Below are 144,179 nucleotides of genomic sequence, written 5' to 3'. Positions count from 1 at the left end.
GTAGAAATGAAAGCAGGTTAAGTCGCAAACTGAAGTTTTTACATTTCTGTAGAACATTTCCTGTCAAGTTTTATGATTCAATGAGAAAACACACATTTGACCCCTTTTATTATAGCATCAATAATGCACTGAAGTAGACAATGTGTAATGTATGTGGTTTTATAATCATCGACCAAATTTTCAGTCCACCGTTCAAGTTTCCTCTCAGTGTGTATCACAAAATGCAGTAACATTAACAGCCCAGTTATCTGCAAGTCCTAAAAGCACGTATACTAGTAAGTACAAGGGTAGGTAAATGCAGGTATACCTGCAAACGCTGCAAAATTCAACTCTTCTAAACTCACTAGCTTTAGATACTCATCAGACTAGAATGAGTCACTAAAAGACAAAATGTCTGAGGAAATGATTTACCGGATCATTAATACATGTATGCCATGGCCATGTTTAAGAACCAGTGTAAAAATTACCCTTTCAGATAGCATGTGGTTGCATGTGCATGACATCAAAAACCACACTCACTGTAAGCTATGTCTTTTAAAGTAGCTTTGTCCTCTATTCTAAACAGGTGTAGTCATACAAAACGATTCGCCATGAATCCATGAAAGTGACTCAAGTCAATGGCATGGAACTATCATGGGCTTATGACTCCCAGTATGTATATAGTATGGTGTTTAAAAGTGTAACATAAGCCGTCTAGCATGCATGTATTATATGTTACACCACACTTGGTTGATTTTGTGTTTATCATTTGCACACTTAGGTTCACAGGCGTCTTTTTTCTAGCCTGAATTCAACTTTTAAGGAAAAATGTGCATCTAGATATGTAAAGCAGGTGCACAGAAAATAATCAACATCTTTAAATTTATCTACATCCTAGTTCATGTAAATAAAAAGGTTCAATGATATATATAATAACAATTATAAACTATCAACAGGATTCAGATTTGTTGGCTGCACAAGTTAATTCTAAAACTGATAAAATGTTTGGAATAATTGCACATGCAGTCACATAAATGGATGCACTGCTCCACAAGTCTGTATTCCCATATTCTTAGCTCAATTACAGACAAATGCGTGTACAAGATAAAATCCACAAGCATATACAAGTAGGAACAATTGTAAGACCTATTTGTGTTCTTATTCTGTAGAAATTCATTTTTCATTCATTCTTCACCGGCCCGGATAGCACAGTTGGTAGAGCGCCCGCTTCGGGACCGGTTGATCCAGGATCAATCCTTGATCGAGTCACACCTAAGACTTTAAAAGAGGAAGTTGTAACTTCCTCGCTTGGCGTTCAGCATGAAGGGGATAGTGCAACGACTGGTTGACCCGTATCAGTATAATGGCTCGGGCGGGGCGGCTTACTTGCCTTCGGTAAGTCGTCTCATTGAAGCAGCACTAAATAAAAGAGCGGTGGAAAGCCATCCTGCAACAAGAGGCACATTACACGTGCATGCACCCTAATGATTCCTTTGTCGTCATATGACTGAAAAATTGTTGAGTACGACGTTAAACCCCAAGCACTCACTCACTCACTCATTCATTCTTCACTATTATTCACTGTGTGCCCTGTCTCTAGTACCAGCAGAATTTAAAAATCAGCTCTCATGACCTTATCGGTGTATTGTGAAGCGTATATCATTGCCAAATGATTTTCTATTTGATCAATATTATAGGTATATCAGAACAGAACTTTATAAATGTTTTAGCTGTCTCATCATTACAAATGGCGTTACGGCTAGTCCACAGAGACCCTAGCCTTTCTAAGTCTGGCAGAGGTCCCTAAATCTATCTTACAATGGCAGTGAAACAGGGTAAAAACACACCCTGCCATTGATTTAAACAAAAATTATTTGGCTGTATATTAACTGCTTGTAAATGAACACGTAGTACTGCAGGGTTAACACTTTTGCAAATCGCTTTAAAGGGATATTTCAACTTTCACAAATAGCTATAAAGGTAATTTCAACTTTCACACACAAGTAATAAGTATAGTGCCATATGTATGTACAGTGCTACATTCACTCAAAATAATAACGCACGATACATTTATCACACATATTATAAACCAAAAACTTGAAATATTGAACACATTACCAAGCCACTAATTTTCAAGCTGGTGCGGGGCACAGTGAGTGAGTGAGCTTTATACTGTACCAATGAGTGAGTTAGTGAGTGATAGAGTGAGTGAGTGCTTGGGGTTTAACAATGATCCTGGTTGTGTGTGAGTGAGTGTGTGCTTGGGGTTTAACATTGTACTTAAAAATTTTTCAGTCATATGACAACGAAGGAATCCTTAGGGTGTATGTAATGTGCCTCCTTGTCACAGGACAGATTTCCACTGCTGTTTTACCTAGTGCTGCCTCACTGAGATGACTCACCGAAGGCAAGTAAGCTGCCCCGCCAGAGCCATTATGCTGATACGGGTCAACCAGTCGTTTCACTATCCCCTTCATGCTGAACACCAAGCGAGGAAGTTACAACCTTTTCTTTTAAAGCCTTAGGTGTGACTCAACCCAAAACTGATCCTGAATCTACCGCTCCCGAAGCCTGCAGAACTCATGCACTACTCAAGGCAAAGTAAGTGGAACATGGTATTGTTCCACTACAGCGTGAGCGATGATGATAACATGAAGAGCTAGGATTAGAGTCGAAACTTGACACTCGGCTGTGATCTTTTATACGAGGATAGGCAAAGATCACAGCCGAGGAGTCTTCCAGGTTAAAATATTGGTATTTAAGAACAGCCTAGCGTGTAGAAACTCCAAAAATCCGTGCAAAAATGAACCAATACATGCATTTACAAGGCAAAACTCTGATAAATTATATTCACCATTCAAGACATTCTCTGTTCCTCCGCTAATTTTTTGCACATTCTGTAGCCTTTACGACCAGTAAATTCAATATTATTCACAGTGGTGACTTACGCTCACATGTCATGTTGACATCATGATCTAATAAATCGGCTCATTGCTGCCTGCACATTCGTGGTTGACCTTTTACGTCACTATGTTTTGATCAGCTGGCTGTCAGTTTTGATAGAGAGAAAGCCATGTTACTATGGAGGCACGAATTTGCAATTGACTGAAGGCTATGGAGTAGAATCACAGATCCCAGAGTTTGTGAGAACTGTCAAAAAGTTTGCAGTAAAAAAAAAAAAAGGGGGGGGGGGGTGGTATGTTCGGCATGCATTCCATTCTAAATCTCACAGAAAGGTCAACCGTTGCTGCTCATGCAGGCCTCACTGACACAGATTTTAAAAACAATGCAGCCCCCGGTAGCCTGCTAAATATGAGCCTATTTAAGATTTAAGACATACAGGAGAATGGTGATGGAAAGGCAAGCAGCGACTGTGGCAAAATGTGCGTAAATATTTCAGCTTTCAGAATTGCCGTACTTTATGTGTATTCAGGACGAATCTATCGCGCATACATCAGAATTCAATGAGGAGGTAGCTCTTTGTAATCATTATAGCGGAATCGAGTTCACATAGCTCTCGGGTTAGGATGGTCAGCAAGAAGTCACTGGCAGATACTTAACATAAAGAGCCAAATCACTTGTTTACAAATCGTTTAACAGGTTTGAATATCAAACTGTGACATTAATTATCATGACCTATATGACTGAAGCTGAGTCTGCAACATCGTATGTTTTGCTCTAGTCTAAGTTAAGAAAACTATACCTCTTTGGCAATCTGGTTCAAGGCTTGATCTTCTGCCGTGTGCGTCCTCGCCGTCTGCCGGCGACGTCCCGCACGCTCTGTAGCACTACTCATTTTCACAGTTTAATGATTCCTGTGTCAATAAAACAAAGACGTAGATTCTAGACGATCTATTGTTGTTGTTGTAAATTACAGCAGTGCACAAAAAGTCAGCTAGTCAGGCGAAAGAACTGAAAGGCGGGCACTCCTCTAAAAATGTCCCCCGTCAAGTCCTGTCGAAAAATTTCTGTTCCTACAGTCCGAGAAACCCAACGGGAAAAAGAATCGTCGGTTATCCATCGTCATTACGAAAGAAAACTGTCCGCACACAGCTTGTCATATCGACCGGCAGTTGTTTTGTCTTTCATTTTTGCAGTTTCGGTCACACTTCCTCAAAATATATTTCGCCACCATGTTGAATACCCGGATGTAGAGCACACGACCTTTGCCCTTTCGTCAGGTTATGTTCAAAAATGAAACTTAAATATTATCAGGAAGACATCAACATTCATGAAACAGTTGTCGCGTGTATCTATACCACAGTGCAATAATCCAGCAAACACGTACCACAGTGAAATCATATAGATAGTTAAGTCTGGCATAACGAAATTAAAGTTTTATGTGCTGGAAGCATTAAATTTTACATCAAACCTTATTTTCTTCAAACATTCTTTTACGCGCTGTATAATTACATGGTCTATAATTTCATGGAAATGTTCACATCAGCTAATGCCCTGCTATATGAACAATAGCACACAAGGGTAATTAGTGGGTGGACAATCTTGTGAATAACGTTGTACATAGGATTTACCGCAAAAGATTTACATGTAACATTTCGCCCACTTAACTTTCGTACAGTATCCAGTAGGATTTATAATTCTGAAGAAGGTTGTGAAGATGTAGGTGTGGGTTTGAAATCATCCGAATTCTTAAACTTTGTAAGGCGGTAGTAAATATCACTTGAATTTCATACATATATTGCCGAATGTGGGAAGTAACGTCAATTAAAATGTCAGGTTTACGTTCATGCAAATAAAAAAATGAACAGTTGCGAGTATTTCTTGTTTCTGAACCATGCAGTCAATTAACTGAAATATCCTTCTGAGGTTTTGATTGAATCAAACTGCATGCAGACTATTTGTTCTGCACACACGTGTTTGATTGCTTTCGTGTCGCAGAAAGGTGTAGCATTTCGGGAAAAACTGTCTGTTATATAAACTCCTCACAGTGCTTGTTCTGCCATGAAGATGGAGGTGCGCATGTGTGGAAACGTGTCAAGCACGCGCAGTGACGTGCAAATTGTCAAAATGGATACGTGAAAGTGACATCGAGTGAAACTTGAGTGATTTCTGGCATGTTGATGCGTTTTCTGACTGTATGGCCGCTCTAAGTATCTAACTGAAAATGTTTAAAAATTTACGAAAGAAGATAGAGCAAGGGGTCGCTCAGTCCCCGCTGCGAGGTGCCATTAAAACGACTGTAAGTCCATGTTTTGGGTTAATTCCGTGTTGTTGTTGTTGTATTTGACCGGTGTTAGCAAGGTGTGACAGATGTCTTGGTTGATTTTGTTTTGTCATTAACTTCATCGGTCCTTGTGAATTGTTCCGTTAGGAGCAGGCATAAATTAAGGAAGTATATCCACTGTTGCCATCGATCAGGGCTGCAGAATACGAAAGGTGTGCACTTCGCTACTTGCACTTCCGGATACATTGAGGTTTATTTTGCTGCCTATTGTTTATCTTTGAACGCCGGTTTAGATGTTTTTTGACAAAAGCAATTTGACTTTATTTCCTCTTCCACATGGTCAAACAGCAACATAAACTTTACCTCATAGTTATTTTTCAGGAAAACAGTCAGATTGCAAAAAGCTCTATGCCTCCAGTCCCTTATTTTTTTGTCTGACTTGAGTGGGCATGCTGTCAGAGCACTGAGCTTCACTATATCTGATGGTTCACTGAACAGTGATGGTTCAGATTAGCCACTGATCAATCAGTATTCAGTCTGCATCATTATAAGTGATTAATATTGCTCCAGTTTTCATGCATTCTACAAGCGATGGACTCAGTGGCCATGTGCTTAGCATGTTAACGCAGCACTCTAGGCCTTGAAGATCTCACCAATGCAATCACTGTGTGTTCAAGTCTAGCTCATGCTGGCTTCTTCTCTTTTTGTACATAGGATGGTCTGCCAGGCCCAGGCACTTGTGGATGATCATGGGTTTACCCCAGGCTCTGCCCGTTTTCCTCCCCCCATCTTGTTAGCCACTGTCGTAAGACTGAAAAAGTGATATACTCTCGAGCACTCCAATGAAATAAATAAATAAATGCAAATTGTAGAAAGAATATCTTTAGGCATTGTATTCGTTGTAAATCACTGCATCTCATTTTGCTGGAATAAAATGATTTGACATGATGCTGCAGAGGCATTCTCAAAATGAGAACAGCATCCATCAGACTTCAGTGCTGGAGTTACCTTCCAGTTGAGCCATAAGAAAGACAGAGAGGCTGTTCTAAGCAGCTTCATAGAAATGCCTTATAGTCGTAAAAAAATTCCCGTCATGAATTGTCATAAAAAAAGTCATGAATTTTGGAAATTTTAAAGGAAGTTCTGAAAAGTCATGGAATTTTGTTTCTGAATGTCAGCATATATAATTTTGTGTTCTATTCTACTTGTAAAGGAATCCCATTATCAAGAAGGTTCATAAGTGCTCATTATATGTACAATCTGTGAGTCAATAAGGCAGCTGAAATGTAGTTTAGTTAAATAAATAGTTTAGTTTTTTGTTTTATTTTACTGAAATAATATGTTATGCTTTTTCAGTCTGATGATAAAGCAGAAGGTGATGACATGCCCAAAAACCCAGCGGATGGGTCTGAGTCAGATCAGCAACCTGATGGAACGACTTCTCTCATTGGACACGGTAGTCCAGCTGAGGTGGAGCCATCCAGTCAGACTGCTGTTGACAGCTCACCACATGGTCCTCAAGTTGGGCAGTTGGTGGACATTCCATTGTTTGTAAGTAATATTAAAGGCATCAAGAGTAATGTGGTATTTAAACATATTTACATTTTAGTAGATTTGTCATACTTATCCAGGTTGACATTTTTAACAGCCATTGGAGAAGGTGGTGTAATGCAAGTAACCAAGTCCTAGTAATATATAACCTGGACAAATAAGTTTTACAACTTTTGGTGTTTTCAGAAATGTGTGGTAGCTATTATGTGTCACAGTGAAATTTTGATACCACACACATCAATATGCTTTTTCAGCGAGTTGAAAGCTGCATATACCTCAAGAGATTTGAAGTTTTGGGTTGCCTTTTTCACAGTGCACTAGAACAATATTTATAATTTAACATGGGAGTGGTATAATAGCTCACTGACTTAATTGTGTTCAGTCCCACTGCAAGTAAATTCTCATGCTCACATGATACATTGTAGACAGTAAGCAGCCGATAGGTCTCAGAGGAACATACGTGTAGTCTTGCCTTCTTTGAAGACTACTTTCTTCCATCAATGTGGCATGCTTATCTATATTTTACACATAGAAAATTTTGTCAATGACGTTCCACAGGTCAGTGGTTTAGCATATTGTAGCCTGTAATACTAGAAGTTCTACAGTATAGCAAATTATGCAGTATGAAACAAGACTCTAAGGTGTAAATAACATCGTGGATCTTTTATATAGATAATAAATCATGGATCTTTTGTATAGATAATAAATCTGAATAATACCTGGCAAAGATTTTCAACACATTCAATCAGTTAAGTGTAACTTTGGATAGAATTTGAAAACATGTCTCATGAAATTTAGAAAACTAAAATGTATAAGGGCATATATGAACTTCAAGGAAATAAGCAAATTACCAGTTCAGATCATATAACCTTCTTCTGGGCCAAAACATGCGTGTTATCAAATCTCTTGAGGAATTATGGTAATTTAATGGAGGACATTCACAATTTTCAGAACCATCCCCTGGAAGACCCCATGTCTCCCTCCAATGGAACCCCACAGCGTACACACTCTCGACAGTCATCCATCAGCTCTGTCACCAGCGAAAGTCCGTTCTTCCCGCCTTTAAACCTTTCCCATCATTCTTATGACTTGCCGTCAGAAGCGGAGAGTGAAATGGAGGAGTCGATTTCCAACCTGGATGGCTACACAAAAGAGGACCTGTACAATGTAATCAAGAGACTGGAAAGGCGCTCCATCAAATATAAGGGACGTTTTAAAGATGTAGGTTATAAAAAGGGTGCTGTTTGTGATTGTGAATAACATTCAGTTGTGACAGTGTAAGAATATACAGCATGTCATGATCTTTCAGAGTTTTTGACTGAGAACAAATGAAGAATCAAAAGTTTTCAGGTTTGCATGCATAAGAGAAGGTAAATCTTTAGAAGACCCAGATACCAGCTTTTGATAGGACTGAATGGTATAATTGATGAATGTTTTAATACTGAAAACTATTAAATACACCATTTAATACTCCATTTAATTGGAACTTTTCAACACATCTTCCAAGATTATTATCACCACAGTATAGCCTAAGTGGCATTAAGGCATGATCATTCATTCATTCTGAGATTATTGGCTTTAAAATATGTCAAATTTAAAAATGTAGTTGTCACAATTGTAGGTTTATATGGATATTGTCTTTATTTACCCAGGTTGTTGCAGCCTATAAGGAGCTAAAGCAAGACAAGGAGAAAATAAAGGTTTGTCTGATGTTTGTACATGCAGTTCATTATATATAGAATGTATTGCCCTTGCTTCTTAACACAGAAGACCATAACAAAAATTGGAAGATAAAGGAACCATTCTTTAAAGTTTAAAGATGTTAGGGAACGTGGTCATAAATGTGCCAAAGGCCTGTGGTTTACAAGCATTCCAGTTTTCATGACCCATAGAACTTAGCGCCATTGTTTAAGTAAAAATTTCTTAATGTGTGACGTTAAACAATCAGTAAATTCTGCTTCAGAATACATTAACCCAGTCTCAGGATAAAGCCTTTCGTCGCATCTCTGAACTGAAGGAGCAGGCTAACCTTGACAAATTGGCCAAGAGAGATCTGGAGGACAACTATAGGCTGATGTTAGAGGAGAAGGATGAGCTTGTCAGGGTCTTACAGACACAGGTAGTTATAAATAATCACCAGGAAAGTCTGGTACAAAGCGATTGTCTCCGTGGCTCAGTCGGTTAGTGCGCTAGCGCAGCATAATGATCCAGGAGTCTCTCACCAATGCGGTCGCTGTGAGTTCAAGTCCAACTCATGCTGGCTCCCTCTCCGGCCGTACGTGGGAAGGTCTGACAGCAACCTGCGGGTGGTCGTGGGTTTCCCCCGGGCTGTGCCCAGTTCCCACCCACCATTATGCTGGCCGCCGTGGTATAAGTGAAATATTCTTGAGTACGCCGTAAAACACCAATCAAATAAATAAATAAATACAAAGCGATCGTAGGCTAAGGTGATTGCTGCTAACTGCTGACACATGTTATAAACATCGCTTTGTGCTGGAGACCCCTGCCTGTTAAAGTGTATTTGTCGTTTGTTTTGTTTGTGGTATGAATAGAAATTGGGGCATTGAACAGGCCAGGCGAAGCCATGCAGTGTCACCATGCCTACACTGTATATACATGTATACAATGTCTAGGGCTAACAGCCAGCCGACATCAAATCTTGTGCTGCAGTGTAAGTGAACAGAGATCTCGACCAACATAAATTTACAAGCCATGGAAGACATGTCATTCAGCATACAATTAAATTAGTTTGAGCCAAAACTCTTACAACCATTTAATAAGGCAGTTTGGCAATGACAGCTCAGAACATTCCTATCCAGTCATTCAGGGAAAAGTTGGTTGGATGGCTTTTTCAGTCTTGTTGTAATATTACACCACATGGAAATTTCAAGAAGCTAACGCACGAAATCATCTCACTCTTTTTGGAATACTAAAACTGATCTCTGAATGTAGTGAAATATCGATGAATGAATGCTTTGTTTGCTTGAACTAAGAAAATCTCAGTGAAAAACAAAATGGTGCAGACTGATCAGTTTAAAACGCTTGGGTTTGTCACCATAGCGCTCACTGTTCACTGGGCTCCGGGTGTATCCGGACTATTCGACACGCTCCAAGCAAAATCACCTTTTTGACATGTACCCTGTATCTTTACAAGGCGATATATATATATATATATATTTGGTGAGCCATCACTAAAAAAAATCCAAAAATGAAATATAAATAAAACTGAAAATCCACCTATTTATTTTCTCAGATCTTGAGGTATTTATGAATTAACTGCTTTTTCAAGGCTTTCCGATGATACAAATATATGTCTTCAGCAGAAAAATTCCGTGTCAGTCCATATTTTCAACTGATCAGATCATTTTTAAGTTTTGCTCTTTTTTTGTACTATCCAGTAACATTTAAAAATGTTTTGTTTTGCCCGTTAAACAACAGTTAAAATGATATGCCCTAATAAGGGTATGTTTCTTTTGTTTTCAGGTCAGACTGTTAAAAGAGGGAAAAGAGATTCCAGATGAGATTTCCACTAAGGGTAACCATGGTGATGGGGACTCTGGGGGTGGTGATGGGTCCCTGGCTGCCCTAACAGATAAGGTAGGATGCAGTTACCCTGAAGTTATGGCCCATTGGCCAAGATTGTCGTAACACCATCTGGATGTTGTCTATGGGAAGATAACTCAGTGGTATAGGCAACTTTGTCATAAGGCATCACAGAGTATTGTTTCCACTTACATTATAGCAAATTTGGGGGCCACCGTGACCAAGGTGGTTAGAGCGCCAGGTCCAGTTCAAGTCTAGTTCATGCTGGCTTCCTCTCAGGACTTACGTGGGAAGGTCTGCCATCAACCCATTGTCATATGTTATGTTCAGGCTCTGCCTGGTTTCCTCTGTGAAAAATAAATAAAATGATAGCAAATTTGCCCTAAAATGAAAAATTACTGTTCCATTCATTTCTGTAGTGTTAGCATAAATACTGAATCTCTAAAATCATTGTTTACCAGCTACTTATAAATCATAAAATTAATGTTGACCCCCATTGTGCTTCAGGTGAAACGACAAGAGGCTCTTCTGAACCGCTGTAAAGAGTCTATCAAAAGCCACAAAGAGAAAATAGCCCAGCTCTCTTCAGAGAAAGCCTTGCTACAGAAACAATTAGAGGAGAAAGGTGTAGAGAAAGTCCAGGTAAGCTATTCCAGTCATGTTGGTGGCAGTAAGTGATAGGCAGTGCTCACTTGCATGAAGTCTTATATTATGCTTGCTACAGATGTCTTGTCATTCAACAATGTGACATACAAGGGTGTCACATGTGTGAAATATCTCCACATATTTGCCAAAGGTTGGTGGATTAGTCCAGGCTCCATTATTTCCTCCTCCTACAAAGATGGCAGGTTATTAAGTCCCAAGTAAATTTAATTTAAACCCTTCCCTCATCATAATGGGTAAATCTGCAGTAGGATATTATAAGTTGTGACATTGTGTTGTGTGGGTATTTCGTCATTGATTAATATTTTCATGACCCTGAAGGGACGTGTAAATATTGATCTTTGAGAGGAAATATCAGTCTATATACCCACGCAACGTGCTGGTATAACCAACTGATCACAGTGAAGTGTATATCAGACAATTTTTCTTAAAGTAATAACATCAGTTCAGCCAACGGTTGCTGTGTTTTCATGGACGCTTTGACTGACATCACAGCACACACAATGAGATGAAGAGCATGAAAATACTTGCCTTAGGTGAACTGCTAATTAGTCATTTTCAATTCAGTTTACATGGTGTCGTACATTGTTACAAGGGTGTTGTACATTTTGAGTCGTACATTGTTGACCTGTGCTGCTATCTGCCAGCATGTGCATCCCTGACTCCGTAGATATGTAGGCGAGCGTTGCCTTCAGCTGGCACGCTCTTCATTACTCCGTAGGTGTGCAGAAAAAATATCCTCGCCTGTTTGACGCAAACGGTACCTTATGTAAGGTGGATTTACCAATCACAGGCCTAGAATTTTTTCTGAATTGTGGTTTATGTAGGTTATGTAAGTACATATACAATGACTTGGTGAACACTTTTGCGACCATGTTACATTGACAAAAGATTGTTCATTGTAGTGAAGTGGGTAAAAATGAGGGAAGTGTGTATGTGTAAACAGTGTGTTGTGAAATGTTATCCACACATATGATTGATCTGGTGTCCATTTAGGATGGCGCTCCATCATCACCCAGCCTTGACGAGGATAATGCTAAGCTGAGGCGGCAGATAAAACAAGCGAGGGCTGTGATTGAGGACTTGGAGGCAGACAAACAGCTGGCAGTGGCAGAGGCAAAACAGCAGATGCACGAGGCAATTGAGGCAAAGGACCAGGAGGTGATCAGTTTGCGAAGTAACCTACAGAGTGTGACAGAGGAGAAGCAACAGCTGGAGGAGAAAGTGGAGAAGCTGGAGAAGTCAGGTCAGAGTTTGGACCCTGTTCTGGGTGGGTGGGCATGGGGGATGGGGGGTGGTGGGATTACAAGGATCCACGTATAATGTATGCCAAGAAGCATTAGTATGTAGTGTACATATGAACAGAGTTTGGTATACATTCATTTGACAGTGAGAAGCTCTTGAGCATGGCGTTTAAATAAATAAATGAATTCAGATGTCACTCCTGTAATGACATTTCAGTGTGATACATTTATAGCTTGTATCAAAAAGTCTTGATCAAGGATTAACTTGCAGCTTGAAGATCTGCAGATTGACCCATTTTAACCCCTTTATTCTGGAGCATTCATTTCTGCCAAGGTATCTCACTGTCTCAACTAATTAATCAATGAAACCACGGTGACCAGCCTTCTACCTTTCCATAACTGGTTCAGTGGTCTAATGGTTAGAATGTCTGCCTCGAAGTCAGGAGATCTGGGATCAAACCTGGGTCGGATTGTACCATTGACTTCAAAAATGGTACTCGCTGCTGCCTCGCTTGGTGCTCAGCACGGAGAGATTAGAGCAAGGAAACCAGATTGGTTGGCCCGGTGTCAGTATACTCTGACTGGGTGGGATGTTATGTCTGATGTCTCTCTGCATGATACTGCATTCACGGCAGCACTTTAGCAGCATGGGCTCGTCTTGCCACAAGAAGACATAGTATATAATGACTCATCATCGTCATATTACTGAAAAGTTGTTTTTGTATGATGTAAAATCCCAAGCAAGCATACACACATACATACTTGTTCACCTGTTGTTTAGGATGGACTGTTGGGAAATATGACTTATTAATACAAATATAAGACAAGATCAAGGCAGTTGTGATCTCACATTTTCAAACATATTAACACTTTGTTTCAGAAGTTCCACAATGATGTGTACATACATCTATGTATTGTAGAATGCTGTTACATACATTCTACGAATCACAATGTCTTGAGCGGTCGCTGTGAGTTGAAGTCCAGCTCATGCTGGCTTCCTCTCCGGCGGTACGTGGGAAAGTCTGCAACCTGCGGATGGCCATGGCTGTGCCCAGTTTCCTCCCACCATTATGCTGGCCGTCGTTGTATAAGTGAAATAATATTGAGTACGGCGAAAAACACCAATCAAATAAATAAATAAAAAAACAATATCTTGGGACTTCACCATAAATATGAGACTAATTTTTTCTCACCAGGTCAGGAGCATTTACAAAAGTCCAGAGACATCATTAAGAGTCTGAAAGACGAAAAAGCACAGGTGGTCACAGAAATGGAAGCGAAACTGAAAGTGGCAGAGGAAAGGCTCGAGCAAGAGAAGGAGAGCCTTGTTCAGGAGTTGGCCAGGGGCAAAACAGCAGCTGTTACACTGTTACAGGTACAAACTCCAAACAGGGCCAGTCATTTCCTTTCATTTAGATAGTATCCATTGCCTGGCGTTACTGAAACAATTCTTATTGTTTGCCATTGATATTGGCACTCTTGCACACTGTATGCTGTTTCAGGATGAATAAAATGCATTTATGTTTAGGTGTTGAAGTTTGGCTAAAGTGAAAAAACCCCCCTGTGCTTTGATTTCCTATGGAATGTGCTTGATTTCCTATGGAATGTACTTGACTACCTATGGAATGTACTTGATTTCATATGGAATGTACTTGATTTCCTGTGGAATGCACTTGACTACCTATGGAATGTACTTGACTACCTATGGAATGTACTTGATTTCCTATGGAATGTACTTGATTTCCTATGGAATGTACTTGACTACCTATGGAATGTACTTGATTTCCTATGGAATGTACTTGATTTCCTGTGGAATGTACTTGATTTCCTGCGGAATGTGCTTGATTTCCTATGGAATGTGCTTGATTTCCTGTGGAATGTACTTGACTACCTATGGAATGTACTTGACTACCTATGGAATGTACTTGATTTCCTATGGAATGTACTTGATTTCCTGTGGAATGTACTTGATTTCCTGTGGAATGTGCTTGATTTCCTATGGAATGTACTTGATTTCCTATGGAATGTACTTGACTACCTATGGAATGTACTTGATTTCCTATGGAATGTACTTGACTACCTATGGAATGTACTTGATTTCCTATGGAATGTACTTGACTACCTATGGAATGTACTTGATTTCCTATGGAATGTACTTGATTTCCTATGGAATGTACTTGACTACCTATGGAATGTACTTGATTTCCTATGGAATGTGCTTGATTTCCTATGGAATGTACTTGATTTCCTGCGGAATGTACTTGATTTCCTGTGGAATGTACTTGATTTCCTATGGAATGTACTTGATTTCCTATGGAATGTGCTTGATTTCCTATGGAATGTGCTTGATTTCCTATGGAATGTACTTGATTTCCTGCGGAATGTACTTGATTTCCTGTGGAATGTACTTGATTTCCTATGGAATGTACTTGACTACCTATGGAATGTACTTGACTACCTATGGAATGTACTTGATTTCCTATGGAATGTACTTGACTACCTATGGAATGTACTTGATTTCCTGTGGAATGTACTTGATTTCCTATGGAATGTACTTGACTACCTATGGAATGTACTTGATTTCCTGTGGAATGTACTTGATTTCCTATGGAATGTACTTGATTTCCTATGGAATGTACTTGACTACCTATGGAATGTACTTGACTACCTACTTGACTACCTATGGAATGTACTTGACTACCTATGGGATGTACTTGATTTCCTATGGAATGTGCTTGATTTCCTATGGAATGTACTTGACTACCTATGGAATGTACTTGATTTCATATGGAATGTACTTGATTTCCTATGGAATGTACTGGATAACCTATGGAATGTACTTGACTACCTATGGAATGTACTTGACTACCTATGGAATGTACTTGATTTCCTATGGAATGTACTTGATTTCCTGTGGAATGTACTTGACTACCTATGGAATGTACTTGATTTCCTATGGAATGTACTTGATTTCCTATGGAATGTACTTGATTTCCTGTGGAATGTACTTGATAACCAATGGAATGTACTTGACTACCTATGGAATGTACTTGATTTCCTGTGGAATGTGCTTGATTTCCTATACCCATAAACAGGTCCTCACTGGCTCAGATGGTAAAAGCAGTGCCTCAGTGTGACTATCAGACCCTTGGGAATGGTTTTGAATACTCAAATCTAGCTCTCACTGTTTTGACTGAGTCAGAAGGATCGTGAGGTACCTGCTGAAAGTCAGCTGTTTACTTCTCACAGTCTGGTTTCTTCCTGCCATAAAGCTGCCTGCCATCATGTGTGAAACATTCTTGAGCACAGCATTAACTACAAATCAGTCAAATCAATCAATCCATGGCAATAACCAATGGTTTCTAAGGGAAATGTATGTTTGAGTACAAAGTACAACACAAATCAAATTATAAATATATCTAAAATTGAACCTTGCAATGTTGTTTACAGCAGGAAAGTGAGAAGCGTCTGCAGGAAGTGACATCACTGAAAGAGGCCGCTGTACAGGAGCAACAGAACCACTGGCAGGAGAAGCTAAAACAGCTGGAGAGTGATCACCAGGAGAGGATAACTCTTCTGGAGACGCAATATCAGGAGAAGATAACTCAGTTAGAGGCAAAGCATCAGGAGAAGATAGTTCAGTTAGAGGAACAACATCAGGAGAGCCTGGCCATGAAGGTCAGTTAATATTATTTTTGTGTCAGTTTTCCCCAGAGGAGTGTGGAGAGGTGTGGGGGGTGTAAAAATGAAGTAAGCATTAGTGGAAAGACTATGATTGAAAACTGTATGCGAATACTGTAAATGCCTTTTTATTCGCGTGGTACTAACAATCGCGGATTTCGCAGCAATTGCATTTCCACGAAAATAAGTGCCATTGAATATAAAACCCATGTAAGTAATTTATTAATGTAGCATGTGTTACAGTTATAAATTCGTTAACAAGCACTACAGTTCTAATACTTTTTCAAACACGTTAATTAGAAATACCTAATTAGAATGTATTCCGGCTTTCACAAATCGAGCTTAATTGATTGTCAGTTGATCTTGCTTTCTTTTAAGAAGACTTAGCTATGTCTATGTATTGCCACATTGCGACCTTGTTGTTGATTTATTGCGGTTAGACACATACAAAGCGATAATTTGTACTGGGCATGTGTACGGGATACGATATACATCCGATGAGAGAGGCTGTTTTTTGATCAACTGTACTTACCTTCCACTCAGATCACCTATCCGACGTGCGCGATACATCACTCGGGGGTTTCCACTCTTCAAACTTCCTTTTCGTAATGATGATTTCTGAGAAATTTACTCAAATCGGTCACAGTTCACTCAAAGTTTCACTCACACTGCTGATGCATGAGAATTAAACAGTGGGATTTATTTATATCACATTTAATCCTTCGTCGTCCCCCAGAGTGAGTGACACGAATATTTGCTCACTCAGCAGGTAAGGGTTTCGTTTTATAAAGATTAACAGTCTTCAAAAGATTAAAAGCTTAGGAGGATCAACTTCCTTTGTCTGATCAAGCTACTGTATTGTATAGAATTTTTGTCACATCTTACAGGTACAAACAAGTTTAAATGATAACATTGTTACTTGAATGCTTGAGTTGTTTTATTACTTGACGTGTCCGTATTTTTGTTTATCAGTTGTCCACAATTCTGCTAAGATCCACGAAAGTTGTTTCCCGTGAATATGTCTTCTAACCAAATCAGCGAAAGTTCATACCCGCGAGTAAAAAAGGCATTTACAGTATATTGTTACTTTTTCCGATCATAAGATAGAAAGTTAATGTCAGATTTATGCACATTGCCTGAGCACAATGCAGAGAAATTTTATTCAGGACTGAAAGTAAAGGTGGAGATAGGGCTGTGTGACATCGCCAGAGACATCCATTATCAATATGGTCCATAAAGCCTACTATACACCCAAAACATTTGACGGCACTTACTGAAAAACACCCCCCCCCCTCCCCCCACCCCCCAAAAATGAACGAAAGTATTTTAAGTGGTGTTTCTACTGTTACCTTCTTCATTTTGCAGTTTCTTTCCCTTTAATTATCAGCCTTGCCTGCTAGAGACCTGAAACAGTTCACATGAAAAACTTCAAAATGACACGAATGATTTTCTATCTAAATGCTCCACCTATAGTCAGAAGGATTGATTTTTTGTGTGCCAGGAACTCATGGGGAGTACTGACATGTATGATGTCTTTGACATGGTGTTTTAGTGAGACAGTAATAGAAATATGACTTATTAACACAGAAAAGCTCAAAGGAGCTGTTCTGAGTATAGTACAATCAGCTTCACTGAAGTTAAATTCGAAAGTTACAAAAGAAGTTACAAAGCTGGAGGAAAAAAAATGTATTTTTAGATTTAAAACTGTGCCATTCTTGAGGGAAAAACTGTACTACATGTATGACCACACGAATAAAAGTATTTGTATTAAAAGCAGAATGAACCTTTCTTCAGTGTCAGACAAGGGTATGAATTAAAGTGAACCTGAAAAATCATCTAATATAGTGTTGGCTGGTAAAACCTGAAATAAAATTGGTGTCATCAAACTGCAAAGAGATATCAGGTACATTTCTCTAATGAGTGTTTCTATCTTTTCAATAAGCACCAGAAATGCTTCACTGTGCTATCAGTAAACATCCTGCAATGTGCATTTTTCCAGGACAAGGAGCGAGAACATGCCCTTGAGGTGAAGGAAGGAGAAATTCAGAAGCGCTTAGAGGAGAAGGAGAATGATATGTTATTGGCGGTGGAGGAGCGTGACCTTCAGAAAATGGCAGCCCTGTCACAGCAGGACTCCGCTAAGGATGAACTTCTGCAAAAGATTGACTCTCTTAACACTGTGAGTCCTTGAATGGAGACTTTGTGGAATTCCTCACTATCACTATTAATAATAATAAGATAGTATGTATGATTTAAAGGTGGAGAAAACATAAAAATTACATAAAATTCAGATAAAAGCGTGCAAAAAGTTGTCTTCAATATTTTTTCCAATTTTTCCTTAAGGAGAAATATATACTTGAAAATAATTTTTATATGGTGGGTATTTGGGACCACCGTTTGGTATTTGTAGTGTTTGTTTAATAATGTCATAAATGAGCATGTAACACAGGTTTAATAAATATTTTTGCGCTAGAATTTGTTCTTTTCAGCTAACAAATGTATTAACTCAAAATTTGGATCATATTTATATTTTTAATATGTTCATAAATATTATCATAATTTAGGTTAAATGCATATGTTTCGATATAAACAACAAATTTACATTCAAATAAATTTATTAGACAAGCATCATATCCTTATTTAGAACATTATTATGCAACAATGATAATTACTAAAAGTTGGTCCTAAATATCCCCCAAACAAAAATATTTTCAAATGCCCTTTTCTCTTGAAAGAAAAAATATTAAAGATCATTTTTACAAATAACTTTTGATGCTCTTTCATCTGATTTTGGCATCACTTTTATGTTTTCTTCTCTTTTAATGCAGTTACTCATAGCCTGTAATCTGTAAGACAGTGGGTAGAAATCCAGGGCTCAATCCCAAGCTTGGTCATACTCATGACCTGTAATGTGTTAGACAGTGGGTAGAAATCCAGGACAGTCCGAAGCTGGGTCATATCCATGGCCATTAATCTGTTAGACAGTGGGTAGAAATCCAGGGCTCAGGTTTAAAGTGGTCAGACACATTCAGGTCTAAAGTGGTCATACACATTCAGGTCTAAAGTGGTCAGACACATTCAGGTCTAAAGTGGTCAGCCACATTCAGGTCTAAAGTGGTCATACACATTCAGGTCTAAAGTGGTCATACACATTCAGGTCTAAAGTGGTCAGCCACACAGGTCTAAAGTAGTCATACACATACAGGTCTAAAGTGGTCATACACATTCAGGTCTAAAGTGGTCATACACATTCAGTTCTAAAGTGGTCAGTCACACACAGGCCTAAAGTGGTCAGACACATTCAAGGCTAAAATGTAATAATTTATGAGGCAAGAAAACCTTCAGAAACAAGAAAGCAAGAAAGATTTAAACTTGCCATAATAATTTTTTGAATTCTACATTTTGTAGCACCAATGAAATCATCGTTATCCAATCTCTTCTTCCATGTATCGCAGTGTACAGGATAAAATTTTATTTTAAATTGATACCTTGTATACCTGTCATGATTCCATTATGCCTACACATAATACCTGTACCTTGTATTTGTAGACGAAACTTGAGCTGGAAAACATGCTGGTAAAACTGAGAGAAGATCATGAGGCTGAGGTGACTGCCTGGGCTGCAGAGAAGGAGGCTCATGCAGCAGAAATCAACAAGATGATCTTGGAATTCCAGAAAGCTACAGAGAATTTGAAAAGCGAATTCGAAACCAGGCTGGAAAAACAGGCACTTTCACTGAATGAAGTTCATGCACAGGAAATAGAAGAACTGAACCACAGGTATCAGCTTAAGCTGGAAGGCTCTAGTACTGAGGTGGAAGAATACTACAAATCCCAGCTTGAAGCTATGAAGACCAACTATGAGCAGCTCATCCATGACAAGGCTATGCAGATTGAAACTGTCAACCAGACCATGAAGGAGCTGCAGGAAACTCTGCAAACATCACAGGCAGAGTTTGAGGAGCAGTTGCAAGAGGCGATCAAATCCAGAGAAACCCTAGTAGAAAAGTATGAATCTGAGCTCCAGGAGCTTAAAAATGACATTCAGTGCCTGAATCAGACAAAGTCTGAATTGGAGAAAACTGTGGAGTCTAAAGACATTGAAATGAATGCTTTGCAGGCCACATTTAAGGGAAACCTGGAGATCACTAACAGTGAGTGGAAGCAAAAGCTGGATGAGTTGGAGTCGGAACATGAAAAGCGCATCAAAGAGATGTCTCAGAGTGACGAGAGTCGAGTGACCGAGGCCGAAAGCAAGGTGACAGAATTACAGCAGCAACTAGAAGAGGTCAGAAAGACACTGCAAGAACTTACGGAGGCCAAACAAACCCTGCAAGATGAGAAGCAGGCGCTACAGGCTGCCATGGATTCGTTAAAGAAGCAGGTCGAGGAAGAGTCCCACAGAACTGCTGATGTGCAAGAAAATTTGGAAAAGAAAACTGAAGAGATCAACTCCTTGCAGAAGATGATGGAAGAAAAGGAAACGGCTCTGAGCCTGATGGATGCCAGATGTCAAGACCTGGAAGTGGAGGTAGCACAGAAATCCAAAGCCTTTGACGACAAAACGGCAGAAATTCAACAGATGCAGGACAAATTTGGTCAGCTGAGAACTGAGGCCAAGTCAAGAATCAAAGACTTGAAAGAGAGGACAGATGACATGGCCAAAGACCTGTCACAAAAGACTGAAGAAGTTCTGTCATTGACAGCAAAACTGGAAGAGGCCAGTGTGGGTAAAAGTGGTGAAATCTCCGAGCTACAGGTAAAACTGCATGAAAGTGAAGAGGCACAGAAGGCCCTGGAGGAAAGCTTTAAAGAGAAGTTTGATGAAAAGCAGAAACAGTACAAGGAACACTTGCGCAAAATGAAGGAAGCCTTTCAAGCAAAGCTGAACGAGAAGGAGAAGTCGTTCCAAGAGAAGCTGGAAGAGCTAACCCGTGATCGTGACCTGAGCGTAGAAGGGGTGACTGCTAACCTGGAGTCACTGCAACAACAACAACTGGATGAAATCTCTGCCTCCCACAAACGACAGCTTGAAGAAACTGTGTCTGATTGGGAGAACAGATTAGTCGAGGTGAAAGAAGCCTCAGAATCAGAAATAGCAGCCTTAAAGCAGGATTATGACCAGAATTTGACGAAGTTGCAGGCAGCTTACGAAAAGCAGTTGGCTGAGGTGACTGAAGCACACCAGAGTGCTGTTGAAAAGCTTCAATCCGATCTCGATAGTGTTAATGAAAAGTTAAAGGAGGCTGAAGCAGCTATTGAAATGGTCAATGCCCAAAAGGTGCAGGAACTTTCATCTGTAACTGAAGAGTTGAAAGCTCTTCAAACGAGTTGTAAAGAAAAAGAATCACTTCTGTCTGAACATCAAACCATGGAACAACAGATTCAAGAATTGAAGCACAACATTGAATCTGTGACAGAAAAACACACTCTAGAGATCCAAGAGAAGGATCTTGCCTTGCAATCAGCCGAGGAAAAAATCAGACATTTAGAATCAACCAGTGCTTCTTTGGAAAAAACGATTCAAACAGTCAGTGATTCTTCAAAAGAACAAGAAGATCAGATAAAGTGTATGGAGGAAAATCATCAAACTGTGATAAACACACTGGAGGCCTCGCTGCAAGATAAATGTGTTCTACTTGAGGAACTGCAGCAAAAATTGCAACATGCTGAGCACACATGTGCAGAAAAAGACACAGTTGTTATAAAACTGACTGAAGAGCTTAGTGGTGTAAAAACTCAGCTGGAGACTTTGGAAAGAGATTTATCCAAGAAAGAACATGTGATTGCGGACATGCAGGAAAGTGCTGAGGCGGCGTCAGCAGAGAACCAGAGATTGCGAGAGCATCATGAAGAATCCCTACAACGAATGGAAACAGAAATGGGGACAAGGGTGAAGGAGCAGCAGAGCGAAATGGAAGAGAGGCTGCGACAGGCAATGGCAGAAGAGGAGAGGTTAAAAGGTGAGTTAGAGGTTCAGATAAACACGTTAAAGACGCATCATGAACAGCAGATGCAGGATCGCGATGGGGAGTTGGCACGTCTGCAGGACCATGTCAACATTCTTGAAAAATCTCAGGAGAAAATTAAAACTCTGATGGCAGAATCAAGGGATGCTTTTGAATCACAAGCCAGGGAGAATGCCCAAAACCTGCAGAATGTGCATGAAACCAAAGATGCTGAAGTTCAGAAGCTTCAGATGGATTTAGAATCAAGAGAAAACTTGATAAAGGACATACAGGACGAAAATGAACAGCTGAAGTTGAAAATTGTGGAAGAAAGTCAGAAAGCACAAGAGGAACTGGATGAAAGGAACAGCCAGCTTAGTGCTTTAGAACAGGAATTAGATACACAAAAGTTAAAGTACGAGGAGGAGCTGAAAAACATGGAAGCAGCACACGTGGCAGGTGTGGATTCGATCAAAGAGGAGTACAATGCACGAATTTCTCATCTTACTGCCAACGACCTTGAACTTCAGGAACAGTTACGACATCTCCGTGAGAAGTTGAACGAAGCAGAGGAAAGGCTTCATGAGTGCATTCAGACCTATGATGGTCAGATAAATGAGTACAAGTCAAAGCTGGATAGACAAGAACAGAGTTTTGATGAAGAGAGGACAATGTTAAAACAACAATTGAGTGATATGGATGCCCAGGCAAAGCTGAATTCGGAAGGATTGCAGACGGCCTTGCAGGAGAAAGTGCGAGAAACAGAACAGCAAATTCTTGAGAACAAGCAGGAGCATTGCAAACAGTTAGAGGACCTAGAAAAACAGTCCGATGCAAACCTCCAGGAACTGAAACAAAAATATAATGCTAAACTGAAGGAGATTAAGGGTAAACTGATGGGCAGGATTAATGAGTTAGAGAACATGAAGGCAAATGAACTTTTGGTGAGCAGCAATAAAATTCAAGACCTTGAACAACAGTTAAATAAAGAGAAACTTGAAAAGGAAGCCATGTCTGGCGAACTTTCACAATCCAAGACTAAACTTCTGCAACTGCAAGAAATGGGTCACACATCTGAAACGCAAATTTTGGAGGTGACAACTGCCTTACAGGACCGTGAAGCAGAACTGGCTAAGCTTAAGAAAGTCGCTAGTGATCGCGAGAATTTAGTGTCTGATTTAATAAAATCCCAAGAAACTGCAGAGCAAAAGGCTAAGGAGGTGGAAAATATGATTGCTGCTAAGAATGAGGAAATAGCTACTGTGCATTCAGAGTTACAAGAGAAAAACAGAACTGTGGAAGAATTGGAATCCAAATTACAGCATATTTCTGAGGATATTTCACTGCGTTTAGAGAAATCTGAAAAACGGCATTCTGAGAAAATGCAGGAGCAGTTGAAATCCTATGCAGAATCTGTGGATATTGCTCAAAACAGAACCAAAGAACTGGAAAATGAACTGAATAATGTGCGCGCCCAGCATGTGGAGAACCAGTCAAAAGTTAATGAATTAGAGGATCTTGTTCGTCAGTGGAAAGATCGGTCAGAAAGTGCTCAAGCTTCATTGGACAGCAGCAATGTTAAGGTGGAGGAACTTGAAAAACAAATTGAAGTCACGAAGATGGAATACGAGGAGAAGCTTGGATCATTGCAATCCCAGCATTCTTCAGAACTCAAGGAGCTAATGGATAAGACTGATGCGGATGGAAACACTAAAGTCGCAGAGTATAAGAAGAAGGCGGAGGCATATCTCATTCAGATGCGGAAACAGTTTCAGGATGACAGGGAATCAATGATTTCACAAAACAAGGAGGTTGTGAATGGGCTGCAGGCCAAACTGGACACAGTACAGTCCGAATTAGAAACTGTTAAATCAGAAAAACAGAGGTTGATGGAGGAACATGAAGGCGAACGGGAGAAGTTGGAAATGGCGTTTTCACACCAGCTTAAAGAGAAAGACCAGGTGCTCTCCAAAACTCTCCGACAGTCTGAATCCATTCAGTTGTCAGAAACGAAACTAAAGGATGCTCTCCAGGCCTTAAAGGAGGAAAAAGAGGAGTTAAATGCAAAACTGTCAGAATTGCAACAAGAGAAGACTCAGCAGGGTCGAAATTTAGAACAGAAAGTGAAATCGCTAGAGAAAGAGGTGAGCAAAATCATGAAGCAGTTTGACAAGTACAAAACTGAAAAGGAGTTGCAAATTGCGGAATTGCACCAAACCAATGAGGAAAATTTAAAGAAACTTCATTTGGAGTACGAAGAGGAACGTCAGGAAATGCAGGGATCCCATTCTTCACAGGTCAAACAACTGGTTAAGGAACTGAATGTGAAGCTTGCTGAAAAGGAAAAGGAATTCCAAAACACCTTCAGCGAAGCCGTTGGTAAGAAACTGCTGTTCTGTCAACTGTCCATTCATTCCTCGTCCCCCGTGCTGGTCATCCTTCTGTGTTACTGTTGTTATTGATGTTGCTGCTTTGGCTTTCACTTTCACTTTCCACATTGGTTTCACTCACATCCCTGGTGTCATTTCCAAATCCTTTCTCAGTTTAGAGTTTCTTTTCTATTTTATAACTGACTGAAACTACATGTATTTTTTTAATCAGATCCAGGACAACATTCAGGTTTGTTGGTGAAGACTAATTTTTTTTGTTACATTTTGTTTTGTTCTGCTAATTACATTTTTAGATTTATTAACTGAATCATCTGCCCCGCAATCTTTTCTGTGAGAAAAACCTTTTTTCTTTTTTCCCCTGGGATAATCCTGCTTTTTTGCCCCTTGCATTCTTTTTGTATCACAGATTCTTAACTAAAATATGAATTTATAATAACTGGTGCATGGAACTCATAAATTGTTGTGTAGTGCATGGATATCAAACTGATGAGTGCATGGATATCAAAATGATGAGCGCATGGATATCAAAATGATGAGTGCATGGATATCAAAATGATGAGTGCGATGATATCAAAATGATCATGGATCGGATGTGAAGAGTGAAAATTTTACCATCAAAAATTCTTAGACTGCTTTCAGACTTCTGATCAATTTATACCAGGTACATTGTATGTGTAGTATGCACTAAGGACACATTTTATTTTCAAATGCCTGCAGGTTTTATATAATGACTTACATCTTTTGACTAACTTGATCTTAAGTATTTAGGCAAGTCAAGCCAGGTTAGATTGTACTGTTGGCGCAGCCATTTTGTGATTAATGAATGTATGCAAATTCTTACAATTGAACAACTATTTGTTTGCATAAATTTAATTTTGTGCGCACAGTATCCTCTGACAGTGAGGATAATTGAAATTTACTCCTTGTTCACTGTTGTCTCTCAGTTGTCATATCTTCATGTACAAAGTGTTAAAATGTGTCAACAACTTTCAGAAATGTTGCATGATACATGAATGCAAATACAAGAAGTAAATTTCTCAACTACATGTAGTTCAGCCACAAACATAGGGCACTTTTTCCATATCAGAGGAATTTTATCTGATATTGACGTTATTCATATAATTTCTGTGAAGTTCATATGTGCCATTACCTGAACAAAACATTTAAGTCTGCTAGTTCAGACTCTTGACCCAGTTGACATGTAAGGTCAAGTATGCATGACCTCCATTGCCTTCGAGTAGCCTTTGGCTCTATTTAAATCATAACAGCCTTGTTTTTACAAACAGTTCAGCTATTTATGGATCAAGGCTTTCGGGAATCCCTCACTGACATAGACAGTTATCAAACAGTTATCAATATCATTGGTGTGAGATTATTTCACTTTTTTGTCCCTAAAACAAAAACAGTTCTGTCGTACATTAACAAAGTAGGACTTGTTGAATTTAATTTCCTTCAACCCAGGCTGATTGGCTCACAGTACATGGAAAATTTCTCATTTTCAAAATCATTCCCTATTTGAAGAAGCAGAGTAAATGCTTCTGACAGGATAATTCTGAAGCAATTACACTCTCCCCATCAGTTTATACTTTTGAGCATCATTGCCCTAAGAACATTTCAGCCAATGAAACAGTGGCTAGTTGAGCAGTGGGAGGTAACCAGTTGTTAGAACACAGGAGATAACAAGGTTTCAGATTCTGGACCAATTAGTCTTCAAGATCTGTTTGATTAATTATGTTTTCACATTACATCTCTTGTCATTACTGGTCCACTTTGATAGGTTATGTTTACCTACAGTTTTAAAGATAACTATCTTGGGCTTAAATGTGCCCATGTCTCTTTGTGCTATACAAGGTACGAGTTAAGCTGGGCGTACACAGGAGCTAACGAAAATCCAACCCACTTCAACTCGATTGTTGGGTCAGGTTCTAAATACTCATGTAGGCTAAATAAAGACATGAATCAGCTGGAGTTGTACTCCAGTCGTTATACACATATGCCGGACAATCTTAAAATGATATGCCCTTCAGTGACTTGGACCAACACCTTACAACCAATCATTTGAGTCGTGTGTTATACTGCCATGCCAATCTTAAAAAATTAAGTTCAAAATTAAATCTTAAAATTATCACAATTATCTAGGACATCTTTTTAGTTAAAAATCTTTTCCTGTATCATCTTGTACATTTGGCTATATTAGATCAATATTTGGTGGGTGAATATATTGGTGCCTTGTCCAGGTAACCACATTAGGATTCCCTGCTGGTAAAAGGGGATATTTTTTTAATGAAAGGAAGAAAGAAATGAAAATGAAACCATAATCATCAAATTCACATAGATCTATCTGTAAGTACATTAGTTTGGCTGTCAAGATAGTAGGGGTGTTGTACAGCTTTTTACACCTAGATGTAGCAGCCTATTCTTTGTGTCACTGGAACGCCAAGTGAAGGACACTCCACTTTACATTCCTCGTACTTAATCAAAATATATTAAAACTGAGAGGAGCAGTGCTTGAAAAAACAAAATAATGAAGTCTTAAGCCAAACTGAACTCCTGGTTGAACCAGAGTCTGATTGTATTATTGATCTGTTAATAGTCATCATACTCTGGTTTCACATATAACTGTGTATATATATATATATATATATATATATATATATATATATATATATATATATATATATATACACACACATGTATATATACATGTATAAAGAGTATACCGGTAAAAGGGTACATGGGTTTGAGTTGCCTACACTTTCTTGTACACATATGTATTTTTGAATATATTTATGTTGCCTGATGTTTTAGCTTATTTGTACATTTTAACTTATATATTAGATACATCCTCTGCTTAATAACACTGGTGGTTTTGTACCTTTTCATATGCATGATGATGGTAACATCAAATGACAGTACATTAAATTTCATTAATGAATTGTCACTACTATATTTATAAGTAATCTAGCATTACTGGCCATCTTGTGTATACCCTACCGGTGCTTAATGTTCCTTTATTGCAGACACTATACATTACATGTACATGTTGTAATAAATTGGAAACAACAATTTTGAATGATTGAGGTAAATACTTTCATGTTGAAAGAGTTAGGATATCTTTAGAATATCCTAGAATATCTTTTTTTTTCTCGATGAACCACGGACTTCAAGGAAAGATTTGAAATTTTTTTGACTTGTGACGTATAATGTTAACTTCCCAGAATTTGCATTGTTTTTTGACCTTGTGGTCATTCTTTGTGGTGACTGGATTGAGTTTTACTTCTGGGAGTATGTAAACTTATTAGATGTACATGGACATGTGCACACTTCTTCCAACTTTATTTAGCTAGAAGGAAATTCCCGAATGTATAAGCACTGAAAAATCTGGCCCCCATACATTTGGAAAGGAAATTTGTTCACGTTTATTATATCAATCAATGTTTTCATTAATGGCCCATGTTTCTAAAACCACCTGTAAACAATAACTACATGTTCTTGTAGAATTTGAATCAAATGCCACCTCAAGTGCCCCTCGTAGAAACTTTTCATAATGTCATTTTTACATGCTTTTGTAAAAATCAGCTGCAAATAAATTACAGCAAGTCATCTACAGTATAATTTCATGGATTTTTAACCAACTAATCCTCCAGCTGTACTTAGCCAGAGAAATGTGAAATTACTGATGATTTCCAGAAATCATAATTATAATTGATCATAATTGATCAATCTTCTGGACATACATGTAGTAACGACTCATACAGCACAGCAAGTAGTTGGTGAACAATATGGCAAGTGGCGTTCCTTAAAAGATATTTGTTTGGTCCTACCAAAAAGTTGTCTACAGTCTTTTTCCTTTCCTTTTGGCTACTGATGAAAGATCAAGATTTAGTACAATTCTCAGAATCAGATAAGATGAGCAACTTAGTCATGGATGAAAATCTTAACCCATTTACGGTATTTACTGGCATGGGTTTTTTTCTGCATCAGATGTGATAATTTTGATATGTGTATTAATACAGCGCTATCTTTGTTGCTAACTTTAATATCGGGTACATATACATCTCTCTCTTACATTGCTTGACATTTGTTCATCATAGTCTTCAAATTATGGATGCATCCTGCAATTTTTTGTACTGTTATAGGCTTGGGTGCATTTTTGTCAGAATTTCCAGCTTTCCACCATAATTTCCATAATTCCACCATATTGATGCAGTCCTTTATTTTCCCCACATCACATTTTTGTTTTTACCTTCATGCTCATGGAGAAGCTTTCACTTTCTGTCACCTTTCAATAGTGAAGAGTTACTTGTGGGGCATTTTATTCTATCAACATATTTATCAACATCAACATACTCCGGCAAATACAGAGAGAAGGAGAATTAAAAAGCTGCAGATTTGGATGTGGTATGGAAGGGTTTTGTCACTCGAATAAACTGGAGAGTTTTGGAAGGATACTCTCACATTGAAGAACTGGACAGTTAGACAACTGTTATGGCAGGAGGATATCGCATTGATGAACTCAAGAGTTAACTGTTTTGGAAAGATGAGATCCCATTGGCATGATTGTTAGAACTGGAGGATTAATTAAACAGCTGTTGCGGGAGTATGTTCTCACATTTGTAATCAGGAGGATTAGACAGCTCTTGTGGAAGGAGGCTCTCACACTGATAAACTGGAGAGTGAGGTAGTTCTTTTGTAAGGATGCTCTCACACTGATAAACTGGAGAGTGAGACAGCTCTTGTGGAAGGATGCTCTCACACTGATGAACTGGAGAGTGAGGCAGTTCTTTTGTAAGGATGCTCTCACACTGATAAACTGGAGAGTTAGGCAGTTCTTTTGTAAGGATGCTCTCACACTGATAAACTGGAGAGTTAGGCAGTTCTTTTGTAAGGATGCTCTCACACTGATAAACTGGAGAGTGAGACAGCTCTTGTGGAAGGATGCTCTCACACTGATAAACTGGAGAGTTAGGCAGCTCTTGTGGAAGGAGGCTCTCACACTGATAAACTGGAGAGTTAGGCAGCTCTTGTGGAAGGATGCTCTCACACTGATAAACTGGAGAGTTAGGCAGCTCTTGTGGAAGGATGCTCTCACACTGATAAACAGGATTAGACAGCTGTTAGTGGCAGGATGCTCACACTGATAAACTGGAGACTTAGGCAGCTCTTGTGGAAGGATGCTCTCACACTGATAAACTGGAGAGTTAGGCAGCTCTTGTGGAAGGATGCTCTCACACTGATAAACAGGATTAGACAGCTGTTAGTGGCAGGATGCTCACACTGATAAACTGGAGACTTAGGCAGCTCTTGTGGAAGGATGCTCTCACACTGATAAACAGGATTAGACAGCTGTTAGTGGAAGGATGCCCTCACACTGATAAACTGGAGAGTTAGGCAGCTCTTGTGGAAGGATGCTCTCACACTGATAAACTGGAGAGTTAGGCAGCTCTTGTGGAAGGATGCTCTCACACTGATAAACAGGATTAGACAGCTGTTAGTGGCAGAATGCTCTCACACTGATAAACTGGAGACTTAGGCAGCTCTTGTGGAAGGATGCTCTCACACTGATAAACTGGAGAGTTAGGCAGGTCTTGTGGAAGGATGCTCCCGCACTTATAAACTGGAGACTTAGGCAGCTCTTGTGGAAGGACGCTCTCGCATTGATAAACTGAAGGATTTGACATTTATTGAGGAAAGATGGTTCCACGTTGGTAGACAGGAGGATTCGACAGCTGTTGTGGCAGGACGCTCTCACATTGATAAACTGGAGGGTTTGACCTATATTGAGAAAGGATGGTCTCACAATAGTAAACTGGAGTATGTTCTCACATTGATAAGCTGGAGGATTTGGCAATTGTTTTGGAATGATACTCTCACACCGGCATGATTGGTGGAACTGAAGGATAAGTATTGTGGCAGGATGTTCTCACATTGCTGAACTGAAGGATTAGACCTCTGATGAGGAAGGATGGTCTCACAATGGTAAACTGGAGTATGTTCTCACATTGGAGAAACAGGAGAATTAGCCATGAGTGGTAGACGGATGTTGTCACATTGAGAGACTGAAAGCTTAGAAAACTGTTGCTACTCAAGTCAGGGTGATGGAATGCTACATGTAGAGGCTTGTTACAAGTGTGCTGGGCAACTGAAAATCTCACTTTCTTTGTCATATGGACCACCCCTTTTAAAGTTTCTAATTTTATCACACAGGAGAGGGTATGGGTCAGTCTACCAATGTTACCAGTGTATAATCTCAGAAATCTCAGGTGTTAGTTTATTTAGTGGTTACAGCCGTGAAGCAGCATCTGTGTTTACAAAGCAGACCAATCAGTGAGTGTTCTGTTTGATATGATGTGAACCAGTCGTTTAACTTGGGATAACACAGACATTGATTTTGCTTGATTGAAGTTAAGTATGATCGCACATAAAGGTTTGTGGTACTTTGATAATGTATTACTTTTTTGTAATGTTATAATTTACTAGATTTTTCTCTTCTGTTGTGAAACGTTAATTTGTTACTTATTTTTATAATTTTTGATGCTTAATAGAAGGTTCTATTACTTTTGTAACAGCAATCTTGTAATACATGTATACCCCTTAATTTTTATTGGCCAACCATGTTGATTGATGTACATATATGTAGCCTGACCGTAAAGCAGTTCAACACATGCAGATGAGAAAAAAGCACATGTATTTTAAGTGGTGGCAAAGAGATGGGGGGGGGGGGGGGGGGGTGCGCTGTTTTGATAATTCATCTAAAGTGTGTGGAATTTTGAAATTTTAAGAACCTAAATCAGCTAACAGTTTTGTAGATTTCCAATTTTCCTTCACACATGTGGATGTGAAATGTTTTATCACTTATTTCTACTGTGAATTGCCATATCTTAATGCTTAGAGGAAAAAAAGACAGTTTAGTTGGGTTTTCACAGTGCCTGGTACAGTATCTGTATAATTATTATTAATAATAATTATTATTATTAATAATTATTCATTTTCTCTTTATACATGTATATGTAGATGTGACATGTTGATTTTTCATTGTGATAGATGAATATGTGTATTAAAGTTTAGGGGATAGAGCTTGTACAAATATACTGTCGTCACACAAGACATGAATTTTGGGAGTGTGTGGGAGGTGAAGGGGCGGGGGGGGGGGGGGGGGGGGGGGGGAGCGTGTGCAAAATTACTGTTATGACCATTCAGCACAAACTGTAGCTAAACTACAGTTATAATTTTAATTCATAAATATTCTAATTATCACCTGCCCTTATTAATTTTCTATTTCTGTCAGGTAAGAGCAGTCGAGATGAGGACAGACTGATGTTAGAACACAAGCAGGTCGTGGAGGAACTGTACAATGATCTGCATGAGAAAGATAAGCATATAGAGGAGATGACAGAGAAACACACCGCCCAGCTGGAGGTGAGAATTTAGTCAAAATACTAAACTTCAGAGGAAATACAGTAATTCCCCAGTCAGAAGTGTCTGTTGTGAAATCTTGTTTTAGGAAGAAAGGGAAGGACAGAGCAAAGGAACTTGTCAGTTGCTTTGAAATTTCATCGTATGCATAATATGTGTGTGTGGTATGGTTCCACACAGATAGAAGCATAGATACCTGTATCCCAACCACTGTTGCTTTGCAGTAGAATGTTCTAATAGGGCCACACCCATTTTACCTCCCTTGAGGCCACTCTTCCACTCAGGAGGTGTGTTTATTGGGGAGAGGTGGGACCTCCAAGAAAATTTCTTATACCGAGTTTCCAAGTTAAAGCGACATTGAAGACCTAGCTTTAAGCTTTAAGAGTTTTCTAAATTTGTTCGGCAAGCCGAAGATAAACATTATGTATATTGTAAATATGTTCGGAGGTAATTTAATAATTCAGTTCAAAATATTATAGACAGCTTTGGTGATTCCGTGAAATATATGTAATTTAGTTGAAAAGGAAAGACAGCATAGGCTGAATTTAAGACATTTCTAGGACTCTCAAAGTCTGATATCGTGTATTTTTACATTCTGTTGCCTAGAAAATATTTGTTACTATTATGACATCACCTACTGTAAATACTGCATGCTTTCATAGGCAAAATCCCAATTCTCGTAGTTTCACACCTCAAAAACTAACCTCACGTTATGTCACAGTAACTGTTGTGTAACAAGGGAGGTAATTCAGAACAGGCCTATTGCAATATCTATTTGATTTTATTATTTATTTGATTGGTGTTTTACGCTGTACTCAAGAATATTTCACCTATACGACCGCACTCTTGGGCCGTAAGTGGGAAGGACAGCCAGCAACCTGCGGATGGTTATGGGGGTTTCCCACGAGTTTCCTCCCACAATAATGCTGGGCGCCGTCGTATAAATGAAATATTCTTGAGTACGGCATAAAACACCAGTCAAATAAATAAATAAATATACGATAGCAGCCAGCATTATGGTGGGAGGAAATCGGGCAGAGCCCTGGGGGAACCCACGACCATCCACAGGTTGCTGGGAGCCCGTCCCACATCCGGAATATCTGTTTGAAGCCAGACATGTAGTTAAAATGGTGAAGTGTTCAACAATGTATTAATTTTGGACTTTTGGGTGTAATTAGGTGTTATGCCTATATGTTTTTGTTGGGAATAACATACTCTCTGATGACAGTGTCTATGTGCACAGCACTGGCCAAAAGAAAAAGTTTATAATGATGTATTTGCAGGACTTCATTTATGTCAAACTTCCATAGTCTTTGTAGTTGCAAGTGATACTTGGTCAGTGAGCTTAGTTCAGTTGGCTAAAGGATTACTGTGGGTTAAACACTGCAACCATGATCATGGAGTGATAATCTGCCATAACTTTGTTACATTTAGCATATGCAGTTACTTAGCATATGCAGTCTTCCATGCCAGCCAGTTGGAAGTCATTCTTTATCCCTGTAACTTTCATGCGCTCTACTCAAGGACCATTGAAGTAGCAGCCCAAAAGGTATTGGTATTCAAATCCATTGCCTTTCTTCGTAAATCTTTACAGGAAAAGGAGAAAGAAGGCAAGGAAAGGGTTGCTGCTCTCCAGCAAGAGTTAACTGTTCTTCAAGAGAAGATAACTCTGCTCTCTGACAACCACAAGAGGGAACTGCAGACCTTAGAGCAAAGGCTAGAGGAAGGGTTTAAAAAGCGACTAGCTGAGAAAGAAGTTGCTCATCAAGAGGAAATAGATGCCCTCTCTAAAGAATGGAATACTGAAAGACAGGTTAATATATGGTCACAGTCAGGGGGTTTTGATGTCAGTTTTCTTGTAGAAACTCAGTTTAAACAAAATTTAAAGGTGAACTGCAAAGCTTTTGATTTTTGCAAAACTTGTTATTACCATGCTTCCCTTGTTATTGTATGAGATTGTGGAAAGAAATCACTAAATATTTTTAATATAAATATTTAAAATTACTGGGATCCAATGTAACATTTGTGTGGAAAATATCCATCGCATATTCCATCCTGTGTTTAAAGAGAGGCTGATTTGATGTCACAACATTTAGAATTCGGAGGTGAACAAGCTGTGGCCATTTGAGCAAATTTTAGACTGTTCGTACTTGTGCGAGTCATTTCTGATCAATAATAAGATATAAAATATGGCAAAATTCTAGAAGAATGTAACACAGTCATCACCATTTAGTAATACTTACTTGGATAACATTCATTTTCGGACCAAATGTCTTCTCAGTTCACCTTCAAGAAGTCAATATTTTTTTGTGCCTAGGAGTAAAGAGTTTTTCACCTTATTGTTTTTCACTCTACTAAAACCGAATTACCACTTTATACATTTGCTGCAGAACAAATAAATGGTATCATGATTTTATATTGAGATAGATTTGAGAGAAACGATTCCCTAAGCAGACTGTGGAAAAAATTTCTAAATGCTCCTGAATGCGTGGACTTTGAGAGTGTATAGGATATTTGAGCTCTAACCGTATGGCCTCCATGGTTGAAGTTGTTAGGATACCACAATAACTCAAGAGCCTCTCATCAGTGTGGTAGTCGTGAATTCAAATCCAGCTCATGCTGGTTTCCTATCCGATCAAACTTGAAAATTAAAAAGATCTTGCATCAGTCTGCGGATGGTCGTTGGGTTTCCCCTGGGCAACCCACTTATACCAAGCTTCGTATAAGTGAAATATTCTTGAATATGGTGTACCAGTACAACACCAGTGAAATAAATAAATCACTATGTGTAACAGCATACATCCATAGATGTATGTGACATGTTGGTGGATTTAGTTATCTTGCATCATACAGTATACATATAGGACAAAAGGCAGACAATTTGTAAGCTATAGAAATTACATGAAAACAGCCAGTGTACGTGGAATAGAAACTTCTATTCACAAATTCACTAGGAAGATAGCCAAAGATATGCAGACCCTCTCTGTGTAGCTGTCACTTCTGTTAGATCATTTCACGTTGGTTTTGTTTGGTGATTTTTGGTTTGTCATTGGCTGTTACATATTCCTATTTCACCAAACAATCTCTTTAATATGGCATGAAATTTTTTCAAAAATGTGTATGGGGAGAGTTTTGTTTTTGTTAAGTGTAGGCCTACTGCACAAATGCATGTCTGGCCTGTATGTCTCAGATGATAGGCCAGATCTTGAAGAACGCACTTCAATTATTATTTCATCAGAGCTTATATCTTTTTTTTTTTTTTACAGTGCTGCAATCTGTTGTTCAGTATGTTGTTGTTGTTTATGTTGTTGTTGTAGGCCAAAATTCTCACTTCACAGAATATCTCCACACCTCAGAGACCTCAGGTAGTTTTTGTTTTTCTTAATTCTCATCAATATTAACCTTTATGTTACATGTATGTAAGACATAATCAGCTGTGTTGTCACAAAAAACATTTGTTTGGGATGAATTTTACATGTTGTTGATACACTTATTTGTTGCCATATGTCTGATTTCATCCACATTTGTTTCACTCCATCTGTTTTTGCATGACTATCGGCCATATTCGTTGTCTGTTAATAGAGGTTATGTTGTCACTTTACTGGCTTAAATTCCTACAACAGCTAAATGTACCAATTTAACATGACAGACCCATTTCTGCGTTATACTGTGTACATGTAAGTGGTGAAGAATCGTTCAGGTATTCCTGTATCCAGGTTCAAACCTATATCACCTCACCTCACCTCATATCACCTCCCAAAACTTCATGGATTGGTCCTTAGCCCAAGACCAGGCTTTGCACGAAATTTCATCAATATCATCCAGCTTTTCTCTGTAACATGAGAACTTCGGGTACGGAGATGGGCAGAGTGCAAGCTGTTTCACATGATCTGGGCTGTTACGCGACCCTTTAACAACGCAACCCCAGAACAACACGACCCCTGAACAATGCATTACTGATTGACGCTGTACACCTCGGCATGTGTGGTCACACATGGACATTCTGACCTGACGCGAACAGATGTCATAGCAGTTTGATGCTCACATTTACTCATGTTGTGAACTGTCTACTGCATCTCATTGCACGTGAAACAGCCAGGGTAGACTAGCCAGTTTGGAGCAAGCCAACAGCACTTTCACGTTCAACGTTTGTAAGGCATGGCATGAGAATTGTTTATCTCTCAAGGATTGTTAACGTGTTTCACCATCAAATTGTGCACGCATCTTGGTGATCAGGGACATGAAATTATCATGTGACCTCACAGTAGTGCAGGGGTTTATTTTTGCAAAAGAGTGTGTTGTATGCACCCCTCATGGTTCACCACAATTACAGCGGTCGGATTTATCAGTTAGACCTGGGCATTATGGTAAATTCCCATATTAACTGCCCATTTTCAATACAATTCATTTCTCCAAATGTGAAGTTTTCTTTGTTTTTTTTAGTATATAAGATCCTTGGCAGAGGTTATAAATATTGAAGTACTGGTTTAAACTGATGGTTGCTTTATATTTACAGGAAATGGTAATGCAGAACCAGTTTGCTCTCGAGGCCATTCAGAGTGGCTCGGCCACCGGGGATCTGCTTAGGCAAGAGATCATTAACATGACTGTAAAGATGGAAGAACAAAGGTCAAAACACAAGTAGGTCTTTGAATTCTTTGTAAAAGATAGGCATATGATTTCTGGACTGACTGCGTAGGTTATCATGGCAGCTACTGCTGACCATTGTGCTCAGTCATGTCCGTTTTAAAGTTGCTTCCCGATGGGTCCTGACAGATCATGCTGGGAACACAATGCACCAGTGTGATGCCATCCTGTGTGTAGGATGCCTGTAGCAAGAGAGACATTTTCATACGTGTGATACATTTTTAACTTCAGTATATATTTAAATAGTCATTATAAAACAAATTTGCATGAAGGTGTTAAAACTTAATTTTGGACATACACTTGCCCACATCTAAGCAGTGTTTCCACAGACGTGCTATTGTATTTGTTATAGTCCATACTATTTGCTTCACTCGTGTGCTACAGTGTTTTCACTGCCCATGCGTTGACAGCTGTGTTAACCTGTATGGTTCTACTTCCCCATCAGTCCACAGCTACAAAAAAATTGGATTTTTTTTTTATTTGCACTGCGTTAATGTACGCGCAAGTATAAATCACAAACGCAATTGCATGTCTGACTCAGAGAAAACTCAGCATTAGTGGTGTGGTGCAAAATGACAAAATACTGTAAGTGTTTGTGTTCTGTGATTTATAATACACAGACTGGAACTGGCAGAGCTGCGTAGCCAGATGGAAATGTCACAGAACCGCACCCCTCTGGTGGCGCCACCTGGTCAGAGAAATCTGTATGATGAATTTGAGCCTCGGGCAGCAGAGGAAATCCAGAATCTGGAGTTACACAACCTGGATCTGCAGGTATTAACAGCATACATGTATGTGGTGTGGTGTCATTACTATACCTGCCCTGTCCTGTCATTACTAGAGATATATTGTGTCTGTGTTGTATTTCACCTGAAGTGTGGTATGTGAAAATGCACTTTCACAGCAGATCAAGGACCTTAAACTGATATTTTTGATGCTATTAAACACTTAACTTTTTCTGATAAGAAATGGATCACAGAAAACACTGAAGTGGCCGTACAAGATGAAAGAATCATTCAAAATATGTCACGTAAACAACGGTCGTTACTAATACAGTTATAATGTACAATTGTCACGACAGAACTTGTAAATGCTTTCATTCGGCTCAGAATTAACCCCAGGTGTAAACTCTTGCCTCAGGTGGACTGCCATGTAGTCTTTTTTGACTCAGCAAGGAGGTGCAATTTAGTTCAGTGTATTCTCAAAAACATGTTGCAAGATTCTTTTAATATGATGTTGTTTTTAGGTGCTAAATCATTATGATGTTGAAATCTTGTGAAAATGATGAAAAGATCGATGTTGAAAACAGCTATTAAATAAACCAAGTCTCAACAAAATACAAACCAACTTTCTTAAATCAATACTGCCGCTCTGAATTACCTCCCTTGAGGAGTTTGCTGTAGCTAGGTGTCATTTGGACCTCAGAAAATGGCTATTGTCAAGTTTAGAGGTTAAACTGGCCATGAAACTACAGAAATGTAGTTTAATTTTATTAAATCTAGTTGAAGCTTTAAGACAGAATTAAATTTTGTAAACTTAATTGGAAAAACAAAGATAAATGTTATGTATTTTTTAATCTATCTGGAGGTAATTTTAAAAATCCCGGTCCTAATTAAATACAATAAACAGCTTCTGCAATCTCCATCAAATATAAATATATATATATATATATATATATATATATATATATATATATATATAGATATATTATATCAAATATATTATGTCATAATCTCTGTCATATATTGAGGGCTGTAATTGAGAGCAGTAGAACTCTCAGAATCACATAAATGTGAATATTCTTGAGTACGGTGTAAACCATCAATCAGGTAAATAAATAGACAAATAAATAAATCACTTTAATGTGCAACTTAGTCATGGGTGAAATTTGGGTCGTTTACTATACAGCCCTTGATCTGACTTGTTTGGGTCGCCCATGTTACATACCCCATATCACTAAGGCCTAAGCGGAATTACATAGAAAATAATTGCGTTGATATTAGTTGCCATTTATTAGATGTCACTGTTATAGAATTACTCAAAGTGCTGTGTTGTCATCTCATGAGAAGAAGACCAGTGCTGAGCACATGTGACATCGGAACAATAGAGTAGCCTGTCCTGCTGTGTGATGGAGATTGAGGTACACTCTCAATTGACAGCATCTAAGACTTAAAAAGAGGAAGTTGTAACTTCCTCGCTTGGTGTTCAGCAATAAGGGGATAGTTCAACGGCTGGTTGACCCGTATCAGTATAATGCTTACTTGCCTTTGGTAAGTCGTCTCAGTGAAGCAGCACTAGATAAAAGAGTGGTGGAAATCTGTTCTGCAACAAGGAGGCACGTTACAGGTGCATGCACCCTAAGGATTCCTTTATCGTCATATGACTGAAAAATTGTTAAGTGCGATGTTAACCCCAATCACACACTTACTCACTCACTCACTCAATTGACAGTTGTTCTCTAGCAAAGGGTAATACATCAGTTTGCCCACAAATTAAATATTCACCAATATTCAGCCCAAATGACATGTACTTTGATCTGGAAAGGATCCCAATACATGTTTAATGTTCAGAATACTGAAACTCTATGAGTGATGAAATGCCCATTATTGCTTTCCTCAGGCCCAGGTGTCCCAGCTGACTGAGGAGTTACACAAGATGGAAGAGAGTGAGAGACAGCTCCATGAAAAGGTCAGAGGGCAGTCAAACTTGTCTTACAGCTTACTGGGTACTGTATTTGCCAGAAATGTCTGCCACCCCCAAAAGTAGTGTATGTGAATGTTATAGAATATTGCAGAAAGTTGTAATTTTCCATTATAATACCATCTTACTTTCCAGACAATCTGCAAAACACTTTTGCAACTCTCAGAATCAAGCAGTATGAGTAGTTTAGTCATGGATGAAGTGTTTTGTCAAATATGGTAACCATTTCTCACAAATTTGTCACTGTTCATGAAATACCAGTGAAGCAAAGAGCCCCTGCTGTTTCAGTTGCTCTTATTTTCTTACCTTCCTACTGCACCTTTGCCACAATCCTTTGGACCTTGTCAATTGGCCTTCAACTGTATCTGTTGGCCTTGAACTTTATCAGTTGACCTTGAACTTTGACCCTGATTTTAGCTGGACGTCTTGTGTGATGGCCTTGATTTACTCCACTTATATTGGCTTTGTGGTAAAGTAATCTCTGCTTTAAATGCTCTTAATTTCACTTGCTCTTAATTTCAAATGGTGGTTCAGACATGACGAAGGCTAAGTATGGAATTACTGAAGGCTAAGAGTATGGAATTACTGAACGCTATTCATAAAGAATATGGAATTGCTGAAGGCTATTCATAAAGAGTATGGAATAACTGAACGCTATTCATAAAGAGTATGGAATTACTGAAGGCTATTCATAAAGAGTATGGAATTGCTGAAGGCTATTCATAAAGGGTATGGAATTACTGAACGTTATTCATAAAGAGTATGGAATTGCTGAAGGCTATTCATAAAGAGTATGGAATTACTGAAGGCTATTCATAAAGAGTATGGAATTGCTGAAGACTATTCATAAAGGGTATGGAATTACTGAACGTTATTCATAAAGAGTATGGAATTGCTGAAGGCTATTCATAAAGGGTATGGAATTACTGAAAGCTATTCATAAAGAGTATGGAATTGCTGAAGACTATTCATAAAGAGTATGGAATTACTGAAGGCTATTCATAAAGAGTATGGAATTGCTGAAGACTATTCATAAAGGGTATGGAATTACTGAACGTTATTCATAAAGAGTATGGAATTGCTGAAGGCTATTCATAAAGGGTATGGAATTACTGAACGTTATTCATAAAGAGTATGGAATTGCTGAAGGCTATTCATAAAGAGTATGGAATTACTGAAGGCTATTCATAAAGAGTATGGAATTGCTGAAGGCTATTCATAAAGGGTATGGAATTACTGAACGTTATTCATAAAGAGTATGGAATTGCTGAAGGCTATTCATAAAGGGTATGGAATTACTCAACGTTATTCATAAAGAGTATGGAATTGCTGAAGACTATTCATAAAGGGTATGGAATTACTGAAAGCTAAGAGTATGGAATTACTAGACATATATACCTACATTTATGCGTATATTTCAGATGAATGAATCTGCAGTACACCATTCCTCATCGTTCCACACCCCAGGAGCGTCGTTCCACACCCCTCCATCCAGCCCTCACCCCTTGAGTGTGAACAGCACACCCTCAGGGCCACTTCTCACAGAACCCACAGAGATGGAGGTAAGTCTGCAGGCAAACCCACCCTTTTTATCTTATCTGCAATCTTGAAACATATCATGGCAGTAGGTATACAAACGCAATGCTAAAATACATGTAGCCTGAGTGTAGTGAAGTATGTTTTCCAGAATAGACCCAAATTGTTTCTCAAAAAAAAGAGGTGTCAACCTTGAGGTTCAGATCTAATGAAGTGCAGTTTCGAGCTTCAATCCAAATTGTTCAACATGCATTAGGCAGTAGATACTTTTAGCTATTCTGAGGCAAAGCTGATGTTCCTGACCTGTTAGTTATAAAATGAGTCTGGACATTGTCCGAGCAAATTTAAAAATTGTAATGAGAATATAAGGTAGAAAGTTTGCACATGTTCATGTAATCTGAGTTCATTGTGTTTTATTTCAGTACCTGAGGAATATCTTATTTCAGTACATGATTGGAAAAGAGACAAAGGTAATACATGTACATTTTTTTCTTAAGAAATCCTTCTGAAATGAATTTTCCAACCATAGATATATTTATAACCATATCTGCAATACAGAATTTCAAAAAAAACCCCAAAGAAATACGGAAGTTTTAACATACATGTGGCCCTTTGTCATCCCATGACAAATGCTGTGCAGAAGTTGTATTTTGTGCACCACAGGACATAGTGTAGAAATGTATTACATGGCTTGGCATTCTTGAGTGACCTTCCAATCTTTAATAAGCTGTAATAAGACAAATATTTGTGCTTATTTATTTCTTGAACTTTATGTTTATAGTATCCTCCCACCATAATGGTGGCTGCCGTCGCAAAAATGAAATATTCTAGATAAATAGCATAAAACAAGAAATAAATAAATCTGTCTACACTGCAACCTGAAGTCAGTTTGACATCAAAAGCGATAAGACAAAAGCAGAATGGAATTTTGTAATTTAGGAGTTGCAATTCTGAAGCAAGAAAAGCAGAATGCAAACAATATTACACACACATAGATGTGAAAATCGCAAAGCGTGCCTTTCGTGTTTATATGATTAAAAAAAACTGTTGCGCTTTTTATACGCACAGCAGGAGGAAAATTGTTTAGTGATATCCATTACGTGCATTAGGGTGGCCAAGGGGGTTAACACGTCCGCAATAATCCAGGAGCCTCTCACCCGTGCAGTCCCTGTGAGTTCAAGTCCAGCCAGCAACCTGCGGATGGTCGTGGGTTGCTTCACCCTATCATAATGCTGGCCCCCGTTGTATAAGTGAAATATTCTTGACTACAGCATACGGCATTCTTGAACACCAATCAAATAAATAAATAAATAAATAATGCACATTAGCCATACGGGCCATTGTCCCAAGCCAATGAAATCCTCTCTTTCAAAACAGTCATGTTTCCATAATTTGGAGATCATACACGGCTTCTGTCACCCATAACATGCTGAGGAACATCAATCAGCACTGCCGGGTCAGTGACCAGCATGTTAATAGAGATTGAGGTGGAATAGTACAAAGATTTGACAGTTTACTTGCTGTCTAAAGTCACGTTTTAAAATCTGATCCATATTTTGCTTCTGTAGATGAAAGTAGGATATAAAGTATCATGAACTGATTGCCAGCGTATGTGTGTTGATGTTCACTGAGAACTTACAGGAAAATGAACCTACCCAGGTTCACCTGCTACACCTAATTTATGGTAGTTTGTCTGCTTTTTTCCTCTAAGAATAGTAATAATAATAATATCTTTATTTTCAGAGGGTAACAGACTCAGTCAATATAACAGTAATGATCTTCCCTGAGGCCCTTCATTCACTGACACAACCAAGCGGCAGTCACACGAGTTATTAAAAAAAAAATTACACTAAACATTAAAAAGTTCAAAGTTATATATATATATATATATATATATATATATATATATGTATACATATATATTTATGTATATATATATATATATACATACAGAGATACAAGGCTTTGCTATGCTATGTGTTTGGAACTTTCTGCCACTTTTCGTGCGCATTTTTAAACGTTTTAGCTGAGGAGGCAGATTGCATGTAGGCAGGCCGACTGTTCCACTGAACAGCCGCAGAGTATGACAACCTTTTTTTTTGAGTTGTTCTGTGTGGGGAAAAAAGGAATTTTTACTTGATTGCTTGTACATGATCTTAATTCATGATTCTCTGATTGGGAACAACTTTTTCATATAGTCAGGATAATGGCAATCAAGACATTCTCATGTTTCCTCAAAAGAACCTTCTTTATCAATCAAAGATGTGATATCATTGAACAAGTCATCAGGACAAATTTTCCTTTTCTTATTGAATTAAAAAGTATAAATTGTTTTATTCTTTACCCAGACGCTGGCTAAGGTCATCGCCACAGTGATGAAGTTCACAGATGACCAGACGGCCAAGATTCTCTCATGTCAGGACAGTAAAGCTGGGGTGAGTGGTCAAGCCACAACATAGTATGCACACTCTCTTCATATGCTAAATGACCCAGCAAATATCACCCAAAAATGGCAAGTAAATGTATTATAAATGTTACTTTTGGTGTTGAAACTGACATTTTTCCAGTAGGCTATCATATTATCTTCTAAACACACCACAGGACACCTTTCTAAGATCAATAGAACTGTCTGAAATGGGTAACGTGCAGCTGAGTCAGGGGAGAAATTTTAGGTTATGTACATGTACCATGCTTGAAGAGAGCTATTTAAGTAGACTTGTACATTTGTTCCACCAGAAGCCTCAAACTTAAAATTCACTGATAAATCCATTGTAGATGTATACTTATCTAAATCATGCAGAATTCCATTTCTGGACACCACATACATATTGCTTTCTGTTGACTTATTTCAGATGTAGCTTTGTAGAGGCTACTTTCTAGTCAGAAGGTAATTTTAATGTACTTAGCAACTTTTCTGTTCCCTTGCCCCTACTCTCTTTGTAAGATGAGTGTTAAATATACCCCATTGCCTCAGTGTGGAAAGTTAGCTGTGCGGTGAACGAATGCCAGAGCAGAAGGTCATGATGTATTGTCGCCACAATATGGCTGTAATGTTGCCCAAGAGTCATTAAGCCGTAAATGTGCATTGCTAGGTTCCACAACAGATCAATATTGTATTTTCTCTGAAAGAGTCTTCCTTTATACTTACCTGTATGTTATGTGTTTTCTCGTCGGTATATACTGTGGTTGTGTTTTTCTGTGATTCTGGAGGTGTAAACAGAGCTGAGTAGAGAAGAATTTGCAGCATCATATGACACAGTATGTGTACATATATCACAACATATAACATTTCATGTAACAGTTACATTTACCTTTATTTTTGATGTGACTCTTTTGACACATGGGAAGTAACTCCATCATAACCTGTCAAATAGTAACATTGAACTAATGTCTGATTTTGATTATGTTGTATTTAAGTTACATTCATTTTTTTCACCTTTTCTACCAACTGCATACCTGGTTGTTACAGAGGAGGAGATAGCCAGATACATGTAATACCAGTGGGTTTATTATGCCGGTAGCACTTCATAGTCGTCACACCACACCTGCCACAACAGGGTCATACACATCTTTTGAATTTTTAAATGCTAATTGATTTAAGGCCATTCCAGTTTTTGTCACACATTTCCCTTAGAGTAGTACTGTACAAATTTGTGAGAAAACTCCAAAGGAGTTGTGTGCAAATCTGAGAATAACCCTGGGCCAGACTGTACAAATTTGTGAGAAAAACCCAAAGGAGTTGTGTGCAAATCTGAGAATAACCCTGGGCCGGACTGTACAAATTTGTGAGAAAACCCCAAAGTAGTACTCTACCTATCTCTGAAAACAGCCAATTTCAGGACTGTACAAATTTGTTAGAACACCCAAAAGTAGTACTGTACCTATCTCTGAAAACAGCCAATTGCAGGACTGTACAAATTTGTGAGAACACCCAAAAGTAGTACTGTACCTATCTCTGAAAACAGCCAATTGCAGTACTTGCACAAATCAGTGAGAACACCCAAGGGTGGTAGTGTAGAACCTGCGTGAGCACCCAGGAGTTGTAGTGTACTAGCTTACGAGAACACTCAGTGATTTCCCTGTCCACACGACAGTCAATCCAATCTATAGTACACAGATGTACATCAGAAGCTGTAGTGAATCACACACTTATCCTCCGTATCATTTTGTATCCCTATTCCTTGACATGTTTTTGTAAACAGTTCCCTTCATTTCTTTCCTCATTTCCCATGCTGTGCCAGTTTTTATGTTTTGTTTGGACATGGGACAATTTCTTGAGGTAACAGGTTTTGTTTTTACGGGGTTGTCTTCTTGAACAAATCACTAACACTTTGTGTTACACACTGGTATCTTTTTATCACACCAAGGCATCTTTTTTTTAGACCAGCTGTGGTCTAGCATCACTAATTTTGCAAATTTGCCTGTCCATTGTTAAATTTTAGAGTTTAAAGCAAATACACGTAAATATTAAGTGAGACTCTTTGAGCAACAACTGTTTACATATACAATAGTCGCTCCTCTGTTCACGTTCAAGAGATATCTACAAAGACAGAGACAGAAAAATCTATATTTGTGTATTAAAGTCAGTGTCTCCATGAGAAAACCAAACAGTATTTCTGAATACCTCTAGTTCTCTCCATAAGAAAAAAGGAAAAGGTGTAAATGTTGTGGGTAAAAATGTCTGTGTTTAATAACTTTGAAAATTTATGCTCCTTTCCAGGGCTGGTTAACACTGGAATACACAGGGAACAGATGAATCCCCAAGATGAGATGTGAAGGATGAGACATGACGATATGAAGATGTGAAGGATGAGACATGATGATGTGAAGATGTGAAGATGTGAAGGATGAGACATGATGATGTGAAGATGTGAAGGATGAGACATTATGATGTGAAGAGGTGAAGGATGTGACATGATGATGTGAAGAGATGAAGAATGTGACATGAAGATGTGAAGGATGAGACATTATGATGTGAAGAGGTGAAGGATTTGAAATGAAGATGTGAAGAGATGAAGGATGTGGAATAAAGATGTGAACACAAGAAGGACATGAACCCGCATGTAGAAGGCAATGAAGATGTCCACCATGAAATTACCTTCTGTTGGCAGTTAGAAACAGTGTCAAAGATGAAAATGCAAAGCTTGTAACATGTATGTCAGAAATTAGAAATCAGGCAACTTATAATGAATACTTTATTATCATACCGCATAATATACCAACCATTGATCTTACAACACTGTCTGAAAACCACTGAAGTCCAAGATCTTGTTGGCTGCCACTGACTACCGACTGTTAACTGTTTTCTGAGCAAACTGCAGATTATTGCAGATGTAACCTGACAGCTCACTGTTTTGTCCATTGTGGGCGTGTCCCTGCATATCAGGCTCTTCGGTCGAGGAGGGGTCTTTGTGTTCAGGGTATGTTTGGAATTCGACTTAAATCAGTCAGTAAGTAATGCTCATGTGATGTCAAGCGAAAACCTGTGATGTGTGTGGGAGCAGTGTGTGTGTAGATGCAATTTCCAGATGTTTTGCAATTTGCAACTGCTAATTCTTGTTGCTTGTATAAATACTACGTAAATCTGCAAATTTATTTATTCCAGTATTTGTGCTGTAAAAATTTTAGTGGGACTAGGCAAAGTAGAATAATTGTTACATAGTTAATATTTTACTGCAAAAAGGCAACAAACATGTATTAAAAGAGTGCTGGGCAACATGACTAGACACACACGTAATTTGCATTTAAAAACATGGTGCATTGTATAGTTTTATTTTTACTTTCCATATTTTCCTGACCATTGTATTGAGAGGTGTGTGAAAAGATCACAGCTTTGTCATCCATATCATTTGCTTAACATGCTAAATGCAGAGGATCATCTTGTACATTTTCACCTTAATAAAACACCATAATGAGCAGCAGAACCTTTCTTACATGTAAATATACATGTCTGTACCTGTCTTTTCTACAGAAGTTTTTGTTTTTGTTCTTGTTCACAATTGTTGTCATTTGCACCACAGATAGATACAGGATGGTGACGTTTATAAGAAGGTTTTGTATTGAAAACAGTAAACTGTACAACTGTATGTCAAGGCCTTTTCAGTTACATACACATGTGTAACTACTGTAATTACTAAAGTCACAAACCAGTCATGGAAGTTGATTGTAACTACATTTAGTCGTTTCCATGGTAACAGATACATGTATGCCTTGGATGGTACATGTAGTTACAATCAACTAAGCCTTCTTTTATGATGCATGTAGTTTTGTTGTACACGTCGGTTTTGTTTGAAACAGTGAGTTTAGCATTTTAATGTAAGACTTCATTCATTGAATTTTTTTTTTTTTTTGTTCATAAGCTCGTTTTTGCTTTCTTTTTGCTGTATTGACATGAACATTATAGTTTTTTTTTCTTTTTTGTTTTCTAATATTACATATCAGTTGTGTGCTATACCATTATGTTATTCATGAGTGGCATGAAAGTACGAGAATTTTTTATTATGTACAGTGAAATAGTTTGGCTTGGAAGTTTTGTTTGAAGACAAATTGAGATTTGTACTGTAATTGATTACTGCAGTTTGTGACATTTAGAACTTGGGAGGTCATTGGATGTAACACTTTTTCCTGGATGTCAACTTCTTCAGTTGATTTACTCTGCAGAAGAGTTGAATCTAAACACTTGTTTTGGTGAACGGTTATTTATTTCTTAATGGTCTTCAGACATACAAGGAAATTGAGTTCTCTAAATAAATTCAAGAAGTTATCTATGGAAAGGTGTTTCCTCTCAAATATCTTTGTTTTCACCAATTTTTGTTACACAACACTCATACATCTTGTTATGGTTGAGCAAGCTCGTGAGTGATTTTCTATAGACCAGTGTGATAAAAAAAATTGTTGCCTAACCCCCCCCCCCCCCCCTCACTGAAATGACAATTCATGAAGATAGAAGCTTACATTATAAAAGTGCATGCCACAGCTGATGGTGATACATTGTACAGGTCCATGCAGGGCAGTGCCACTGTAACTGGTTAGTCATAAACTCAACTTTGGTTAAGGAACATTTACCATTTTTGGTGCCAGAGTTGATACATCAGTTTTCATCTCACAGGAGGTAAAGTATTTTATAGAAGTTTTTAGCTCACCTGTAGAGGGTGGCGTATCTTGCATGTATGTCACACCCTGATCATCAGCGTGAGGGAGATGTTCCATCGTTGATTCCTTGTGTGAATGGTTATTACCATAAATTACAAAATCCTTGACTTTGTTGTAATGTATATTAGAATCAATGTTAAAGTAAATGCTAGAGGTGGTATTTCAAGAAGTACTTCATGTATTGACCTGAAGTTTTACGTAAAGCATAGTGACACAAGAGGGATTCATGTGTCTCCTACAAGTGCGTTTTTTTGGTATGTATGCTTGGGGCTTTACGTCATACATGTACCTAACAATTCTTCAGTCATATGACGAGGAGGAGTCACTAAGTGTGTGTGTACATGTACTGTGACTTCTTGTGGTAGTGCGAGTCCAAGTCGTCAAAGTGTTTCCTCTGCTGAAGTATCATGACGAAGACACCCAACCTAGTTACATTGTAGTGACACTGGGCCTACCAGTCCAGTTTCCTTGCTCTAACCTCTCAGTACTCAGCACCTAGCAAGGCAATAAAACGGGCCATTTTTAGTCATTGGTATGACCCGGGTTCAGTGCCAGGTCTCTTGACTTCGAGGCTGATGCTCTAACCCCTCTAACTCTCTTACTCTCTAACTGACACAGCCTGCAAGCTCTTTAGTTTGCTTAGCAACTAAATCTCAGTTATACAGGTGGACTGATTTATCGATTGTCCCAGGTAATTCTCAGGTTTGGATTTGGAGGTAACAAATTCTAGTTCACGCAAGGACATTTCGCTAGGCTCATATTTTATTGGCTTAATGATAAATATTTACAAATCGGTTAGTCTTTTATTCAGTTGTGTATTGCACATTAGCAGATTATGAAACCACATCATTACGCTGTTCATTTTCAGTGATGTTAAGAGTTTGTACAATAATGTGTAATGTTCAACATAGTCACCAATAGCTGTACTTGCCATATTCTTGCGTGCTTGTCAAATATTGGATACACTTGCCATCACACTATACATAGTGTAAATATAGGTGGTAGTTATATTACCGAAAGCTTTATGGGATACGGTACCATTTCCTGTGCAATGGCAACTCGGGTCCAAGCTGGATTGGCCATTCTTCTCTGGCAATGTTTGAGTAATACATTAAAGGTTTCCTTACACCATTGCAAAGACTGGATTGAACAACAGAATATGCTGTTTAGGTGTGAATTACTGAAAAGGTTCTCTTGTTATAACTCTGGTGTTTATTATACAGTGATGTGTCTTAAATTATGTACATCTACCTTATTTTTCATCAAATGTTGAACTGGTAATGGTGCAAACATGCCACGAATTGTACATCATAAAGCAATACAAGCTCTGAATGTAATCATTGCACCTACAGATTATGTTATGCATGTTAAAAGCATAACGTGCACATTTTACATTATATCCAACAGATGTACATGTACAATATATTTTCTTCTGGGAAAAAATGGGATATTCCATTCTATATGAAGTATACACTAATTTCATGAGCAGAGCATGTTATTTTACTCACCAATCACCACAATGTAAATGAAAATAAATCCATGTATAACGATGGATATAAATCCATGTTTTGACAGAACAAGTGTTTGTTGTGATTAAATCGATCCAGTTGATTACTGCGCTTTTTATATATGTTTACGTCCCTATGAGGGTTGGGGGTGTGAAATGAGGGAATGGGTAATCCTTTTTCAGGGCTAACTCAACATCAAAGCCTCGCCTCCATATGTGAGAAACTTCACACTTGACTGGGTCAGAGATGTGCACAGCTGCGACCGCCAGACAATCAAAATACTTATCATAGACGGACCGCTGAATCCTACATATGGACCAATGAAAATTTTATTTTGTCAGAATCGCACCGGAATAAAAACATTTCCTTCTTGTCTAAAATTCTGTTGCTCGCCAGATAAGTAGTTCTGGCTCACAAAAAGAAAAACAAAAGAATCATAATTTGAAAGATACCTATTCGGTCTTTACTTACCCTTTAATAAGAAATGTTGCCTAAACCCCGGCTGGGTACACCTCACCTAGGGAGAACTTTGTAAGAGGGTGACAGCGTGGGAAGGGAGGGGAGGTTTGTCTTTAGTCCATCAATAAAAAGAGGTTAAATGTGGGTATCCTGACCAACCCGCCATAATTGATCTGACAAACTTTTTGGGGGGATTCTAAGAATTTTATTTGCCTTTCCGCACGTTGAACAAAACATAGTCAAACATGAGCACTGTACTGCTCTGACTTACCGAAATTAGGCTGGGTATTATTACGTTTGCTGTTATAAGAAAATCCATTTTCACCCAGTTTATTTGCATGAGAACACACATGCGTCTTCACACTTTACAAACATATAGGCTCTAATGAACAGCATTCACTGTGTGGAAATTTCAGGGAGGAGGTGTCTGTCTATAACTGACTGACTCTATTCAAATTGCAACTTCGCACAGCTCTGGGTATAGCCTGACTTTGAAGTTCCCGTTACAACATTGTCATTTTGAAGATGTGACATCATTGGTGGACAGCTCGGTAGTTTCAGCAAAGTACAAAGATTTCAGCTTTAAATGCAGCTTCCATACAAATTTCGCAAAAATCTCAGTCTGTCTGAGAATGGCATTGAACGCTAAGCTCCCACCTTGGGTTACCTAGCAACTGAAAAGCAAGCACTTTAACCACACGGTCATGACATGTACATACAGGGTGTGTTTGGGGCTCCAAGGCCAAACAGCCACATTTGGACAAAATACTAAACTGATTTTCAAAACTGATTTTTGACAGGAAAAACTGAAAATGTGAATAATCGGACACATAATGTTAACACAAATGTCTGCAAATCTGAATGTCTAGCGACAAAAATCATGCATCAGAATGGAATTTTCATTTTTTCTGACCTGTGTGAAGGTCAAAAACAACTTTGTGAAATTGGAACAAAACTCACATTCTCATGATAACGAGGATTGGCTGGGATATATTTGGCCCCTGTGATGGATGACCACAGTGACCGTGTAGAGCAATACATCAGGTGTTCATAGTACCACTCCACAGCAAGGCAACACTATAAATATGCCTGCAAGGAGACACTGTCTAGATGTGAACATACCGCTGCTGAAGGTGAAAGGTTTTTGGTACCATTGTAAAGATTTTTTACTTTTATGATTAGACATGTTTTAAAGGTGGAGGAACTGGAGTAAACCACTAACCTTTGACCAAGAACTGGCAAACCTTCATACATACATCATATTGGTGGAAGACAAGTGTTCAGTGAACTTTGAGCGAGACTAAACAAGACAGCACCTTTAATCATGTACTGCCTCTTAAGGCCTCAAGAAATGGATTGGAATAAAAGATAAACCTCACCCACAAAACCCCCAAACATGCAAAAAAAGCAAACACACCAAAGACTGTTCCTTATTTTCCACTCTTTTATTCTTCATTCCTTACCTGGCTAAATGCATGTACATGTATGCCTCCTATATCTTCATGCCAACATGGCTCCATGTTCAGAACAAACAAAATATTTTTTAATCAAAAAATTTCTGATCAGATTAGAGCAGACCAGAGACAGTGCTTTCATACAATCCTAATGTATAGGATACATGAAAGGAATGGTTTCTTAATACACAGCTTAGGATATGTCCTGACATACAGAAATAGGATATGCCCTAACATACAGGAATAGGATATGTCCTAACATACAGGAATAGGATATGTCCTACCATACAGAACTAGGATATGTCCCTAACATACAGAACTAGGATATGTCCTAACATACAGGAATAGAATATGTCCTAACATACAGAAATAGGATATGTCCTAACATACAGAAATAGGATATGTCCTAACATACAGGAATAGGATATGTCCTAACATACAGGAATAGGATATGTCCTAACATACAGAAATACAAAAAAAGCCTTGTCAGCCTCCTTCTTGGGACATAAAAATCGTACTTAACAACAGTTTTTCTTTGTGCCCAGCGGTTTGGTTTAGAAACTAAGTAGCCTACAATGGTGACATCAACAGTGACAACTGTCAAAACAACTTTGTGGGACAAAGATATTCAAGTTGGTCACATATTCTCAGTAAAATTCACTGCTATTGCCCGATACACAAACTGGTACTGCCTGATACATATACTGGTACTGCCTGACACACATACTGTTATTGCCTGATACACAAACTGGTACTGCCTGATACACGTTGGTACTGCCTGATACACATATTGGTACTGCCTGATACACATACTTGTACTGCCTGATACACGTTGGTACTGCCTGATACACATATTGGTACTGCCTGATACACATACTGGTACTATCTGATACACATACTTGTACTGCCTGATACACATATTGGTATTGCCTGATACACATACTGGTACTATCTAATACACATACTTGTACTGCCTGATACACACATTGGTACTGCCTGATACATATACTGGTACTGCCTGATACACATACTGGTTCAGCATGATACACATACTGTTATTGCCTGATACACATTGGTACTGCCTGATACACGTTGGTACTGCCTGATACATATACTGGTTCTGCCTGATACACATACTGTTATTGCCTGATACACAAACTGGTACTACCTGATACACATTGGTACTGCCTGATACACATATTGGTACTGCCTGATACACATACTTGTACCGCCTGATACACACATTGGTACTGCCTGATACATATACTGGTACTGCCTGATACACATACTGGTACTGCCTGATGTACAAAGTGCTATTGACTGGTACACATATTCGTCCTGTCTGATACACATACTTGTACTGCCTGATACATATACTGTTACTGCTTGGTACACATATTGGTACTGCCTGATGCACATACTGGTACTGCCTGATACACATACTGTTACTGCCTGATAGACATGTTGGTACTGCCTGATACACATATTGTTACTGCTTGATACACATACTGCTATTGCCTAGTACACATATTGGTCCCGCCTGATACACATTCTGGTACTGCCTGATACACACAGAGGTACTGCCTGATACACATAAACACATTAGCCTAGACTAGGCTCATCAGTCCACAGCATGGACAACCTATGTAAGCCTCCAGTTCACGGGTAAAGTACCGGTACACCAGTTCCTGTAGAACTTCTGCACTGAAACAAAAATTCATGAATTTGAAAGCCGCAACAGAGCAAATGAAATACCTGCAGTATTTAAATAGTCACTCCGGTCAAGTTGAGGTAGAGAGTCGAAGAATCTTAGGGGCTGCTTTAAGGCTTACAATCATATGTGGAATACTAGTGAAGAAGTCAGGGTATCTTCTACATTTATGTGACAATAAAGAAGTTGAGGCATCATTACTATGAAGAACGTTTTCTGGACGTAAATCACGAAGGAATATTTGTGGCCTACTGACCGGACAGGAGGCTAGGAGACCTATTGTACTGAGCGTCTTTCACTCCTTCACTGGCAATGAGGGAATGAGGTTCGAAATCATACTAGCTAAACTGAGTACCATTATTTATATACAAGTTGTTTTCTTTTTTTAATTCATTTGCGTTTTGTTTAACGTCTAACAAATTTTTCACCTACGCAATCGCTGTCAGGTTTATGAGTGTAAGAAACCTGAGTGACTGAGGTAAACCAGGGAACAGAAAATCAGAGTGCCCAAGGTATATCACCGAATGGCAAGTTTTATTATATTTATTTATTTGACTGTGATGGCCACAGAAGCCCCTGGGTCATTGCGCTGTGATGGCGTGCTCACCATTTTGGCCACAGAGGTCGCTGGGTCATTGCGCTGTGCTGGCGCACTCGTCACTTTGGCCATGGAGGCCTCTGGATCATTGCGTGCTCACCACTTTGGCCACAGAAGCCCCTGGGTCATAGCGCTGTGATGGCGTGCTCACCACTTTGGCCACAGAAGCCCCTGGGTTATTGCGCTGTGATGGTGTGCTCACCACTTTGGCCACAGGAACCCCTGGATCATTGCGCTGCACTGGTGTGCTAACCACTTTGGCCACAGAAGCCCCTGGGTCATTGCGCACTCGTCACTTTGGCCACGGAGGCCTCTGGGTCATTGCGCCGTGATGGCGTGCTCACCACTTTGGCCACAGAAGCCCCTGGATCATTGCGCTGTGATGGCGTGCTCACCACTTTGGCCACAGAAACTCCTGGATCCTTGCGCTGCACTGGTGTGCTAACCACTTTGGCCACAGAGGCCGCTGGGTCATTGCGCCGTGCTGGCGTGCTAACCACTTTGGCCACAGAGGCCACTAGGTCATTGCGCCGTGCTGGCGCGCTAACCACTTTGGCCACGGAGGCCTCTGGGTCATTACGCTGCGCTGGCGTGCCAACCACTTTTGCCACGGAGGTCCATGGGTCATTGCGCCATGCTGGCGTGCTAACCACTTTGGCCATGGAGGCCCCTAAGTCATTGCGCCGTGCTGGCATGCTAATCACTTTGGCCGCAACTGCAGGGGTAAGTGACAGTTCTCGAGTATCCTGTAACAACACCATAAACACTGCCCAAACATTGATTGTGGCCTGACATTTTTGAGCTCTTTGCTTCAGACATGTACATATGCTTATGCAGTTCCCATTCCACAATAAATGACCTGAAATTTTGTCCTAACTGAGCTTCACATTTTGCCCTAACTAAGCTGCACATCTTGTCCTAACTGAGCTGCACATTTTGTCCTGACTGCGCTGCACATTTTGTCCTAACTGAGCTGCACATCTTGTCCTAACTGAGCTGCACATTTTGTCCTGACTGCGCTGCACATTTTGTCCTAACTGAGCTGCACATCTTGTCCTAACTGAGCTGCACATTTTGTCCTGACTGCGCTGCACATTTTGTCCTAACTAAGCTGCACATTTTGTCCTGACTGCGCTGCACATTTTGTCCTAACTGAGCTGCACATCTTGTCCTAACTGAGCTGCACATTTTGTCCTGACTGCGCTGCACATTTTGTCCTAACTGAGCTGCACATCTTGTCCTAACTGAGCTGCACATCTTGTCCTAACTGAGCTGCACATCTTGTCCTTACTTAGCTGCACATCTTGTCTTAACTGAGCTGCACATTTTGTCCTAACTGAGCTGCACATTTTGTCCTAACTGAGCTGCACATTTTGTCCTAACTGAGCCACACATTTTGCCAAATGCTGATAGTTTAATTCACCTTAGAAAGGTGTTTTGAAGGTAGGATAATAGCCTACAGGTAAAATGTAAGCTTCATCACCAGGGGTAAAAGTGCGTGCGCGTGTGCGTGTGCGTGTGTGTGTGTCTGTAAAAATGCATGTTTTAGGACAAATTTTCAAATCATTTGCCAACACTGAAATACACTTAACTTGTATTTGACACACTAACCTGACTAGGCTGTAGCCAGTGTACAGGTATATACAGAGCATCTTCACACGTCTGTATGCCAACCCAACATGACTCAAAGGGCCTCACATTCAGGTCAGTACCACCTGTAACAGGAAAAGGAAACAAGTTATTACAGTATTGAAAGAAAAGAAATCACACCCTCTACCAAAGTAAGAGATACCACATGGGAATAGCCTAACCTGACTGGTACCCTTCCCAAATTTGTACACTGGTACCTTGATACTTGTAACATGAGCATTTGAAATAAACACGTACAAAACAGAGTGCTGGTGTGCATCAACTGGCACATACTGGCTCAGAATGCTAAATTTTCATCTCATATCTGAAATTCCTTGTCTCTTCCTGAATTGAGTCTCTAAATGTCCACGAACTTCTAATCAAACATGAAATAGAAATTCCGCAAAATATATATGTAACAAATTACTGCACAGCTCATACATGTGCTCTGCTGTCGTGGAGAAACTGACCAGCCTGTATAGTTTATCTATTTATTTATTTGATTGGTGTTTTACGCCGTACTCAAGAATATTGCACTTATCTGACAGCGGCCGGCATTATGGTGGGAGGAAACCGGGCAGAGCCCGGGGGAAACCCACAACCATCTGCAGGTTGCTGGCAGACCTTCCCACGTACGGCCGGAGCGGAATCCAGCATGACCTGGACTTGAACTCATAGTGAGCGTAGCCTGCATAGTGCTGTAAGGCATGCATCGTTGTGCACTGCCTGTAATAAATACTGACCTGGAAGTGCCGTTCTGCTTCAAACACCAGTCCTATCAGCCATGGATGCAGGATGTGATATTAGAGCCCTGATTACTACCACAGAGGTAATATCTTTGAAAAAGAACAGAAAAGAATAGTTATAAAGAGAAATACAGAAATGAAGAGCTTAACATTTATGCCAATCAAGAGTCTCCAGTCTTCCTTCAAATGGAATGAATGATCATGACATAAGGTCACGTCAGCAATACTTCAGCAAATATTGTAGCCTCTCTCCAAATAGAAGCTTGACTCCAGTCTGATTTGAACAGCAAGCCTCATGTGCTGCCTGAATATTGCTGTTTTTCTTAACAGTTTGTAGACTGACTTAAATGAGAATAGCCAGAGTTAATTCCCTTGTTAAAGAGGCTATGCCAGAAATTTTTTGGCAAAACTCCATACTTGCTACTTGCTAAGTTCAAGTTTTCGTCACATGTCCTCAGTTGAAATATACAAGTCAGGTCCATTTATACTTGTGAAATGAATGACAGGTGTCACTTGACCATAACTAGCCAATCAAAAAGGTGGTTGAACACAAACACATCACACTCACCAGTCACAGGTCTTACCTGTCAGATCATGGTCTTAGTCACATGACATTGTCTGGTTACGTTGCATTGGTTACCTAGGATCCATTCTGTCTCATCTTGTCTCCACCCATGTCACACGGTGTGATGCACAAACATGTAATCACCATGGCAATTCATACAGACAGCACTGTCTTGCCATGGTGACTACACAAATGTATGTACACACCATTGCATTTGGGTCAGGATCTGAGGAGTTGCCTCCCTTCAGATGTCTTATGTTGGTTTACTTTTCTACAAGAACCTTTTCTCTTGTGTTTCTGTGTCTCACAGTCCCAGATGTTGTCTCACAGTCCCAGACCTTGTCTCATCCTCCAGGGGTCAGTTGGTTTCATGTACACGTAAGTTACGTTGAATCCTCGTCACATTTTCTGGTCACATCAAAAGCTTGGTCTGTCGGTCCCACCCATACTTTTTTAAACCATGTGCAACAGTAACAGTGATTTTTTTCTCACCATTTAATATTCCTCAGATTTTAACCAAGTTTTGCTGGGATTAACTTCTCGTGGAAATTCCCTTAGAGTTTATGTCCCCCAGGGAATTTCCTAAGAATACAAGTGCTGAGATAACTCCAGCAATCACAACTCCCCTCTACCCCAACCTCTACCCCCACTTTACCCTGTTTTGCAATTTGATTCTGGCACAGAACTTCTGAGGGCTGCTAGAAGCTAAGCACACTTTGCTCTCATCAAAAATGCATTTCCACAAGTAAAAATAAGCCCGTCTATTTGTTCAAAACTACACACAGATGTCCACTCAATCAGAAGCACATGTTTTGCAGCTCTCCTGTTTTACATCCCCTTGTTCACAAATGTCCACCTGTCAAGCAAAGTATTTCCACCTGTTCATCAGCATTGTGTCCAGTAGTTCAATTCTACATAGATGTACATCCCCCAGTTCTTCAATTACATCCAACTGTTCGCAAAAGCACAATGTACGTCCATTCACCACAGCATTATCATCTCTTAGTAAACATGTCCAAGTGTCCAAATTATTCAGTACAGCAATCTGCGGATGGTCTTTGGTTTTCCCCAGGCTCTGCTCAGTTTCCTCCCACTACAATGCTGGCTGTTGTTGTGTAAGTGAAATATTCTTAAATCAAAAAATAAATCAATCAAATATGCCGTAATGTTCACCAGTTTAACGTTCACTTGTGGATAGGACCCTGTTGTTCAAAACTGTCTTACAGGATACATGAAAAGTAACTGCAAAACAAATATTATGTTTCTATGCCAAATGAAGAAAATTATGCCCCTGAATTTTTGCAAAAAAAAAAAAAAAAATCATTTTGGGGGTACTTTTACACCTGTTAATTACCCCTCTATATTATGCATATTTTTCATCAACAGTCAAATTTTTTTCAGAAATTACATCATTGTTGATCTTGCTCAGAACACAATGTGAACTGGTGAACCGTGTCACTACTGTGTGGGCAATTTTGACATGTGCACAGATACTGCATGGCTTCTTTGGGCCAGTTTAGCGCCCCCTCCGTGCCCCTACACCTGTCCCCCATTCAGTCTGTTCCCCACACCTTTGCCCATGTTTGGCTTGTCCCGTTTGGTCTGTCCCCCTTTTTAAACAGGGATCACCATTGACATCAACCCTGCAAGCTACTTAATCTCGGGACTGAGTACATTGGGGCCTTCAGAAAACTGTACTTTAAAACCTTTTTTACCCCCCAAAGTGAAAGTTGAAAAATTTGTTTGTACTGTTACATGTTATTATTCATGATAATCTGCATATTAAGAAATAAAACCAAAGTTTTTTTTATGTATCCTTTAAGACGTATAAATAGCTGAGTCTAGTGAAGTCTACACTTTTGTATTTGGCTCAGAGTAAGTGTACAACAGTATGTTCCATTATTAACTAAATCTGATGCTGTTCCATTTGGCATTGGTTGCTGGGAATTGTTGAAATTGTAAATATATAATCCGACTTGATACCTGTATCATTTGATATACTTTTGATCAACCCTGGCCATGTGTCCATCTTTTACACAATGTATGATGTATTTCCATTGTTCACAGAGTCTTCATTGATCAGACCAGCATACCTTTTACATATCAAGCATTACAGTTAATGACTGCAAGTCCACCACGTCAGTATTCCTTTGTCACAAAAATGGTTAATGTCCATTACAGGCTCATTACTCACCCCTTTTGTCTCATACTCCTGTCTATGATCTGCATTTTGTGACTGTCAGACTTACACCAATGAGTTCATCAGTCTGTCCAGTAGATCATTTTGAAATGTCAGGTAGTTTATGATTCACCAAAGAGTCATTCTGTGAAAACTTTCAACATTTTGTTGACTATAATAAAGCCTTGCTAGTGTCACAAAATTGAAAATATAATCGGAATTCCACACACAAGACATTATTCCATAGAGTTGTATAATTGTCTTGCACTAAACTGTTCATTTGCACAGGCTATATTCAAACATACTCCTCATGCATCTACATGTATATGGATCAAGATTATTAAGTCTTCATTGCTCCTGTATGGCATAACCTCATGTACCATGACACGAATATTCATGAAACTTTTTTATCAGGAGCAACACCACTTCTTTTAAGGTAACATAAAACTGGAACTGCTATGACAAGAACTGCTATGAAAGATTTCTCATAACAAGTTCAATGCTATCAGATGTCGGTATATCCTTCATGCATAATGACATGAATGATTAGAAAACACCAGCTTTATCATAATCTATAGTGTTTTAAGCACAGATGTGTGCCTAATCGATTCCAACAGATTGAGAGGATTTCTTCCAAGAGTAAAATGTGTAAAGCTGTGCAGTTTTTTTTCTCTCACAAATTTGCTGGTTTATTGATAAAGTTGCAGACAAAAACAAAAATGGTTGCTTATTATAAAGAGATGTCTGATTTCCTATGAAATTACATGACACTGATTTTCTTAGTATTGATCGAAATACAACATATAATACATATGACATGGTGTATTCAAAACTGTCGTTAGATCAAATTTTAACTTGAGCTACATGATAGTACCTTCTCTCTCACATCAGAAAGCACGAAATGCTAAATGCACCAAGCATGAGAAAATATTTACAAAGTGAAAATCTGCATACCACATAACTATGTATTAAAACTACGATATTTTGATTTTCAGCAATAAAATGATGGTTATAAAAAAAGAAGAAAAGAATAGCTTCTTGCGAACAAAAACAACTCATACACAAATATTACATATTTAAACACTTTTGCTTGGAGGGTCAGATTGAGACCTGTTCATTTTCTTCCCATGTGTTCATGTTGAAGTCTCAGTTTCAAAGTTGAGGTGTCTTATGTTTGGTCAAGCCATACAGTAGTTCAAACACATAATAGGTCCGAAACAACTTGGCAAGTCTGCTGGCAGCATCTAAAGTGTCTTGTTACATGTACTGTATTTTGGTCCTCGTTTTGGGGGAAGAGTCAAAAAGCAGAAATAGCTAAAAGCAGTTTTTACAATGCAGATATCAGTAAAGCAAAATAAAATATATATATAAAAAAAAATATTAGTTAGAAAACTTTTTTAAAACACATTACTGATCTGTTTCCATTTGTCAGTCAAAATCACTACAAAATAATATTTTTAAAATGATCATCTTACGTTTTATTACAGCTACGGTTTTTTCCATTATTTCTACCTTTCCTTTAATACATTTAAATAGTCACAGAAATGTTCCCATAAACTGGAAAAAAAAACAGTCCACAACAAAAATCTTCTGCAGATGACACACATCCACAGAAGCATTAGACAAAAAAAAAGATTAAAAGGAAGTAGAGAGACTGTCCTCTGTGTGAAAGTCCAGTAACAAAGGTTCTGCTAACAGTCCACTGAATGTTCATTGTATCTTTGTCGTGGAAGTCTTCTGTTAGCTCAAGTCCCTGGAAACAGTGAAATGTTTGGTAAGAGAAGGCAATCGCAATGAGTGCTGGGTAAATACACTGAGACAACAGCAGAAAGTGTACTGTGCAGAACAGGCATGCCAAAAAGGTAAGCTCAAGAAACGAAAACACTTGAACATTCAGTACACAAGGGCAAATGTTCATAAAATAGTACAACTTGGTCAAATGAAGTGTCAAGTACATGTATTTGAAACTGCGAGTGAAAACTGGCAATGTATGATAAAACAAGGTGATTGAAACCATGGTTAACTAAGCAATGCATTTGCAGCAGTGGCAATGAGTAGAACCGAGTAACCAGTAACCAGGAGCAGGTCCAGACTGTCAAATTGTCACATAATTATCTTCCCTTTTGTCAGCTGCATTAAATGGGATTACATTATTTCCATACAGATCCACATGAAAGTTTTGTACCTAGAGGATCTGACACCATTGTTCATTTCATATGAATGTTATGAAATGAGTTGAGGAAATTATGCATATGTTGTTCGCTAAAGCTTGAAACATATGCAAAATTAATTCAAAGGGTTTCATAACTTTCATGTGAAATAAACACGAGTATTAAATTCTGTTTATCACATAACTGAAAACTGCTAAACGAGGTAAAACCCAACACTTTGTAAGTTCAAGCTCGGACACATTTTATAAATGTTAACAAACGACAGCCTGGCTCAGACGAAGCGCTGCTGGCTACAGTAACATGACTACGCGGTGAACATGTAGTTCCATGACAATACCACCTGCTTTAATAACGTACATGTATGATGTAAACAGCGAACTTGTGAAAAACAGTTTGAAAATAAAAATGATATAAAAACACGAAAATTCAAGTCAAGAAGGCCAAAAATTGTTAACAGACGAGGAAATATGTCGTCTGCACCGAGTGACCGGTGTCATGCCTATCACGAGTGATCACCACGTTGATCAGCCAGGGATGGTTGTATAGTTTCAGTAACCGGAGCATCACTGTGAACAAGGATGCGGAGCTGTCCACCTGATATGTCTCCGGAAAAGTGTGTTTGAACACCATACAATCTGATACGGGCAGCTGGTGATTCTTCCTCACAGATATGTTATTTGCCATGAAGTTGAAGTTGCTGCAATTTGCAGATCTGAACAGTGCGATGTTGTTGCAGCGTGCATTGTTTTGAATGAAAAATCAAAGTTTCCTCCATGTACAAGGCTTGCAGAAACAGTTGAATTGAGAAGCTAAGAAATACTTCTATGCTGAGCAGTGTTTTACAGCATATGGCTGAATTTATTGATAGACTGAATATTCTTGTGGCCGAATATCTGAGTGTGATACATTTGTTGTTGCCGGTATGACCTGGAGCTGCTGTGCAGATAAGTCAACTTGAATGTCAATGACGTCAGTGCTGACTATGAAATACTTTTCTCCCCTTTCTTTATATATATTAGTTTTCTCTGCCTTTCCTCTACCATCAATACTGACAAAACAGTCAAAACACAAAACCGTCGCCATTTCTTCAACACGGTAGTAAAAAAAAAGTTCCATCAATTTCGTTACATATTTACATCACGCGTATTAATATCGTTCCCAACACTTTCAGCCAATGAAATGTACTGCAACTGTTACGTAACTAGTCACATACGAAAAATATGTCATGGTTTTATGTCAATGCAAAACACTTCAGTTATGTGACAAACGAATTTATCTCACCACAAGACAAGCGAGACTCAACCTCACAAAATTAAGCGGTCTGGTCCTGTCTGAGGCTACAACTGCCAATCCCGCATGTGAAGTTCAAAATGCATTAAGATTTTAGGAAGTAATGCCATTTGGCTGTTTTTCCTGTTACCGACACAAAATGAAATTCCAAGCTGGCCAAATCTGAGGAAATCTACAGCTCTGTTTGCGCAAAAACACAACAAAAAGCAAAGGAAATTAGTAGTAACCTAACCTAACATTGACAGTTAGTGCCAACAGCAGTTGATTTTTACGAAAAACTGCTTTCCAAGACAGTCAGTGGTCGGGGAGATGAAGTATACTGTCTTTTATGAACACTTATTTCAAAGATGTACGGTATTTCACCTGAAGCTTGCCTTTCTTAAGTGACACATTTTGCTTGATTTTGATTGATTCATCCACCTCAGACGTCAGAGTTATTTTGTGAAGTTTGATGAATTTCTTATCCGAAAATCTTAAGATTTGGCATCAAAAGTATCATTTTAATGCCTATATGTGGTAAGTTCTCAAAATGTGTTTTTCCAGGGTAAACTTTAGGTGAAATTCAATTCCTAGAGGTTCATGTAACAGAAGAGAGAATGGTGGGATTTTCATCCACACTGCTTTCAAAAATGGTTAATGGTATATAGGAAAGAGGAGTTAGGGAAACTCTTACCAGCACTGCTCAAGTTCGCTGTTTCTTGTTGGGTGTCTGTTCTTCGCGGTGATGTTCATCTCTATGGTTATCATCTCTACGGTGATCTTCCTTCGGTGGGTCCGCCTCCAACACTTTCAGTCGGTTTCCCGCCAGAGTTTGGCCATGGAGAGTAGACATGGCTTTTTCAGCTGCAGACTTATCTGCATATTTTGCGTAGCCGTAATTTCGACCTACAACCAGAAGCAAATATTAATCACAACAAAGTAATTTTGAAATTCTGCACGTTTCATCAGCATCACGTTCTCTAGGAGTGGGAATAATTCATTCATCAAGTGATAATGATGATAACAATATCTGTATTATACTGATCAAAAGTGCTATAAATAATCATATTCATATTCCTGATTGAGAAAAACGCAAAGGTTACGCAAATATCTTAAAAGTCACAACTGGCAATTTTGTGTTAGCACAGACAACACATAATATAACCTGAGATATGATGAAGAGGTGCGGAAACAAACCGAAACAGCCACAGCTATTTTTTTCTGATGTGCTGGGCAACTCCATAGCCTAATTTTAACTCTGGAATTCTTAGGAGGCCATGGGGCTCAAGGATTTATCTGTGGTATTGAAGAGCTCAGGCCCATCACGATAACCCACTGATAAAATGTCCGCTCACACAGCTTTCCAATAAAGACAATTTGATAGCTTTTTTTCTCACCTCTGAGAAGGTAAACCTTGTCCTATTTTTATGCACAAATATGGCAAAAGACCTAACATTTTGCCCCATAAAGTGTATTTTTTAGAACCAATAAATGCCACAAGATATGATGTTTGGTGTTGAAACTCACATTTTGTGTTGTAGATTAGGATATTACCTAACTAACGAATCTCAAAACACCTTTCTAAGAGCAATAGAATCAGGCAAATGTACAACTTCACTCACAACCTAAACATTTTGGTTTTAGACATAGCGTCACAATAGTTTTCTTCTGCGCCGCTGTTCCTTGCCTGCTTTTTACACTCACCTAATAGAAGGTGCTGCTTACACTCACCTGACAGAAGGTGCTTCTTACACTCACCTGACAGAAGGTGCTTCTTACACTCACCTGACAGAAGGTGCTTCTTACACTCACCTGACAGAAGGTGCTTCTTACACTCACCTGACAGAAGGTGCTTCTTACACTCACCTGACAGAAGGAAGACATCAATGAGGTCCCCGAAGCGGCAGAAGGCATCTCTCAGGATCTTCTCGGGGATGGGCAGCGGTTGACAGACCACAAACAGCCTGACCTTACACTCTGTGCCCTCTGACCTCAGAGGCTGGGGAATAGGCAGGACCAAGTTACAGTAACGCACACGCTCAACCCCACAGGCGAGCACCTCCCCGGGGTCAATGCCAGCCCTTTCCAGTAACGAGGCAGCCTACAATTCAGTCCATATTTGGCTAATAAGGACAATTGTTTTTTTTCAATTGAAGTTTTCTCATTGCGTAAATGAAAGTGGAAAACTAATTGTTCAGAGTATTTGTGGACTGTTTGGTTCTATTCATGTTATTCAGACAAAAATGAATCCAAACAAATACTTACATAACGCATTCACTACCCAGCAGAGCCATCAGACTATATGCACATGTATGACAATGTCAACAATGGAACACAAACTGGCAATTTTTGTCAATAATGGTAGAGGACTAATTTAGGTTTGAGCTCATCTAGAGACAGATGACTGCAAAACTTCAGCTCAATACATAATGTACTTAAGTTGTGAAATTGGTAATTTACAATAATTAATATGCACGCAGAGCATCAATGATGGAAAATGTCATATATGTAAATCTTCAGCTCAATATCCCATCCCCAACATTTACTTTACATCCCTCATTTTACATCCCCAACATTTACTTTACATCCCTCATTTTACATCCCCAACATTTACTTTACATCTCCAACATTTACTTTACATCCCCAACATTTACTTTACATCCATTACTTTACATCCTCAACATTTACTTTAAATCCCTTACTTTACATCCCCAACATTTACTTTACATCCCCAACATTTACATTTACTTTACATCCTTAACATTTACTTTACATCCTTAACATTTACTTTACATCCCCAACATTTACTTTAACATCACTTTTCCTGTAATTGAACACTGATGCTAACACTGGCACCGCCTCTGCTCAGGTATGACATGAGCTATGCCTCACCTGGTGCAAGGTTTAGAACTAGTTTGCAGTGGTGTTCAGCAAATGTCTACTTGTGAAAATGTGAACTTTGTGAATATTCTTTAGCTATAATATATGTAATCCAAATCAAAGAAATGCCACAGGGTAAGCTTAGAAATGACATCATGGCCACAAAGGTTAGAACAACACAAGATAAAGATGTTTTGTAATTTGTGTCGAAGAGCTGTCACAGGGCAAGCTTAGAAATGACGTCATGGCCACGAAGGTTAGAACAACAGGACATAAAGATGTTTTGTAATTTGTGTCCAAGAGATGTCACAGGGTAAGCTTAGAAATGACGTCATGGCCACGAAGGTTAGAACAACAGGACATAAAGATGTTTTGTTATTTCTGTTCAAGAGATGTCACAGGGTAAGCTTAGAAATGATGTCATGGCCACAAAGGTTAGAACAACAAGACATAAAGATGTTTTGCAGAAACAGTTGAATTGAGAAGCTCAGAAATACTTCTATGCTGAGCAGTGTTTTACAGCATATGGCTGAATTTATTGATAGACTGAATATTCTTGTGGCCGAATATCTGAGTGTGATACATTTGTTGTTGCCGGTATGACCTGGAGCTGCTGTGCAGATAAGTCAACTTGAATGTCAATGCCGTCAGTGTTGACTATGAAATACTTTTCTCCCCTTTCTTTATATATATTAGTTTTCTCTGCCTTTCCTCTACCATCAATACTGACAAAACAGTCAAAATGCAAAACCGTCGCCATTTCTTCAACACGGTAGTAAAAAATAAGTTTTATCAATTTCGTTACATATTTACATCACGCATATTAATATCGTTCCCACACTTTCAGCCAATGAAATGTACTGCAACTGTTACGTAACTAGTCACACAGACAATATGCGCTTCCTTTTTCACTGCAGTTATCACAGCATATACACAGTGAATGAAGCTTTTATTTCCATTCTAACACATCACCCGTTCACAAATATTTTACCCTAATTTTAAGTTTTTACTACCTTTCCATTTTCAGATACCTTCGATTCACCCCTTTATTTGGATTATACTTCTCATGTGTAGATCGCTCCATGGAAGAGTCTAGTTTAAACAGCCACAATGTCCACACATCGAGAACCAATAAAAACACCGCATTTCACACATGATATGTCCACGCTAATTGTTTGAGACATTCCCTAAAGTAAGTCTTTGTGCAAAGGCTTCAATCAGTGTTAAAATACGGAAATAAAACTAAGAGACTGAAAGACGGCAATCATGCATGAGTGGGATATTTAGCTAACAAGGTGACAAACACTATACACGAAGCTATGACAGTCAGCAGCAATGAATGCACTTCGTAAACTGTCTACATGTAGGGAGGATGTCGGCCTGCAGGCTTTGGTATTTCCGAACACTTACTTGCCCTTCTTTCAGAGGCATTTAGGAATTGGGATGGTATAGATTGACAGAGGCATTACTTATGGATAACAACTCCTGGATTTATTGTGTTGGTGACGTTTTGATGTAGGTTCTTACATCGTTATCAAACCATATGACTTCTTTCATATGGTTTGATAACGATGTAAGAACCTACATCGAAATGTCACCAACACAATAAATCCAGGGGTTGTTATCCATAAGTAATGCCTCTGTCAAACTTACTTGCCCTTGTCACCAGATAATCAAGCGCCCAGCGTGCAATGCAAACATCGGGAAAAGAGGTAGGGTTTTTATGTGGGCGCTGGAAAATTTTATTTGCCACATGAAGTGATAAAGACTGGACAATTTGGACTGGAGATGATCATCAAAATTTCGATGGAAAATTAAAATAAATAAATTAACATGTGTACGTAGAATTGCTGTTGTTTTTCGTTGTTTATACTTCGTAGTTGCTAAGTGTACATAGGTCCGTCAACGAGTGTAATCAGCTCCCAAGTTTAACAAGTTGACCTACAAATATGTTGACCTACATACATGTTGACCTACATACATGTTGACCTACATACATGTTGACCTACATACATGTTGACCTACATACAGATTACACGGCTTCATGCTGATGACGTCATATAGCTTGTTTTCTCAGCCGTGCCATCCTATCATCCCTGCGGTTGGAACAACCCCACTGAACACTATGATGTCACTCTTTGACAACAGTCCTGGGTCGCTTGAAAAAATTCGCTGCATATACAGTCCGATATATGCAGTTGACGTCCCTATTCTCTGTGTAGTACCCATTTGGCAGATGTGTAAAAATTCGTAATTTATGTCTTGGAAATGTCACATGGCAAGCTTAGCTATGACGTCATGGCCACCAAGGTTAGAACAATAGGACATAATGATGCTGTGTATTTGTGCCTTACCCTTTGGAGAGTCCCACCCCCAGCAGACATAGGTGATGTGGACTGTCCCCCCATAGAGCCATACCTAAGGAAAGATCAGAACAGTTCACACATTATTACAATGCAACTACAAGAAACTATACTAATGTTCTAATCCTCCAGATATATTACTAATCCTCCAGATATATTACTAAAATATACAGTTTTCTGATTAACAGCTATTCTGACTTCTGATAATCAATCAGTTCACTAAACTGTCTTTATTTTGTTTATTTCAGTCAAAAAAATAGCTTACATGCACTTTGGCTATGCAGCTGTGTTGTGCTTTCTTTAATCATTCCCACAAATCTTACTGACAGAAAACAAGGGACATAACCCTATACTGAATGCGAAACTGCATTAGTAAAAAACACCATATATCTAAGACAAATTTGCTGTTGTATGATTTTTTACATTTTGCGATCTGCTGCCAAGAAAGGGTTACCTACTCTGACATCAGAGAGTGACCTACCCTGACATCAGAGGGTTACTTACCCTGACATAAGAGGGCTACTTACTCTGACATCAAAGAGTTAACTACCCTGACATCAGAGAGTTACCTATCCTGACATCAGAGGGTTACGTACTCTGATATCCGAGATTAACCTACTCTGACATCACCGGGTTACCTACCCTGACATCACAGGGTTACCTACTCTGACATCTGAGAGTAACCTACTCTGATATCACTGGGTTACCTACCATGACATCACAGGGTTACCTTCCCTGACATCAGAGGGTTACCAACCCTGGCATCAGAGGGCAACCTTCCCTGGCATCAGAGGGCAACCTTCCCTGACATCTGAGAGTTACCTACCCTGACATAAGAGAGTGACCTACCCTGACATGGATGAAGAGGCTAGATCGGGTGGAGGCTGCGAATCTGCGTATCTGACGATCAGACGGCTGCCAATAGGATACTCAAAACCATCCAGTTTATCGTGGGCGTATGCAGCGCACTGTGAGGTCTGGTACCGCGCATAAGCAACACCTGTTTGCTCATTAAGATCGCAGTACTCCAGGCCGGGGATGAGGTTGAACAACCTGCTCAGGTAGCTCTGGGTCATGCCCAGCGGAGCAGTGATGTGTAATCTCTGACAACCGGAGTTAGGATACTGCTGTAGCATCTCTGCTGGGCCCATTCCTCCTGAACAACAACACAGGACAACATGTTTCATTACTTCTCAAATACATTAATCATTGCATTTATTTACATCATTGGTGCCTAACCTCATACTCTAAAATGTTAACGTGGCCATCTGATTTACTGACAGAGGAAACGGGAGTGCCCAGAGCAAAGCACCGGACACAGTACGGGAAGAAAATGTTCCGAAACAAAAAAAAAAAATGTTGATTATTGCATCCTCAAATAATGACGATTACGGTAAATGTCCTAAAGTTTTGTCAATGTCTAAGCTGCACATTTTGTCTGATTTCAAGACTTCTGTTTATCTTCGAAAGGTGTTTTCAGGTTTCTTTGTGAGGTAAGACATGCCACTGGAAAGATCTATTTTCTCCTAAAAATGAGATTTATGGGTGAAACTTTACAGGATTTATCGTATATATACTGTTAGCATAATGAGACCCTCTTACAATGTACAAACCTGAACCTGCAGATAGTCATGATTTTCTTCCAGGCTCTGTCTGGTTTTAATTATTTATTTATTTTTTTGGGTGTTTTACGCCGTACTCAGGAATATTTCACTTATACCACAGCGGCCAGCATTATGGTGGGTAGAAACTAGGCAGCATCTTTGGGAATCCCACGACCATCCGCAGGTTGCTGGCAGATCTTCCTACATAAGACCAGATAGGACTGTCTGGTTTTGTATCTCAATATTGCTGGTCAACATTGTATAAGAGAAATATCCTTGAGTATGGCGCAAAGCACCACTCAAATAAATTTATTTATTTTATTTATCTGATTGGTGTTTTATGCCGTACTCAAGAATATTTCACTTACACGTCAGCAGCCAGCATTATAGTGGGTGAAAACTGGGAAGAGCCTGGGGGAAACCCTCGACCTTTCGCAGCTTGCTGAAAGACCTTCCCACATACGTCCGGAGAGGAAGCCAGCATGAGATGAACTTGAACTCACAGCGAACGCATTGGTGAGAGACTCCTGGGTCATTACGCTGCACTAGCGCGCTAACCAACTAAGACAAGGAGGCCCCCTTAAATACATAGACAAATAATTAAATCTTACCACTCTGCACTGGGGCGGGCATCTGGTGAGCCACCATGGGCATGTGGCCCAAGCCGTACTGTGGCGCGCGTCTATCATCCATCATGGGGTAATCATCATACACTGATGTGTCCGGGAACATCCTCTTAGATGACTGCATGCCTCCAAACCCTGATCGTGAGTCTGATGACGAATTAAACAGTTTATATATCGGTTAGAAAAATAAGAAGACACAATCACTCGAAACTTAAAGAGCTACTCCAGTCTGAAGATAAACCAGGAATCCTAAAAAACAAAATCATTACTAGTTATCATAAAATGTCCTCATTTGACATAATAATATCCCTTATGTGGCAATGAATCAGGCAGGTATGAAGTGAAATAATGCAGTTATGTGTATGCTGGAACAATGTATCTGTAAAAGGATATATTTTCTATCCACCAAAGTTTCCTTGGCATCATTGGGTTGGTGACTGTCACTGACAGCTTGTCAAATCATGCCAATTATATGATCCGGACAAACTTTTCTGAGACAAAAATTATCCTTTTTGAAGAACATAGAAGAACGTAATGGCTTATGCCACCATAAAAGCGAGAACTCTTGAGGATTTTGTGACCATGTAGATTTAAAATAAAAATATTGTTTTGAGGTTGTTACTACAAAATTTAAGCGCTAAATGATGATTACATGGCCCACACCTGTCAATCACTGAACTAATTTAATTCACAAATAGCAAATTCATATAGTAGATTCAGTAACTTATTTTCAAACAGCTGGCAGCTCCCTATATAAAACCGATGCATGTGCCAGCTTTTTACAGTTATATAAGTATTTTATAGTGTACACTGTAGTTTTTCGACAGCAAAGAATACATACATCTTAAATACGACAATATTTAATTTGCATTCAATATGCTGAGCAGACAAGGCTCTGTGCTTCTACTGGGTTATGAAGGTCAACACACGGATTTAATGAGGCAGCAAGATTGATGTGATTTTGTTGGGCTGACCATAACGTTCGCTGAACACAGATGGTTACATGATTAGCATTACCCGGTTTGCTGAACACAGATGGTTACGTGATTAGCATTACCCGGTTTGCTGAACACAGATGGTTACGTGATTAGCATTACCCGGTTTGCTGAACACAGATGGTTACGTGATTAGCATTACCCGGTTTGCTGAACACAGATGGTTACGTGATTAGCATTACCCGGTTTGCTGAACACAGATGATTACGTGATTAGCATTACCCGGTTTGCTGAACACAGATGGTTACGTGATTAGCATTACCCGGTTTGCTGAACACAGATGGTTACGTGATTAGCATTACCCGTTTGCTGAACACAGATGATTACGTGATTAGCATTACCCGGTTTGCTGAACACAGATGGTTACATGATTAACATTACGTGCTCAAAGGATGCTTGGGCTCAAATAGGGACAGATTTCTGTGACGTAATTCTGGGGAGACTACTGTTGGCGAAAAAAATGCATAAAACCAGCCTCATTATCAAATGATTTTAAGTGCCACATTTCTCAGATTAATGAATCTTTTCTCAATATTTCTTACACTCAATTTAACAATATACACAGGGGTAGCTAACTGTGAATAAATAATGAATCTGGACACTAATCCTTTAAAGTCAATCGGGTTTTGAAAATAACAACCCTATGACTACATACAAGAGAGGTATGTAGATAAGATTTTTTTTTTGCCACTCATATACCTTCATTCTTAAATCTTCATGTTTCATTTCATCCACTAAACCGGACTAGATTACAATACCTTGAGCACTCAAGTAACAACAGAGCCCCACCCTGCACTCCTGAATTACCCTATGGTGCAACATAAACAAATCGGAGACTTAACTGCATAAAATTCCCTCCCTTGTCATATCGCTCACCTCTTTCGTGCCTATCATATCTGAAGTCGTAATCATCCCTCTCTTCCCGCTCACGGTCGGATTTACGCGTCTTTGGTTCTGCAAACTTGGGCTTAAATGCTGTGAAAGTTACAAAATACATGTATCACAACATGTCATAAAATTATCCTATACCAGTACATGAATTCCATTCGTGAGAAGGTCTGGCAGCAACCTGCAAATGGTCATGGGTTTCTCCTATCATAATGCGGGCTTCCACTGTATAAGTGAAGTATTCTAGAGTACAGCATAAAACAACACTCAAATAAATAGATAGATAGATATACAGGAATTATCCCTAGTTCTGGGTATCTCAGAAAAAAAAAAAAACATAACAGCCACTGGAAACATGTACACTGGTAGTCAATCTGACAGTCATTATTTTTTTTCTTGATAAAAAAAAATTGTGGACCTTGCCATATCTGACAGTATTATATAAACCTGAGAAATATGGCAATAAAAACTGACCTTTCACAAGACAGCTAAGACTTCGCTCTTATAAAAAAAGAACAACAACAACAATGGGTGTGGGAGAAATTTAAATGAAATATTGCCACATTGTATGGTTATTTTGAAGACAGAGCATTTTTTAAGAATAAGTATTTTTTAATAATAATACCCATTGAACAAAAATGTCTGTTCCTTACAGGGGTCACAGCTTTCTAAAGCCACAGCAGCGTGGTAAGGACGATGGAACTTGACGTAGCCGAATCCTTTGTTCTCACCAGAGCTTCTGTCCCTTACCACCTGGGTATATTCAATGTCGCCATATTGCTGTGGAAAAAATAGCCAAACACATTTACATTAATTTGATTATCTATTTATTTAATTAATTAGGATTTAACTACAGAATAAAAAAATTCAGAATATATCAAAAGTGTCATCAACATATAATATTAAGTACCGCATTTTAACTCAAGTTGAGCATTTTTGAAGGGACAAATTTTGCTTGATTCTTATTGAATCACCTGCCTTACAGGGTATTTTGATAGTTTGAATAAGAAAAACTTAAGTGTTGCCGTTAAAATTATCATTTTAATATCTTCATGTGCTTCTGAAAGTGCATTTTTAAATTCCAACATTTAGGTGAAATACAGCATGCCAATATTTGCAAAATCTTTATACACAAGAAAATAATAACAACTGCTACCCATCATTCTCAGAAAAAATCAAAATATATCCTGCAAAAGCAAAACATAATTACTTTGAACTCTTGTTTCAAGTCGTCCTCTGAAAACTTTTTGGGGCAAACAACAAAGAGCCTGACAAGCTTCTCTTCTTCCCGCGGGTCCCTCACATTCCCATCTTTCCTGTTACTTGCAATAATTACCTGCAGAAAAAAACAGTTATAGTCAAATATGAAGAAGTATGAGGGAGTTGTCCATTTTATCATAATAGCATGAAACTTGGTACACTGCATGATTAAGACCTGATGACCATTTTTCAGATGTAGAGCCATTGCAAAAAATGACCTCTTTCGACAACAGCAGCCATTTTGTTGCTGCCATTATACAAATATGTATTTTCTTCACTTCCTTATGTGGACGAGATTTGGTAACTGTGCACCCATGGTTTGATGGTCCATATTTACTAGGATTCCATTTAGAACAACGCCAACCAAATGTTCTTACATGTAATACTCTGTAATATGCAAATTAAGGCTGCCCTTTTAGAAAAACCAGTTACAATATATTTGTAGAGGTTGTATAATATAGGACTTGAAGTACCAATGTCTGTCTTGATGGCTAAGCTAACAAATGTAGACACCTTGGACACTGTAAAATGCATGCTAATGTCTCTAACCACTGTGTGCACTGAAGAAATCAACCATTAGCATCACAGTAACTGTTGCACAGCAGCAGCTACAACAGAGATACATTGAAAATTCCTAGTTCCCAGCAAATTATGCTATTAAGAATTGATAAGCACCAAGTGTTGCCAATCTCTAGAAGACTAACAATTTACATTAAGCCAAGAAACTCTGGTTTTCCATATCATGTGACAAGGTGTTGGACATCATGACATCCGTGGGTTACAGTGTGCCTGCGTGATTCATTACATCCTTGGGTTACAGTGTGCCCATGTGAATCATTACATCCTTTGGTTACAGTGTGCCCGTGTAAATCATTACATCCTTGGGTTACAGTGTGCCTGCGTGATTCATTACATCCTTGGGTTACAGTGTGCCCATGTGAATCATTACATCCTTTGGTTACAGTGTGCCCGTGTAAATCATTACATCCTTGGGTTACAGTGTGCCTGCGTGATTCATTACATCCTTGGGTTACAGTGTGCCCATGTGAATCATTACATCCTTTGGTTACAGTGTGCCCGTGTAAATCATTACATCCTTGGGTTTCAGTGTGCCTGCGTGATTCATTACATCCTTGGGTTTCAGTGTGCCTGCGTGATTCATTACATCCCTGGGTTACAGTGTGCCTGCCTGATTTATTACATCCTTGGGTTACAGTGTGCCTGCATGATTCATTACATCCCTGGGTTTCAGTGTGCCTGTGTGAATTATTACATCCCTGGGTTTCAGTGTGCCCGTGCAATTCATTACATCCCTGGGTTAGTGTGCCCGCGTGAATCATTACAGCCTTGGGTTACAGTGTGCCTGAGTGCCCGCGTGAATCATTACATCCCTGGGTTTCAGTGTGCCCATGTCAATCATTACAGCCTTGGGTTAAGTGTGCCTGCATGAATCATTACATCCTTGGGTTACAGTGTGCCTGCATGAATCATAACAAGCAAGGAAAAAAAGTTGTTCAGTAAATTTCTGTGGTAGCTTACTATGTTCATAACAGTACCTCTGGATAACAAAGACCACAACCCCAGCTCCACATGTGCCTCCAGGTAATTTCTTTGGATGGGAAAAACCCATGGATCAAAAACCCAAACTGATCAAAGAATAGGAGGAACACAGATGGGAATCGTCTGTCATAAACCTTTACCCTTTTCAAACACAACAAGACATCCATGTATGTCACATGAAGTGTCTTGGTCCATTACAAGGAAATGGAATTGCTGTCTAAGAGGCATTAAGATAGGAAGACGGCTGAATTCAATGGAAAATAGAATGCATATACTTGATGACTTTATCGATGCTATTAATGTCACGTCCATGTAACAGATCAACCCCTTCACACCACAAGATACAGTGTAAAACTGAGAAAGGTGCTACACAGATCACTGATGATCACTTATAGGACAGTGTCTGGGAGAAAGCTTCAGCTGGAATCTAAGCAACCTCCCAGGACTCTGCAGGACCCTTCCTGAAAGTGTTCCATAACGCTCATACCAGACACGTGCATCAATTAACCTCCAGTACTGTTTCACATATAGACAAAGAAAGCATACAAGCTATGATTTAAGCTTCATGGGCCACGAGGGATGGGCGTAGTTCCAGTTTCTATTCTGGAATACTGTATCTAGATAACTTTTCCTGTGCACTGTTAGTGATGACAACAGAGGCGGGAGCTAGTGGTGCTGTTGGTTTAACATGAACGCAAAGTTTGAGGTAACAAAGTTCTACCAATAGATAATCTTGAGTAGTATGACAGCGTACACACCACCGCATCAATAGGTCAAATCATTGGTCTATGTAATGGAAAACATGGGCAACCCTTTCACAAGGGAAAAAAAGAACCTGTTTAAACTAGATACGAAATAAATGGCTTAAAAACCGTAGTTGGTTAGGCAGAGAAAAGTCAACAGTATTTAGGACGAAACCAACGTGCACAAGCAAGAGACTGTATTTTAAGGATCTGATTTCTGATCCAATGAAGATCCATAAAGTCCTGCTGTTCTGTCACCCACCTGGAAGACACATGTGACAATCTTCGTGAATTTTTTTTTCAGTTACATGAATGCATTAAAGAAGCATGCATACCCATCAACACTTTCGTGGCAAATTAAGCCTCAGAAAAGAATTGTACTAAAGGGTCCCTGTAGCAAATATATTAGGAGCCAATGTTCATTTATTTACTTATTTGATTGGTGTTTTATGCCATACTCAAGAATACTTCACTTATACGACAGCGGACAGCATTATGGTGGGAGGAAACCAGGCAGAGCATGAGCTGGACTTAAACTCACAGCGACTGCATTCGTAAGAGGCTCCTGGGTCATTACACTGCGCTAGCACACTAACCAACAGAGGAGACAACGTTAAAGGGCTAACCCAGTGGGCATCGTGTGGAACCATTATTTTAATGAGAAAAGCCTGTAATCACTACACCACAGCCCATTTCTACAGATTATGACAGAAAAACAGTCTCAGCATCTGGAGTCAGTATTTTGTGCACTCAACCACAAGACAAATATCAACTTACTCTTTGCAGCACCCTTATGTTTCTGCTCACAGCAGATGTCATGGCACAGTGTTACTGTGCGCACAGTAAATACCAGTGTATTGAGACCCAACATTGATAAAAACACGGTTGCTAGAATCTGGACTGGGCAGCTCAGTAGCAACGATATTTAAGAAAATGTCTTTTTCGGCAATGGCGGAAATAAAATGACTGAAAGCATACCTGAGATTGCTCTACATCTGAAAGTCTCCAGGAAACATAATTTACACTTCTGCCAAGATCCACGCTTTTATGGAAAAGTGTACAATTTTTGAACACATCACCTGTATTATTATTAGTTTCTAAACCTTTCTTGTACTCATTCAGTAACCAACATAGCAATGTGACTTTCAACATGGCACCGTACTACAATGACACCTTGATCAGTGATAAATTAAATACATATGATATACACAAAAAATCCTCACAAAATCATTAAGAGCAACTGCATTAACAGTTTGTTCTTCTGCTGAAAATGGCAAATAAATTTTTTTCAGTTCACTGATACTTACATCATTATTCAATTCAATTTTTACTCATATTACACCAATGTGCAGCCAAAAATGTTACCCAACTGTGAGCCCCCATACTCTGTTGTACAATCTTTACCACATCTATCAGTCAATTAGAGGAGAATACCTTGACAGGTTTGGGATGGCTGCCTATGGTTCGGCCATTGACTTCCTCCATAGCTAGGGCTGCTTCTGATGCCCTTGAAAACTTCACATAGGTTATACCTAAAAAATCAAATACATATTTCTTTGCTTATATATCTGTTTTAAGTTGTTTATTATGTATTGTATTCATCAGAATACAACCAACAGTCCAGGCCATCTATAATAAAGTTCTTTGTCGGGTTACACCCAACCATATAGGAAAAATAAGGTACATCAGTAGATATTTTCTTTATTTCTGCCATTGAAAAGATATGAATTTTGAGGAAATTAATACTAAAAGAAAAATATTAAACTATCAGCCAGCGGCAAGAAGACTACAACAAATCATGCTAGTGCTTTTTTTTATTTTTTATTTTTATACAAAGGAGAGATCTGCATTGTGATGCTATGGTCAGCTCACTGACAAACGCCCATCTCAATAACTGTCAAAGTTCACAACAAAGGTAAGTCCTGATTATTTGTGGTGTGCAGTTACCAGTAGTAAATCTAGATGGGCACAGTGTGCTATTTTAAAATTCTGGCATTCAGTGTAACACCTAGTCATTCCCTGCCTCTCTACAAACTGGCTAGTATGGAGGAGACCCTTTTCAGATGTTGTCCATGTGACAAAAGCATGTGACACACGCACACTGTCTTAAAGACGTTTAAAAGCCGCTATCACATCAACTCGAGTGGTGTAGCGATACAAGAATCTGGCTACGGGCCCGACACGCTATCTGATGGAAGTTCGAATCCCTAGCATTTCACAAGAAACAAAATAAAACCTTTCAGAAATGTATGACCTGTGAAATATGCAAAGCAGAGATCACATATATGACAGTGACACATGACAAAAACTAGAATAACAAACATCTAAATTTAAGCAGTAAACATGATGTCAGAATGCATGTGGAAATCAACACGTAAATATGACCCTAGTCTTTGAAATCTGCACCATGTTTGTGGGGATGGACTCAGTGTTACTGGTACGATGAATATCAGAATTTAAAAAATAACACGCTGAATTTATCTAGACAGAGTAATGTGTGGTAAGTATACCTTTGCTCTTAGCAAGGCAAACCACAAACTAACATGAGCTGCATTCATGCCAACCACCTCATTACTTAGGATAGTCAAATTATTGCTGGAATGAGCCGTCTGCAAAATAATGCCTAGACCGTCCCTCAGACCGTCATTTTGGCCGACCCCTAAACAAGATAAACAAAATAAAAAGCAAATAACCGAATTACATGTATATTGCAAACAAATAAAATTGGCTGTAACTTCAACATTTCAAAAGGGAATATATATATATATATATGCTGTATATATTTCAATGGCATTGTATTTTCTTGACACTGCCACAACAGAAGCCCCTTCATTGCCAGTCCCAATAAATGACGACCTGCAATTTTTCCGATTGTCCCACCGTTGTTGTTGCAAAATAAATACATGCACACCTTTTTCTTCATTTGTGCGTCGATCTTTCACAATCCAAATGTCTTCCACCTGGCCATATTTGGAAAAACATTCTCGGTACTCATCCTCCTTGATTCCTCTCCCGGCGATCACAAATAACCGACTATTTGGCGGAATATCGTTCGGTGTGTCACGAAGTTGTTCCCTGTACGCCGCCATTGCTATTGTTACGTCAACAACCCTAGGCTCAATGGCCATACCGCTTCCGCCGGGGCGCAGTTACCCGGTTCCCACAAACCACATACATGAGATAAGTGTCACCTACATGTACAAGAGATAAATGCATAATGTTTTTTTTAATATACATTTTGCCGTGTGTGATATATTTTTCCATACAGTTTCACAAAAATGATTGCACAATAAATGATTTATTTACAACTATGGTTGTATGTGTAGGATGAAAATATATTAGCCTACCCAGAGAACGTTTTTACTCCCGCTAGTGAAAAAACAGAAACAATTACATATGTACCTCGGCTCGCTTCACAAACTTCAATTAACGACTATCAATTATTAACAATCAACTAAAGCTTTAAGTAACGTTTCAATTATTTTTAAATTTCACTTGACCTTACAAAAAAAGGTAGTTAAATAGCTAGAATATTTTATCATGCATGCAACTTGTTAAAAGAAATACACTTCATGACTGAGAATAAAATACAACGTATATACAGTACCACGAACTAAAAAACAAGGCCCATTGCATCCGAGTATATGTATTGTTTTCTCAAATCTGTAACAAAGTGTATATTTGGCGCTTTGCAGCGATTTGCTGCACCGTTATCCAGTGTCTGGCAGCACATATGGCAGCAGCCTGACATGATTTGTGAATTAAACAAGTCACTCTCTAGACGTATAAATTAACCTGCTGCTGTTTTTATCCAGTTGTGTGAGGCTGGGTCCTTATATGAGAGGTCAGGCGTGATCGACAATCCTTGATCACGTCCCCTGTCTAGCAATAACAGACTCCATTTTCACTCAGTGCAATCATATATTTTTTACCTCAGTTTTACTAGTACAGATAAGGACATAGAAACGATGTTTATGTTAATTCCAGCCTCTTCATACACCTCCCAGCCTGTTCATTCATCTTCTAGCCTGATCATACACCTCCCAGACTGTTCATTCACCTTCTAGCCTGATCATACACCTCCCAGACTGTTCATTCACCTTCTAGACTGCTCATACACCTAACAGCCTGTTAATACACCTTCCAACCTGTTCATACACCTTCCAGCCTGTTCATAAACCTCCCTGCGTCTGCATGCACCCCAGCGTGTTCATACACCTCCCAGCGTGTTCATACACCTCCCAGCGTGTTCATACACATTCCGGCTTGTTCATACACCTCCCAGCCTGTCCATACACCTTCCAGCCTGTTCATGCACTTTTAATTCCACCCTCAGCACTAAACAGGCTATCATACCAGAGCCAAGACTGTCGTAGTTATTTAAAGGGATTCAGAAAACTAAAAAAGTGAACTTATCACAAGGTACAACGGACACTACATGGACAACTGCAAACTATGTAGAAACTCATTACCGTTATTTATTTATTTATTGTTTGTTTGTTTGTTTAATTACCAGATGTTGTTTTTTAGAAATCTGTCAAAGGGTTAAATCTATGGCAGCGTTGGGATACTATGATGTTCATTATGTATTTATAACTGGTGTTAAAGTACAAATGAACACAACTTTTAATTGATGTTAGCATGGATCTTAATACCCACGAATGAAAGATTAAAACAATCCCCACAAAAGATTCGCCTAATTGGAAAATATAAAAGACACTTAGGGAATGGTGACGCCAAAGTCAGCTTCTACTGGCACAGTTATCCATACAGCCCACTTTAGCATTCAACCATTCAATGTAAACGTATTTTAAATATTCAGAAATGTGAATAAAAATATTCAGATATATAGTTTTCTGCTGTCTGTTTTGGCGCGCTTCCATCAGTTTTTGAGCGGTCTTTTTCTTTTAAGTAGCATGTGTGAAGGATATGTCATTGCAGATCGTTTATCCAAAAGAATAACAAGTACCGGCTTGTTGATATTGTATGTCTCTATTATTCGTATGTTCCAAGAAAACCATTTATATCGTGATCAACCTTCAATCTTTGGTAGAATACGTTTTACCTCATGCTGGCAGGAGTTCTAATTCTTAACAGGCTTCCAAAAATCTGCAATAAAGTTGATAGTCATCCACGGTGATTTAATTGGATGTGGTTATACTAAATTCATGCCGGCTATTTGTTAGTGTCAACCAATGTTTGTATATAAAATGAGCCTCCCAAAGACTTTATACGCAGAACGATTGAAATTTATAATGAAAAATATGGACGACTAGTGAGCATTTATCTCCGGATAAAGTACGTTGTCTATATTGAATCGACAAGCTATTCACGACCCACCTGCCAATATGTCACATATTGCCAGGGGAAGCGCTTGACATATTTGTTGACCAGGTCACAGGGACAAAGGCTGAGCAACGAGACTACTAGAGAAGGGGAGACAACTTGGAAAGCGCTAAACACGGAAGATGCCCAGACAGACCGAGTAAGCCGGATAACTTCGTAAGTAAAGTGTTACAAGTTCCATATTTTATGTTCTTAATCAAGGACAGCGTTACTGTCTGTTATAGGCTTACTTTTCAACGCTGATGGGAAGAAACAAGCTCTTCATTTAATGTGACCGTCTCATGCGTCTCTAACGATAAAGGCTATTGGTATCACCAAGCACGTTGAGGCATTTGTCGTATGAAAGTGGACTGGTCATAGACGCCATTGTTGTACGAATGTACATGATACACCCGTGGCTCAGAAGTGTTGTACTGAGACAAATGTTCTTTTTGAACATACCAAGCATCTCTTTTTAACAGAACAACTTTTACCACTTCGGGATAAAGACAAAGCTCAAGCCGACGAGAAAAATAAATATTAATGTTAAAAAAAAATGTTAGTTTCTCAGCTGGGATTAAATCAGCTAGGTTAAACAAGTTGAAAGGTCTGATAGTATAATTACTTATTGAGTTTAGTGTAATGATTTTTAATTTGGATATGCACCGACAGCCTTGATTTAAAATTTATTCTTATACATTTTACAAAAAGCACCAAAGATTATTTTTGTGACGATTAATTGTTATATGCAGCTGTTTGTATCACGAATGAAGTTAACAGCGAGGGCTTAACCATAACCATTTCACTCCCTAGGCAAAAAATGTCTTTTAGATTACTGTTTATATCACAAGTGTGTGAAAAAAAGAAGAATAGCACAAGTTGCGCGACTCCTTTTAGGAGGCATGCAACGTTCAATCCTCGCCCTGGGCATAGAACTTTTAAACATATTCGCTTTCCTTGTTCGTGGGGCCATGTTGATAATATGCGGCTGATGGCCAGCTTTGAGCTGTTTGTACAGTTTTACGATAGTTAACTCACATTCAGATTTTTATTGTACCAAAACGCCATCAGAGCTGAGTTCAGAACGTTAATAATAATAATATAGGCACAAGGAAACAACAGAAATACAAGAGAGTTCATCTAGATGTATGTATGTCATTTCCGTAAAATTAGAACTAGATATCCTGTTATATAAGTTATATTTGTTCTTATATAAATGGTGTAATTGTAGTGAGTAGATGTTTATACTCTCACAATATACATCACTAGTCGAATATTGCGTGCAAGCTTGTGGCCGCGTGACGCGAGGAGTTCATCAGTAATTCGCCATTGGTCCAATGCATGGCTCACCCCGGACATTCCGGTTTCTTCCACTCATAAAAATGACCAGACTGATGTTAGTGAAAAGTTCCCAGTATGGCGTTAAGCCAACGAAATAAATAACTGCAGTGCAGAATCTCGGCAGCACACAGATTTTCCCATAATTTCTTATTCTCTGTAATACTTTGTTTGTAGGCAAAGCGCAGACGGAGGTTCTATCATTGTAAAGAGTACCATATAACATCGACGGTCAAGATGGCGAGCTTTAAAGAACAATTGCTCAAGCAAAAACTCAAACCTAGCCCAGAGCCTATGAAGGATTTCTCGAGCCCTAAAATGGCGGGGTTCATAAAACAAGCAGATATAGATGAATATCAGGGCAAGGTTTTAGATGTGAACACAGAGAAGTGGCTCGATCTACTTAAGGATGTGACTTTTACAACTTGCTACAGTTCAATCTCCATTGAGCAAGCTAGACTTTTTGTCAATGTTTATGAACGAATCTATAAAAATCTTGACCACAGAAGCATCTGTCGTCTTTCATGGGAGGACAAATTGTTACCGGAAGAGAACGTCATTTTGGAAGGTATGCGCACAGAGTTAGCCATAGCAATGAATGAGTACGTCAAAGAAGGTTATGTTTTTGTCAAAACCTCCAGTCGAAGTCCAAAAGATGGTCCGTTGGCTCAGGAACGTTTGGAACATTTGTATCGCCAAAGATTGTCGAGTTTTCCAGAAGAAGACCGTTCAAAAGAAAACACAAAACTCACCACTCTTTTGCAAGTTTGCTTTGACGCCATGATGGTCAAAAGTGCCGAAGAAGTGATGGACTTGTTCATGAGAAGTGAACGGATTTATCAAGATATGCTTCTGGCCTTAGCGGTTCCTGATAGATTCCACGAGAATTTCGTGATCCGACAGTTTGTTCCCATCGACGTTGACATGGAATTTCGGGGTTTTGTGTACAATCATGATCTAGTGGCTCTCTCACAGTACAACTACTTGATCTTCTCTCAACGGCTACTTGAGCAGCAGGGTGGCATTGAGCAAAAACTTATTAAGTTCTTTGAAACCGAAGTCAGAACACGTCTAATGTCTGAGGCATTCTCAAGCAACTTCATCATTGACTTCGCCATTTCCCAGAATGGTAGGTCTTAAAAAGTAAATAAACGCACAAGTAAAATCTTTGGGATGACTTATGCAACTAAACGAATGCTGACATTTTATCCAAAGAACCAATAATCCACAGGGATTACGGGCATGAATCGTATTATTAGCGGTAAGGAAGGACCTGTATGGTTAGGAGTATATACAGAGGTACCAACGTCTTGTTCTACAAAGCCACCGTGAGCTATTATTGAATTGTTTGCAACGATCATGGCAACATGGCATAAACATGTGTGGCCGTGAGAGTTATAATCTAGCTGGCATTCGATCTCTTTGTAGGAACTGTGCTGCCAGGCCCCAAACGGTAAATTGCTATATATATATATATGCGCCTATAGGTTTACAACATCAAATTATTATCCTTTTAAGATTGAGGCAACGTTCGAAACGAAAAGCTATACTAACGAAGAAAAAAATTATTCTAAACGATGGTAGGTGAAACGTGAACTATGTAATGCCATGCTATATGTAATCGTGTCGTTTTCAGGGACACCGAACGAGAAACTCTGGGTCATTGAAATAAACCCATACCTGGAAACGACAGATGGCGCCCTATTCAGCTGGCAGCACGAGCGCCACTTACTGGAAGGCAAAGGCGGTTTCCAATTTCGGATAACAACGCGACCAAAGCCAGGAGCAAAGGCAATGCTGCCAACACGTGCAAGGGATCTACTGAACGAAAATTAAAATACATTTTGAAATATTTTATGCATTCTTGACATGTGAACTAATTTGCGACATAAGTTAACTGACTATTTCATCTATTCAACATTATTTTCATAAACGACTGTAAACTTTTTAGTTGAATGTAGGATGTGTTTCATAATAGATAGTTCAATACGACACTGCGTGCATTTCCCTACACAGGGCGTGTATATTAGTGTGGGAAGTTGACAAAAAAATTCCAAACATAGCAGACGATTTGAGTTGCCCTATTTGAAAGTTTAAACGACTGGATTACTGTTGAATGATGGTTTACCAATGCTGCCTTCGACATATTACATTTCGGGCGTTTTAGGGAATCGGTGAAGAGCAAACATAAAGTAGGGTTCGAGCCGGGTTTTTTTTTTAAATTGTCCGCGTGTAAGCCTATATGACACACGCTTGGTGTTACCGGCCCCAAATGCAAGGCCGCGGGTTAAGTATAGGGACTGGAGAAGGTATTGATCATTTTAGTTTCTAATGCTTTGTTGCTGATCAGGGCCTTCGCCACTACCTGTGTTTGAAATAAACACAGAAAAATTTAGAACATTGAAATAGAGAGGGGAAAGTTCTTCTGCCATACTTTAACAACTTCGACATACAACACAGACGACTACGAACGGTGGGGACTTCGATTCACCCCTACACTCACGTCTTCGTATCTTGCCGTTGGTCTGTCCGATGTAAACCTCGCACCAACTTACAGAATTATAAGAACATTGAAATAGAGAGAGAAAGGTACTTCTGTTATACTTGAACAACTTCGATATACAACAAAGGCGACTACGAACGGTGGGGGCTACCATTCCCCCCTTCACATGGTCGTATAAACGTATATTCCCACATTAGGCAAACAGCACCTTCACCTTCTTGTCTGCATCTTTTTCGTTCATCACATCGATAAAATATATACAAATGTATATTGACAAACATGAAGTTCATACTGGAAGTCGTTTCACTTATAGCAGAGTGGTTGGTGATGTCAAACAAGTTCAAGTGGTAATAGATTACAGAACAACTGCTGCCTCATTCCAATACCAAACACACCACATACATAAAGCAGTCCCACCCACTTCCAGTACACTAAGACTGGGCTAACCAGTTTTACATGGCCTGTCCTATATATTTGATAACTTGATTGTTCAAGTGGAGATTTTTTCACTTTCATAATGGTAAGCCTACGCGTTTATGAAAAATCCGCTGAAATATAAGTAAGACAATTTTCGAATTCGCAATACTTACCCTTCAAAACATCTCTTTTTTTTAATTTCTACTTTTACACGATGGATGGCTTAGTTTGATGTACAAGGCCTGATCTTTGAGACCCCCAAAAAAAAAAGAATCACATTTTATATATATATATATATATATATATATATATATATATATATATATATATATATATATATATATATATATATATATATATAAAATGTGATTCTTTTTTTTTTGATCTATATATATATATACTGGTTTTAGCGTCACTTTTCGGGCGGATATCATAGCCCATCAAATCAGTGTTTTATTTTTTTAACGTATACTAATTACATATGTACATGAGTCAATTATTGGAATAATCCTTTTTGTGGTAGTATGTATATAGCTTATTGTATAGGTTCAAAAGCTGCCATGGTTATTTAACAGAAAGGAGATAAATAGTAAGCTATTTACAGAGATTTACGTTCTCTTAACATCAGAAATACATAGATGTACATTACAGACTTACATTGAGTTGCCTATAAAGGACTTTACACAGACAGAAAACAGCAGTAGTGCTTTTATTTATTGGATAACAGTTTTGTTCTCTTGCTTCCTCCTCTGTGACGTGGAGTTCTGGTGCTCCCGCCACTTATACCGCACGCCATCCAAGAAACACCTGCGTACTGGAAACCTGTGCCTGTAACAGGTGCGACAAGTATAATTGAGGAGCAAGGATGTCAGGCCTCATCCACTTAGTTGAAGCAAGAGATAGTCCTATTGTTATGAAGTCTTCAAGTTTCTGGTCTTCGTTTCTTTGGTGTTAATTTTCTTTGGTCCCGTGGGTCTTCTTATTGTTTTCCTGTCTTCTTCTTTGGTTGATTTCCTTTTCTGTTTCCAGTTTTTATTCTTGGCCTTCCTTGGCGGCGGAGACAGCACGTTTCATTGACTTGTAGAACAGTTTCTGGCTATTCTCCAGCCTAAGAACATAACTCCTGCCGATAATTTAAATGTTCATCATTGTTTTTTGTTCCTGTGAAAACAAATAAAGAAAACAAATATATAAGATAGTTCTTGTATGTTTAAATAGCGAAGCGGTTTTGTTTGTAAGATAAGGGGGGGTACTAGTTAAGCTCGGTGGGGTTCCTGGTCGGCTTGGAGGATTAGGAAGTCGTAGGCTGAAGGGAGATTGACGCCTTGAGCCTTGATCTCTGGTCAGGTTGGGATTCAGTCTTTTGATCTGCATGGCTTCTTGTGGTTTTCGTTTTCTCCAGTGGGGTTTATTAATGTTTCATGTCTTAACTGTGTTCCAGTAGATGGTGTGGGATTGGTTTTCCTGGATATGGTCAGCTATGGCAGATTTGGAGTCAAGTTTTTTGAACGGATGATTTGTGTTCATGCGAGTTTCTAGGGGTCTTCCTGTTTCAACTATGTAGGATTTATTGCAGTTACATTCTATTTGTATACCAAATGAAGGAACACAAATCATCCGTCCAAAAACTTGACTCCAAATCTGCCATAGCTGACCATATCCAGGAAACCCATCCCACACCATCAACTGGAACACTGTCAAGACACTGAACATTAATTAGTCACACTGGAAAAAAAAAAAAACGAATACTACAAGAAGCCATCCAGATGACAAGATCGCCTGCAAAACACGCCGTCGACGACAGGGACATAGGCCTACTAGGCCTAGGCGGATTTTTAGAATTCGATGAAAATTTGTCTGCACGAGCCAAAAAATCCGTCAAGTGTATCCTGCACCCCTGCCAGTTTCAGGTTGTTCCTGTACAAGAACTGTTCAGGGGAGGCAATATCCTCAATTTTCAACACTAGTGAATGTGTGTACGGGTTATCTGCTCCTATTAGCAGTCTGCAACTTTTTTCATTGGTCAATCGGGATATGCGAAGCGCTCCATGATTGGTTGTTCGGTTAGTTTACCTGCGTGATGGCGGAATGACAGAAGATCATTGACAGTAAATTAATTCTCCTTCAGGTGTGAAAACACGACGCTGTTAGCTCTGATAAAAGCAGAATTTACCGGACAAATACCTGTCTATCGCAGCTTCTTTCCGCAACGACATGGAAGGTATTTTTGACTTAGGTAAGACTAGCTTTCTTTTAGTTGCGAAATCTGTGTTTGTATAATCTAATATAGAACTCGGCCTTAATCTTGCAGTAAGCACCTTCAAGCCAGGGCGTATTTTGACGCTACAACAACAACATTGGTCATACGTACGGGCAAAAAAGTTCACAATTAATCTAGCTCTGTGCTAAAGATTACGGCCTTTGTCGTTGAAGGGAAGTATATTGAATGCATCATGGTTGTGGGGTGATGTTGGTAAGACAGTATTCATATAGTCGAGTAGCTCCACGAGTGCAGTTGACACCTGAATCAGCGCACCGAGCAGGTCGGTTTCACTCACTCCCCCCATGAAATCGCGGGTGTTGGAAGCAGAAAAACTTGCTTCCTGACGGAAAGCTCCCGAAATGCAGTACAACAATGAATGACCTGGTATATTCATTTTTCAACGACGAGATCAAACCTATCTGACCATTTCTGTGTCTGTTTCGTAGGTTCCAGTCACATAGGCCTACATACACTAAATCCATGTCTTTTCACTGCCGGAGTCTCCATCTGCGGGATTGAAGGCCTTGTTTCTATTTGATATAACCGCAAAATGTCCTGTAATGTGAGGTAACATGTGCTTGCAAGTTTTCCCACATAGGGGAAGCCTAATTCTGCACACAGAACTCGCAGAGGAATGAAGGTGTCTGCAAATGACCAAGCTTGGAAAGTTGTACTGCTGCCAGTTCTAACCGAGTCGCTTCATCTACATAATATTTCAAAATTTTCCAAGTTATTCCCAAAAGCGTTTCCACTTGAGAGTGTATTTATAGCCTGTATTGTACGAGCTGCTACAGAACTTATATGTATTTATAGCAGGATAGCTGATGACATATCTCATGGGAATCCCTAAGTCATTTGACGGCAAGAACGGGCTACTTAGTCCGTTTGATTTCTGCCAGGTTTGAGTGTGGCTCTGTACTGCTTGGTATGTTAGTACATCATCAGATCAGTTGAGCCACACACGTGTGGCTAAGTTTTGAGCGCCCGCATTCCTGACATAGAGGAGGAGGTGATAAATAACATGGACGAAATACTGATTTTTTGCTGATTCCCAAAGTTTTTGTTGCTAACACTTCTTCAGTTGTTTTCATGTCCAGTATGTTATAGCCATGTGGCCAAAGAGTGTGCAGACTATTGGCTCTGTTAGTCCAAGTACACTGACTTGGGTGAAGAATACTTGAATACGCCATTTCTGCTTAACCAAGAGTCAGAAGCCAACAACCTCTGTGACATGGTTGGGAACATGTCGCGGCCCGAATAAGCACATACTCTAGTTCATTACGTCTAGCTGGTCCAACCCACATTGTAACTTCTCCCCCTCCAATTGCCACACACAATTTTGTAATGGTATCCAATAAAGTATTGGGGGCCTCCGTGGCTCAGTTGGTTAGCGTGCTAGCGCAGCGTAATGACCCAGGAGCCTCTCACAAATGCAGTCGCTGTGAGTTCAAGTGCAGCTCATGCTGGCCAGCTTCCTCTCCGGGTGTATGTGGGAAGGTCTGGCAGCAACCTGCAGGTGGTCGTGGGTTTCCCCCAGGCTATACCTGGTTTCCTCTCACCATAATGCTGGCCACTGTTATATAAGTGGAATATTCTTGAGTAGGGTGTAAAACACCAATGAAATAAATAAATAAATAAAGTATCGTTTCACATGAAAAATGGCTCCAGGCTATATGCCATCATGTTCATGGCTTCTCAACAGTCCGTGTACTCAGACTAATGACTGTGTATTGTACTTCTGACTTGACACAGAATCAGATAATGCCATGTCTCATTTATTCCTGTTCCAAAACCACCTCCATGTCCCTCATAATAGGACCGCTCTCAATTACCTCCCTGTTTAATATGTGCATTTTTAGGATTAAGCTGTGGTTAGGTGGGAACTCGGGAACGTCTAGTGGCAAATGTCCGTGTTAAAGTAGCATTTTATAAATTAGTTGATGACCTACATGTAGCTTTAAAGCAGATTTTAATTTCGTAAATTTTTTTGGAAAGCCCTGGGTAAACCTTGTATACTTTTTAATTCATTCGCAGGTAATTTTAATACCCTGGCCCTAAATTAAATACAGTAGATATCTTTGGCGAACTTTTAAGCAGAAAACATCAACTTTGTTTAAGATCTCTTGACATTTTTCTGCGATTCTCAAAGGCTGATATCATGTTTTATATTGATCTTTTGCCTGGAAAATATTCGTCTGTTGTGACATAAGCTGAATACTGTGTGCTGTAATAGGTGAGCTCCCATTTCTCGTATTTTCACGCTATGACAAACTTTCCTACATGTTAAGTGTAGTTATATGTCATACTGGTGGGGCCTCGGTGGCTTAGTCGGCTAGCGCGCTAGTGCAGCGTAATGACCCAGGAGCCTCTCACCAATGCGGTCGCTGCGAGTTGAAGTCCAGCTCATGCTGGCTTCCTCTCCGGCCGTAAGTGGGAAGGTCTGCCTGCAACCTGCGGATGGTCGTGGGTTTCCCTCGAGCTCTGCCCGGTTTCCACCCACCATAATGATGGCCGCCGTCGTATAAGTGAAATATTCTTGAGAACGGCGTAAAATACCAATCAAATAAATAAATAAATAAGTAAATCATACTGGTGGATGACATAAGTGTAATGGTATGTCATACTGGTGGATGACATAAGTGTAATTATATGTCATACTGGTGGATGACATAAGTGTAATTGTCTGTCACACTGGTGGATGACATAAGTGTAATTGTATGTCACTTTGGTGGATGATATAAGTGTAATTGTATGTCATATTGGTGGATGATATAAGTGGTCTCAAACTTAATGTTAGACCATCTTGTCTGGTCAAATGCCCGGCGTGGTCAGCCATGTTGCCATGAAGTCTCGAACAGTTTGAGCAAGTATCAAATGTTCTTTATTTATGTTTTACTGTTATGTACATGTACATTGTTAAAGAAGGAATGAACTTTCTTAGTTCCTTCTTTTTTTACCTGAACGCTTGCATGAGGTATTCATAAAAAAATATTGAAAATTATTTATACTTAGATTAGTTTGCTTCAGTAGTTAGCTGTATTTGTGAAATATTTTTAAAATGTCTATTATTTGAGCTTTTTGGATACCGGTACAATTTATTCTGTAAATTAATCCTCAACCTTTAAAACCACTGAAGTATTTTTTTCAGGAAAATTTTTGCATACGGTTATTATGAAAATGAGGATAAAAATAGTTTGTTTGTGTCAATAGAGATACAAGCTTCATAAAACTGTGCAAACTATTTTTCTGCACCTCACAGCTCTATCAGAATGTTTCAAAATATTGGGCGCAGAGGGGTTTGGAGAATTAGGGTATATAGTGTAATTGTCAGCTACATGTACAGGTGGGCTTAAGCCTCAAAGATGTGCCCTCATCAAGGAGGATGCCCTTAGGAAATGCATGGTCAGATCTGTATAGCCATCACATGTACATAAAATATTCATGTTTGAGGGGGGGTGAGGTGGGTGGGGGCGGAGTGGTTGAAGGGGAATTGATTTAGGGGGAGGGTGGGCAGCGTGTTGATGAAGGTCTATATATTAGATTACAGATTTAGCTAACACCTAAAACTGCCATGCATTTGTTGTACCCATACATCATGTCTACATGCCCATGTGCATTCATGTCAGTGGGAAAATTGAAGATTTTTAGCTTCATTGTATTATTTATACATTATACCGTATATGTCATCTAGAAGTCCTCATTTATTTATTATGTGTTTTTACACTCTATAAGCGTGTGTTTACTCTGAGCACTAATATGTCGAATATTAAATTTGGTGTCCTGACAGCTTTGTACAGTGTCATCCACAGTCTATGAGTGTGAGGTACTCAATACAAGGGCTCAGTCTTTATCAGACAGTGTTATATGTTTCCGTTATGATAACATTTTGATAAGTGTTGTCAGTTGTTTCCGTTTCCCTTGATTCTGTCTGTGTTTTTGTGTCTTCAGCGGAAATCTTTGGGTTATCTTCACAAAGGGGACATCTATAGGTATACATGACAGGCAATAATTTCAGGTTGTCCTGTTTTTTAAAGACGGATATAGGTGACACATTCAAGTGCTATAAACAGTATATCCCTAGGAATCACTATGTCTGTGCGTCTGTCTGAAGACCCGACTTTGACCATGCATCTTCTCTCAAACAGATTTTGATGACCAAAACTTACCACACATCTTGCCTATCATCTAAACTTGTGCATGCGTAAGCTTAATGGCAATCAGCGGCAATTATTTTGATAATTACCCGCATTTAGGGCTTGTGTAATAGTGCTTTTCCATGTATTCAGATTTTGACCATGTAACTCTTGGAAGAGTACTGAATCTATTTCCACAAAACTTTGTATACATTCTTTTTTAATCATCTAAACATGTTTATGCTTAAGTTTAATTACAATCGGGTAATTATTTTCATAATTACTTCCGGTCAGGCACTTTGTACAAAATGGATTTTACTGTACACAGATTTTGTCTGTGCAATTCTTGCTTAAGTAATGTATCAATTTCCCTGAACCTTTATGTAATCTTATCACAAAACATTTACATGATTAATAATAATGACAGTAAAAAATGAAGCAAAGTTTTGCAAGTGCCTAACATTTCGAGTACCTACTTAATAAAGAGGAAACCTAACGAATCAACAACTTCTTTCATGTTGTTATGGTTATGCTTAAACTTGGCTTAAAAACAACAAGAATAAGCCTAATCATATAAAGCATAAGAATAAACATAGCAAATGTTAACTATTGAACATAACATTTAATACAAGCATATAGCCATAGCAAAGCTTAACACTTAAACGATACCATAAGCATGTAAACATATCATTTGTATTAAAGCTTACATGCAGTCTGAGAGTTTGGTTTTTTATTATTATTTTCATTTTCATTTATGTTGTTTAGAACTTAGAACATTGGATTTCTGCGTAATGACCAGTTCTAACCATACACAAATAATTCCAGCTGTATATATTCTGTTCTGATTGCTACATTTCTCCATTCAAACTGGATGTACCAGTAGTGCAATCAATGCACTTCTGATTGCTACATTTCTCCATTCAGACTGGATGTACCAGTAGTGCAATCAATGCACTTCTGATTGCTACATTTTTCCATTCAGACTGGATGTACCAGTAGTGCAATCAATGCACTTCTGATTGCTACATTTTTCCATTCAGACTGGATGTACCAGTAGTGCAATCAATGCACTTCTGATTGCTACATTTCTCCACTCTGTACCAGTAGTGCAATCAGTGCACTTCTGATTGCTACATTTCTCCACTCAGACTGGATGTACCAGTACTGCAATCAATGCATGCCACAAATGGCCCATGAAAAAAACAGTCTGTATGAAGCCAAACTACATGTAAGCAACATGATGTCCTGTAAATTCTTTAAATGTTTTGTTAGTTTTCTTTATTTTATTCTTGAAAATGTTGACGGATGGACAAGATGGAAAGTGGTATTTCAGATGAAAGACCATTCAGAACTGTCCAGGAAAATAGTTGAATTTATTTTTTTTTTTAGAATTTATTCCAACCGGGTAAAATTGTGTTAAAAGATTAGATTCAACTTCGGGCCTGTTGTGATCCAGAAGGTATCGTTTATTTCACATCTATAGTTTTTGCCTGAAATAACTCGTTTCAAGGTCAAATAGGTGAATGCGTTCACAGATCTCTGTGCATATACATTTTTAACGATGAAAAGTAGTAGTCTAATCTGTGTTAAGTAGCAAACACCTAATGTGACATCTCTGATCCCATTGTGCTTCAGAAAAGACCACCATAGAATCAAATATTCAAATACACTTTATTTGGTTAAACAAATTGTATTTTCTATTTATTCGATTTTCCTGGACAGTTTTTTTTTATTGGTCTGTCATCTGATACGTACATAGTTTTAGAGCGGTCTTTGCTTTTAACCAGAGGCTTGCAGGACTGCATGTTGTACAGTCAACAGAGACAAAATATAGTAAGTAATTTACTAGTATCCGGTTATTGTCTTCCATTTTTACATATATGTATGATTTATGTAATGGCATGCTATTTTTATGTCAGTTCTAAATTGATCTGACTCACTTCTCCATAGATTCACATATTTACTTTCACAAAAAAAAAAAATAAAATGTTTGATATAGAAATCGAGTGGTAATATGATGATGTTTTGGCAGTTTTACAGTGCAGTGATTAGCAATATATTTAGGCAACACAGGTCTGAATATGTACTACAAGTATTTTGTTCAGTCAAAATTCTTTTAAAGGCTGATTTGCTACATCCCTTTTATAATGACTGTCACAAATCTGCACCTGTGGTTCTTCCATGGCTTGATTGCCACAGGAGAGGCTGTATATGTAAAGTTTGGTTCCATTTGGCTGTGTGTGTTATTAGACCAGGAGACAGGTGATTCCAAGGCTCAGGACTGTACCCTCATGACCGCCGTCTCATACAGGCAAGTCCAGGCGTCTGGAATGCAGGAGTTTCTCACCAGGAGGTCTGTCAGTACTTGAGCCCTTATATTCTTATGATAATTGTCAGAGCTGTCAGAATTAGGTCAGTCTATGAAATCAGCTCTGTCAGACCACTTCTATCCAATCACTGGAACTTGTACTGCTCGATGTGCATGTACAGTATATAAGTACTGGCCTTCTAATTGTGTTTACATTTCCGGAAAGGTCGGAAGAAGTTTTGATATTCCGACACCTTGATGAATTCTACAGAACACGTAATGGAGGGCGATGGACTCAATATATACTAAATTAGACAGTCTGTAAGGTGTGAGTACATGTGTTATCTTAGTATTGATGTAGTTAATAATTAATATACATGCAGTGTGGTTTTGTCCTGTTGGATCATGATATTGTACGTGTACGGTTACAGTAAATACTTTGGCTTTAATCAGAAGGTTTAATTACCTTTATAGCTGTTTCTTGAATCATGCACGTGCTGTATTTCTGTATGGTGACCATCATATACGTGAGATATTCTACATAAATATGGCACAAATACAATTTTTATAGCAATACCTGCATATTTTATGGTTGTTGAGTTATTTTACATGTTTATGGTATGTTAAAGTTTTACTTTACTGTAAATCTTCAACCTTTTCAGTGATATTTATGCCTATAATTATTATGAAAATGGTGGCAAAAATGACTTGTTTGTGTCACAGAAGATTTATTTGTTTGTTTGATTATTGCTTTATATCTTATAGACTCAAGAATATTTCACTTATACAACATAGATCGGCATTATGGTGGGAGAAAACTAAGCAGAGTTTGGAGAAAACCCACGACCATTTGCAGGTTGATGAAAGCAGAGGTGGCCAGTATGAGCTGGACTTGAACTCACAGCAACTGCATTGTTGAGAAGCTCTGGGGTCATTGCCACCACACTGGCGTAATAACCTGACCTCGGCCACAGAGGCCTCAGTGTCACAAAAGATCTGATCTTTCCTAAAAGTTTGCAAATTATATTCCTCTACATCCCAATTTTCTCTCAGAATGTTTCCAAATATTTGTCACAGCCAACATTGGTGGTTGAACAAGTTAGTGGAAGTAAAATAAGACTATTTATTTGGAGAATATTGTGGCCTTTAAGAAGAGCATTTTTTTCATGCTAGATGTACCTGATGTATGTTAATCAGAGGAACAAATATATTTTGACATTCAGATTCCTTAATTCAGAACCATTTTGAAAAGGGAATGTTTGAACTATGTTCAATATACCGATATTTAATTGCTGTTTTATAGTATGTAAAAGAACTGGGTCTGTATTTATCTGATGACTGAAGGCTTAAGTTATATATTCAAACACAGCTACAAATAAAGTGCTGTGCTCCAGAAACTTTAAAATTTGTGCACTGACTCTTTTACTGGGGAACAATGCACACTAACCACAATTTGAGCTATAAAATCCTTTTCTGACTTTTGGCTTTTGAAGGACTTGCAATTTGTGACTTCAGTCGTTAGTTGCTTGATAAATACAGGCCCTGGTCTCAGATTTATGAGTAGAGGAGACCATGAATTATGGGCGTAACACTGACCTCCTGACGTAAAGCTGTGACCAAATCAGCGAGAGATGAATTTGAAAATTGGCCATTTTTCAAGTTGTTGATTAAGGGCCTTTGAGGGAACTAAATTACCCTTGTAGTTAGAACCTGATAGGGGCCAATAATGGTCGATAATGATTGGGTCATATGTACTTGAATCTTCCTGTATATTTTGCATGCATGTGTTGATCATTACACTTGCTGATTGTCACTGTATACACGCACCAGTATTTTAAATTTACAAGACATGTGGGTATTACATGTAGATTGTGTATATTCTCTCTCAGATTTAATTTTGTTTCTTGTATGCACAGTATCTGTGTTTACACTATCATCAGTCACGTGTACCAAATTGAGACCTTCCACCATGCCGAGTATTTATTACATTGTGATCAGTGATCAGTGGATGATGGGCAATCAGTGGATGATGGGCATTGTCTAAGTACAGGTATATATTCATTATTTAAATAATACATCATGCACACTGTAAACTTTTACAGTGTACAGTTGTGCATGATAATGAATATCTAGTATATCATGCAGTCATTAAAGGGTACAGTGCATTTTTTTCCTGACATTTGTTGTATAATCTGGTAACAGATGTAATTATTTGTACTAATCATTTTAATTGGTTTACAACATGTACACGTACATAGCTGTCAGAATGATCTACATCTCCTAAGCAGAACTTCTAACCAGCATTTTGTCTTCAATCAATCATGTAAACTCGCGTATGATTGATGAGCTGGGAGTTCAGGTGTTCACGGGCTCTCAGGTATTCACGGGCTCTGTAATGGACTGACGTTGGTGGAACTCCCTTGGGGCATCCATTGATCGCCCAGTCTTTGTTCTCTCCCATTAACCTGGGCAACAGTTCTGTATAGATATATATAGCCTGAGTGCTTGGTGTAAAAGAGGTGTGGCATTTTCCGTAATGCTTGAAAACTGAAATGTCATATGCTGTGTGGGTGCATGTCCCACACATCCATTCTTTCTGCTGTTAATAGGTAATATGATTTTTTGAAGAACTGAATATGAGTTTATCTATCTATTTATGTATTTTACTAGTGTTTTATGCCATACTGAAGAATATTTCACTTTATGTGATGGTGACCAGCATTATATTGGGAGGAAACCTTGTGAGGAGCCCACAGCCATCTGCAGATTGCTGGCAGACCTTCCCACGTACGGCTGGAGAGAATATGAAAGAAAATAATATTTATAGAGGATACAATGAGTGACCCATTATATCAGTTTTTTTTTAAAACAAGTGGTTTAATTTTATACACAACTAGATTGAATCGATTAAAACCAGATGGGCACCTGTAGTTGTCTTAGAACCTTGTTGGGAACGGAAATCAGTGTGAATGTAAACAATTAAAATCTGAATTTAAAAACTGTTAACTTTGAAAATGGTACTGATTAATTACACGTATTTCTTGGTGGTGATGAAGCCTAGGTTTTGCTCTTCTTTTTACTCCTATATTAATTAAGGTACTAGCAGGCTTTGGGCTAGAGCAAGACTGCATTAATATTTTATTTATTTATTTATTTATTTGATTGGTGTTTTACGCCATACTCAAGAATATTTCACTTATACGACCGCGGCCAGCATTATGGTGAAAGGAAACCGAGCAGAGCCCGGGGGAAACCCACGACCATCCGCAGGCTGCTGGCAGACCTTCCCACGTACGTGCATTAATATAAATGTTATGTACAATGATGGTTGTATATACATGTAAATGACATTTAAATCAGAAAGGAACGCCTTGGCACTTTTAAAAATGATCTTTTATTATCAGGAAAGCCAGCAAGCTTTATCAAGTGTAACACATCATCCTCTTGTATTTGTGCGGTGATCTCATGTAAAGGTAAAATGACTGCGAGAATCAGTCATAACCTAACCCAGTTTGTCAGGAGACTCTAACACACCGCAGGATACTGTAATGGCTGTTCTACCTTTGCCCAGGCAGAATCAATACACCTGCTGGTTCAAGGTTTTCTCTGTCTTTGAACCGCATTGATTTTGTCCAGCTGTGTGGTCACACACTCTGGCAGTATCTGCCAGCTGGGTTTTTAAACTCTGGCAGCTTTTGTATTAACATTGGCCTCTTGCATAGCCATCAGCCAGGATTTATAGCCTAATGCCTCGTCCAGACTATAGCCAACATCTGACTCAACAGCAAGTTGAATGCTGTTGAGGTAAGTTGAATGTCCCGTCCACACTAAAAATCAGATGGGTCATCATTGTTCAACACTGTTGTTGTGTGCTGAACTGTGTTCAGCTGTTTTTTGGGGTTTTTTTTTTTGTTTTTTTTGATTAATCGGAGGGAAATTTCCATCTTTCTTTTCAATGCATGAGACAGAAGGAGAGAGTGTTGTACGGGCCAAGGTATTTTTCATACTCCTGTATCAATGAAAATGGCTCATCGTGAGACCAGTTTCTCTCTTTCGCTTTTGGTGCCACCATTTTAGCCAGGCCACTTGCCTTAAAAGGGTCACGTTATTTCTACATATGTGCTAATTGGCTACTTTCAGTAGCAAACGACTGGCATGTCTACATATGTCCTATTATCAAATTACTAGCTTGGCTACATACTAGTAGTTCATAAACAAGGGCAAGTTAGCAACACATTTTAAGACCATCCCCCCAAAAAGGTGATGAAATTGGCTGTCTTGGCCTGATTCCGACGTTGGTCTTAAAGTTACATGTGTGTCAGTTAATGACCCATGTTAAATGATGGGATGAGGATGAGATACATGCACAGGTAGTGATTCCATGTACGTCCATTCACATCAGTATGACATGCATCAACTATCAGATGGTGAAATATTGCCACAATTGAAGACACTTCATATATCGTTACTAAGACGCAAGAGATTGTATGTATCATGTACAGTTCTGTATATATACTAAACCTACGTGGCTTACATGTACACTTGGCATATGCTGTAAATCTTCAACCTTTTCAACCGTGGAGACAGGTTTTTCAGTGTAATTTATGCATGCATGCAGTTATTATGTAAATGATGCTAAAAATGAATTATTTGTGCCAATATTCTTTTCCAACTTTATAAAACTGTACAAATTATTTCTGTACACCTCATAGTTCTCTCGGCATGTTTCAAAGTGTTGGTCGCAGAAGCAGTTGAAAAGGTTGAAGAATTAGGGTTTATGTACATACATACTCATACATGATACATGTTGTTAGTAAAGTGGTTCTAAACAGGTAATAAAGGGATGAAATTCCCCAGCGTTAGCCGTCTTTTATGTACATTTATACACGTATGTATTTTGAACTACAGTTGGCAAAGTTCCATAATCTGAGTTCATGACTGCCGGCATGTTGGCATTGTGGACAATAGCAGCTGTAATTGATCCCTATACAGCCTAATAAATCATGTTATGATCTGAGAGATTGCATGTGTTTATATACAGGTTCAAGAGTTTGAAAGGCACACATGTACATGCGATCTTAGATGCAGTTAATTTATCGTATCTATTACCGGGTCCTAATTGACAGTCAGTATGAATCATAGATCCATTTCTGGTAAATATACACTCCCTGCCATTATGGGAATCAAAGGAGCTCGTGTAGAAGTGGGAGAGCTCATTTTTTTTTTCAAATTAACGATATAAATGTAAAAGGGAATTCATCAGGTATTTTCAGTCTCTTTATACAAACAGAGCATGATAAAAGTTGCTATATTATAAAGCTTTGTGTCAGGTTATATAAGGGTTATGTGCACATGTCTACCCTAATTTTTCAACCTTTTGAGTTTCCACCACTTGTGCAATCAATATTTCAAAAAACATTCTTAGAGAACTTTGAGGTGTAGAGAAATAATTTTGCACAGCTTTATGAAACTTTGCATCTTTAGTGACACAAGCAAATCATTTTCATAATTGTATCATCTGTGCATACATTCCACTGGAAAAAATCTGCTTACGATGTTTGAAAAGGTCAAAGATTTACGGTATGTCATGATGTATTAAAAGTAGCTCGAGCACAGGTTGGGTTTTGTGTTTACAGTGTAATGGCATACTTTAATCAGAAGCCATTCAAATAAATAAATTTAATAATGTATCGCGCTGCCGTAAATGTGAAATATTCTTGAGTAAGGTATAAATCTCAAATTAAATAAGTGAATGGTCAGATGTTTAAAATATGAATCAGTTCCTTCAACATGATGGCCCCTGTCCATGGAATTGTGAGATTTCATCAATACTAGAAATTCAACTCCTCTTTTAATATAAGTGACAAAATTATAGCTGGGTATATTGTTTAGCTATATATACAAGAATGTTTTGTAGTTAAAATAAACTAATTAATGAGCAGATATTTTGTGCAGCTATGCACATGTATATTTACTGAATGCCTTACAAGTAATTCTTCAACTTTTTCAACTGCCTCTGCTGCAAATATTTTGAAACATTCGGAGTAGAAATAGTTTGTTTACAGTAATTTTCATAATAATTGTGTGCCTGAATTCCATATTAAAAAGGGCTTTAGTGGTTGTAATGGCTGGGAATTTTACAGTTGTAGTGTATGTCTATATCACTCTGACATTTCACAGTAGTTAAAACAAATTAATGATAATTTGACCAATATTTTGTACAACTTATATACCTCCAAATGTTATTGAACACTCTATATGTTCTGTTTGTTCAGGTAGGTGACAGCAGGACGTGATCGAGCAGCAATGTAGGTGAGGATGTGATAAAATTCGCCCTTATCTCCACCCAATCCGTCCAGAGAGAATGCCCAGCCAGGGCAAAAATGGCTGCGCGACACACCCAGGGCGGTGAGTAGCATATTGTTCATTCCTGACCTATTCAGACTCTTTTCACACAATCAAGGCAATTCATTCTCCACATAACCTTGGAAATCATCATGCTAAATGACATTTCAGTATCACAGTCAAGTCAATTCATTGTCCCGGAAACCTTGATGCTCGCTGACAACACAGACTCACTTTTCACTGTCACACAGTCAAGTCAATTCGTCATCCAGGAAATCACAATGCTGGCTGACAACACAGACTCACTTTTCACCACCACACAGTCAAGTCAGTTCATTATCCAGGAAACTGTGATGCTGGCTGACAATACAGACTGACTTTTCACCATCACACAGTCAGGTCAGTTCATTGTCCAGGAAATCATGATGCTCTTTGACAGCACTGCATTTCACAGTGTTAGAACAACTCAACATGACGACGACAACACAGTCTCACTTTTCACAGTCAGTTCACCACAGAAAGCCATGATACTGACATATCAGCTTGTAGCTATTCTCAAGGCATGAACACAGAAATGGTGACTCACCAGTGTAATGACTCTTAAGAGTGTTATCATGGAACTCTCTAATGTGAGCAGGTCAGAAAAAAAAAGATAAATTCTACATGTGCAATATCCCGATTCAATTCTGTGATTATTGCTAGTAATTTGGTTAAATCCAGGGGTTTACCGTAGTAGGAGACAACTTAACAACTTGTGTGTCTCATATTTACATCAAGCTTCAGACCAGCTTGACTTGCATTAGAGCCTTTTACTTAAGACTTTGTAGTGCTGGTACATGGTACCTGTAGGATCTGCGGAAGCTACAATGTATGTAGCTCTTATGAAAGTTCATTTTCTTACACATTGTTTCTATGTACACATACTCCATGTAACATATTGCAATTTTTTCTTCACTATGGTATTTGCTGTGAATCTGTGCCAGTGTTGACATAAAGTTTTAAGTGTATAAAAGATGCACACGTAGCATTGTGTGAATCCAATATTGGTTTTAGTAGATTTAAAGCTGCTTTTAGTGAGTGAGTGAGTGCTTGGGGTTTAACATCGTACTTAACAATTTTTCAGTCATATGACGATGAAGGAATCTTTAGGGTGCATGTAATGTGCCTCCTTGTTGCAGGATGGATTTCCACCGCTCTTTTATGTAGTGCTGCTTCACTGAGATGCCTTACTGAAGGCAAGTAAGCCGTTCCGCCCGAGCCATTACACTGATACGGATCAACCAGTCATTGCAATATCCCCTTCATGCTGAACACAGGCGAGGAAGTTACAACTTCCTCTTTTAAAGTCTTAGTTGTGACTCAACCCAGGATTGACCCTGGATCGACTACTCCTGAAGCAGACGCTAAAGCTGCTTATATGACTACATTGGACTACATGTACTTGTTGTACATAAGGTACCAGCATGGCTGGACCTACTCCTGTTGAAACATACACCCTAAATGGCCATAAATTTTGTCCATGACCAACCTGCCCATTTTGTGTGACTGAGCTCCATTGATTTTAGAAAGGTGTTTTTTGACATTTGTTTGGAACATGACATGATATTCTACATGGAAAATTATAAGTTTCAGCACACCGAAAATAATATTTTGTGACATTTATTTGTGCTTTTAAAAATTCACTTTTGTGGACGAAATTTTAAGTCATTTAGGGTTTATAATAAGAAGTTGCACTTATTAGCATACAGTTGGCAAACTTTCACACAGTTGGTAGAGCGTCCACTTCAGGAGCAGTAGATCCAGGATCAATCCTGGGTCGAGTCACACCTAAGACTTCTAAAGAGGAAATTGTAACTTCCTCGCTTGGCGATCAGCATGAAGGGGATAATGCAACGACTGGTTAACCCATACCAGTATAATGGCTCAGGCGGGGCGTCTTACTTGTCTTCGGTAAGGCGTCTCAGTGAAGCAGCACTAGATAAAAGGAAATCCGCCCTGCAACAAGGAGGCACATCACATATACTCTAAGGATTCCTTCGTCATCATATGACTGAAAAATTGTTGAGTACGATGTTGTAACCCAAGCACTCACTCACTCACAAGCTTTCATGACCTGGAAAAAGTTTTTTTCTTCATTTACTCCATTAAATTTATTGGAATTTTTATCTGATCAGTGCTTGGTGTGAAAGTCAGAAATTTAGACTCTACTTAAAGGAGAGTTCCATACACTCGTTAAGATATAAAAACGTAATTGAAAAGCATTTATACTCAAGTTCTTGCATAAGTAACAGAAAACAGAATTTTTTTATTCAAATAAGGTATAATCAAAATTAATTGAGTGGAGGTTGACATTATGATGGACCGATAGCCATGAGGCTCTTGACAAAAATGCCTGAGTGCATGCAATGTTCAAGTGCTATATATTAAAGGCAAAGAAAACACTATATTAGCCTGAAATATATGTCAGATGAACAACCATTAAACATTGTCCATAAAAATATATATTTTTTTTTCAATAAGTAAAATGCATTTGAAAGTTTGGATTTTAGTTTGGACTGTGGCATTTTCCGACAATTTTGGGACCAGTGATGTCATCAAATTTTTTCCACTTAACACACATAGACTGCTGCATTTCATCATTGAACATGTATAGACATTCTTCAAATCTACCTGGAGCCTCCGTGGCTCAGTTGGTTAGCGCACTAGCACAGCGTAATGACTCAGGAGTCTCTCACCAATGCGGTCGCTGTGAGTTAAATCCAGTTCATGCTGGCTTCCTCTCCGGCCGTACGTGGGAAGGTCTTTCAGCAATCTGCGGATGGTCGTGGGTTTCCCCCGCGCTCTTTCCGGTTTCCTCCCACCATAATGCTGGCCGCCGTCGTATAAGTAAAATATTCTTTAGTGCAGCTTAAGACACCAATCAAATAAATAAATAAAATCAAATCTATCTTGAAATGTCCCGTTTCAAGCCAACTATGTGGATGTGAAGCCACTGAAATCCTCTCGTTCACAACCAACTACCTAAGAATCTGATATTTTGAAACCATTTTAAGGAAATAAATCAAACTTTTTTCTTAGATTGTATTTAATGGTCTTTCATCTGATATATACTTCATTTTAGTGTTTTCTTTACCTTTAAATTAGAATAAAAATATTCAGTGTTCTGGAGCCAAATAGAAAAAATCATGTTTTGCAAACCTTGGCCACACATACAGCATTGTGAAGTGTGTAAGAAGACGTAATACATGTGCATGTCATGGCATGATGTCTTAATTTTGGCTTTAATAGCGGCTTGAGAGAATATATTGATGGACACGTTGGGCAGATTACAAACTTTTTCGTACAGTGGGTTCTGGGTATAAAGTTAAGGTCTCAGATGAAGTGTTTTTACAATGACCTTGGGTATGTTTGGCAGAATTCTATTCTGGAGTTCTCCTTTAAACATTCTTTGAATAATTTTTCAGAGAGGAGAAAGATTTACACAGGTTGTTGGATCTCATACGGACACCTGTTAGTAAGCAACAGGTACAGTATGCACATATATACATATACGCTTATATCTGGTAAATGGTTGTATATCTGGTATCTGGTTTATGATTTATTACATGTATGTAGGTGTTAATATGAACAGTACAAACAATACTGGACCAAATGTATGCCTTGATACAGCATCTGACATATTAAAAGTTTAAAATGCATGCCCTTACTCTGTGTAACTCTTACTCTATGCCATTTCTCTGCGTGTGTCTGCTTGCAGCTCCCATCCATAGAGTACAGATGTTCTTACTGCCCAGGTTCCCTCCAGTGGCCCATCCCTCAGCCCAAGGCAGGGCGCCGGCCCTCCACCGAGACGCTCGCCTTGGAACAGTTCAGGTACAGTAGACTACAAGCATGTGCATATAGCCATGTATCTCTTGACACTGGGAACTCCGTTACGGCATGTCGGCCTGTACACAGAAGTAATGTCTCTCCAGAGGGAAGTATTACCCAGGTTATTCATGTACCCACCTGTCAATAATGTGGTTATCTCCTGGTAGGGGCTAAACTGACATTTTTTACAAACCAAGGCAAATTCTATCGTAAAATGTATAATTATCTATACTTCTGTGTCTTTTTTGTGCGAAACTTATTGCCGTTTGTGTTCTCAAAACGAGGCAAATGAATGACTTCCTATTTTCAGTAGAACAAGAGTGACAGCTGAAATAAATTGATTTTTTCAAAGCCAAAGGTGGAAAATAATGTGCCATGCTCTTTAAAGATTCCGTTTTTGACACCCCCATTGAGTATGATTATATATCTGTTGTTAAAATTGATTTTTTAAACTGAAAACTTTCAGTTTTCGACGACAAAATTAAGTTTTAAACTCATTTTTGCCAACTGAATGTCGGTTCGTAAAATATGATGGGTATAAATCCATGCATGTATTGGCAAATTTATTTCTTTGATTGAGATTGAACACAAAACTCAAGAATATTTTTTATTTTGATATAATCAGTTTGGTTTATGGCTGGAGAAAACTGAGTGGGACCGAGAGAAAACTGCCAAACTTGGCTAGGTTGTAACATTTGACACACCATCCATATTAAAGCCACAACTGATTCACCAGTGTGAGGAGCTGCATTCAAACTCCTCACACTTTAAGCTTTTATACACCTAGTTCAAAATAAGCCAATCCATGGATTTGGATTAGCACAAAAAATGATTGACCAGGAATATAGCACATATGATTTTTTTTTTTTTTTTTTTTTTTTTTGATTGGTGTTACTCAAGAATATTTCACTTATACGACGGCGGCCAGCATTATGGTGGGCGGAAACCGGGCAGAGCCCGGGGGAAACCCACGACCATCTGCAGGTTGCTGACAGGCCTTCTCACATACGGCCGGAGAGGAAGCCAGCATGAGCTGGACTTGAACTCACGGCGACGGCATTGGTGAGAGACTCCTGGGTCATTACGCTGCGCTAGCGCGCTAACCGACTGAGCCACGGAGGCCCCTAGCACATATGAATGAATTGTACATGTTAACCAAAGTCATGTTTTAATGGTATTCTTGGATAGCTACATAATGTAGATTAATAGGGGAAAATCGAACTGTTTTGGTTGCTAAAGGTAAGAAAAGTCCTACTGTATTATGTGACTTGTCAAACATGTTCAGAAAGTTTTGTTGATGATAATACTGATCACATGTTATAAAGGTACGAATGACACCTCTTTTCTTTACGAACTTCATGAATGCTCTGCTCCTCAATGTCCTCCAACGAATGTGTACACTATGGATAACTTTTTACATATTTTATCATTAATGTAATCATAGATAGTTGCCTAACATTTCTCACAGGTCACATGATACAGTAGGGCTTTTTTTATCTTCACTGATAAAAGAGTATAAAATCAAAACTCCTCTACTGAATTCTGGAAAAGGTATGGTATATCAAAGCCAGTCTTAGTGAATTTTGTACAATCAAATTAGAACCGTTATAATACTTCCGAATTGACGAATGTCTCAGGAAATGCATCTTTCATTTGCAGTCTGACGTACAAGGAAGAGCGAGCTTTTAGCCTTCACGAACGCCACAAAGATTTCTGTGATATTTTCTCTAATCTAGTCAAACAACGGCTGTGCTGCTTGTAAGTATATTAAATTTTGCTACTGATGAAGAAAACGGCCCTGATTTCTGTGTTTCCCATGAATGTTCTGTAAGTTGCATCAAAAAATATAAGCGGCTGGAAGTCCAAAATCAAATACAGGATGCAGTGAAGGCTATTGTGGGTTGCTAAACATGTTGCATTTGTTGTACTGTTTAGAATGGAAGGTATGTGATGAGAGTGTAAATTTAGGTCATTTCGTAACAAAAACTCTCAAACTTGTACATGTCGTGAATTTTCTGTCAACTGAAGAATTATGTCCTTTTTGGATAACTGATAATGTGTCTTTGAAATGTGGAAATTTATCCTGTCAACTTCTCATGCAGAGAATGGATAAGTCATGCCCTGCCAGAAAACATCCTCCGAGTGTTGGTTTGTCTGCGAATCATGATGAGAGATCCGTCCTACCAAAAAGAGTTCTTCAATCTTGGAGGTGTGAAGACCCTTTCTGAGGTGAGATCTCTACAGATATTGTTGTTAATTACAGAGAAAGATTATCCCATTGGTCAGCTGAGAGAGACAGAGATAGGGGATGAAATGATGGATGAATAAGCCTGAGATCATTTGTACATTCTTCAAGGATAGCTGTTGTAAACGTGTCCTGCCTACCTTGTAAATAAAATTTACCTTGATCAATTTTCACTTGATTGTGACAAGTGTCTGCACAATCAAGCTGCTGCAGAAAGAATATATCGACTATAGACCCCGAAACTCTTTATAGTCAAAGAAAACACTAAAATAAAGTATATATTAGATGAGACACCATTAAATAATGTCCAGATATATGGTCAAGACTTTTTGCCAACTGAGTTGAATGGCTTTAAAACATCAGATTCTATGGTGGTCTGTTAGGACACTATCAGTGATGTCATATCCGTATTTTTTGCCCGAAATCGTTCGTTTCATGATCTATTTATAGATATATATGTATGTATTTTGAATAATGAAATCTAGCAATGTGTGTAATGACAAAAACCTGATCGGCTGTCCTAGTATGTTTAGGTAGGCCACCATAGAATTCAGTGTTTCAAAAACATTTTAATTGGCTGGAAAAATTCTTCAATTTTAATCAAACTATTAAACTGGACAGTGTTTAATGGTCTTTCACCTGACATATATAGGTAATTCACATTAGTATTTAACTTTACAACTGTGTATGCCTGGTTAATAGAATATAACTGACGTCACAAGGACTGCATAGGTCTAAAATATAATAAGAAACATCCCACAAACTTGCTATGCCAGCCTAGTACTTGTTCCATCTATGAGAGGAGCACTTCATTATCATCAGGAAAAACTTAAATGTATGTGGAATTTCCAACTTTGCAACAACTATTTAGGGACAGTGAAAAATTCTGGCTTCCATCAAACTGTCTAGCCCATCAGAACAACTGAGCCAACCAGGCCAGATGGGAACAGCCCTTAAGGCAGTGTTTATGTTCAAAGTGTGATCAGCAGTCTCAAAACGGGTGGACAGTACCTTTATGTACTGTAAACCTTCAATAAGTATGATGATTTGGAAATATATGGTATCAGCTGTCATTTTTAGCTTGCTTGTACAAAGTACAGGTGTAGCCCATGTCGTACCCTGAACATCAGTGTCGGCGTACAATATTTATTTCTTTATTTGATTGATGTTTTACGCCGTACTCAAGAATATTTCACTTATATGATGGCAGCCAGCATTATAGTGGGAAGAAACCAGGCACAGCCCGGGGGAAACCTACGACCATCTGCAGGTTGCTGGCAGACCTTCCCACTTACAGCCAGAGAGGAAGCCAGCATGAGCTGGACAATGTTGAACAAAATGTTGGGGTTGGTATCTCAAAAAGCACTGCATTTATCGAGCTTAGGGTTTGCACGCTTGTAGAGCAGAATTACAGGAGGGGTATATTCCATCATTGATTTGATGTGTTCATATAATTAAATGCCGTAAATTACATGATTTGGTGTATAAGGTATAAGTATCAATGTTGAACAGAATTTTAGGGGTAGTATCTCAAAAAGTACAGCATGTATTCACCTGAAGTTATGCATGCATTTAAGTACACTGATGCAAGGGGGATGTTCCATCACTGGTGCTCTGTGTGCACAATAATTGTCATAAATTTCCAAATTCATGACATCGAGACTTCAACTGAAGGTTGCATTTATGTGTCTCTACTGGCAAGCTCTTTCATAGCCTTGCTACAAATTATATGTTACAGCTATTCCACTTTCTTTACCCGCAGAGTTTCATGTTGTTGAAGAGAACTTAGCTATTTTTCATGTCTCTTTTTAAGCATTTGAAGAAAGCTACAGACAGTTATCTTACCTACGGAGATGGGCCTTATGTTGTTGATATACTGAAGGAAATAACAAGTAAGACAAAAATGAGTTGTTTGTTGCAGTTCTGAAATGCGTGTTCATAATCCAAGGGAGATAAGTCATGATAATGCTGTATGTATTCTGCATATGGAATATATCTCTTCAACCAGCAGCTCTTGTGGTGACAATATTTTCCGTTGTTAATGATTAATTTTTTTTCTTTACAAAGTTACATGTACGCACTTAGTTTCCATATAGAGTTTATTTATAATAGAATATATACATGTACTTGTAGTCTGCAACTGAAATTGGTTTTGTGGAAAGAATCTGTTTTAATGTTATTTAGTGTATGTTTTTCATTGTATTTGTCCTAAGCGAATTTTAATTTGTGTTTTACAGGTAAACTGGAAAAAAAAATAATCGAAATGTGGATTAAAATTTAAATTGAAAATCTGCTATTTTATTTTGACAGTTTTTAATGTGTTATATGATTTTACTGTTTTTCAAGGCTTGCTGATCATATAAATATGTGAACAATTCCTGGAATATCTACATTTCCAACAAATAGATGATTTTTCATTGCTGGTATTCATGGTATTTATATTGTCCGATGATATTGAAAAATATTTATTTCCCTCTACGTTTGTTTGTAGATATTTATCAGAAGCTGTCTGCATTGGTGGAGCAGAGAGAATGGCTAGTGGCATGTGGAGCTCATCAGGTTTGTGTCCTCAGTTGACATGACAAGTTAGTACGTCCAGGCTATCATTACATACGGGGCCTTAGTGAAAAGTCAGCATGTCCACGCTTTCACTACATATGGGGCCTTAGTGACAAGTCAGCCGTCCACTCTATCACTACATATGGGGCCTTAGTGACAAGTCCGCATGTCCACTCTATCACTACATATGGGGCCTTCATAACAACTCGACGGGCCCACACTTTTCACTACCTATGAGGCCTTAGTGACAAGTCAGCCGTCCGCTCTATGACTACTTGATGGGGCCTTAGTGAGAAGTCAGCCGACCACTCTTATCACTACATGATGGGACCTTAGTGACAAGTCAGCACGTCCACTCTATCACTATATATGAGGCCTTGGTAACAAGTCAATACGCCCACACTTTTCACTACATATTCGTGTTTGATGTTCTGCATACGGTTCTAAAAATAGGATGTCGAAGAACCCTGGTTTTTTTTCAAGCTGTCCAGGCGAATTTGGCCCTCGGGAAGGAGTGGATTTACAGCGTAAGACGATTTTGTACTCACCAAGAACAGCCATATGTGCTCTTGCCATTTTACAGCTGAGAGCTACGAGAGGAATAAAGTGGAATTTCCACAGTAGCACCTGCACACAGAAGTTACAAAATACTATTAACTGAACTGAAAACTAACCCCTGAACACGAACACGGACATTCACATCATACATGTATTTGTATGGTACACATCTGTATGCATGTCCTTGTAGGCATAAGCTATTCGGTATGCCGAAAATAACATCTACCATTGATTAGAGCATCCGTCTCAAATCGGGAGGCCTCAGGATCAAACTGGGGTGGAGTCGTACCAAAGATTTTAAAATGGTACTTGCTGCTGCCTCGCTTGGTGCTCATCCAAGGTTAGAGCAAGGAAACATGACTTTTTGGCCCAGTGTCAGTATACTGTGACTGAGTGGGGTGTCATGTCCAGTGTCTTCAGCATGATGGTTCAGTGGTGGCAGCACTTTGGCGACATGGACTCGCCCTGCCACAAGAAGACACAATATATGTACACATACACTTAGTGAGTCCTCGTCATCATACGACTGAAAAAATTGTTAAGTACGGCATGAAACCCCAAGCATACATGTATACATACATATATATATATATATATATATATATATATATATATATATATATATAGGATTAAACCCTGACTGGGGTATTTTGACAAGAGCCCATATTTCACAGGCTAGTAACATGACAATTTCCCCACTGTCACAAAGTCATCGCTGCTCTGTCATGTCTTATATTCTATATGGCCTTCTCTTTGTTTGCAGTGGCTGGTGTTGTTGTTGACAGCAAGAGACCCTGTAGTGTTACACTGCTCACTCTATGCACTCATCAGTCTGGCTCAGAGGTAATTATAACCATCTTCCGAGGTTACTTAGTTGTTTGGGTTTAACGTTGCTTCAAGATACAAATACACGTATGCGAGTTTATTGGCTAGACTGGTCAGGAATGCTACGTCAAACACACTGGGATCTCTGCGACTTACTTATTCAGGCCCTTGCCCAACATGTTGGGTAACTACATTCAGTTCAAGATCAGCTGTTGCAGTTTCCAAGATTAAAGAATTAGTTGTCAAGCATTTATTGACTATACCTTGTTATGTAAGAAATAACATTTTTAAAATCATTTGAAACTTAAGTCTAAGATTGCCTCCTGATCGCAGGGCTTGGCACTTTGGTTTGCTCCACCAGTGAATCTGACTGTTGTCATGGAAATGAAAATTTTCACCGTTAATTGAAAGACCAGTCAAATAAATAACTGTGTGACTGCCCTTAGCCAGTCACGGCGTAAAGTATTGGTCAGTTAACATTTGAACTGTTTTCATACTGTTTTCATGTATTGTATTAATAAACCATTGTATAATGACTGCACTGTTTGTCCTGCAGTGGACAGCCCAGGAAGCTGATAGGGGAATTAAACTCTATAGAAGTTCTGCTGACAATAATACAGGAATATGATACGCTGACAAAAAAGTAAGTATGATTTATGTTAATACCAATACGTGGAGGTGTGGGATTAAGGCACTTACTGGGTGTATAAGCATGTATGATTGTGAATCCTACACACTAAGTTAAATATGCGCACAGCACATGCACAATTAGGGACTGACCCCATAAAATATTTTCATTCGTCTGTGCTGACTATACACTATATTGTGTAGTGGGTGTTTTTTCAGATCTCAAGTCTTGGCTTGTGATCTAATAAAAAAAAACTTCATTGTCATTTAATGTGAATGGTTAAATCTAGCCTTGTGACCGTGGATGTTGAGGTCTCTGCTGATCAGGCACTGTTTGTCGTTGATTAAAAGTTTTTATTGTCGTGTTAAAAATATATCCGGGTGTCTGAATTTACTCACACCGAGCCTTCGTGATCGAAACGAAATGTGCAGGGTTATTTCATAGTATTCATGCAACAGTCGAATCACTGGATATACTTTTTGTAGAAGGAAGTAAATAAAAGGTGAGAAGGCGAAGAAAAGTGAAAACTGATTCTTATCTTAATTTGGTATTTGTTTTACTGTCAGCAAGTCGAGCGGAAAAAGTAAAGATGAGCAGTATCCTGTGAGTTGTGATCGGTGAAGCATGTCATTGTAGCCGACACATTCTGCTGTGCAAATGGACTAATTTTGCCAGACCTGCTCTCTCTGTGGCTTTTTCCAATAATCGATGGCAAGGAAAAGAACAGACTTGACACCCTTCGTTTGAGTGTATCTTTCCTGCGGTTAAATATGACCCAGAGCAAACAATTTATGAGGACAGTCCCTAAATAAACATATAATTATACAGTAGCTAGTACTTATAGATGTAGAAATATTTCGGATCATGACCAGGAGTCCAGAAATAGAATTTCTTTGTATTTTTCTATGAAACTGTATATAGCATTCTGTTTGTCATTTCATCTGTATTTCTTTATAATGTCTTCAAAATCAAAGGATATATATGAATATATATCTGGCTGTTCAGTATATTAACAAGCTATGTGACCATGTATTGTACCACTGGCTATAATAACAGTTATCATATACCTCTCTGTATGGGCAGCTGGTATTCACCACATGATACAAAGATTTGTATCAGAGTCAGCACTCATTCTAGGACCACTTTCAACTCCCTGACCTTGCTTGCGCCTCCTACTGGGGAAATTATGTAAATATATTTGGGATGCGCAACGTTGACAAAACACTGAGCAGTAAAATGTCCCCGGCGATCCTGCCAATTCTTTCCAAGATGAAATTTCAGCGTTATTGAGAACCGCAGTAGTCATATTTTTTTATTCAAGATAGTTCAGTCAAGTTGCAGTTTGGCATTTGATTTGTTTTTGTTGTTGATAATGAATGAAAACCATTTAAAACTATGGTTATTCATCAGGCATCATGGAGTAGAAAATTTATGATTATTTTCAAATTAATTTCAATAATCAGTTTTAATATCTGCACTCACTTTCCGTTGAGTAATTTAATAACTATTTTGAACTATGTTAATTGTGGGTTTATGAATGACATGATCAGACACTTCGGTGCTATAGTTGAACTTGTATGCTTGTGATTTCGTTCTTGTTGATTTCACTGAATAAGAGGTATATGATAAATAGATCATCCAGATGTATGAACATCTGGTTGTCTGAGGTTGGGCTGTGGCCTCAGACAGCTCGATGTTAATACATGATCACAGATCAAGCACTATCATGACAATCTCTATATACTAGACATCAGTGCATAAAAGATCATGGGTTTCCCCCTAGGCTTTTACAGGTTTCCTCCAAGTATAATGCTGGCCACCATCATATAGGTGAAGTACTCACAAGTTCAGCATAAAACACCAGTGAAATAAACGAATAAATCAATGCATAAATACTTGTTCATGTTCAGTGACATGTAATATGGTTTCCTCAGATTGGCTGCCAATCTGCTGCGGTTGTTGTGTGCGGACCCTCAGAGTAAGGAGATGGTCAAGGTCTATGATGGAGTTCCAATCCTGTTAAGGTGAGTCTTTACCTTCAGATAGCTCGCCATTGAATTGAGCCTTTACCTTCAGATAACTCACCATTGAAGTGAGCCTTTACCTTCAGGTAGCTCACCATTGCAGTGAGTCTTTACCTTCAGATAGCTCACCATTGAAGTGAGCCTTTACCCTCAGGTAGCTCACCATTGAAGTGAGTCTTTACCTTCAGATAGCTCACCATTGAAGTAAGTCTTTACCTTCAGATAGATCACCATTGAAGTGAGCCTTTACCTTCAGATAACTCACCATTGAAGTGAGTCTTTACCTTCAGATAGCTCACCATTGAAGTGAGTCTTTACCTTCAGATAGCTCACCATTGAAGTGAGTCTTTACCTTCAGATAAATCACCATTGAAGTGAGTCTTTACCCCCAGATAGCTCACCATTGAAGCGAGTCTTTACCTTCAGATAGCTCACCATTGAAGTGATCAAGTCTTTAGCATCAGTCAACTCACCATTGAGGTGACTCACCATTCACCATTATGACTTACATTTTATTTGTGATCTTAGCTTGTGATATTTAAACATATTTCCAGTCTGTTGCTTAGTAACACTGCCATTTGGGTGTATATTTCCAGGCAGTTGCACACTTACAATGCCATGCTTCTGTATATTTTCAGTCAATTGCACAGTGATAACGCTGTGGTCCTGTATATTTTCAGGGAGTTGCACACTGATAATGCTGTGGTGCTGTATATTTTCAGTCCAGTTGCATACTTACAATGCCATGCTTCTGTATATTTTCAGTCAATTGCACAGTGGTAATGCTGTTTCAGGGAGTTGCACACTGATAATGCTGTGGTGCTGTATATTTTCAGTCCAGTTGCACACTTACAATGCCATGCTTCTGTATATTTTCAGTCAGTTACACAGTGACAATGCCATGCTGCTGTGGCATGTTGTGTGGTGCCTGGTATTGCTGGCAGAAGACCCTGACTTCAGCAATGACATCAGACTAATGGGGGGAATTCCCCTACTCCTGTCACTATTACAGTAAGTATTTGGTTCATGCCATAACATTGAATAATGTTAAAAATTTGGTCCAAAATTGAAGCTGCAGATCCATAGTCGTGAGTTTCACTCGGGATCTGTCTCCGTTTCCTCCCACTGTAATGATGGCTCCCATTGTATAAGTAAAATATCGAATACGACATAAAACATCAATCAAATAAATAAATAAATAAATAAATAAATACACTGCAGATCATTTGATGGCTGTAGAAGCGCATCACTTGTACACATAAGTGTAATGCCATGCTGTGTCTTCAATTACTCCATCAGGAGGCAGACGTGTTGTAAAACGGGCTTACATGGTATTATTGAATGATGATCTGTCACGAAGCAGACTAACTGGGTATCAAAGTTACATGATTTGTTACATTCCCTTGGGCTTAGTCACGCATGGTACACAACTATGGGTAGAGGAAACTTCTATATTGATTTATGTATTGGGATAAAGAAGATTAGGGTGGAAATAACCAGGTTAACAGCTTCTTCCCATGGATTATCAGTCGAAACTGGGAGGCGTCTCACAAGGCGTCTAACAAACTTTCTTTTGATGAAAGAAATTGTGGTGCTTGTAATGTTGTTGAAAATGAATATCATTTTGTATTTGCTTGTTCATTGTATAAAACTTATACTGTCAATCCAGATAAAGGTATATTTTTCCATCTGCTGACTACAACTACTGTACAGCAGTGACGAATTGGCACTGTTTCTTGAAAAATCTTTTAGGTTATTGGAATCTTAAAGTTGTGTGTTAACTTGCACACTGCATCGCATGTGTATTGACAGGAAAATTCTGCTTTACCAGGGTAAGCACAGCAGAGTACTGGATTTCCAGTGTTCTGATTTCCTTGTGTAAGCCCAGCAGAGTACTGGATTTCCAGTGTTCTGATTTCCTTGTGTAAGCCCAGCAGAGTACTGGATTTCCAGATTTCTGATTTCCTCGTGTAAGCGCAGCAGAGTACTGGATTTCCAGTTTTCTGATTTCCTCGTGTAAGCGCAGCAGAGTACTGGATTTCCAGTTTTCTGATTTCTGCGTGTAAGCGCAGCAGAGTACTGGATTTCCAGTATTCTGATTTCCTCGTGTAAGCGCAGCAGAGTACTGGATTTCCAGTTTTCTGATTTCCTGGTGTAAGCGCAGCAGAGTACTGGATTTCCAGTTTTCTGATTTCCTCGTGTAAGCGCAGCAGAGTACTGGATTTCCAGTTTTCTGATTTCTGCGTGTAAGCGCAGCAGAGTACTGGATTTCCAGTATTCTGATTTCCTCGTGTAAGCGCAGCAGAGTACTGGATTTCCAGTTTTCTGATTTCCTTGTGTAAGCCCAGCAGTGTACTGGATTTCCAGTATTCTGATTTCCTCGTGTAAGCGCAGCATAGTACTGGATTTCCAGTATTCTGATTTCCTCGTGTAAGCGCAGCAGAGTACTGGATTTCCAGTGTTCTGATTTCCTCGTGTAAGCGCAGCAGAGTACTGGATTTCCAGTTTTCTGATTTCTGCGTGTAAGCGCAGCAGAGTACTGGATTTCCAGTTTTCTGATTTCCTCGTGTAAGCGCAGCAGAGTACTGGATTTCCAGTTTTCTGATTTCCTGGTGTAAGCGCAGCAGAGTACTGGATTTCCAGTCTTCTGATTTCTGCGTGTAAGCGCAGCAGAGTACTGGATTTCCAGTATTCTGATTTCCTCGTGTAAGCGCAGCAGAGTACTGGATTTCCAGTTTTCTGATTTCCTTGTGTAAGCCCAGCAGTGTACTGGATTTCCAGTATTCTGATTTCCTCGTGTAAGCGCAGCATAGTACTGGATTTCCAGTGTTCTGATTTCCTCGTGTAAGCGCAGCAGAGTACTGGATTTCCAGTTTTCTGATTTCCTCGTGTAAGCGCAGCAGAGTACTGGATTTCCAGTTTTCTGATTTCTGCGTGTAAGCGCAGCAGAGTACTGGATTTCCAGTATTCTGATTTCCTCGTGTAAGCGCAGCAGAGTACTGGATTTCCAGTTTTCTGATTTCCTGGTGTAAGCGCAGCAGAGTACTGGATTTCCAGTTTTCTGATTTCCTCGTGTAAGCGCAGCAGAGTACTGGATTTCCAGTTTTCTGATTTCCTCGTGTAAGCGCAGCAGAGTACTGGATTTCCAGTATTCTGATTTCCTCGTGTAAGCGCAGCAGAGGACTGGATTTCCAGTGTTTTGATTTCCTTGTGTAAGCCCAGCAGTGTTCTGGATTTCCAGTTTTCTGATTTCTGCGTGTAAGCACAGCAGAGTACTGGATTTCCAGTGTTGTGATTTCCTCGTGTAAGCGCAGCAGTGTATTGGATTTCCAGTGTTTTGATTTCCTTGTGTAAGCGCAGCAGAGCACTGGATTTCCAGTATTCTGATTTCCTCGTGTAAGCGCAGCAGTGTACTGGATTTCCAGTATTCTGATTTCTGCGTGTAAACGCAGCAGTGTACTGGATTTCCAGTATTCTGATTTCCTCATGTAAGCCCAGCAGAGTACTGGATTTTCAGTGCTTTGATTTCCTTGTGTAAGTGCAGCAATGTACTGGATTTCCAGTGTTTTGATTTCCTTGTGTAAGCCCAGCAGTGTTCTGGATTTCCAGTATTCTGATTTCCTCGTGTAAGCCCAACAGTGTTCTGGATTTCCAGTATTCTGATTTCCTCGTGTAAGCGCAGCAGTGTACTGGATTTCCAGTATTCTGATTTCTGCGTGTAAACGCAGCAGTGTACTGGATTTCCAGTATTCTGATTTCCTCATGTAAGCCCAGCAGAGTACTGGATTTCCAGTGCTTTGATTTCCTTGTGTAAGTGCAGCAGTGTACTGGATTTCCAGTGTTTTGATTTCCTTGTGTAAGCCCAGCAGTGTTCTGGATTTCCAGTATTCTGATTTCCTCGTGTAAACGCAGCAGTGTACTGGATTTCCAGTATTCTGATTTCCTCATGTAAGCCCAGCAGAGTACTGGATTTCCAGTGCTTTGATTTCCTTGTGTAAGTGCAGCAGTGTACTGGATTTCCAGTGTTTTGATTTCCTTGTGTAAGCCCAGCAGTGTTCTGGATTTCCAGTATTCTGATTTACTTGTGTAAGTGCAGCAGTGTTCTGGATTTCCAGAATTCTGATTTTCCCGTGTAAGCGCAGCAGTGTATTGGATTTCCAGTATTCTTATTTCCTGGTGTAAGCGCAGCAGAGTACTGGATTTCCAGTATTCTGATTTCTTTGTTAAAGTGCAACAGTGTACTGGATTTCCAGCAGTCTGATTTCCTCGTGTAAGTGGAGCAGAATATAGTGGATTTCCAGTATTCTGAAGTGCCACAAATTTCCCAAATTTTCGATCACCTCACCACATTGTGTTATACATGTACGTAGACCATACCAAGGAATTAGAAATACTGAACGTGGTAAACATGGCACAAAAGAGAATGTGCCAGATTAGAGCAGACCCTGTTAGTTGTGTGTACATGTTAAAAATGTTGAGGGGGCCTCCGTGGCTCAGTTGGTTGGCGCGCTAGCACAGGATGTCTCCTGTCCGTCATAACGAAGTGAAAATGTTACTTGTTTGTATGTTTGTGAGCCGTAGTCTCAATACAGTAATAAACTACATATGTATTTATACCATAATACTTGATGTAGTACTATACACCTGTACAGTGGTGTGGTTAGAATGGAGATTGGTAGCAGCTTTGTTACAGTATTGTAGTGTGTTACCAGTTCAAGTACAAGTGGTAATCAGTATGTATGTCACATTCACAACTGCAGAATTTCCACCGTAGCACACCAAAACTTGAAAACACCAATGCGGTCGCTGTGAGTTCAAGTCCAGCTCATGCTGGCTTCCTCTCCGGCCATATGTAGGAAGGTCTACCAGCAACCTGCGGATGGTCGTGGGTTTCCCCCGGGTTCTGCCTGGTTTCCTCTAACCATTATGCTGGCCGCTGTCGTATAAGTGAAATATTCTTGAGTATGGCATAAAACACCCATCAAATAAATAAATAAATAAATAAAACTTGAACACTGCAACATATTTATTTATGTATTGATAAACTGTCTTGCCCAAAGATTGAAAAAGTGTACTTTTTATAATTGTAATTTTGTATGACTTAGATATCTTAAATCATGAAGTACACGAAAAAAATTGAATGGTCATGTTATTAATTTTGAACCAGTCGGGTGCAAGCTTCTGCTGTAGCCTGAAAAGTGTATTGTGTCTTCTCGTAATCTGCATACCCCATTGTTTGTTTCTTTCTTTGCCAGTGAGAGGAAGTTTGTGTCAGAGAGGAATGATGTCAGTGGGGGTCCAGCCAGTGCTGGGTTGCAACGCCAAACTGCTGCAGGGGTGGATGAGGTAAGGGAGATAACTCTGACACAAAAGAAGGCATTCTGGAACTGTGTGACAGTTTTGGTAACATAGAGAATTTGGTTGTTAATAAATATCAGATGATCTTGTAATGTGACGGCCATAAATTTTAAAAATGTACAACGGTTTTTGTGTTAATTTGCTTTTCCTTCCTTTTGGCTAAAACTATGTTGCAATTTATGCATTGCATTTTGCTTATGATAAAGACTTTTTTGTGTTTGTATCTAATACACCTAGGGGTATTTATTGGAGTTTTATTACCGCAATGGAACCAAATCAAAGGTAAAAATCTTCAAATTCTCAAAGACATTTGTTCACCAACTGCCGTGTGGTTTAGTGATTCATTTACCGATTGCTTTGGCTAAACATCAACTATTTGTTGTCGTTCTCTTTGGAAATCACAAACATTAACGGCTCATGTCTTTTAAAGCAGAAACTCTAACACTTCTGGGAAATAGCATTTTGCCAGTGGAACACATGTACACATATTTGCTGTTTTGCACATCTGTTCATGGGTTTGAAGTTGTCCAACACCACTTGTCGCACTGCTATTAAAGGATACAGGAAAAGGAACTAAAATAAAGAATAGAATAAAGATTATGTTTCTATTTTTGTTTAGGAAAAATTTTGGGGGAATTTAAGTAAATGTTAATTATCCCTCTATATTATGCATATTTTTGCATATTTTCCGTCAACAGTCAGATTTTTTCAGAAATTATGTCATTTTTGATCTTGCTCGGAACTTGGTAAACACCCCCAAAGTGCCCCAAGCTCGTTGAACCATGCGCTACTGTGTGGCCAAGGTGATACTGCATGGCTTCTTTGGGCCAGCTCAGCGCCTCATCCACGTCCCTACATCCGCCCCCATTCAGTCTGTTCCCCACACCCCCGCCACCATTCACCCAGACCCATCTGGTCCATCCCCAACAGAGTTCTTTTTACACAGGTATCATCATTGACATCACCGCTTCAAGCTAGTTAATTTCTGGACGGACTGCCTTAAGAAAACTGTGCTTTGAAACCATTTATAACCCCCCAAGTTGAAAGTTGCAAAAATTTGTTATGTTATTACAAATGATAATCTGCACATTAAGAAATAAAACCAAAGCGTTTGATGTATCCTTTAAGTGCATATGTTAATTTTACCTACGTGTAAAGTGTTATTAATCCATTAATTTTTTTTTTTTTTTTTTTGGCCAAATATTTCACCGTCTACACATGTAGACAATAAATAATATACAAACAGGATTTTTAAGAGGTGGTTAACTTCATATTGTGAGAGTATTAGCTTTTCTTTCACCATAATATCCCTACACGGATAACATCAAAGTATTTATAAGGTGGACGATTAACATCAATTATGTTCAGATTTGAAATGGTTCATGCACATAGAGGCCTTCCCAGGCTGTATGTTGGACTAGTCTGCATTGTCATTAGACTTTACAGTTCATACATCCTTAGAAGGATCTCATACTGTTGAGTACAAAAAAGGGGAGAAAAATCAAATGTCAAAAAAATCAACACCACAGTGTGGTGTAGGAAAGTCGAAAATTGCCGTCACTGAAACGTGCATGCACTTGGAGGAGTATGGAAGTGTGGGTGAAAATTGCAATTTATTTATTTATTTGATTGGTGTTTTACGCCGTACTCAAGAATATTTCACTTATACGACGACGGCCAGCATTATGGTGGGTAGAAACTGGGCACAGCCCGGGGGAAACCCACGACCATCCGCAGGTTGCTGCCAGACCTTCCTACGTACAGCCAGAGAGGAAGCCAGCATGAGCTGGACTTGAACTCACAGCGACCGCATTGGTGAGAGGCTCCTGGGTCATTACGCTGCGCTAGCGCGCTAACCGACTGAGCCACGGAGGCCCCGAAAATTGCAATTGTATGAAACTTTGGGCTAGTTCAAACCTGCAGTGTGAGGAGTATGGAAGTGTGGGTGAAAATTGCAATTGTATGAAACTTTGGACTAGTTCAAACCTGCAGTGGGAGGAGTATGGAAGTGTGGGTGAAAATTGCAATTGTTGAAACCTTGGACAGAAATTAAAGGGAAGACAACCACATTGACATAAAGTGATTGGCTAATAACCTACATCAGCTGTGGTTAATTATTGTGTTATGTTTTGTTTGCAGAGTGCAGAGCTTACACAGCAGCAGTATTCACTCAAGTCCGGTCAGTTTTATATGTACATCTAGGAAATGATCAATCCATTTTAGTGATTCGTTTAGTCCAAATTGTGTGGAATTATTAGGCAAGTCATAAGCTGTCGTACTTAAACAATGTTATTTCAGTTTGAACAGGTGTGTTAAATTCTGAGTGGGATAAAATATGAAATACTGTCTTAATTCAGAAATTGTTTGTTTTGTTTTTCTCTGTCAGCACTTTTGTTTTTGTCACCTTGAAACACTTCCCATCTTTTAACCTTGATCTTGGTATTTTTCTACCATGACCTAATTTATTTTTCTGGTTTTTGTTCATGTCGACCTTCAGCTTGCTGTGCCTGCCTGACGGAACTAGTCCTGAATGACACCAATGCACAACAGATTGCTCAAGCTAATGGTGTGTACTGCCTGGGCCTGCTGGTTTTACCCCAGCGTTGCTGTGAGAAGGACAGGAAATATGTGGACAAACTCCAGGTATCTGACACATAGGATAACACCAGATTTCAGCTGACATTGTCTCATGGAAGAAACTATTCTTAGTGATACAAAAACAAAATTTCCAAGTGACCCATATACCATATGTTTACTGGTAGGGTTGGGTTAGCCCTAAAAAAAGAATTTTTTTCGGAAGATGGATGAAAATGATTTCAGCCAGCCTTCATAAGGATGGTGGGATTATTAGGTATGCTTTTGAGTAACTACACATTTTCCTGTTCATTGGCGCTTCATGAAAAGCGCATTTATCTTCAACTCTAATTATGTTACAATGTCAGGATGTTACAGTAAAGCAGAGGTCATGGAATTCCCCTCTGATTTATTGTCTGTACTATAGTTTCTCACGGCATTACACCTTACCAGTTTTGTTATGTATATAGATTCACCTGCATGTCCATATGTTAAACATTTCAGTTTTGCCTGATTCTGAGAGTTTGACTTGGAAAGAGCGTTGGATCCAATGCTCTTCCCAGGTTTGACCTTACAGAACATTTGAGGTTTGCTTGCTAGGTAAGATGATACCCAATTGAAGAAAAAAGTTTCACCACCAAAAATAATATCTTATGATATTAATTTTCCTCTTATAGAGGAAATTTTTGTTGTGCAGCACATTTTCAGGTCACATAACATACGTGGATTTGTATAGCTCATGTCAACTCTAGATGAGATATGTGTTCTCAATTGTTTGCGAAGCTGAATATAATTATGTAAAATCATTTTGTTCCTGGCAGAGAAATGCATTCCGAGCCCTTCGGTTCCTGTTCAGCATGGAGCGAAATCGACGACTCTTCAAGCGCCTGTTTCCTCCAGATCTGTTCGCAGTATTCATAGATATTGGTCATTACAACAAAGATCTGAGTGCTTACAAACCGCTGGTGGAGAAAATCAACTCCTTAAGTGTGAGTATATAGAATAGGTTTATTATCTTTTAGGCACTGGGTTTTGGCACATCTGCCCTTTTGTTCTACATGTGCAGAGTCCAGTGATGTAATCTTCTACAGCGATTATAGCGATTATTTATGGTCAGTGTCCTACATCTGAGACCAGTTACGTATTCAGTAACCTTGACCTTGCCTGTGCGGTCCGCAAGGTGTCAAATCTGTATGCAGTGCAAACTGGTTTTCTGTGATTTTAAAGTAATTATGAATTCATTTCACCCCTCCGGGAATACTAAACACCATCAGGAACACAAATGTATCGGACATATTTAATCGGACATTATATCACATGACTGTTATTAAGACTGGACTCAGCTGCTCTTCTCAGAATTAAGATTATCTTTTTCCACCATAGTTGCTTATTCCTTCTGTTGATTATTAAAAGAAATATTATAGCTAAGACTGCTGAGACAAGTTAAGATATTCCCTTTTAACGGTTCACAAGTACATCTTGTTAGTTTCAATCCGAACTTTCCTTGAGTTTCTCTTTTATCGAACAAATTATTTATTATTTATTTGATTGGTATTTTATGCCGTACTCAAGAATATTTCACTTATACGACGGCGGCCAGCATTATGGTGGGTGGAAACCGGGCACAGCTTAATTATAGTAAAGGGAACATGTTTTTGAAGCACACAACTTAATGAAGGAAACATGTTTTTGAAGGACATAGCTTAGTGAAGGAAACATGTTTTTGAAGGACACAGCTTATTAAAGGAAATATGTTTTTGAAGCACAGAGCTTAGTAAAGGAAACATGTTTTTTGGTGCCCATCTTGTTATGTTGAGAGCAGCACTCTCAAAATGACCAAATGAGTTTTAGATAAGTATCAAAATTGAAGAGTACAGAGGTGTATTGTGAAAGCTAAGCTAAGAAAGCATTCAGACAGATCTCGGGTGTAGGACAGGCCACGCGGAGCCCCAATGGAACAGCTTTGTGTTGTATATATATAATCCTGGGCCCATTTTCACAAATGTTCACATTTCTCATTACCTTTTTTGTAACAGACTTTGTCTAGGTTATAGTGCCAAAAGGCAACATCATTTACAACGGGCAAAGTTTTAAGAAAAACTGATTCATGAAGTTTTGTGTAAGAGGGTCCAGCAATTGGCATCTAATTGTAGTTGGTCAAAAGGCTATATACACAGTCCTGTTTTCGACAAGCAACGTATCCTCAATGCATGGAACTGTCTGACACTGTCTCACATGCAAAACTGCCCCAATCAGTGGTTCACATTGAGTCTGAGAGAGTACATGGACACTGTCCCAATCAGTGGTCCACATTGAGCCTGAGAGAGTACATGGACACTGTCCCACATGCAAAACTGCCTCAATCAGTGGTCCACATTGAGCCTGAGAGAGTACATGGACATTGTCCCACATGCAAAACTGCCCCAATCAGTGGTCCACATTGAGCCTGAGAGAGTACATGGACACTGTCCCACATGCAAAACTGCCCCAATCAGTGGTCCACATTGAGCCTGAGAGAGTACATGGACACTGTCCCACATGCAAAACTGCCCCAATCAGTGGTCCACATTGAGCCTGAGAGAGTACATGGACGCTGTCCCAATCAGTGGTCCACATTGAGCCTGAGAGAGTATATGGACATTGTCCCACATGCAAAACTGCCCCAATCAGTGGTCCACATTGAGCCTGAGAGAGTACATGGACACTGTCCCACATGCAAAACTGCCCCAATCAGTGGCCCACATTGAGCCTGAGAGAGTATATGGACACTGTCCCACATGCAAAACTGCCCCAATCAGTGGCCCACATTGAGCCTGAGATAGTATATGGACATGTTTTTATTAATATGGAACAGATTTCATGGTAAATGTGATTGTCTGCGGGAGGCTTTGAGACAAAATGTATGCTGTTTTATTAGATTGGTAAGAGTCTTCAATTTTTTTTTTCTGGAAAGTAAATAAACTATTCAAGCCTAAGATAAAGCTAGAGTATTATGCCAGCCAGATTGTGTCATGATGTAATGTAGGCCGATTACAGTGCCACAATCCAACCATCATCCGTGCAGGATATGTGGATGATGGCAACTAGATTGCTCAAGGTTGGCCCGCAGTCTGAGTGTTGTCTACATATCCTACATTGACCATTCAGTATTGATGGGTGCAGTAGTTGAGGATTAAAGGATCCGACTGCACAGTACATGTATCCATACACTGGATCATATATCATTTCTTGCAGGTTTGATCTTCCACCCGTACTCATGAATGCTGATAAAGTAACAAGCTGTAATTCCTTGTTCTGTTTTCAGAAAGCCAGCATTGCAGAAATCCGTGAGAATATTCAGGCAACCAATCAGGACAAAGCACCAAGTCATTACATCGGGGAATACGCTGTATTTGAGTTGCTGGGGAGTGGGGCGTTTGGTTCTGTGTACAAAGTGAAGAAGAGAAGTGCTGGACAGTCATTCAGGGCCATGAAAGAGGTATGAGGTTAGGGCATGGTGCATTTGTAGGTTTTAAACATGTATACCAACTGTTTGGTGCTTTTAGCTGAATTACTGTCAAATTTACTGTCATTTTGCAAAAATAGAAGTATAAACTTTTTGGGGGCTAAATATAAAATATCATTAATAAAAATATTTTTTTTCCCCTACTTAATGAGCATATTCGTACATCACGTGAAATTTCTACACACAATAAGTTGATCGTAATTTAAGCATATCTACTAATCAACAGGGGTTGGGAAAAACGGGTGCCAATTCGCCACTTTCGAGTAAAACCACTCTTTGGTGAACAAAAATAAAAGCATAGATCGCCATTGGCGACTATGCAGTAATGTGAGTTACTGTTGTAACTTTGTCGTATTGAGGAGTGTTACAAAGTTACAGGTCACCTGTGGAATTTCCGTGAACTTTGTCAGGTTACAAAGTTACAGGTCGCCTGTGGAATCTCCGTGAACTTTGTTAGGTTACAAAGTTACAGGTCGCCTGTGGAATCTCCGTGAACTTTGTCAGGTTACAAAGTTACAGGTCGCCTATGGAATCTCGGTGGACTTTGTCAGGTTACAAAGTTACAGGTCGCTTGTGGAATCTCCGTGAACTTTGTCAGGTTACAAAGTTACAGGTCGCCTGTGAAATCTCCGTGAACTTAATCAGGACTGTATGTTAGAGGAAATGAGTAGGAACAGTGAGGTCTATAAACGCAATATCCCCAATACAGTAGAGCTCGTACATGTGTCTGTTACCTCAGTAACATCTTGTTCTGGTTAATTGTTCCACGGCTCATGATAGTTGCGACGACCATGCCGCCTGTGAAAGGGGAAGATTTTCGGCTGAAAAAGGCCTTGAATTTTCTCATCTTGGTTTTATTTGTGCTTTCAGTTCCATGGTTTTGTGCAATTGAAATTTCACAAGTGCACATGTAAGCAGTTTCATAAATTGACTCTGTTGAGACATGTCATAGAAGCAAATGATTAAGTAGGCCTGTATTCAAACGTGAAAACGCTCCGATCAAACTGGCTCCCCTAGAATTAATTTGGCCCCTCAAAAAGGTGGTTTTAAGGGTCAGGGGCTCACAGAGGGAAAAAACATTTCAAGCCAACATTTCAAGCCCAGAATTAATTGTGTTGGAAAAAAATTTTAAAATGCTTTGCTGTTTTGCTATAATTTAAGGATAGGATTTTAAATGACCTTTTCCATTTTTTTTCTTTTTTGGTTGCACAATTGCAGTTCTACAGCAATTTTGACTTTATGGTACTTTTGATTGATTCTACATTTATACTTTTTATTAGAAAATACCTCTTCATATATACTGATGTAGAAAATTAATATTGTACTGCTGTATTTATTCAGTAGATACCATTCCATAACAGTTAGATAGTACGCCAGTGTACACTTAATATTTTCTGTGATCCAGATTAATTTACAAAACTCAGCGTTTGGAAAGACCCCAAAAGAGCGAGAGACCAGCGTTGGTGAGGTCATCAGCGAGTTGTCAATCATGAAGGAACAGCTGAAACACCCGAACATTGTCCGTTATTACAGCACCCTGAACTTTGCTGACAGTGAGTATGATGTCTAACACTAGCATGAGAGCTTGACAGTACGCCATTATATGTACCATGCTTGTAAGTTGTACTGGTACATGTGTGTATAATTATTTTCATGAAATAAGATTACCACAATAAGATTTCCTGAAAATTTTTGCATATGAAAGAGTCGTCATCATATGACTGAAAAATTGTTGAGCGCGACTTTAAACCCCAAGCACTCACTCACTCATATGAAAGAGCAACTTTCAGTGCAGTTTATACACATTTGTTAATTTGATTTTGGAGACAAAACTGCATTGGTTGGATTGGCCAGTGTCCTGGCTTCACAAAAAGTATAATTTTATCAGTCTGCACAGAATATGCCTTCAGAATATGCTTAAATAAACACATGGCAAACATGCGATAAGGTTGAAGAATTACAGTAGTACAAAATTTTTTGTACTACTGTAAGGTTAGCCTTTGCAACAGGTATTCATGAGATTTCAATCTCACCAAACAGGAAAGCTTATAGATCAAACGGGATCCAGAATTCTTCGTTTACTGTTTGCCTTTGAGTGGTGAGATTCACAACTGAACTTTATGAGGTATCTTTGTGCACATGATGGAAAGTCATGGAATGTCTTAGTTGCTTTTTCCAGGCCTGGAAAATCATGAAATTTGACAGTCATGGAAAATCCTGGAAAACAACTTCCAAATTTTAATGTTGTTTCTTATGAATCTACTCCGTACGTGTTCTTTGTCGGCCCACCTAGTTTGTGTCAAAATGATTGTGTTGTTGTTGTTATGCAAATAATGTACACATGTGCTTCAAGCATGGAGCTGTAAAATGCATGAGTTCGTACTTTGTGATTATGTCCAAGTAGCTTAAGTGTTGTGAATCCCTCTAGCCAGCAATCTGTGGATGGTTGTGAGTTTGCCTCGCACTTTTCCTGGTTTCCTTCCAGCATGATCCTGGCCTCTGTTGTATAGGTATTCTTGAGTACAGGGTAAAACAATAAATAAATATAAGTGTCTTTGATCCATCCAGCACCATGTCTGTGCTTTGTTTTAGGTGAGAAGCTCTTTATTGTGATGGAGCTGATAGAAGGAGCCCCTCTGGGGGAACATTTCACCTCCCTCAAGGAAAAGGGTGAGACGTTCACAGAAAGCCGCATCTGGAAAATATTCATACAGGTATTAATGGAAGACTTAATATACACCTAGCTGTCCAGTTCCAGCAATATTATGTAAATGACACTTGTAAATGTGACATTACTGGCCAAATCGCTTAATTACTTTCACTGAGAATGGAACGAAAATTAAGTTTGTCAAGAGAAGAGGTGGTCTAACCTCAGGCATCTGAGAATTCACAACTTTTCTAGAGAACTGATCACTTTTTAGGTTGTTTTCAACTTATTTTTTATTTCCAGGTTTAAAGTGGGTGTAAAATAAATAGTTTATCGGCTTCTAAGGCTCTGTGTGGACTCATCCGTTCACCGCGTTACGATTAAGCCAATTTGCCGGTACTTAATATGCTAATCATCCGGCAGATTTGATTAGAAATTATACTTACATGCATATGTGAACTTATTTAAACCTAAATATGACCCAACATGTGAAGGTTACTTAATTCTGGGACTGTTATATACATTATATATGTATATAATACTCCAAGCCTATTTTTAATGTCAAATATATCAAATCTCAGTGACCACAGAGTTACGTCCCTTTGTGATGCAGTCAGCTTTATGGCAAGACACACTGTAGCATCAGTGGGCAAAATTTCACATGGTTCTTTATCTGTAGAATGATGTGGAGGCCAAGGTAGTTAGCATGCCAGTGGTGCAATGAACCAGGGGCCTCTCGCCAGTGCGGTTGCTGTGAGCCAGCTGGCTAAAAATCCTATCCAGCCGTACATGGGAAGGCCTGTCAACAACCTACGGATGGCCATGGGTTTCTCCCTGGCTATGTTCGTTGGCCTCCATCATATAAGTGAAATATTCTTGAGTACAGCGTAAAACACCAATCAGATAAATAAATGAATATAGAATGGTGGCCATTAAAAAAGTAAAATACATTAACTATCCGAAATTTATTTCATAGTATCATTGTGTTTAACGAAGTTGAAAATACCCAAAATCTGATGCAGTATTTTTTAACCACCATGGATTAAGATGGGTAATTAGCTCTACAGATCTGTCAACTGAGGCTGTCATGGTATAAAGGGGCATTCTTTTATTGTCATAGAATTTGATTAATTAGCGTGTCAGCGCAGCACAATGACCCAGGATCCTCTCAAAAATGCTGACATTGTGAGTTCAAGTCTAGGTCGTTTTAGCTTCCTCTCAAGTCATACATGGAAAGGCCTACCAGCAAACTGTGGTTGTCCTTGTATAAGTGGGTATGGCGTAAAACTCAAATCAAATAAATAAATAACTTGAAAACTGCGTATTGGGATGGGTTTTATTCAATTCGGTGCACAGATGTACACGTACAGCACTGTACACTTTGTATGCAAATTTCCTATAGTTGCGCAGTTTTTGTCACAAAAGAGAAACTGGTTTTATTCTTATTTTTGGTGTCAGATGACAAGACTCGGTGGTTAAGCTGTGTCACAGTCCCATTTTAGAGCAGTATAAATTATATGTCACTGCGGAATAAATGCTCTTGAACACACAGAATTAATACTGACAAGCTTCCTGCATTCATACCTGTTGTATTTGTACCTGTGCAGATCCTGCGAGGCCTACGCTACCTGCACAAGGAGAAGAGAATTGTGCACAGAGATCTGACCCCTAACAACATCATGCTGGGCGAGAACGACAGGGTCACCATCAGTGAGTGTCACGATAAACATGCACGTGTAGAAACCTCGCTTTGGACTACAAAGGCGACACCAAGTTTATGTTGTGTTTTCATAGACCCTAAAAATCCAAAAATGGAATAAAAAATAAAACTGAGTATCCACCTTTCTGTTTTGTTCAGTGATTATGGTTATGACTGTCCTGTTTTTCTGGAATTTCCAATCATATAAATATGTCTTGAACAGTAAAAATTGCCATGATAATTTTTGTTTATACCCTCGTCGGACATTGAAAAAAGGATCTGTTCTCCACGTGAAACAATTAAAATTGGTGTGGCCTACTGCATTCTAAGAATGCCATTTGATTTGCGGAGTGACTTTGCTGTTATACCTGATATGGGTTTGTGCCATATGTACAATACATATTCTTGTTGGATGTTTAAATAAATTTATGGGGGCCTTTGTGGCCTAAGGGGTTAGCATGGTAGCATAGCACAATGACCCAGGAGCATCTCACCAATGTTGACACTGTGAGTCCAAGTGCAGCTCATGGTTACTAATTCTTTGTTGGTATGTGGGAAGGTCTGTCAGCAACCTGCGATTGGTTGTAGCCTTCCTGCGGACTCTTTCAGGTTTTCACTGGCTGGCTGCCAGTGTATAAGTAAAATATTCTTGAATACAACATAAAGCACCAATTAAATAAATGTAGTAAATTTAAGCTAACATAAGTTTTTTTTTTTTTTTTTTGCTTCAGCGGACTTTGGGCTGGCCAAACAGAAGAGATCTGACTGCAGTGAGATGACCTCTGTGGTGGGCACCATTTTATACTCCTGGTGAGTCCATTGTGTTTCACTCTTTAGGAGTCCATTGTGGTATTGAGATGTTTTCTCTCAACTATTTTGTAATGGTAAGCAGATATATGTTTATTATCGAAGTGTGATGTAGATAGCTTTGCACCGGTTTTCTTATTCTTTATATTTTAGTTTGAGTGCATTATTTCACACGTCCATGAGAAATTCATGTTATCTTATGTGTTCAAAGTCATGAATTCCAGTCGAGTCTTAATTGATCTGATACTCTGTTTTGAACTTTATCATGATTAAGTGGTAAAATTAAATTATATAAATATACTTTAATAAATGACAATTATGTGATTGTATGCCTGATTCCCGTTGTAGCCCTGAGATTGTGCAGAACTTACCGTATGGAGAGAAGGCGGATATTTGGGCCACAGGATGTATCCTCTACCAGATGTGTACTCTAAAGCCACCCTTCTTGTCCAGCAACATGCTTACACTTGCCACAAAGGTTAGAAGAGTTATTCCCCTTGTCTACCCCACTCAACGAATTTCGGAGGGGGTGGGTGTTGGGGGGTGTTGTTTGCATGCATCTCCTAAACTACTGTGCCAATTTGCATGAAACTTACCAAACATCTTGCCAATTATCTGAACTGGTGCATGCAGAAGTTTCATGGCAGTCTAGTAATTATTGTCATAATGTGCCCCTATTAGAACTTTGCGTTGCAGTGCTTTCCGTGTCTTCAGATTTTGTCCTTGCAATTATTGTCATAATGTGCCCCTATTAGAACTTTGCGTTGCAGTGCTTTCCGTGTCTTCAGATTTTGTCCTTGCAATTATTGTCATAATGTGCCCCTATTAGAACTTTGCGTTGCAGTGCTTTCCGTGTCTTCAGATTTTGTCCTTGCAATTATTGTCATAATGTGCCCCTATTAGAACTTTGCGTTGCAGTGCTTTCCGTGTCTTCAGATTTTGTCCTTGCAATTATTGTCATAATGTGCCCCTATTAGAACATTGCGTTGCAGTGCTTTCCGTGTCTTCAGATTTTGTCCTTGCAATTATTGTCATAATGTGCCCCTATTAGAACTTTGCGTTGCAGTGCTTTCCGTGTCTTCAGATTTTGTCCTTGCAATTATTGTCATAATGTGCCCCTATTAGAACTTTGCGTTGCAGTGCTTTCCGTGTCTTCAGATTTTGTCCTTGCATCTCCTTGTAAACTACTGTGTTGATTTTGATGAAACTTACCATACACCTTTAATTGGAATCAGGTAATTATTGTCATGATTACCTCCATTTAGAACATGACAGTAATGACAGTGCTTTTCTGTGCATTCAGATTTTGTCCGTGCAACTTCGCATATGTCTGCAATTACCATCAGATAATTATTTTATTATCCCCGTTCAGCCACTTTAACAGTGCAGTAATGGATTTTCATGTAGACTGTATACTCTGATTGCTACATTTCTCCATTCAAACTGGATGTACCAGTAGTGCAATCAGTGCACTTCTGATTGCTACATTTCTCCATTCAAACTGGATGTACCAGTAGTGCAATCAGTGCACTTCTGATTGCTACATTTCTCCATGCAAACTGGATGTACCAGTAGTGCAATCAGTGCACTTCTGATTGCTACATTTCTCCATTCAAACTGGATGTACCAATAGTGCAATCAGTGCACTTCTGATTGCTACATTTCTCCATTCAAACTGGATGTACCAGTAGTGCAATCAGTGCACTTCTGATTGCTACATTTCTCCACTCAAACTTGATGTACCAATAGTGCAATCAGTGCACTACTGATTGCTACATTTCTCCATTCAAACTGGATGTACCAGTAGTGCAATCAGTGCACTTCTGATTGCTACATTTCTCCACACAAACTGGATGTACCAGTAGTGCAATCAATGCCCACCACAAATGGCCCATGAAACAACCTGTTTAAAGTCAAACTAAGCAACATGACATCCTGTCATATGGTTAATTTCTTCTATTTGGGGGGATTTTTGGGGATGGGGCTGATACTAAATGTGAGATTAGGCACATTGGCGCGAGATTGGGCACATTGGCGTGAGATTGGGCACATTGGCATGAGATTAGGCACATTGGTGTGAGATTGGGCACATTGGCATGAGATTGGACACATTGGCATGAGATTGGGCACATTGGCATGAGATTGGGCACTTTGGTGTGAGATTGGGCACATTGCCTTGAGATTAGGCACATTGGCGTGAGATTAGGCACATTGGTGTGAGATTGGGCACATTGGCATGAGATTGGGCACATGGCCTTGAGATTGGGCACATTGGCGTGACATTAGGCACATTGCCATGAGATTAGGCATATTGTCATGAGATTGGGCACATTGGCATGAGATTAAGCACATTTGCATGGGATTAGGCACATTGGCATGAAATTGGGCACATTTGCATGAGATTAGGCACATTTGCATGAGATTAGGCACATTTGCATGAGATCAGGCCACTGCACCTAAACCATTTACTACATTTTTGAATCTAGCTCCTGCACAGTGATGTGCTCAGTGCTCTTCATGTACATGTACATAAATCAGTTATTTTGCAGTTTGTGATCTGTTGATTTGTACGTATGCCATTGTAGTTTTTTCCCCTTGTTTCAGATTGTGAATGCTGAGTATGATCCTATACCAGATGGCCTTTACTCAAGTCGTATTGTCAGCACGGTTAAAAGGTAAAGACATTCAACATTTGTCAGGTTATTTCTGTCCCAGAAACTGGTCTTTGATAGGTTAATACTAAGCTAAAGTCCAAACCCAAGTGAACTGAGGCTCTGGCCAACATTCTGTCAGCACGCCTTCAGTAGGCACGAGCAGCCTTCCACCATTAACCTGCTCTAGCCTGGCAAAGTCTTGGGACACACTACTGTTATATCCCTGAAGAACCAGCTGGAATGGTGTCGAATCAGACTTTCAGCCATACAATCCAACCCAGCCTTGAGCATTTAAATTGATCGATCCTTCCACTTTCACTGTTTGTGGGGCCTTGGTGACAATAAGTGGACAAACAGACTTGTGTTGGTTGAAGACCACATGTTTTTCACCAATGTGGTGGGCATATCTGTATGTCATGTGTGGGGTAACTTCATCAGTATCTTGCCATAGGTCAGTCGTTTAATTTGGGCATCACAGTTTCCTCCAGCCCTCCTCCTGGTCCTCAGGCACATGTAGTTACTCAGCCAGTGTTACTTTGTTTGTTCTAGGTGTATCACCTCCTCCCCTGAGGACAGACCAGACATCCTGGAGCTGAGTGGACAGCTGGTGGACATACTCCTGGTCCACATGGACAACATGAGTGTCAACCAGACAGGCTTGGAGAGGAAGCTGGACAGAGAGAGGACAAGAACGCAAAAGTAAGCTTATAGGCCCACTAGCCTAATCACTCCAGTATGTGCTGACATTAGCAACAATTTATCTGTAGGACCATGCTTTTCTTATACGTTGTTTGTTAAGATGTCTTTATTTTTTTGGATTTGTGCTTTACTTTGTACTCAAGAATATTTAACTGATACAACAATGACCAGCATTATGGTGGGAGAAAACCAGACAGAGCCCAGGGGAAACCCACAAGTATCAGCAGGTTGCTGGCAGACCTTCCCACATATGGCCGGAGGGGAAGCCAACATGTGCTGGACTAGAATTCACATCGATCGCATTAGTGAGAGGCTCCCAGGTTATTGTACCATACTGTCACGCTAACCACCTCGGTTACGGAGGCCGTCTTTTTGCTATAAGAGACATATGGTCGCTTGCATATGTGTTATCTTCTGATACCACATACAAGAAATGAAAACATCAATATAGTTTATCACTTTAAACAGAGAGGAGAGATATGTGTAATGCATCATTTCTTGAAGGATGCCAGGTAAACATGTGCAGTGTATAACAGTGTACTGTATGTTAAAAGTATATTGTACATGTGTATGGTGTGAAATTTTTAGCCCTATTAGACCAACTTTTTAGTTACATTTTATATACAAAATACATGTTTTGTATCATTGTTAGCTGTGTTTGTTTCAGGCACTTTTACGAGGCATGCCGTAACATGCAGAACTATCACCGATTGTTTCTGGCCTCACAAGAGAGGTACGACAAACTGGTCAACCTCGCCAGCAGTGGGGGAGGAGCCAGTATGAAGGTGGGTGGAGTTTAGTGACACATCTCAACCATCTCAACTTGACTGAATTGACTGCTTCGGCGGCCTAATGGTTGTAGCATCTGCCTTGAGGTTGGGAGACCTGGGATCAAACCTGGGTCAGGTCACATCAAAAACTTTAAAAATGTTACTTGTTACTGCCTTGCATGGCGCTCAGTTCTGAGAAGCTAGAGCAAGGAAACACGACTGTTTGACCCGGTGTCATTATAATGTGACTGAGCGTGGTGTCATGTCTGGTGTCTTCAGCATGATATTTAAGTGGCGTGAGCACTTTGGCATCATCGACTTGCCCTGCCACAATGTATGGGGACGCACCTAATGACTTGGCGTCACAAGACGGAAAAAATAATGAAGTATGACGTAAAATGCCAAGAATACCTGTGCATACCTGTGCATACCTGTGCATACCTGTACATACATGTACTTGTACATTCAACTTGACTTTGATCGTTTTTTTTTATGATTTTCATGATTTCACATTTGAAGTTGTGTGCAGTGTGTAATTGGTCATTTTCATCATGAACACTGCTGTACGTGTATAGCATGATTTCAAATATGCTTTGGTTTGAGCATGGTAAATGCTTTGCTTCTGCATGGTTATACCTACATGCATATTTTAATACCAATCTAACTGAATTGTGTCGGTGGAAATGCAGGAACATATTGCGTCGAGATGTCAATCACATATCAGTTAAAAAGTTGAGTAAATGCCTCTGAAGAACATTAGACTTAAATTTAATTATTTTTGTGTATAGTTTTCACATTCAATTTTCTATTAAACAAACGTCATTAACTGGTAAGCAGTTCTCACAATTTCTGATACATACATTTGGTCATTCAACCATCTGCACACTCAAAGAACTACAGCATTAAGAAACGCAGGAAGCTAATCACATTATTTGATGTTGCATCTTTCTAAAGGGAAGATTATTTGTTATTGTTTCAGGAATTTGGGCTAATATTATTCTGTTTACACACATTTGTTTTTTTTTTCTAAGGAAAATACACAAACATCAGAAGAGGTTTTTTTCGAGTCAGAAAGCCTGACACGAAAGTTAACGAGAGGTGTTCTGAACAGCCCTACAGCAAGCATCAACAGCTCCATGCTGCGTATAGACGTGGATGACCCGGAAGAACAAACAAACGAACAGGGCTGGATCAGCGATGACGATGATAGCTCCCCCAGCAGTGGCAGTGAAAGCCGAGAAAGCAGCGCAGGTAGTGAGCGCAAAGCAGTGGTGTTGTCCTCAGAGGCACAGAGCACCAATCCTCAGCCCCCGGGAACGCCCAAATCTCGCGAGGCCAGGCAGTCACGAAGACTGCCACACTCACAGTGCCTGGATCAACTCTCAGTGGAAATCCCTAACACAGGTACGCCTTCTGTTCCCATTAGTATTCGTAAAGAGCTGTAAATTCAGTCTGCTTATAAAGCACTGTTTATATGGCGCAATTTGGCGCCACTTAATAAATCAGGAAGGTTTTGAACTTTTGATCTGATTCATTAATTGGTTGATTCCTTGATAATTAACCATTTACATGAACAGTTAGAATAAAACCAAACCAAGGTAACCAGTTACCTGTACATGAGACATTTAATTACCAACTATCACCACACTGTGGTCACCGATCTGATTTTACTGGCCGTAAGTGGGAAGGTCTGGCAGCAGCCTGCGGATGGTCGTGGGTTTCCCCCGGGCACTGCCAGGTTTCCTCCCACCATAATGCTGGCCACCGTCATATAACCGAAATTTTCTTGAGTACGGTGTAAAACACTAATCCAATAAATAAATAAATTTGATATTACTAACTATGCCGTCATCTTTTATTTTGGAAGTCTTCACTTATCGTAAGTGTTTTACTATATTAAACGCTGTGCTGAAGGATTTGTCACTTACATGTGTATCTTATGACAGCATTCAGGTTTATGACTTTGGTTAAAGTGCCAGGAACCAGAAGTACTGCCTCTCCAGACAGAGTTTTGTAGCCTTTATACTTCATTCTGGGGGCTCAGTTGGTTAGCGCGCTAGCGCAGCGTAATGATCCAGGAGCCTCTCACCAGTGCAGTCGCTGTGAGTTGAAGTTCAGATCATGCTCGCTTCCACCCACCATTATGCTGGCCAGCGTCGTATAAGTGAAATATTCTTGAGTATGGCGTAAAATACCAATCAAATAAATAAATAAATGAATAAATACTTCATTCTTAAGCTTCCATTAAACCCCTACCCCTGCCCAGTGTGAAAACTTTCTGTCCGTCCTGTGAGAATTTACCTTACTCATTTAAGGTGCAGATGAAACAAAGCATAATACATGCTGAACCCATCCGTTGTTGTGTCTATTCTCCTGCAGTAAAGTACAGCCGTGACTCTGGTATCAGCTCAGGAGACCCATCCCCCAACAACTGTACCCCGGGGTCTAGTGTAGACCCCACCGTCATGGCACTAACCCACAGACACCTGTACCAGAGGTCACAGAGCGTCACAGCTGTGGATAACCTTGTGCATTGCAGCAGAAAGTCTGCGCGAAGACCAAGTAAGTTCTTTTTGCATCTACATATGTATATCCAGGCCACATGAAGCTTACTTAGTATTAAGTGTAGCCTTTAGCTAAGTAGACTTCATGTCTACATACATTGTCACAGTCAGATGGTTTTTTAGGGTTTAATTATTAGCCAAATGAACTTCATGAAACCAGCCATTGGGCCTCAACTGGATCATGAAACCAGCCACTGGGCCTCAACTGGATCATGAAACCAGCCACTGGGCCCCAGCTGGATCATGAAACCAACCACTGGGCCCCAGCTGGATCATGAAACCAGCCACTGGGCCCCAGCTGGATCATGAAACCAGCCACTGGGGCCCAAGTGGATCATGAATTTTGTTAAAATAAGGTATCCAAGACCTTGAGATGTCGTGGAAAATGTTCTTCATCGTTGATTTTTCAACGTCAAAGTTTGTATTCTATTATATTTGAAATGAACCGATAAATAAATGCACGTTCTTGAAAGCCCTTTGTCTTTCACAGTTGAGAACCTGTTAATTATTATTTCATTGGGCTGAATGTACACAAATTGTGAGAGGTTTTAGTTTGAAGCTGAAACTAAATATTTAGTGTTTTCTGGGAAATTTGCTTTGTGAACACCCTTATAGGATGGCACTAACATGTTTTTAGCACACGTTGAGGAAATCTGAATGGTTTGATTGTTATACATGTAGATTCCGCCACCTTGACGATTTCACCGCGTAAAGTCCGGCAGATCAGTGACCCCATCCTCCAGCTTTTACACCAGCTTCATAAGATTCTCTACATTTCCCAGGTATGTAGATCATGTGTCTATTAAGGAAGTACTTACATGCACTTCACAACTGTCCATCCGATTGACCTCACATTGGTCTATTACTGAGAATTCAAATTCACGGGGCTGTAAATCGAAGAATAGAATAGGTCATAAAATTTTTCTCCCTTTTGTCTTGATCCGAACATTAATTGAGGATATGTACTGCCTTATTGGTGTCTTGTCTGACATGTCTAAAATGAAAGGAATGATCACTTAAAGGTTAGGAGTCATTGGAGCTGTACTTGCTTACTGGATCGGTGCACTTTTGAACAACTGGGCTCTGGTACTTGTATGACCATTATGGCTATTAATCATGGCTCTTTTTCTATACAGAGACTCTGCAGTAGCTTTACATCTACATTCATTATGTAGAAAAGTATAAAAAAAAATATTAAGTTAAATATGATGGAGCCCCTCTCTTCTGAGTCACCCTGAGCCAGAGTGCAATCAGGTTAAGTCGTAATAAGAAATTTGTCGACGTGTTTATATTTCCAAAGGTCCATTTATGGATTTAGCTCTTATGATTGGTAGGCTGCATTAATAACTTTTGCAATCAAATAAGGAATCCTGAAGTGACCAAAGTATAAGTTTTAAGAAACTTTAGAACCATTTTAATACTATACATGTACATGAGACATTGGCCAGATTGGTATTTTCTGTACTGGGACACGTAATGAACTTAATTTACAAGCTATAGCTGAGCATGTTTAAACATTTCCCATCACATCTATGGTTCATATATAAAGCAACACTACATGTGTTTGTCATATCTCTGTCTCTGTCTTCCTGCAGCTACAGGTGTAACAAGTCATTACATAACAAAGGGCTACATGTACATATATACTGTATGTATCCTGACAATTGTCCAGGTCAGGTGACTACATTTGGCACATTTACATGTACATTCTACATAGTGTAATACAATGTACTGAATCAGATGGGTAAAAAGAATGTATGCTTTCTAATGAAGCTAGTTATATATCAGTGAATAGACACCATTCAATTAACAGGAAGTGACACCAAATAGGCTGGAAATACCAACTTGAACCTTGGCATTGCTGCTTATCAGTTTCATTTTTATTTTCTTTTATTTGAAATGTTGGGGGATGGAAGGGGGGTATTTTTGACATCTGAATTCTTGTTTCCATTGCTTTTCCTCTCTACAGCTACCCCCAGTTCTGTGTCCCAACCCACATCGCAGAGCCATTGAGAAGTTCAAGAGAGCCTTATTTGCCCCACAGAGCACTTCTTTTAACCTGAAGACAGAGCTGAAGAAGGTAAGACAGTTGTGTGTGGAGGCAGAGAGGTGTGTGGTGGCAGAGAGAGGCATATGACAGAGAATCAAATTATATCTAGTAATAGAGATGGCTCATATTCAAAGGTGGTAGCCACATGTAGCAGATGAACGGAAACCTTCCCCGAACAGTGGTCTTGTTTTGGAAGTATTCAAATCTCCATGGTTCTTATTGGAACTCTTGTGTTGGGAAATTACATGTAGGTAACTTTTTGTCAAGACGTTTTTTGATCTCAGATTTTCCCACTGTTTGTACACATGGTGCAATAATCTTGAGGTTAAGTATTGGGCTGGTTTCATGAAGCATACTTAATGTTAAGTAGCCCTTATAGCTCAGTACACTCTATATATATCTGCAACACACAATGTCCTGGTATGTGTAGTTAAGGGAAAATGACCCCAGAGCCTTTGAAGGACGTAGTGATGGGGCCATGACTGGGCTCACTGGGCCATTTGACTGCAGTCTTAGATATTCATTGAATGCCACTTGTCTTTCACCAATATGGCACTTGTCTTTCACCAATATGGCACTTGTCTTTAACCAATATGGCACTTGTCTTTCACCAATATGGCACTTGTCTTTAACCAATATGGCACTTGTCTTTCACCAATATGGCACTTGTCTTTCACCAATATGGCATTTGTCTTTCACCAATATGGCACTTGTCTTAACCAATATGGCACTTGTCTTTAACCAATATGGCACTTGTCTTTCACCAATATGGCACTTGTCTTTCACCAATATGGCACTTGTCTTTCACCAATATGGCATTTGTCTTTCACCAATATGGCACTTGTCTTTCACCAATATGTCACTTGTCTTTCACCAATATGTCACTTGACTTTCACCAATATGGCACTTGTCTTTCACAAATGTGGCACTTGTCTTTCACTAATATGGCACTTGTCTTTCACCAGTATGCCACTTGTCTTTCACCAGTATGACTTGCCATTCTTTCGATCAAGTATGTGAACGCTTGTTAGTAACTATACATACTTGCAAGTGGTCAGTAGTGTACCTTGGACAGTCTAGTTTTCTCCACACTTACAACTGGTAGCAAATGTAAGGAAAACTTCTTGGGTATGGCGTTTAACAGAAACCATGCCTGTGTATTCCAGACTGTTGTGCAATACTAATAGACAGGTTTCAACAAGTTCCTCAGAGATCAGATGTGAATGGCTTATGATTTGCTTAGGTCCCATCATTATAATGTTATTGTACATTGGTTAATTTATTTATTTATTTGGTGTTTTAACCCGTACTCAAGAATGTTTCACGTGTACGATGGCAGCTAGCATTATGATGGGAGGGAACCAATCATAGCTCGTGGGAATCACACAACCATCTGCAGGCTGCTGACAGACCTTCCCATGTATGGCCGGAGAGGAAGCCAGCATGAGCACAGTATGTTGAGTAGCTCTAGACCGTGACGTCGTGGGTATATTGTATCATTCAACATCGCTGCATTTTTATTACCTAATTTTGCTTAAGCCAGACTGCTAGGGGGTGTACCTTTCTGCTTTATAAACTTGCATGTGAACAGTTTGGAGTAAGACCCTAACAGAGGTAAATTAACAGGAGTCTGGGTTTCACCTGTAATCTATGACCATTTACCAGCTATCACAGTCTTCACTGCTCTAGTCTTGCTGTCAGTGCTATAGTCTTATTTTAGAACTCTTCACTTATCTCCCATTGGGTTTATCATAAATGTTAAGAGCTTGCTCTATTAAACTTCTCGGTCTGGCCTGTTTACACAGTTACTACAAGGTTCCCGTGACATTATTGACCTAAACTTGGGCTACCTGGAGAAACCTGGAAGAAGAGACACAGCCTCCTCAGAGCCAGGAATAATCAATGCAGACAATCTTGGTGAGTTCAAAGCCTACATATACATGTATGTGTAACTTCACATTTTGTTTTTTCTATCTAAACTTCAAGTTTTACAGGCAAATACATGTAAAGGCCATCAGTTATCAGTTTCGGTGCTGAAACTTACATTTCTTCCATTGTGATGCCATTGTACCTTTCTGGCAAACCTGAAAATCAACATTCAGGCATAATGAGCAATGTAGTCATGAAGTCATGATGAACTTTGAGGTCAAATTCAGGGCTTTGTAGGACGATGTTCACATTGTTTTTACAGGAAATTACTAGCCATCTGGGGGCACCCGTGGCTCAGTTAGTTAGAGCTCTAGCGCTACGTAATGACCCGGGAGCCTCTCACCAAAGCAGTCGCTGTGAGTTCAAGTCCAGCTCATGCTGGCTTCCTCTCCTGCCATTCATGGGAAGGTCTGCCAGCAACCTGCGGATGGTCATGGGTTTCCACCCACCATAATGCTCATAAGTGAAATATTCTTGAGTACAGCATAAAACACCAATCAAATAAACAAATAAAATAACTAGCCATTTGCTTGTATGATGGACTTAAGCACATGTTTTAATAATGGCCATATACATGTATGGTGTGGTCTGTGTAATATTCAGTTAGTGGACTATATATGTGGGACATGAAATGTTTCACCAAAACTACATGCACAAGTATGCATTAAGAGAGGGACATACAGCGATCTTGTTTTCTGTCTCTTCGTCCATCTGTCCCACACAAATTTGTATGGAGCAGTGCCTCTGCAGTTGTAAGGCAAAATGACCAGTGGTTGTGCACTGTCAGGTTCATAGTTTTTTCGACATTTTGATCTGTGTTTAACACTCTTATTTTCCGGGCCTGTGATATTTCAGAGAAAATTTGTGTGGGCCATAATCTCAGCTATTAATTTGGCGGAGAATTCTCAGAAGTCTACCCTTGTGTATATTTTCCAGTCTGCTAATTAGCAAATTTGTGCTGGACATATTTTGACAATTATATGGGCCTACATATAACTCTGGTATGATATGGCACATGTTTCTTAACCTCACACAAATTGTGCAAGACAACCTGTAGTGATGCACTCCCAGATTATTTTTTTCACACTTTGATTTTTTGAGTTGTTGACTCTGCTTGCCCATATAGCAGAGTATAGATATGTCTAGGGTATGATATCATGGCATACATGTAGGATCGTCAAACTCACGTGTTTGCAGTCTCTGATTGCTTTTTTGTTTCCCTTTACAGTGACCAGTAATTATGACCCAGACTACAAAGACGTGGGTATCAGCTACGAGCAGATGCAGCGTATGATTGAGGGTACCCTGGTGGAGAGTGGCTATTACGACATGTCCCCAGCACGAGACAGGATTCAGCCTCTAGGGCCCATAGGCAGGGTCCCATCATTGAGCTCATGAGGGTACCCTGGTGGAGAGTGGCTATTACGACATGTCCCCAGCACGAGACAGGATTCAGCCTCTAGGGCCCATAGGCAGGGTCCCATCATTAAGCTCATGAGGGTACCCTGGTGGAGAGTGGCTATTACGACATGTCCCCAGCACGAGACAGGATTCAGCCTCTAGGGCCCATAGGCAGGGTCCCATCATTAAGCTCATGAGGGTACCCTGGTGGAGAGTGGCTATTACGACATGTCCCCAGCACGAGACAGGATTCCGCCTCTAGGGCCCATAGGCAGGGTCCCATCATTAAGCTCATGAGGGTACCCTGGTGGAGAGTGGCTATTACGACATGTCCCCAGCACGAGACAGGATTCCGCCTCTAGGGCCCATAGGCAGGGTCCCATCATTAAGCTCATGAGGGTACCCTGGTGGAGAGTGGCTATTACGACATGTCCCCAGCACGAGACAGGATTCAGCCTCTAGGGCCCATAGGCAGGGTCCCATCATTAAGCTCATGAGGGTACCCTGGTGGAGAGTGGCTATTACGACATGTCCCCAGCACGAGACAGGATTCAGCCTCTAGGGCCCATAGGCAGGGTCCCATCATTAAGCTCATGAGGGTACCCTGGTGGAGAGTGGCTATTACGACATGTCCCCAGCACGAGACAGGATTCAGCCTCTAGGGCCCATAGGCAGGGTCCCATCATTAAGCTCATGAGGGTACCCTGGTGGAGAGTGGCTGTTAAGACATGTCCCCAGCACGAGACAGGATTCAGCCTCTAGGGCCCATAGGCAGGGCCCCGTCTTTGAGCTCATGAGGGTACCCTGGTGGAGAGTGGCTATTACGACATGTCCCCAGCACGAGACAGGATTCAGCCTCTAGGGCCCATAGGCAGGGTCCCGTCTTTGAGCTCATGAGGGTACCCTGGTGGTGAGTGGCCGTTATGACATGTCCCCAGCATGAGACAGGATTCAGCCGCTTGGGCCCATAGGCAGGGTCCCATCATTGAGCTCATGAGGGTACCCTGGTGGAGAGTGGCTGTTAAGACATGTCCCCAGCACGAGACAGGATTCAGCCCCTAGGGCCCATAGGCAGGGTCCCATCATTAAGCTCATGAGGGTACCCTGGTGGAGAGTGGATGTTACGATATGTCCCCAGCACGAGACAGGATTCCGCCTCTAGGGCCCATAGGCAGGGTCCCGTCTTTGAGCTCATGAGGGTAATCTGGTGGAGAGTGGTTGTGACGACATGTCCCCAGCATGAGACAGGATTCAGCCTCTAGGGCCCATAGGCAGGGTCCCGTCTTTGAGCTCATGAGGGTAATCTGGTGGAGAGTGGTTGTGACGACATGTCCCCAGCATGAGACAGGATTCAGCCTCTAGGGCCCATAGGTTGGGTTCTGTGTTTGAGCTCATGAGGGTAATCTGGTGGAGAGTGGCTGTTACGACATGTCCCCAGCACGAGACAGGATTCAGCCTCTAGGGCCCATAGGTTGGGTTCTGTGTTTGAGCTCATGCGGGTACCTTGGCGGAGAGTGGCTGTTACAACATGTCCCCAGCACGAGACAGGATTCCGCCTCTAGGGCCCATAGACAGGGTCCTGTGTTTGAGCTCATGAGGGTACCCTGGTGGAGAGTGGCTGTTACTACATGTCCCGTGCGCCGGACAGGATTGTACCCCTACTGCCCATCAGCAGGGTCTCGCCAGTCAGATATTCTGTCAGGTTATTTATGTATACATGAACATGCATATGTCAGAAGGATGATGGGTTAAAGCAACCGGGCAGGCCTGGGGAAGCAACTGCACCTGAAAAGCCTACTAATTTAAGGCTGCAGTTGAACTGGCAGACAGAGGATTTGAACCTGTGTTCTCCGGTCCACATGGGTCACAGAATTCATATAAAGTTTTATGTATTTTGAATGTGCAAATATGTATGAGTACAGGTGTTTGGGTCTTTTGTTCGTTTATTGTGTGAAGCAGGAGACCAAGTTAGAGTACAAGGTAGCCTGAAACTTGTAACTAGACTGACATATTTTGATGATAATTTATCAATTAGCGACATCTAATTTCCAGTGTTCTGCTCACTTTTCAGTTGCTGACTGATCGAGATTATCATCAGCGACACTAATCTTGTGCGATAAAAAACAGATCAGTTTTGATGAAGAATCTTGTGTCTTGTGTATAATACACGTACATGAAGTTGAGCAAGTTTATCTGTCGAGGAAGAGAAATCCTCATTATTCACACCTGTTTGTTAGGCATTATATTTCCCCAACATATTCTCTACCGTTTTATTCTATTTTCTTTTTTTGAACTACACAGGTACATGTAATTAAGGATTTTATTGTTGGTAAAGGAAATTAAAGTAACGTCTTGAAATTAATTTACATTTGGGTATTTTGCACCTAGTTGTAGTATATTGTGACACATGTATGAAACGTAAGAAATGGTCAGTATTGTAATCATGTAATGTATAATAACTGAGTCAAATGTTTCAGCAGTGGGTTTCAGTAATGACTGTACATTCCGTGAATTTTGTCTTTTGTTCATATGGCCACCCACCCTCCTCTTTCAGATGACCTGTTTTTGTTTATACCGGCCCTCATGATTGCACTTTTTGTTGTGTCTTACAACTCCTGATGTAAATCAAGTATACACTTTTTGTTGTGTCTTACAACTCCTGATGTTAATTAAGTGTACACTTTTTGTTGTGTTTTACAACTCCTGATGTAAATCAAGTGTACAGTTTGTGTTGTGTCTTACAACTCCTGATGTAAATCAAGTGTACACATTTATTTCATATGTACATGTAGGCCGTTGATCCAAATGGTTGTTAGAGCTTTTGTTTTCCATGTTTCAGCCAGTTTATAAGCTTGTTAAGAGACTGACTACCACTTGTGGCTTTGATATGAAATATTAACCACAATAAAGCCTTTCATTTTAGGGCATTAGTTGCCCCACTTAAATTTTAATGATATTATTAAATCGGAGACAAACTTATTTGTCGCTCAAATTAGTCTTCTGCATGGTAATGATCATATGCAGCAAAATGAAGCCATCAAGTTGTTTCGATACTTTTATGTATGCAATTTATACGCATTTGTTTAAGATTCAGTCTTGTTTTCTTTTTTTGCCGTCCAAGTCATGATTAGTGTTGACTCACTTCTAATTTGTTGTTTTGTTGTTGTAGTTTGTGTTTGTTAAGGAGGATAGTGTATTTGTGATTCCCTCATCATTCCATATTTAATAGTGTCTATGTCTGTAGTTTGATACAGTTGCTTGTTCAGAATATGTAGATGTCTGGACTTTGCTACAGTTCCCTGTCCACATTATGTGGATGTCTGGACTTTGCTACAGTTC

At 39.3% G+C, this 144,179-nt stretch overlaps 5 protein-coding genes and 1 long non-coding RNA gene across 8 annotated transcripts in view; 3 read left to right on the top strand and 3 right to left on the bottom strand.

Moving 5' to 3' along the window:
* Positions 1 to 4,124, bottom strand: part of LOC135477575 (leucine-rich repeat flightless-interacting protein 2-like) — a 47,448-nt gene extending 43,324 nt beyond the window's left edge. For both annotated transcript variants that reach the window (XM_064757722.1, XM_064757723.1), the window contains exon 1: positions 3,683 to 4,124. In XM_064757722.1, coding sequence (XP_064613792.1) covers positions 3,683 to 3,775 — 93 coding nt within the window. In that variant the 5' untranslated portion in view covers positions 3,776 to 4,124. The remainder of the gene's footprint in view (positions 1 to 3,682) is intronic.
* Positions 4,125 to 5,021: 897 nt separating this feature from the next.
* Positions 5,022 to 43,495, top strand: LOC135477537 (golgin subfamily A member 4-like). The gene is made up of 21 exons (XM_064757678.1): positions 5,022 to 5,179; positions 6,521 to 6,715; positions 7,667 to 7,936; positions 8,368 to 8,415; positions 8,679 to 8,834; positions 10,199 to 10,312; positions 10,766 to 10,900; positions 11,918 to 12,167; positions 13,362 to 13,540; positions 15,616 to 15,843; positions 17,846 to 18,025; positions 19,396 to 24,172; positions 31,472 to 31,602; positions 33,194 to 33,412; positions 34,917 to 34,964; positions 36,116 to 36,240; positions 36,867 to 37,020; positions 38,866 to 38,934; positions 40,368 to 40,508; positions 40,905 to 40,952; positions 42,831 to 43,495. The coding sequence occupies exons 1-21, from the start codon at positions 5,105 to 5,107 to the stop codon at positions 42,939 to 42,941; spliced, it is 7,653 nt and encodes a 2,550-aa protein (XP_064613748.1). The 5' UTR covers positions 5,022 to 5,104; the 3' UTR covers positions 42,942 to 43,495.
* A 7,547-nt stretch (positions 43,496 to 51,042) lies between these two features.
* On the bottom strand, positions 51,043 to 56,879 carry LOC135477730 (uncharacterized). Of its 2 annotated transcripts, XR_010445229.1 has the most exons (4): positions 55,737 to 56,879; positions 54,976 to 55,079; positions 51,964 to 52,754; positions 51,043 to 51,877 (listed from the first exon to the last, which is right to left on the bottom strand). It is a non-coding gene; the product is annotated as an uncharacterized LOC135477730 (long non-coding RNA). The 2 variants fall into 2 exon arrangements; XR_010445228.1 differs by lacking the exon at positions 51,043 to 51,877 and having other exon boundaries at positions 52,094 to 52,759.
* Positions 56,880 to 57,857: 978 nt separating this feature from the next.
* On the bottom strand, positions 57,858 to 77,931 carry LOC135478116 (RNA-binding protein 45-like). Its single transcript, XM_064758387.1, has 11 exons — positions 77,754 to 77,931; positions 76,277 to 76,374; positions 72,490 to 72,615; positions 71,933 to 72,059; positions 71,268 to 71,366; positions 69,382 to 69,543; positions 68,016 to 68,322; positions 67,158 to 67,221; positions 63,790 to 64,024; positions 62,618 to 62,829; positions 57,858 to 60,236 (listed from the first exon to the last, which is right to left on the bottom strand). Exons 1-10 carry the CDS (start codon positions 77,929 to 77,931, stop codon positions 62,627 to 62,629), a joined length of 1,599 nt encoding a protein of 532 aa, XP_064614457.1. The 3' UTR covers positions 57,858 to 60,236; positions 62,618 to 62,626.
* A 2,358-nt stretch (positions 77,932 to 80,289) lies between these two features.
* On the top strand, positions 80,290 to 84,679 carry LOC135477955 (uncharacterized). The gene is made up of 3 exons (XM_064758191.1): positions 80,290 to 80,344; positions 81,683 to 82,634; positions 83,142 to 84,679. The coding sequence occupies exons 2-3, from the start codon at positions 81,743 to 81,745 to the stop codon at positions 83,339 to 83,341; spliced, it is 1,092 nt and encodes a 363-aa protein (XP_064614261.1). The 5' UTR covers positions 80,290 to 80,344; positions 81,683 to 81,742; the 3' UTR covers positions 83,342 to 84,679.
* Positions 84,680 to 86,527: 1,848 nt separating this feature from the next.
* Positions 86,528 to 140,877, top strand: LOC135477560 (serine/threonine-protein kinase Nek10-like). The gene is made up of 31 exons (XM_064757704.1): positions 86,528 to 86,661; positions 99,405 to 99,537; positions 102,939 to 102,999; positions 103,232 to 103,347; positions 105,004 to 105,102; positions 105,447 to 105,573; positions 107,403 to 107,481; positions 108,081 to 108,148; positions 109,470 to 109,549; positions 110,088 to 110,174; positions 112,094 to 112,183; positions 113,063 to 113,194; positions 117,439 to 117,529; positions 119,681 to 119,720; positions 120,039 to 120,184; positions 120,937 to 121,104; positions 123,420 to 123,593; positions 125,026 to 125,173; positions 126,213 to 126,334; positions 127,875 to 127,977; positions 128,698 to 128,776; positions 129,122 to 129,251; positions 131,378 to 131,448; positions 131,977 to 132,126; positions 132,794 to 132,911; positions 133,928 to 134,300; positions 135,276 to 135,458; positions 136,142 to 136,242; positions 137,430 to 137,540; positions 139,316 to 139,427; positions 140,668 to 140,877. The coding sequence occupies exons 2-31, from the start codon at positions 99,494 to 99,496 to the stop codon at positions 140,835 to 140,837; spliced, it is 3,573 nt and encodes a 1,190-aa protein (XP_064613774.1). The 5' UTR covers positions 86,528 to 86,661; positions 99,405 to 99,493; the 3' UTR covers positions 140,838 to 140,877.
* Positions 140,878 to 144,179: the final 3,302 nt, after the last annotated feature.

This window comes from Liolophura sinensis, chromosome 11 (genome assembly GCF_032854445.1).
Source record: "Liolophura sinensis isolate JHLJ2023 chromosome 11, CUHK_Ljap_v2, whole genome shotgun sequence".
NCBI lineage: Eukaryota > Metazoa > Mollusca > Polyplacophora > Chitonida > Chitonidae > Liolophura > Liolophura sinensis.
Note: the sequence above shows the minus strand (reverse complement) of the source record. Positions and strands in the feature narration are given on the sequence as shown.

Bases quoted from the DNA above. Each gene is read 5' to 3' on its own strand.
- LOC135477537 (XM_064757678.1), top strand. From the start codon at position 5,105: ATGTTTAAAAATTTACGAAAGAAGATAGAGCAAGGGGTCGCTCAGTCC. The intron at 24,173-31,471 runs GTAAGAAACTGC...TATTTCTGTCAG, and splicing joins CACCTTCAGCGAAGCCGTTG to GTAAGAGCAGTCGAGATGAG. The intron at 38,935-40,367 runs GTCAGAGGGCAG...CGTATATTTCAG, and splicing joins AGAGACAGCTCCATGAAAAG to ATGAATGAATCTGCAGTACA.
- LOC135478116 (XM_064758387.1), bottom strand. From the start codon at position 77,931: ATGGCGGCGTACAGGGAACAACTTCGTGACACACCGAACGATATTCCG. The intron at 72,060-72,489 runs GTAATTATGTTT...TTTTTTCCACAG, and splicing joins ACTTGAAACAAGAGTTCAAA to CAATATGGCGACATTGAATA. The intron at 68,323-69,381 runs GTAAGATTTAAT...GTTGTTGTTCAG, and splicing joins GCCCGCCCCAGTGCAGAGTG to GAGGAATGGGCCCAGCAGAG.
- LOC135477955 (XM_064758191.1), top strand. From the start codon at position 81,743: ATGGCGAGCTTTAAAGAACAATTGCTCAAGCAAAAACTCAAACCTAGC. The intron at 82,635-83,141 runs GTAGGTCTTAAA...TGTCGTTTTCAG, and splicing joins CTTCGCCATTTCCCAGAATG to GGACACCGAACGAGAAACTC.
- LOC135477560 (XM_064757704.1), top strand. From the start codon at position 99,494: ATGCCCAGCCAGGGCAAAAATGGCTGCGCGACACACCCAGGGCG. The intron at 117,530-119,680 runs GTAAGGGAGATA...TTTTGTTTGCAG, and splicing joins CTGCTGCAGGGGTGGATGAG to AGTGCAGAGCTTACACAGCA. The intron at 132,127-132,793 runs GTAAGCTTATAG...TGTTTGTTTCAG, and splicing joins GAGAGGACAAGAACGCAAAA to GCACTTTTACGAGGCATGCC.